Source organism: Lactuca serriola, chromosome 3 (assembly GCF_051521515.1).
Source record: "Lactuca serriola cultivar US96UC23 chromosome 3, Lser_US96UC23_V15, whole genome shotgun sequence".
NCBI classification, from domain to species: domain Eukaryota; kingdom Viridiplantae; phylum Streptophyta; class Magnoliopsida; order Asterales; family Asteraceae; genus Lactuca; species Lactuca serriola.
In genome coordinates, this window is record NC_136410.1 from 203,383,422 (window position 1) to 203,527,600 (window position 144,179).

The 144,179-nt window shown below is 37.7% G+C and overlaps 1 protein-coding gene across 1 annotated transcript; it reads right to left on the minus strand.

The window, feature by feature from the left end:
* Positions 1-27,886: 27,886 nt before the first annotated feature.
* On the minus strand, positions 27,887-30,294 carry EXO70C2 (exocyst subunit exo70 family protein C2). The gene has a single exon (XM_079031668.1). It carries the CDS (start codon positions 30,073-30,075, stop codon positions 28,111-28,113), a length of 1,965 nt encoding a protein of 654 aa, XP_078887794.1. The 5' UTR covers positions 30,076-30,294; the 3' UTR covers positions 27,887-28,110.
* Between the last annotated feature and the right edge of the window lie 113,885 nt (positions 30,295-144,179).

Here is a 144,179-nt window from a genome sequence, read left to right on the forward strand (position 1 = left end):
TAATAAACTTCCAAATTATCCATCTTGAATCTAGAACTCTCTAATGGGCCCTAAATGGACCCATATACATGAAACATAATATTTTGGGCCTTAATGGGTCACAACCAAATTAAGTTAGCCCTAATAGGTCATAAAAATTATACTTTGATTTATTTGGGTCAAGCATCATCGAACTAAACTATAATATGGGCTTAAGGGCAAAAAGCCCAAATCTTCTCTTTTCCCTCTCCATTCTCGGCCCAAGCCCACAAAGAAAGAAAGTTGACTTTTTCCTATGCCACCTCACAATTGTTCATGGGGTAACCATGCATTTTTCTCATGTTCCCATGCATGGTCACTTCAAAACTCTCTCTTCTCTCTCTATTCTATCCTCGGCCAAGAGCAAGGGAAAGCACACACATACAAAACACTTAAAACTCTCTCTAAGTCTTCAAGAACATCTTCTCATTTCTCCTTTAAAACTTTCGAGATTTAAGAGCTCTCAAGGAGATTTTTCCCACAAACACATCATCTAAGGTAAGTTGATGTTAAATCCATGATCTATCTACTTCATTTCATCCAAAAATCTCTTCTAAATCCATTCAATCTTGTGATCTTGCACCTTAGAAGCATCTAAGTTCGAGATCCTCCAAGAAGACTTGCTAGGATCGAAATTTCTTCATCTTTTCCTTCAAAAACCGAAACTACAACTCAAGGTGAGCTTCATACCCCTCTTTTTTTGGTTTTCATATGTTTTATTAGGTAGAATACAATAAAATGTGTATATCTATGTGTATGTGTATGCTATGTGTGATTTTATGCATGTATGTGTGTGATTTTATGTGTTTTTGTGATAAATATGTAACCAAAAGGGGTGTTAACTCGAGACCTAAGACATGAGAAAGGAAACAAACATAATCTAAGTTATTTTACACTAAACAAGTCAAGAAAAATAGCTTATAAGGTTATGAGGAACATAATCTAACATAAAACCCATTTTAGGGCTTAAATTGTCAAAAATTACAAAACTTGGGTAAAAACTGTCAAGTCACGGTTTCTTGAGGGTCAAAGGAGTCAAAAAAAGTTTCTATAATCATTTTTTTGAATATTGGAATTTTCAAAGGACTTGAAATGCAAAAATTTAGCTTAATGGGCTAAATTTGGGCTTTTCGGCCCAATAAGCCAATAATTGCGAAATTTGAAGTTTTAAGGGGCTGAATTGTAACATTCTGCAAAACAGGGGATAAGAAGTGAAATAAAACTATTTCAAAGGTCAAAAATGCTTTTTAATTCCAAAAAGGATCAAAAATGTAAACTTTTTATATTTTGGGCCAAAACTATAAAAGTTGCGAAATTTGGGGTTCTAACCGAGAAACTCCATTTTGGAAGGGCTAAAGTTGTTACAAAATAAATTTTGGGTTAAAAATATCTTTTCAACAAGTTTATGATACAAAAGTGTCAAGAAAATGTTTTAAGGACTAAAAATGAAATTCTTTTGTATAAAGGACTAAAAGTGTTATTTTTATAAAAGAAAGGTAGTGAAAAGGTCAAATCATAATCTTAAACAAATTAATTCATTAAGACAAAATACAAGATACCCGACTAACGACAAAACAGAAAAACGAATACACCTTCAATACCAAATATCGTTATAAACAAATTGATTCGGTCTCGAATCAATACAAAACAACAATCGCTAAATCAAAACTCTCCAATAGATATGTGAGAACTAAAAGGAATAAACCTACAAACTTTGGGCTTATGAGTTTCAAATCATGCTTGTTGGGCTTTGCAAGCCCGTCAACATGATCTTTGGGCCCAAAGGGATAACGCTTATATGTTATTGGGCCTTCAATGACCCAATATTTTATAAAAGGACTTTCAATAGCTTTTATGTGCTAGCGGGCCAAAGTGTCTCGTTAGAAAAGCTAGTAAGGTCACAGTAATCAAGTGCGAGTTGGACCATCGTGTCTTTCGCATCCGCGACAGCCTAAGGTACTTACGATAGTGGTGGGACATAATGCCCCCTTCTCTTCGTTCGCTAAGGCTTACGAGAAATCAAAGTAGACAAAATTAGGACGATATACAATGTGGATTAATCAATATTCATTTGTTAAGACAATACAAAAATCAGTAATCACGAATACATTTCAATATCGGAAAACATCGGGTTTTCCGGGGAATTCAGTACTACTCGCTCGAAATCTTATAACTATAATACAAAATATCCCTCATATATATATATATATATATATATATTTGAAATCATTCATGCATCAACTTATGGATCTCACGCTTTGATAAACAAAAGTCTTTTTAGAAAATATCAGATTTTATGGGTTTTACAAACTACACAAATCATTTTATCACAACATTGCTTATGAACTCACCAACATTTCATATGTTGACGTTTTTCCAAAATAACTTGTATTCTCAGGTAACAGATAAGCGGAAGAGTTATAAGAAGTAATGTTAGATGTTATGTTGTTAAATGTACTCAAACTATTTAGGTTATGAATGTGTAATGTTAAAACAATGTACTTGATGTGAACAATTACAGTTGTAATATATTGATGCATGGTGACGTTTATGTTATGATTCATGTATATTCATTGTGATGATATTCGATTAAATTCACGCGAGCCCTCGGACGTTTCCGTCGTCTGGTTCAGGGGTGTGACAAGAAAAGTAGATTATATTAATTTTATACAAAAACTTATAATATATATCGGATATTATAAAAGTAAAAGTAAAGTTTATAAGATATTGACTATATTAGATAGTATCAAATATAAGTTGATGGATTTTTATGTTATTTGATAATTCGGTTAATGCCCAAAACATGACTAAAAACGTAAATTTCAACATATTTTTATTTTTCTCATAATTATTTTAACCACTTAAATGCATTCTTGTGCAACGCGTGAGGTTACGCCTAGTATACTTATAAAGGAAACATTTTTCCTTTCACCACATTCATTTGAAACTCCCGTGACTAATCAATTTTTTTCTAATAATGATTATAAGTTGGTTAATAAGGTTAAATAAATATAAAACCTAATGTGTAATCATATATAAACTAAATTTCAATATTAAAAAGTTATATTCTATTCTACTTATAAAGTTATATTTTTAACTTTTAACATATTATACTTAATTTATTAAGTCTAATATGTTGATGTAAACCATTATCATTTTAAAGCTACAACTTTTGAACAATTTGTATAAAATACTTAAATTGTTAATTTAAATAGAATATTACAGAATTAGCTTAAATATAAATTTTAGTTCAACTTAAAGAACCCAAAGAATATTTTGTAAATAATTAAAGTGATAAATTGTAGTGTCTTTCTAATAATTATTATAAGTTGGTTAATAAAGTTAAATAAATATCAAACCTTAAGTGTAATCATAAATAAACTAAATTTCAATATTAAAATAATATTGGTGCTTTTACTTATAAAGTTATGTCTTTAACTTTTAACATATTATACTTAATTTATTAGATTTAATATATTGTTTTATGTAAACCATTATCAGTTTAAAGCTACAACTTTTGAACAGTTTGGACAAAATGCTTAAATTGTTAATTTAAATATAACATTACAGAGTCAACTTCAATATAAATTTCAGTTCCACTTAAAAAACCCAAAGATTACTTTGTGAATAGTTAAAATTGATAAATTGTAGTGCTAAATGAAAAAATTAAACTGTAATATCAATTTAACTAAAATATTTCCTAAAGATAGTTTTATAATCATTAAAAGTTTTCAAATAAGTTGCTTAAAATAACTTACAATAACAATAGTTAAAAATAACTCTATATAAATGATTATATCGTTACCTTTAAAATCAAAAAAAAAATGTTTGATATTTTAAATAATTAAAATGATAGAAATTAAAACATTAACCAAATAAATTTTTAAAAATTAATTAACAATAACAACATCTATAAATGACATTAAACCATATATTATATTTAATTTTATCAATGAAAAACCCGTGGGTAGAGATCATTTAAAAGATTGAGACTATGCAGTTTTTATAGATGTATATATTATCATATAATTCATAACACTCAATATATTATCTCAACTTAGTATACAAATTATTATATCAAATTTAGCAACATTATTTTTATATTAAAAAAAACATATATTTGTAAAGATTTCAACTATATAGATGTCACACCCCAAAACCGGAACGGCGGAAACGTTCTAAGGTGGATGACATCATGTCAAGTATCACAACATATGCAGTATAGTAATCAAAGTACAACAACCATTGTATTAATAGTAATAGTTTTACATAGTTTACATTACATAGAAACATCAAAGTAATACAAGTAAGAATATAGGTGCAGCTTGGTACTAAACTGCCTTCACCGAAAGCTCCTGGGATGCACCTGTGTATTGCTGACCTGAGAATACAAGTTATTTGAAAGCGAGTATCAACATTTTTATAAATGCTGGTGAGTTCATAAGTATTTAGTGTCATTTTATTCAAATAACTTTATGCAAGTAGTAGTTTAGAATCAACAGTGTATTAGAGTTCTTTCCAAAAAATCTCATATTTTCTAAATAAAAGCAGTCTTCTACCAAGACCCGACAGTGTTATGTTTTAAAGAGAATTTCCTTAAAATATTATCATTACCAAAATACGGTATTTGACTTTAAAGAAAGTAGAAGGATATCACAAGTAAAAGCATTAGGGAAAATAACATAGGCCTCAGCAGGAAATACTGTTGACTAAGGCAAAAGAAATCATAGACTCCAGGAGAGTATCGAATGAACAACATGTTGGATTAGTGTCTAAGTCCATATCTATTTTGGTATGTACTTGACCCGATGGTGCATGGTCATTTTGGGTTGCCTTCACCAAAACAACTTAATAGGATGAATTATGGAGAGAGAGGATTAATTATGATTTATTAATATATTATGAGAATAATATATTAAAGGAGAAATCATATTGTTTAATTAATATTAGTCAAGAATTAATAAGAATTAAGTTTGTGGCTAAGAGACATTAATTAAACTTAAGGGACTTGAATTGTCAATTTTATGATAGTTGAATATTGAGCTAATGGACTCCATATTAAAGGGGTGGACGAATTCTATGGGGAAACCCATTAGAAATCGTCCTAGGGCCTTTAAGGAAGGAGTCCATGGGTTGCTTAGGGATTAAGCATCCAAATTAGGGTTTCCTAGTTTGATAACACTAATAACTTTACTATTTAAAGATTCCTAGAGCACCAAAAACGTGGGCAAGTAACTCCTTAGGGTTTTGACGGTTTTTGGGTGCCTCCTTCTCTTCTCTTCTTCATCCCCTTGCTCTTGGTGTTTGTGAGCCATTAGAGGAGTGACATTTGTGACTCTAAGCTTTCTAAAGTCAATACAAGAAGGATTTGAGATTGTTATTGCTACATAACAATCAAGGTATGATCTAAACCCTAATTTATATGTTATATTGATTATCATATGCTAGATCTAGGGTTTATAGTCTTGGATGAATTGCATGTACAATAGAGAAACCTAGATCCAAGCATTAGGGTTTGTATGAGCACATAGGATGTTCTTATAGCTAAAAGTCACCAGTGGTATTAGAGCCTTGATTGGTTTCTATTGTATTGATGCCTTGTATGTTTGTTCAAGTTGCAAAATCGAGTTTTGAGCTCCCTGCCTGATGAACTCGGCGAGTACCACAGTGTACTCGGCGAGTAGGCCTCAACTCGGTGAGTACAGTGTGGTACTCGGCGAGTTCGAGCATCAGATGGAGCTATTTTCGGGATTTCTTGCTGTTTTACTCATGGATACATGCCTTATCTGTTTTAGGTCATTAAAATCCGATTTTATACATATTTATGAGTATATTCTTGATTAAACAAAAGATAATTACCAATTTATTAGATAATAACTTCCTTATATGATAAAGTTTGATTATTTGTATTAATTGGGTAACTTATTTTGCAAGAAATTGAAATTAGGTCAAATATAGATAATGGTGAAATTAATTGTTTAATTTATATTATTTGTTATTTGATCCTTGTGTTATGAAAAGTTTCAATTTTCCCCTTTAGGTTTTATAGTTTAAATTTGAACTCAAAAGTTTTGTTTTGAAATTTAAATAGTTGAAACCCTAATGTTTTGAAAAAGGTTTCAAAACTTGCCCTCAAGTTTTGGAATTTAAATTTTGATTAAAAGTTTAATTTTGATGTACATTTAAATTCTAAACCCTAATGTTTTGAAATGTTTCAAAACTTGCCCTCAAGATTTGGAATTTAAAAGTTGATTAAAGGTTTAATTTAGGAATGTTAAATTCTAAAACCCTAGTATTGTTTTGAAAAGTTCAAATCACACCCTTATGGTTTTATTAATTAATTAAGGTGTATAATTAAAAGAGGTTTAATAAATCCATAAAGTTTTGGTTTACAATTTAATTGAATTAAAAGTATAATTGTTAAACTTGACCACCTAGTATTTTAAAAGTGTAAAATACACCCTATACTATATATAACATTAAAAGTCTAACATTATATATATATATATATATATGAGTAAAAATCAATCTTACCGTTAGTAGGCCTCATTCACGAAGCTGGTCTATAAGGGGTGTTTAAGGAAATTGCCTATAAAATGGCGATTGAATGGGTATCCACTCTTACCCACCACACTCTTGATTAGTGGAGGGTCATTAGCCGAACGGGTAGGATAGGACAGAAACTTTCCATTATAAGTATAATGAAGTACAAAAAGTAACTAAATCTTTTACAAAATTCTCAATCTTAGTTACTTTAGGCAAAAGTGAATTGATGCAATTCCATGAAATTACACTTTGTACCCTTGCGAAGAAGTTAGTGGAGCGTGTGTGGTTTACCGGCACACTAAATGGTTCTAAGCAAAGGTAGCAAAGGGTGACTCAATATTTGTCATATTTCGGTGGAGCGTGTGTGGTTTACCGGCACATCGAATAGGTGACTGTAACATGTGAGGGCACCATGTAGATTTGCATGGTTATTCACACCCGCTTTGTGATCCTCGGCATTCCAGTCACAAACTAGAGGGGCATATCGAGATTTAAACATGCCATTGAAATGTTCAATGAATCTCAAAGGATCTAGGAGTTTTCATAGACTTCAAACTTAAAATTTATTTTTCCATTTTTTAATGGTGGAAATTAGTGAATCGTCATTCACATACCTTCAAATATTCTGCAACTAGATTACGGCATCCCTTTTCTAGGTTGTAGCGTATTGTGTTGGGTCCTAGCCTTAATATCTCATTTGGGTGATTTATTAAGGACTCAATCAATCAACTAACTTGAATTTATGTTCTCCCATTTTGTAGATGTCAAAGTACGACAACTATGGTCTTCCCAAATCCCGTGGAACAAGCATTCCACATGAAGATGATATTCCACGATTCGATCGAGGAACAATAAATCACGCTTCACTTCCTCCACCTCCTCCAATTATTCTCCCTAACCCACAAGATCGAAGAATTGAAAGGTTCAATGTCACTAAAGCCCTATTGGAAATGAAACATGAAGATGGTAAACCCGTGTTTGTCCACATTCTAGGAATGAAATCACACATCGATAGATTGATAATGTTAGGTGTGTCATCCCTTGATAAGTTGGCTGTGAACTGGGTTCTGCAGTCGCTTCCTGAATCATATAATGAGTTCAAAAGAAAGTATTATATGATGGATCATGACGATAACCTCATTGACCTAACTTACATGCTCATTGCTGCTGAATCGGAAATGATTTGGCAAAGCAATGGAACATATTTGTTAGGAGAGTCAACCAACCATGCTTCCGAGGACGTTCTAGGAGAATCGACGTGCGTTTGCTGCCAAGAGAAAGGGCGTTGGATACAAGTCTGCCCTAAGAGCCTGAAGAGTCTAGAAGATGGGAGAGTCAAAGAGTATGGTTGTGCTTCATGTAAAATCCACTATCTAACTCCATTAAGTTCCTATTCGTTGATTCTTAATACATGATGTGATAAGATTGCATTTGAATGTTTTGCAGCATCACTGAAAAGAAAGGAAACTTGATGAAAGAGCAAGATAAGTCTAATCATGAAGAAATGGATCTCGATCGCATGGATTTGAAGATTAGATTTTGAGCTTAGAAAGTTATGATAGAGTTGTTAGGAATTTTTCTTTTTGGCTACATAGTTGTTAGGAATTTTTCTTTTTGGCTACATAGTTTTTCAATTGATGTTTTCCGCTACTTTTATGAATAAAATAAATTTTGTTTTGACTCATTTATTTATTTATTTCCTTGCAATGAAATCGTTATGAAAAATTGATGTTTGCATATTTCTACAACGAATGGATGTGATTCCTAACTATGTTAACAGTGGAAATGTCAAGAATTTACCAAATAGGGAGAGTTTCTCATCGCCCAAGTTTCAAATGGACAGAAACTTGGAATCATGCAACTTGGTTGCATGATGAATGAGAAATTTCATATTTGGAAATTATACTAATTCGTTGACAAAGTGTCAAGTGAAGGACTAGGAGATCGAGTACATAAAGTTGTGTGTTGATCAAGTCCACCACAAGGGTAACAAAGATATTCGTCATGATTTACTAAAGGATTAGTAAATATGATTATACTTATAAGATTAAGTGTAATTCTGAATTGATTGAAAAGGTTTAAATCAATAGCAGAACGAATAAAAGAATCAAGTAGGTAGAAAGATAAAGTTTCTCTATTCTAAGAAGAAGGGAGAGTACCTTTTATACTTTATGATATGTCTTAATGATTAAGAACCATATTTCAATTGATCCTCTAAATAAGTCTTAGTACAATTGTAAAGAAGAGGAATCAAGAATTAAAGAAATGGTTAAATCAAGAAGTCAATCATACTTCATTCCAAAACAAGTCTTAGAGTTAAGATTGTAATATTGAGTGACAAATCTTAAGAAGGTTTATAACATTCATCAAATGTAGAATTTAGAAAAAGTTTTCTTATTCTTGCACATTTGGAATTGGTAAGACAAAGACCAACTAGGACCAATTTTGTGAAGTAAAACTGCACTAATTCTTGAATATTCGTTTGTCAAAAAATGTTTCTTGATAAAAGAATTTTATATGTCAAAGAGTCAGTGGGAGTCTAAATGTCTTGAAAGGTTTCAAGAACAAATCAAGAATAAACCTTATCGATCATCACTAGCACACGACTTGAGGTTTACAACCTATCGTGTTTCTGTGCCATTCCAATTGAATTAATTATGCATATGAGTTCTACGAGTTCTCATTCGTATGCATAAAAGGCAAGCACCTTGATCAATAAAAAGTACATTGATAAGAAAGGGTGAGCTGCTTAACTACTTGGAAGACATGGTGGGCACTCGTGTTACCATAAGGCAAGAAATCAAGATTTAGAAGTTCGGTCCATATGAGTTTGAATTTGTCGCAAACTTTGGTTTAGACAAATTCGCATGGATAGGAACACATACACCATTAAAATCTAAGTGTCATAAGATTCCCTCCTTCATGAAAATGATTGTGAGGAAATGCTTTCACTAAGAGAGATTTTAAGAAGATAGTGATTGTGAAATTGTATTCTCGAATTCGATTATGGTTACGGTATCCCTTTCCATGATTCGAATTGTAAGATTTGATAATTAGTCTGAATTGTTTAGATACACATATGAGCTATCTAAGGCAAAAGTGTATAAGTTTAAGAAGCCTTGATAAAAGATTATCAAAGCATTGGATATTAGAAATATGAACTTAAGAAATTCAATAGGCATTGTTTTTCTAAAAGTTAAGCTGTTTCTGAATACATGTCAAAGCTAGTGGGAGCATAAGTGTTATGCTTATATGACAATAATCATCATGATAGTGGGAGCATAAATGTTGTGTTTGTATGATTATTAAGGTAAGTATTGCAAGTTAGCAATATTAATTATAGAAAACAAGAGTTATACCTTGCAAAGTCGTAAGGGTTGAAAAGTTGTTTTGCTATAATTAAGGGAGAGAATATTATGCTTCATTTCAAATATAAAGGATTAGGTTGTGTAATGTTAATAAATTTAGTTAAGGATACATAGTACGTTCTCAAATTTCGATTATGATTATGGAATCCCTCTTCATAAATCGAATTGTGAGAATGTGACACGTAAAATATTATGGCAAAAGATTGATATAGTATCGCATCTTTATGTAAGATATTATGCATCGTGTCTCATACGCCTCGGGTATAGGAACGATTGCAAGTGCTATAATATTTAACCATTCTAAAATTTTCCAAATGTCTAGCGCGTTTAGAGGGAAAAAGGACAAGAATCGGTTTTGACTAAGATAATTAGACAACTCTCAAAGGACAATCCAAAGTTCGCCGAGGATTGGTCGCTTGTGAGTAGTTGGAAGTATAGTATTGGATGGACCACATCGACATTATTATGAATAAAAAAGATTCTATTAAGAATGAGTTGTCATATGGAAAATATGGAAACGTTTCCATATTGGGAATTGGATATTGAGAATCAATGTCTAGATTAGAAACTTTTATGCAAAAGGATGTTCAAAGGAATGTACTTTGAGTGAGAGACATCATATCTAAGGAATTGTCTTGTAACAATCTCCGATAGAGGACTTTGTAATTCCATTGGCAATAGTCACTGTGACTTTTGTGCTATGGCATTACGAAAGGATCATTGCATAAAATGTTAGAATCTAGCATATTCCATAAGTGGCAAGAATTTGATATTCTCTCATTTGTGAAAAGGATTAGGAGTTGTGAAATGAGTATGATTGGAAATGTGTTCATTTGATCTATTTCACAAAGTAAGAACCATAGGTAAACATTGTGTGCATGCTAAGAGCATGGGACAAGTGTAGTAATAATTTAAGTAAGAAGTTGATTACCCGAAACAACAAATAATGAGTAATCGATATGGTGATAAATAAAAGGTGTTTTATTTATACTCAAAGGTTTGAGGCCATATGAGATTAGTATTATTCATGGGTTTCACTTTGCATGTTTTGACTTCCTGAATAATTTAGTTGGTTTAGAATAGTCAAATTATTCAAACGGGCCACAGTCGTTCATATGTTGGAAGTAGATATGAATGAAGATTGTCGTGAATTGGTGTGTGGATTGTCTAAAGAGCATTAGACATAAGCAAATGTTTGCTGCAACGTTCATGAGTGGTTATGAATATGATTTGAGCATTGGATTAAACCCACGCTCACTTGGATCACTTCATGGATTTGTATCACGAGTGATTGGTGATATGATAACATCTTATATTCTTGAAACCGAGATGTGTGAGTTGTATCTTGCGAGTCGGTTGCACATTGATAATATGTAAACGCACCAGTAACTTGGTGTTATAAAATATATTGTTGTGTGTGATTTGGTGAGTGAGTGCAAGCGAGCATTGAGTCAAAGTTTATCCGTTCCTTTTATCAAAGTAGGATAAAAGCGATATCTGTGGGCCCCTCGATGATTTAGTGATGTCACCTAAGTGCTTGGCCAAGCCGGGACTAAATTGATGTGTTTAATTGTAGTCTGTTGTCAGTCGTCATAAATCTGAGTTCAGGAAACAACACATAGATAGAGAGAATGATTTAGATCCATGTCTCAATCTATACGATATCTAGATTGGAGGAATATATGATCCCTTATCTAAAGGACACGCGTATCTGATAAGATCAGAGTTGACATCGGCTTTAGAAAGCTACGATTGCAGATCAGGATCTGAAGTCATACGCACAATAGTTATTAGACTTATCCAAGTGGGAGACTGTTGGATTAGTGTCTAAGTCCATAACTATTTTGGTATGTACTTGACCTGATGATGCATGGTCCTTTTGGGTTGCCTTCACCAAAGCAACTTGATAGGATGAATTATGGAGAGAGAGGATTAATTATGATTTATTAATATATTATGAGAATAATATATTAAAGGAGAAATCATATTGTTTAATTAATATTAGTCAAGAATTAATAAGAATTAAGTTTGTGGCTAAGAGACATTAATTAAACTTAAGGGACTTGAACTGTCAATTGTATGATAGTTGAATATTGAGCTACTGGACTCCATATTAAAGGGGTGGACGAATTATATGGGGAAACCCATTAGAAATCGTCCTAGGGCCTTTAAGGAAGGAGTCCATGGGTTGCTTAGGGCTTAAGCATCCAAATTAGGGTTTCCTAGTTTGATAACCCTAATAGCTTTATTATTTAAAGATTCCTAGAGCACCAAAAACGTGGGCAAGTAACTCCTTAGGGTTTTGGACGGTTTTTGGGTGCCTCCTTCTCTTCTATTCTTCATCCTCTTGCTCTTGGTGTTTGTGAGCCATTAGAGGAGTGACATTTGTGACTCTAAGCTTTCTAAAGTCAATACAAGAAGGATTTGAGATTGTTATTGCTACATAACAATCAAGGTATGATCTAAACCCTAATTTATATGTTATATTGATTATCATATGCTAGATCTAGGGTTTATAGTCTTGGATGAATTGCATGTACAATAGAGAAACCTAGATCCAAGCATTAGGGTTTGTATGAGCACATAGGATGTTCTTATAGCTAAAACCCATCACAACACGCCTGGCTCAGTCTAACGAAAGGAGACACAGACCCCAGACAGTATCAAATGAATGATACGTCTAGTAAGGTCTAAAAATAGTGAATACAGACCCCAGACAGTATCAAATGAATGATACGTCTAGCAAGGTCTAAAAACAGTGAACACAGACCCCAGACAGTATCAAATGAATGATACGTCTAGCAAGGTCTAAAAACAGTGAATACAGTGTTAATTCCCATTACCTTAAGGCCATGAATTATAAGGTAACCCCGAGATACTCGTAACCATACTGATAGACACTAGAGAACTTGACGCCCTACAAGCGTCGGAAAAAATGTGACATTTATCAGCCCTTGGCTTGGTAGGCCGTGGACTGTAGCTAGCAGTCAGGGTGTGGGGGTGTCAATCCCGTATAGATCTATACACACAATGCCCGCTCTCCCTACAAGAGACTCTGGTTACTAACTAGACAACGGAGAAGGCCGTGTCCTGAAGATGCATCTCGTATAGTGAGTTCTAATGTAAATACTAGACTAATGATAGAGACTCACAAATAAACTGACCGACGTAAACCTATATGTCTATGCTTGTGTACATAATATATAACTAATGAATCAAACGACCTTCGGATGGATATCCGATCCCACCAGACCACATATAATGAAGTTGAAGTGTTTATCGAAGTAGAAGTGTTTCACGAAGTAGAAGCGTTAACAAGTAGAAGCGTATCACGAAGTAGAAGCGTATCACGAAGTAAAAGCGTATCACGAAGTAAAAGCTTATCACGAAGTAAAAGCGTTAACAAGTAGTAGCGTATCACAAAGTGGGAGCGTATCACTAAGTAAAAGTGTATCACAAAGTAGAAGCGTATCACGAAGTAAAAGCGTATCACGAAGTAAAAGCGTTAACAAGTAGTAGTGTATCACGAAGTAGGAGTGTATCACTAAGTAAAAGCGTATCACGAAGTAGAAGCGTTAACAAAGTAATATCATTTAACTAAGTAGGAGCATTAATTAAGTAGAAGTATAACAAAGCAGTAGTATCTAACAAAGTAGGAGTATAAAAACATGGAAGAAAACTTTGATGAAAACTTTGGAAAACCTTTATACTTAAGAAAATCACGACTTGGTATTCTTTTGTAAAATAAGTTTGAAAACCTTTAGAAATCCTTTGAAAACCTTTCATAAACAAGTTTTAAATGAAACTTTGATAAAACATTATAGGTAAAGAAATCCTTTGTTTAAAATACTGCTGTAACTAAGTCTGAAATAAAACATACAGCGCGAGAGTCAATTTGAGAAAAGCTTTGAACAAGTAAAGACGTTTTAGAAAACCATTTACAGTATCATACTTGGTAAAACAGTTAACAGTGTAATAAATCCTTGTGCATGCGGGTTATCAATCACATGTGATTGATATGATAACTGGCATGTTTTAACTTGTATTCCCCCCCCCCCCCCATAAAAGCATGTAAAAACATTTAAAAGGTTAATTCAGGGGTATGAACTCACCTGTTGTAAGTGGATCGAACGAAAGTGCTGGTTGGGTGGCTTGGTGTCAAGTAAAGACTTGAACACGCTTAGTGACCTATTAACATATGATGACATATGTTTAAATACAATTAGTAAATATAATACTAATTAAACACGTATACGCATCCTAAAGTGCGGAAAACACTTTGGTCAAGCGCTAGGAGTGTCTTGGGTAACATCTAAGGGTGTGTATGGCCTAGTTAGGGAGTTTACTCTTCAAGAGTAAACTCTTTATAGAGTTTACGGCCCTAAGAACTTGTCCCCATGAGTTTACGGCCGTAAACTCATGGATGGTGTGTTCTTTGATGCATTAAGGTCTTATAACACTTGTGGAATTAGGCTAGGTTCAATTCTAGGGCTTATGAAGGGTTTAAGGCTTCAAAATGGGCCATTTAAGGAGTTTACGGCCTATGACTACTCCTTGAGGAGTTTACGACCATAAACACATGAGTTTACAGTAGTAAACTCATGTTGGTCCATTTCTTTTGTTTTTTGGTGGTTCTAACTCATGCGTGTAAGGTTCTAGTCACTTTTAGGAGCATAGGAAGGTGTTTAGGGCACTTAAACACCTTGGAAAGGTGTTTACGGTCTAAGATGTCACACCCAAAAACCGGAACGGTGGAAATGTTCTGGGGTGGATGACGTCATGTCAAGTATCACAACACATGCATTATAGTAATCAAAGTACAACAACCATTGCATTAATAGTAATAATTTTACATGGTTTACATTACAATACCTTAAAGTAATACAAGCAATAGAATAAATACAGTTTGGTACTAAGCTATCTTCATCAACAGCTCCGGGGATGTACCTGTCTAATGCTAACCTGAGAATACAAGTTATTTGAAAAGCGAGTATCAGCATTTTTACAAATGCTGGTGAGCTCATAAGCATTTAGTGACATTTTGTTCAAATAACTTTAATAAAAGTAGTAGTTTTCAAGTATACAGTGAATTAGTGTCCTTTCCAGAAAATCCTATATTTTCTATTTAAAATGCAGTCTTCTACCAAGACTGGTCAGAGTTATGTGGTAAAAAGTAGTTTCCCTTAAACACTTTCATTTTCAAAAGACGGGATTTGCTTTTTAAGAAAGTCGGAGAATATCAGGGAAATAACATATGCCTCAGCAGTGAGGACTGCTGACTAAGGCAAAAGGAATCATAGACTCCAGGAGAGTGTCGAATGAACGACACGCCTGGCTCAGTCTAACAGGAAGAGACACAGACCCTAGACGGTACCAAATGAAAGGTACAGCTAGTAAGGTCTAAAACAGTGAACACAGACCCCAGAACAGTATCAACTGAATGATACGTATAGCAAGGTCTAAAACAGTGAATACAGTGACTACAGACCCCAGACAGTATCGAATGAACGATACGTCTAGCAAGGTCTAAAATAGTGTGACTCTGAAAGTGGGTTCCAACATATAGTGTAAATTGCTGGTGAAAACCATTACCTTAAGGCCATGAATTATAAGGTAACCTGGGATACTCGTAACCATACTAACTGACACTAGAGTACTTGACACCCTACAAGCGTCTAGAGAATATGACATTTGTCACCCCTTGGCTTGGTAGGCCGTGGACTGTAGCTAGCAGTCAGGGTGCGGGGGTGTCAATCACTTATAGATCTATACACACAATGTCCGCTCTCCCTACAGGAGACTCTGGTTACCAACTAGACGACGGAGAAGGCCGTGTCCCGAAGATGCATCCCAAAGAGTGGGTAGTGTGTTTCCAATACAGTGTTGAACTAGAGGTAGAGACTCATAACTGGACTGAATAAAGTAAACCTATATGTCTATGCTTGTGTACATAATATATAACTAATGAATCAAATGACCTTCGGATGGACATCCGATCCCACCAGACCACTTCTCAACGAAGAAAAGGAAATAGGGCGGACAAGCCTTCCTAAGTCCTTCAATCATTATTTATATGCATCTATACAAGCACAGACATACATCTAACTACGCTTGAGTGTGTATCAAGTGGAATCATATCGTGAAGTATAAGTGTACAGTGTGGAATCACCGACTTGTGAAGTATAAGCGTACAGTTGAATAACCGACTTGTGAAGTATAAGCGTACAGTGGAATAACCGACTTGTGAAGTATAAGCGTATAGTGGAATAACCGACTTGCGAAGTATAATCGTACAGTGGAATAACCGACTTGTGAAGTATAAGCGTACAGTGTGGAATATCCGAGTCGTGAAGTATAAGCATACAATGTGGAATATCCGAGTCGTGAAGTATAAGCGTACAGTGTGGAATATTCGAGTCGTGAAGTATAAGTGTTTCATACAGTGGAAGCATTATCAAGTAGGAGTTTAAACTAGGTAAAAGCGAAGCAGCGGTATTTAACAGGTAAAAGTAAAAGTATATGACAAGAAAAGAGAACTTTGATGAAAACCTTGGAAAAACCTTTATACTTAGGAAAATCACAACTTGGTGTTCTTTGGTAAAATGAGTTTGAAAACCTTTATAAGTTCTTTGGAAATCCTTCATGAATCAGTTTAAAATGAACTTTGATAAAACAGTATAAGTAAGAGTTTTGAACAAGTGAAAATATTTTAGAAAACCATTTATAGTGTCCTACTCGGTATAACGGTTTACAATGTGGTAAATCATTGTGCATGCGGGTTATCAGTCACATGTGATTGATATGATAACTAGCATGTTTAACTTGTATTCCCCCCTATAAAACATGTAAAAGCATTTAAAAGGTTCATTTAGGGGTATGAACTCACCTGGTGTAAGTAGATCCGACGAAGGTGCCGGTTGGGTGCTCGGTGTCAAGTAAGGACTTGGACACTCTTAGAGACCTATTTAACATATGATAACATATGTTCACATACAATTAGTATATTTAATACTAATTAAACAAGTATACGCACTCTAAGGAGCGGAAAACACTTGGTTAAGTGTTTGGGGTGTCCCGGGTAACATTTAAGGGCATGAATGACTTAGGAATGGAGTTTACTCTCCAAGAGTAAACTCACCATAAGGTGTTTATGGCCCTGGGACACTCCCCATGAGTTTACGGCCGTAAACTCATGGTGAGGGTGTTTTAGGATGCTTAAAGGTCTCATTTCAATTGTGGAATTTTGCTAGACTCAAATATCAAGTGTGTGAATGGGTTTAAAGCATCAAATGGACCTCTTGAGGAGTTTACGGCCCTATGCAAGGGAGCTTACGGCCGTAAGCTCCTATACCCTCTTTCTTTTGGTGTTTTAAAGGCTTAAGTGGTAGAGGGTAAATTCCTAAGCATTTTTTCCAAGTCAAATGGGGAGTTTAGGGCACCAAATAACCACTTTGTAGGAGTTTACGGCCCAGGCAACCTTCCATGAGGGGTTTATGGCTGTAAACTCCTTATGGAGTTGTTTTAATTGCATTTAAGGTCCCTAGCTTGTTGTTGGTCGTTTCTAGAATTTAAACCAAGGCCATTGGTGTGTTTAAGGGCATTTTTAACACACAAATATGAGTTTACTCCCCATGAAGAGGAGTTTACGGCCCAAGCATGTTCTTGGGCAGTAAACTCATGTTTACTCCCCAAAATGCTAGTTCAAGGTGTTCTAAGTCCGATTCCATAAGCCTACAAGTCATATCTAAGCCTTAGGGACAATTTGGAGGGGTTTTGGGGCTTAAAAACCCCATTAAATGGTGTTCACGGCCCAAGAGTGTTCTTGGGCCATAAACACATGATTATGTCCCTATTTTATAATTTAAACACGAATTTGCATGCTAGATAGGCTATACAACAAGTTAGGATAGTTTACCTACTCGTTTGGGGCTCGATACGGATGATTTTTGGCTCGGGAAAAATTTGTAGAGAGAGAGTTTAGAGAGAGAGTAAAAAGACGGAAATGGAGTTTACTCTCCCTTATATAGGGGTTGGAGTTGAAGCTCAGTGGAAATCTACCCAATACTGCCGTTATACGGGGCTTTTGGTTGCACCCGATTTAGTGGTCGTAATAATAAAAACTAACTTTTTCCAATTAAATGGAAGTACAACTTAAGTGTTTTTATTTACTTTATTACGACTATAACGACACAAAAATATAAATAAATAAAACGTTTATTTATTTTGCGACCTCTAATTAACGGAACTTTTTTAAAATGGAATATTCCGTTAACGGTAACGGGGTAATGTAACGAATAACTTTGGGTTGTCACATAAGAAGATGTTCTTGGGGAGTTTACTACCTTAAACACATGAGTTTACGGTAGTAAACTCATTTTGTCCATGAATCCTATGTTTTGGTGGTTATAGGTTAAGCATACGAAGTTCTAAGTCCAATTCCAAGCCATACAAAGTGTTAAGGGCACTTTAACACTCTTTGGGGGTGTTTATGGTCTAAGAATGGGTGTTTACGGTCCAAGAGCCTTCTTGGGCCGTAAACTCAAGTGTGACACATATTTGTATGCTTTGGTGCATATAATGAAGGAAAATAAGGTTGTATGCACTCTAGGAAGTTCATGGAAGCCCTTGGAGTTGTTTGAGGGGTAGTTTAACACTTAAACAAGTGTTTATGGTCCATGAAGATGGGTTTACGGTCTAAGAACATCCTTAGACCGTAAACTCATGTTTACTCCCCATTTGGTCCGATTTTGGTGTTCTAAGTCCTTTCGGGTAAGCCTCTAAGCCATTGTTAAGCATGAGAAGTGTTTGGGAGGGTTTTTGGGCATCAAACCCACTTCCAAAGGGGTTTACGGTTTTGGGAGGCTCCCAAGACCGTAAACTCATGTTCTTGGGGTTTTTGGATGATTAAGCCACGAATTTGCAAGCTAGATAAGTTAGATAACAAGCTAGAAAGGTTTACTTACCGTTTTGAGGCTCGGAGGGGTGATTTTTGACCAAAACCCGTTTGTAGAGAGAGAAAGTAGAAAGAGAGAGAGAGAGAGAGAGAGAGAGAGAGAGTCTAAGGTGGGAAAAGGCTTCTAAGGAGTGTCCACCCACCCTTATATAGGGCTTGGGTGTTGTACCCGGTATACGACTACCCGATACTTATGTTTAACGATGTTTAAAATTTTACCCAGTTAAATGGCCGTAAATAAATAAAATAAACTTTTTCCAAATAAATAGAAAGATAATTTACGTGTTTTTTTTTATTTTCGCTTGACGAATATTAATTAAAATATTCTAACGGGTTTAATTCCGGTCAAAATATTTTCGGGATAAATTTGGCTAATTTTTGACGTAATTAATTTCGACGTTAATTTCAACGTTAAAACTATCGGAAATTTTTGGGTTGTCACAATAGATGCTTCCGCACAACGCGTAGACATTCACCTAGTGCTTGTATAATCATAACATCTTGTATCATCATGTTCATTCAGAAAAGTTTTAGTATTTTAGTCCAATTTATGAAAAAATCTCAAACTAAATTTTGTTTACAAAAAAGCATCGAATACTGGCTAAAACTTTGAAAAAAAAATCTTTTTTTCGGCTTTTGCAGATTTAGTTGGTATTTTGTCCTTTTTCGTTTGTTTGGTCAAAATATTAGGACTTTTTTGAAAATTACCCAATAACCAAAATATTGAGACTTTTCTAAAAATTACCATGAAAATGATGGATAATATTATTAATAAATTATTTATAAACATAAAAAATATTTTTATTATAAACAAAGAAAATACATTTGTTGGTAGTTATTAGGAATAGAATGGTGGACTAAGTACTCCTCTATTGCTTGCTGACCACTTCAAACTCTCTACATTCCTCATATGCATCGTTGTGAGTGTCATGGTGGGATGTACTATAAGAGTGTTCCTCTAATGTTGGTGTTCCTATTATGTTATGTAACACCCGGGTCTTGGAGGTACTTATTTATTGATTTTCTAGCTTTTAGATGAGGGTCACGACGTGAGACATGGTTGCCACGTCGTGAGTGACCATTGACTTTTTGACCCATGTTTTTGAGTCTAACGACGTGAGCCTTTGAATGCTCACGACGTGAGAGTGGTCTGATGGCCAAAACCCTAATATTCTAGATATTTAGTGGAATGAGAGGGCTAGGGTTGCCTGTGACATCCCCAATTTCACGGCCAGAAAAGACCTATTTGTTTATGCTTTATTTGAAAATCAGAGTATTCATTTTAAAAAATAATATTGCGGAATTTGTTCACAGAAAAATATGATAAATATATTATCAAAGCATTTCTGAAGAAATGTATTTTGTTTATATAAAAACTTTGGGATGTCATCGTCAATATAGAAACATAAGTATAAACAGACCTTACATTCATTTACACTAGTGATTTACATCTCATTTAATCTCGTAGTGTAATGTAGCTTCATATCGACACTTGTGATACAAATAAACGGAGTGGGTCATGTTGGGAAACCTAGTGAGTACATAGGGTTTTCAACCCACAATAATATAGTTAATTTGTTTCTTCACGTACTTCATGTCAAACAATTAATCCGATTACCCATCCCCATTATCTTTATTTATTCTTCCCTAAAGATTTACCCTAAGGGTCATCTCCTACATCGTATTTACCTCTTATCGCCTTACATCACATTTCCTTATATGTTTGTTCCTAAGGACTTTTCATAACGATCGTCGCATAGACAATACTGATTCGGGGATTACTCCTTCAATGCGTGTCCAGTAAGGGTTATGGTATCATCGCATGAATACGTAGTTACAACATCGCATGAACTCGTAATTCATAGTAGGGGTTAGAGTATCATCGCATGAATACGTAATTACAACATCGCTTGAACTCGTAATTAATCACCTACATGTTATGAGCTTGTTGGTGTTTCCACTTGAATGTCTAGAATAGTCTGTGGTCGCCATCAAGTATAATTGAAAACCAAGCCTAGGCTCTGATACCACTGTTGGGTTTCGGTATAATACAACATCCTATGGTGCACATACAACCCTAAATACCTTGGATCTATGTTTTCACTGATTATACATGCAAGGGTGTTTCCAAGGTATTAAGCCTATAACTAGCATGCAAAGATCTAAACTACACAAGATACTAGTTAGTGTAACATACCTTTTATGTGGCTGGAAGTCTTGATGTATTTGGCCTTAAGAGCTTAGCCCCAATAGTGTGGAAGCCTCAAATGAAGTCACAACACATCAAGGACAAAGGTAGGACTTGAGAGAGAATCTCCATGCACTCTAAAACCTTCATGAACTCCAAGAACATGCACACACACACATAAGGGTGGCCGTTTTAGGTCAAGATGCTTGTATTTATATGTGTTGAATTCTAAGAGTCATGGGTATAATCCAAACCCATACCCATGGGTTTTATGATCTATGGTTCATGTGGCCCAACTCTTTATGTATCCATACATAATCTTGGTCCAACATGGATCATAAGCCCAAAAAATATAAATATAACTAATTACCAAAATTAGTCCTCATAGATTTAATTAGTGTCTTTTGATCACTAAATTAATTCCAAATTAATTCTTGATCAACACTAATTAAGACATATGATTTTATATTAATATATTAGAACTTATAATATATTAATAAATCATATATAACCTCTTCTCTCAAAAGTCCATCCTAATAAATTGTCCTGATGATATGCAACCCAAATGGACCATGCTACTCTCGGGTCGAATACATACCAATAATAGTTATGGGCCTAGACATCCAATCCAACACCTTATACGAGTTGATAGGTAGAGAAGGATCAAAACTGAGACTAGAATTAGTCTGCCGACTAGCCAGATGAGTAACAATACTCTAACATCCATTGTTGTGATGTTTGTGATCTATATGATTGATTATTGTTGAGAAATCGATTATCGTTGAAAGATTAATGATCATTGAGAAACATATCATTATTGAGAGATAGATCACTATTGATAGATAAGATCATGATTGAGTAATTGATGTCACACCCCCAAACCAGAATGGCAGAAACGTCTGGGGACGGATGACTTCATGTACAGTATCATAACAATTGAATAGTAATGAAAGATAGCAACCCAAACATTCATACATTGGAAATACACACTTACATAGTTTATATATTGTACCGGTTCCTCAGTTACACAAAAGTGAAAAAGTAAAATTTGATAAGGTTTCACCACTTGATCTCTTAACAGAGCTGTTACCTGTTACTGGATCCCTAAGAATAGAAGTCGTTTTGAAAAGTGTCAACTAAAACGTTGGTGAGTTCATAAGCATTTTTTTATAAATTGGTTTTGTACTTGTTTAGAATAGTTCTCAGAGTACTTTCAGAAAATTTGGTATTTTCTATAAAAATAGTTTGTAAGTCTCGTTCTAAAACCACGAATATATGCATGCATGTCCTTTGTTTTCTTTCGTTTGAAAATGTAGAGCATATGTTTCCAGAAAATCCAATATTTTCTTATAAGTAACTAAAATTGAAGGTAAATCTTGTGTATCTTTTCCTTAGCAAGTAGTGATGAGTGGTTTTAGAAAATCCAATATTTTCTTAAATCTGAACTGTAGTCTTAAACCCTAAGACCAATATGTATTTGAATGTTGTATCGAAGATAGTATATAGTTGTATTTCTAAAACTAATGAATCGTAAGCTTCCCGTAAACCGAGATAGTGGGCTAATCCCTATGTGAGTCGTTACAACCATACTTGATGTGACTAGAGGCCTGTCATGATGTTCTTCAGGCGTTGGTTTCGGTAAGATATTTGTCACCCTAGATTGGCCCGTCTAGCTGTAGCGAACAACTCAGGTGTGGGGGTGTCAACCCCGTATAGATCTATACACAATTACCCCTCTCTCCCTCCAGGAGACTCTGGTTATAACTACAGGACTTACGGTGTACGCTAGGTAGGTACGATGAAGGAGTGTCTCACTAGAGCATTAACTGATTTACGTGAACAATGATTCCTCTTTCTTGTAAAACGACTTGAGTGTATCTAGTGTAATTAAATCTATTTATATAATAAAATATATAAACACATGAAAGTTATCAATTCTAGGTGTTTTAAAAGGTTATAACTTATAAACTTATATCTAAACACAAGTATAAAACATTTAGTATGATAAAGACAATTTCTTGTTTTTGGACTTTTCTGTCCGTGTTTTTAGAAAATTATAGAAAAATTATTGTAAGTCAAAATTTGGATCCATAAACTCTGAGAGTTTGGAAAATGAGTCTACTTTGTTCAGAATTTTTGTTATAAATTTTAATGGCCTCAAACACATGTGAGAATGTTCATCTTCACAGCCTGGTCCAAATTTTTTTTGAAATGATAGGCTGTTTTGTAAAAATCGCCAAAAATTGTAGAAAAATCGTATGAATATGTGAGAGTAGTCATTAGAAAGTTATAAACCTGAACTATATTCATATAATTTTTTTTGAAAAATAGTAACTTCAAGGTGGTCAAAACAGTCCATAAATGGACTATAACTTTTCTGTGGAAAGCTGAGGTTTAAGTTTAAGTTATACATGTTTGAATCCAACACTCAGTTTTGCCATTTTTGAGGGTATAACCCTTATACACAAGTATTCATGCAATATATATGTTAACAAACACATTTCCCATGATTTTTTATGAAGTTTTATAAGATAAACTCCATGTTCATATAAATACCCAAAAGATAAACACATTACACATTAATACATGCTATTATTCATTGGTTAAACGAGATTTTGACTTGTATCTCCCCAAAGAGTATGAAAAACATGAAAAGAGTGGGGTATGAAGCTCACCTTGGGGATTTTCAAAATGTAGAAGAAGAACTTTGAGTCTAGCTTGTGTTCTTGGTGAGAATCTCGAAGTGTGGGTTTTCTAGGGAGTTTAACACACAAGAAAGTGTGTAAATGGATTGTTTTAAGCATAAATATAAAAAAACACTTGAGTTTAGTATAGGACTTACCAAGAAGCTTAAAATCCGTTTTTTTTGTAGTGATTAACTTGGGATTTTTGAGAAAAGAATGGAGAGTGTTCTTGAGAGCTAGTAAGAAAATTTGGAGGTGTTTTGTGTGTGTATTTGGTGATGGCCGAGAACAAGAAGGAGGAGGGGAAAAAGGGAGGGTTTGACTTCATATATGTTGATGTGATACCTTCCTAGAAGTATGAAGGTTAATACCTTGTTATTTGGGGGATAATATTGAGGTGGCAAGGTAAGTTATCTTTTTCTTTTTCCTTTTTTTTGGGTTAACCCATAACCGAGCCCAAAAGGATTCTCAGCCTAAGGGTGACCCAAAAATAATGGGCTTCGATTTTTGGCTTGGCCCAAAAGTGTTTTCGGCCCACTAATATTCATTGATAGGTTTTTGGTCCAATTAAGGGGGGTTTTTTGGCCCGAACAAGGCCCAATAGGAGGGTTTCGGTCTAACAAGGCCCATTAAAGGGTTTTTGGCCCAATGAGACAAAATGGAGAGGTTATCTGCCCAATAAGGCCCAAATGAAGAGGTCTTGGTCCAATAAAGGTTTTGGGCCGTGAATTCTTGGGCTAAGGCCCAAAATTTATTGGACTTAGCTCATTAGATCGAGTTTTGGATTTGCATGGGATTGTTTCGGCTTGAATCCCAATGTATGAACGTAGGAACTTAATAGCATTATGGTTTGAATTTCACTAAAGGGGATGTTGCAAGGTTACATGGAGGAAATTGTCTTGTACAAGGATCACCATCTTATCCCTAATGCTAGGTTTGACAATTGATCACGATTGAAAGATAGATCCTTGATGACATTGATCATGATTATGAGATAGATCAAGATTTCGAGATTGATTTTGTAATGTCCCGAAAGTACTAAGAGCATCCACAATGCATAGTTCAATGAAAGAGTTGAATGAGGTGACATGTCTAATTGGCATTCAATGGATTAAACTATACCATTATGGGATGCCATGTTGGCATTCAATGGACCTGGAGTTTAATGGTCATTGAACTCTTCAATGGGAAAAAGGAAACATTTTAACTATTAAATATATATTCCATTGAACTCTATTGAGTTCAATGCATTGTAGGAAGATTAATGTAGAGTTGTATAGTAAGTAAAATGATGATGTGTCAATTCATTAAACTAGATGCCCTAAGTAAAAAAATTTGCTTTTTAAATCAACCAAAACCACCAACCATTCATTTCAAAACCATCAAAGTATGCCAATGTAGAAAACAGTTATCAGAGTACAATCCAAAATCACAAAATGCAGAACACCGATGGATGTTGTGCGATAATGCCGGTCCCTTCCCCTTTGCACTTGAAGTACCTAAAAACATTTTAAACATAAACCGTAAGCACAAAGCTTAGCGAATTCCCTAAAATACCGAATACCATACATACATTGCCATGGGCTACCAGTATGGTCTATTCCCTGGAATTCCATGAGCTACCTAAGGGTCTTATAATCAAGTGCCATGGACTACCCCCATGGTCTTTTCCCTGGAATGTCATGGGCTACCCCCAAGGTCTAATATCCAAGTGCCATGGGCTACCCCCATGGTCTTTCATGCAATTTCCATGGGCTACCCCTATTATCTTTCATGTAAATGCCATGGGTTACCCCTGGGGTTTTCCATGAAAGTATCACAAAGACAACTAGAATCCTACATAGTATAGTGAGAATACTCACCTCAATCCGATGATAAACAAATCACACACTCGAGCAGTTGCTACAAAGGTTCCTCACACCGGACATATCCAAAACCGACCATAATTAATAATTAGGGTAATAACCCATAATCAAAAGTCCATTTCATATTCTCTCTTACTAGGGTAAAAGTCAATTTTACCATTTCCAAGTTGGACCCACCCAAACATGGCCCAAGGCCCAAAAATACTTCTGGGAGTACACCATGCTACTCCATAGTTACGCCTTGCATACTGAGTGGCATAGAAAAGGACACATGGCAAACTCATTACCCCCTGCGTACCCTGCACAATCCCCTGCTGCCTAAAACCATTTTTTAGCTCTTAATACCTAAAGACTAAATGTCCAACTCATAGATCTTAATCTTGGGAAGGTCTTAATTGATAAAGTCGACAACTTTAAGCTTTTGCATGGCTTAATAGAGCCCAAAACCAAGCCCTAAGTCCATAATACTCTTTAATAACCTCAAACTCTTAAATGAGTGAGAAATAGAAACAAAGACTACATTTTTATGACACAAGATCCTCAAAAACAACATAAAGTGATAAACTTGAGCTCTAGAGTAGCTGTTACTCACAATAACCAAACCATGGGATCAAAAACATGCAAATCTCAAAGCTAGTCTAGATCTAAGCCATAGAAATATAAAGGTGAGAGCTTTATACCTCCAGAGGCTTGCAAAGATGATGAAGCCCTGGATCTTCAAGCTCTAGCCACAACAATCCTCAAGGAAAAACGTCAACTCATTCACTATGAACCAAGAACACACAAAAGAGGCTCACACAAGCTAATCAAGGATTAGGGTTTTGAAACATTGGTTAGGGAGGATGGAGGCTGAATATGGAGAGGTCTCAAGGGACTTAAGGTCCTTAAATAGGGGGCTCAACCCTAAAACTTAAGGTTTGGGTTCTGCATGAGTACACCCTGCATACTCCTCATGCACGCCCAACATACTCGACAAGTCTACATCCAAAATTGGTGACTTAGGCGTACACTCCATGTACGCCCAACGTAAGGATCATATTCGCAAAGATTATTATTTTGAGCCAAGAATGGAAAATACCTAGAAAAACGAATGTTACAGATTTTTATTGAGAGATATATTATGATTGATGAGATGGATCATTAATTGGATAGATTTGTGATGAGATAGATCATTGAGAGAGAGAAAGAGAGAGAGAGAGAGAGAGAGAGAGAGAGATCAAACTGAGAGATAGATTATTTATGAGAAACTGGTTATATTAAATTTGTGATATGTATGTGATATACATGATTTATATGATTTATGCGATCTATGTGATTTATATTATTGTAGCTGTTATTCACTAAGCCGTGAGGCTTACGTTTTTGTGATGATCTGTTTTGCAGGTAGGTTATTGTGACACCTGGCTTGATCTTGTACTTGAGGTCAATACAATCCTTGTGATAACTTCTTGTATGCTAGTGTGCCAATGTACACCAAGATTGTTTTTTATATAAATTTAAATGATTAAAGAGAAATTTTGGAGTGTACCTGGTATGAAAACATGAATGCTACATAATGAATATAAATATATCTTCCCACCTCCATATTATTTCGCTTATTTTTTACATCTACTCAACATACATTGTTCATGAAGAATTCAACCCAACCTACACCAAACCATGGCATCGTTCAAAAGATTGTTGTAGATATGAACCAAAAGAAAGTTTATTCACGAATCAGTATTCCACGACTATAGAAAACGATTTTCTCTGGTACTCCCATTCCAATTTAGCTTCATCTATAATACCAAACTATATGTCTAAGGTTTTTAGCATTGTCATATTGATTCAAAGACCAACCGAACCGATCAAGGGTTTTATGAGTGTAATGTTTGCCACCAATGGCGAATTTTCACTTTTGAGAGAGAAATGGATTCCCCTAATGTTAACTTCTTCCCTATGGAAAGAGAAACCAGGTAGGACCATATTACCCTCATGAGCGTCTCACATGTGATAAGTTAACGACTCAAGTTAGACGTCGTGTATTCTCAGGACCAATATTGAAAAAATAGAAACCATAGGGACCAGATCGTACAAATAGAAAAATTAGGACTGAAATTGCGATATTCACTAACCATAGGGACCATTCTGAACTTTAGTCTAAACAATAATATTTTTTTAAATTAGTTACAACCATTATTTTTTAATTAGTTACGATCATTATGACTGTCTTTTAAATGGTCCATCAGTAAAGAGAAATAATAAGACTATTAACCAAAATCACATTCAGAAACAAATAGAAAGAACTCGATAATTGCACAATGAAAGAAAAACATAAGTTAGATACAAGCAGGTTTCAAATCAGTACATGCAATATGCATGCTCGTCTCTAAAGGCAATAATGGTGTGGATCAAAAACCTCATTAATGGTGGTAGATTCTTTACACGTTTCCTGATTTAATCATATGAGTCATTCATATTTCGTATGTACGTACTTGATCATAATTTATTATCTCTTCTTCCCTGGTTGATTTGCATTCCCATCAAACAGCTCTTCAATGCATGTTTCTATGTCTTCTGGTTGATACTTTATATACTTCTCCGTTTGCCTTCCCGGAGTAAACACCTGACTGAACCTCCCCATGAACGACCTATACGCCGGAATTACTATCGCCGATATCGACACCCTTAATTCCGACTGAAGTTGATCGTCACTCACCACCCATGTCGTTTGCGTTCTGTGTATCTCATCGAACATGGCGTTGAAACTCTTGAATCTTTCTTTCAACACAGGCTTCATCACCTTCCCATTAACGCTCAATCCTTCATGACTCAAACACTGTAAAAGCTTCGTCCATGTTTCTCTCTTGTAGTTCGTGTGGTAGCTTCTTAAATCCGACGACCGTTTCCTCACCCATGGATCCCCCATCAAGCTCCTCATTTCTCCGGTTCCCTTTGTCTGCTGCAATATAAACCGGCCGTTGTTCATCAAGAAAATCAAGCTCAACGATGGATCTTTATACAGTCTTGATTTCACTTCAAGGTTCGCATCCAATAGATCCATCACTTTCGCTAACTGCAACTGAAACGCCGATCCGGGACCCGCTTGAACGCAAAAGTTCTGATCTTGAGAGCCGGGATCGTGATCGGAATCTGGATCGTGATCGGAGCCGGTGGCTGAGTCCGGTCGATCTATCTTTTTATGCTCTCTAAATACTTGCTCCAATGTGTCTCTATACTCGCATGCGTGTTTTAGATATGTCATGGTGTAGCAAGTTAACGGGTGCACTCCTCCACCGGGAACCTGTGTTTTCCCTGTATCTGCTTGGATCGAATTCTCAAGATCTCCTAAAATGTTGAAAATGGCTTCTCCTAACATGTTACTGATCAATGATGCTGCGGTTTTGAGCTGGAATAACCAGTCGCCGGAAAGTAGTTTCTCCAACTCCGGGATGCTTTCTCGTAATGTCTCGTAAATATCAAGAAACTTGAACAGTTTCTCAGCCGATCTCTTCGTCATCATCACCGCTTCCGCGAAAGTGAGCAAGTAAAAGAGGACAATTCGTGCTAGGTTTCCAAATAAGTTATCGGAGATTTCTGTGTTGTTTTCCGAGAACACGGCGTCGACTAACCTCCGCTCGCTAGGGAGGAGCGAGGTGGCGAAGTTTTTGAACATCTTCAACCATTCTGAAATCTCTTTCTCTACCGGATCCCACTGCATCTTCTGCATTTCGTCGATGGAGAATTTTTCAAACTGTAAAAGCTTCAAGTTTTGTTCCATGGCGTTTCTTCGAACAAAGAAATACAATTCGGTACACTCTGTTTCGTGACCTCCTGCTATTAACCCCTTGGACAATTTATTCAGCTTTGATATCATCTCGTCGGAATATCCTAAAAACTCATCTTTCTCCGGGGGAGATTCGGATTGATCCGGCGAATCCGTTTCTGATGCGTCTTGAACATTGCTAGGAGAAGACGATAGCTTTTTGGTTTTGGCTTCTTCGATTTCATTCGTATGATCTCGATCGTATGAAGTTTGATAATCATCGAGAATCGACTTGAATTCAACCTCCATGAAAGACATTGCACGTTGCTGAATTCCGCTAACCCTGTTGATTAAAGCGGCGTAATATTCTACGGAATGAAATCTAGAGAGAGACTTGAGAAGCTTGGCTGTTCGATTAACCGTATCTACAAAAGAAGAACATTCATCCTCCTCTAATTGGGTCCATTTTTTGGAACCAGATTCGTATTCAACCACCCTAAAATCCAAAAGATCAGAAAAAATTTGAACGGCACCCACGATTTCAGGTGGCGACGATGAGTCCGATTGATCATCGGCATCTAATACAGAAATGAATTGGTCGATCTCTTGGGAGAGTCTATCATCTCGGGAAGCGATCGATGTTGGTTCCTCGTCGACTTGTGCGGTTTCGTCGGCGGCGTCCGGCGGTGGTAGATCTTGATCTTCCATTGGAGGAAGAAGAATTGTTGATTGTGATTTGGAGAAATGGAATGAAAACAGGGGAGTGATTGTTGCAGATGGACGTTTGATTTTGGAAGTGGAGAAGAAGAGCGCAAATGGTGGAGAGTGGTTAGTATTTTCTTTTCATGTTTTCCGTTTTCGTTTCTTTCTTCCCCATAGACACTTTTACTTTGTATTTAAGAAAACCATAAGCCCAATTCTAAAAGTCTTACTCTAAAAACAACTATAAAAAATGCTACACCACCGGTAGTTATGGTTACAAAATCTTACATTGTTGGTCTCAAACCATGTAAAATATCATTTTTATCCTTTTCTAATATTCTTTATCTTTAACTTTTACTCTTTTATAAAATATATTGATAATATATCATACGGTCTCCTTCGATCCCTACCTCACCCCTTCCTTTCCCTTTTACTTGTCGCCCTCCACAACCATCACCAAAATTACAGACAAAAATCATAACAAACATTATGTGGCAACAGACTAAAAACAATATATTACAAAGAAACAAAACAAAAGTTCAAACGAATATGACAAAACACGAATACAGAAAAAAGAATTACATAACAAAAATTAAGCTTGAAAAATTCTTTCCATGAGTTGTCTTATCATATTTGCAACTTGATTGGGAAAAGAATTACTGAAAAACTGAACAATAATGCACCAAAAAAATTTCTACTTACACCATATTCAAATTCCTAAAATAGTTCTCGTACAAATAGTTTCAATTGACAATTAGATTCACATTTGGTGCTCTAATTAACACTTATGCCCCTAACCGCCTAAAAGGCTTCACATTAGGCTCTCTAAGGTAAATATGTCTACTTCTAGCACTAAAAAACGATGATAAGCTTCAAGATGCATATCTTCTTCAACATGTGAGTTTTATTTCCTTTTGCAACTTTTGTCATGTTCATTGTACATGTTCTTTTATAAAATATATTGATATTATATCATACGGTCTCCCTCGATCCCTACCTCACCCCTTCCTTTCCCTTTTACTTGTTGCCCTCCACAACCATCACCAAAATTACGGACAAAAATCATAACAAACATTATGTGGCAACATACTAAAAACAATATATTACAAAGAAACAAAACAAAAATTCAAAGGAATGACAAAACACAAATATGGAAAAAAGAATTACATAACAAAAACTAAGCTTGAAAAATTCTTTCCATTAGTTATCTTATCATATTTGCAACTTGATTGGGAAAAAATTACTGAAAAACTGAACAATAATGCACCCAAAAAAATTCTACTTACACCATGTTCAAATTCCTAAAATAGTTCTTGTACAAATAGTTTCAATTGACAATTAGATTCACATTTTGGTGCTCTAATTAACACCTATGCCCCTAACCGCCTAAAAGGCTTCACATTAGGCTCTCTAAGGTAAATATGTCTACTTCTAGCACTAAAAAACGACGATAAGCTTCAAGATGCATACCTTCTTCAACATGTGAGTTTTATTTCCTTTTGCAACTTTTGTCATGTTCATTGTACATGGCACAAAAAACCTGCAAATTGTTTGCTACCTCTTTGTTACATAGATGAGTAAATGTCTATTTGTTTCTCTCGATTCCACCTGTCGTGCTAAATTTCAACAATAATCTTGTTGCATACCTTTATCTTGAACTTCCATTATCAAATCTCCATGATGTGAATCGCCATCTTGAAGAAGTTCAACAAGTAATTCATGATTTAGGGCTTCTTACTGTGAAATCGAGGAAAGAATGAACAAGTAACTCAATACAGACCTTCGACGTGCAGTTTGATACAATGATCTAGGCCATTTGCGTGTCTCGAACACCAACTCTAAACCTCGGTCAAAATGGAACCAAAATGCCATAATATATTTTCATGGATCATAAGGAAGGATAAATAAGCACTTATTTAACCTCAAAATGTCTAGAAAGTTATATCAATCAACCTTTGTAACATGGAGTTTCCAAACTCTAAGGAGACAAGACCAAAAAGAACCAAATGAAGCTAAAAACTAGATGTAGCATGAAAGAACCCTAAAGGTTGGAACTTGAAGACTTATAGAGATTAGAAGGGCCACTAGAAGGTAAAAACTTCAGGGATATGGTTCACTTGATACCAAATGCTTTCTTCTTCAACAAGAAGCACGATACAAGCTCACAAACCTAAGGAGAAGAAGGTATGAGGCTAGGGTTCCCTCTAAGGATGGAAGTTGAGAATTAGAAGGAACCTTAAGTGTTAGAATCCTTTAAATAAGGACTGAAAACTAGAACTGGAGTTTTGCAAAGAATCAACATCAAGATATGACCTATAAATGGTTGTACTGCGGCTAGTTTTTTTTTTTTTTTTTTTTTTTTTTTTTTTTTTTTTTGTAATAGCCCAAAAACAGTGATAACATTTTTCGTTCAAAGACTATCAATTTCATTCAATAATTGTTCCAAAAACCATCATCAAATATAATATTCAAAACGTCAGAATAAAATTATTCAAAATATGGAAATCATGAGGGGAGGATGTTGTGCCATCATGTTGGGCCCTTCCCTTTTAAACTGGAAGTACTTGAAACGATAAACATAAACTGTAAGCACAAAGCTAAGTGAGTTCCCCAAAGTACCACATGCCAAAACATACAAGTTCCATGGGCTACCCCATGGTCTTTCCTTGGAATGTCGAGGGCTAAATCACAGTCTTACATACAAGTGTCATGGGCTACCCCCATGGTCTTTTCTTGTAATGTCGAGGGCCAAATCCTGGTCTTACATACAAGTTCCACGGGATACCCACATGGTCTTTCCTTGCAATGTCGAGGGCCAAATTCCAGTCTTACATACAAGTGTCATGGGCTACCCCCATGGTCTTTCATACAATTGCCATGTGCTGCACCCATGGTCTTCCATTCAAGTATCACAAAGAAAACCATCATCCTACAAACATAATTGAGTGGGCGACATTGGTGCCTTCGAACCATGAATACAATGAAGAGACTCACCTCACAGACAGATAAAAGCTGAAACAACACACCGCTCCGAAACCAACTCTACCGATCACCTTTATAAATAACAGTGAACAAAACTCAGATTACATCTCAAATACCCAAAATACCCCTAAGTCAAACTTGGTTAAAATCCTGGTCAAAGTAAAAAATCAACCGGGTCAAATCCATTGGACAGAACCCTAATATAAGGTCTCACGTCGTGACCATTCCTTGGCCACGTCGTGAGAGTCGACCAGGCCCGATTCCAACAAATCGCTCCAGAATCAGACAACTCGATCGTAGGTTTTCTTCATGGACACGTCGTGAGACCTTATGTCTCATGTTGTGACTTCGTTCTGAAGCCAAAATTCTCGGTTTTAAGTCCTTAACTCATTAGGATGCTAAACCCAACTTCTCAAGGAGCTTAAAGGGACCCTAAAGGTTCAAAAAAAATGTTTGCTTTTAGACATGCATGCACCATGCATGTCCCAATCCATTCTAGGTCAAAAAGTGAAGGAAAATGTATCAAGCTCTCATGCATGACTCTTAAACCTCACCAACTTCTAGACATGGATAATATGATGATCAAGGAACCCTTGGAATCCATAAAGTTGATAACTTTATGGATTTACTTCACTCAAACATGCTTAACATGGAGAAATATGGACACAATCCTAGATCAATCTATAATATGAAATAAGTTTTGAACCTTTACTACTTATAAAGGTCCAACAACAAGAAGAGGTGTTGATCATGATGCTACTTTGCAAAATCCACCATTAGGACACTTCTTTCCCTCTTATCCTCTTCTTCTTCTTCTAACTAGGAAATGCACCAAAATGGACTAAGGCTTCAAGAATGATTGATATTAGGGTTGCTGGAGGCTTAGAGTGTGAGGGAGGCTGAGGGTAAAAAACCTTAGCCCTCTCATTCCATTAAATACCAAAATTTAGGGTTTCGGTCATCAAGCCGCTCTCACATCGTGAGCAACAAGGGATCACGTCGTGAGACTCAAAGAATACGGGTCAACAAGTCAACTCGGTGTTGGGTTTTAAGCACTATAACACTCTTATGGTGCACATGTAACCCTAGATGCTTTGGATCTATGTTTTCTCTAATTATACATGTAATTTAAATTTTGCAAAGCCTACATCTTAACTAGCATAAAATAGAGGATATACAACATAAAAACCAAGTTATATGAATACCTTTTGATGTAGTTTGTAGTTCTTGGCCTTAGAAAGCTTTAGCACCTCAAGTGTGATGCCTTTAATGTGTCACAAACACCAAATGCAAGAGAAGGCTTGAGAAAATAGGCTAGTTAGCTCAAAATCAATTATCACTCTCTTAGAATGAATGGGCAACGAATTTTAGCTCTAGGGGTTTGCTTTTATAGTGTTACAAAGGCTAGGGTTTCATCCGTGCAAACCCTAATGCACCATGACCCTTCATATTTCTTAGGCTCCATAGGTTAAACCTCCATGGACTATCATATTGGTTTATCCCATCCTAATCAACCATGGATCATTGGCCCACACCATAAGAATCATTGATTTACTTAATCAGTCCCCGTATATTTAATCAGTCTCTTTTGATCACTAAATTAATTCCAAATTAACTCTTGATCAATACTAATTAAATAATATGATTTCTCAATTAATATATTATACTTATAATATATTAATAAATCACAAATGACCTTATTCTCAAAAGTCCATCCTATCAAATTGCACCGGTGAAGGCAACCCAAAAGGATCATGCTACTATCGGGTCAAGTACATCCCAATTATAGTTATGGGCTTAGACACCTAATCCAACACTCTGGCTCATAACGTGAGAGGCATTACTCACATTGTGACTACATCCAAAAGCTTAAAGAAGACCTTGGAGTTATATACCTCAAAACTGGATGTTACAACTCTCCCCCACTTGAATCTGACTTTGCCCTTGAAGTCCTATGCCTTGAAAAGATCAACGTAATGCTCCCTCTTCTTGGCCTCTGGTTCCAAATTCAGTTTGAAACACTTCCGGTGCTACCACTGCACCTTCACTAGATTCACCTTCTTGTTGCGCATGGTCTGCGTCTCTCGGTCGAGAATCGTAATCGGTATCTCCACATAATTCAGGCGATCATTAACCTAAATATCGTCCAACGATACAACTGTGGAATCATCGGCCACACACTTCTGAAGCTGAGATACGTGGAAGGTGTTATAGATTTGACGGAGCTCATCGAGCAAATCCAACCAGTATGTAACCTCACCTACTCGGGCGGAAATCCTGAAGGGACCAATAAATCACGGGCCCACAAGTCGCGTGACTCAAAGAATGCGGGTCAACAAGTCAACTATTGCTCATGACGTGAGAGGCATTATTCACGTCGTGACTACATCCTAAAGCTTAAAGAAAACCTTGAAATTATGTACCTCAAATCCGGATGTTACAATTGTCCCCTACTTGAATCTGTCTTCACCCTCAAAGTCCTATGCCTTGAACATATCAGGGTAATGCTCCCTCATCACGGCCTCAGGTTCCCAAGTCCAATCGAAACCTTTCCAGTGCTGCCACTACACCTTTACTAGATTCACTTCCTTGTTGCATAGGGTCTTCGTCTCTCGGTAGAGAATTGCAATTGGTCTCTCCGTGTAATTCAGGCGATCATCAACCTGAATATCATCCAACGATACAACTGCGGAATCATCAGCCACACACTTCCGAAGCTGAGATACGTGGAAGGTGTTGTAGATTTGACTAAGCTCGCTGGGTAAATCCATCCGGTATGCAACCTTTCTCACTCAGGCGGAAATCCTGAAGGGACCAACAAATTGGGGATCTAGTTTCCCCCGCTTCTGAAATGGGATAACACCTTTCCAAGGTGATACATTCAGGAGCACCGAGTCCCATACCTGAAACTTGAGGTCCAAATGTCGTCGGTTTGCATAAATCTTCTGTCGGCTCTATGCAACCTACAACCTGTCACGCACCTGTTGAATCAAATTGATGGGATTGAGTGCCATCTCAGTACTTCCCATGACTCGATTCCCGACCTCACGTCAACAAATAGGGTCTTGCACCTCCTCCCATACAACATCTCAAAGGGCGGACGATCAATACTGGCACGATAACTACTGTTGTAGGAGAACTCGACCAGTGGAAGGTAAGTATCCCAACTCCCTCCAAAATCTAATACACATGCTCAGAGCATATCGTCGAGCGTCTGGATTGTCCACTCTCTCTAACTGTCAGTCTGCAGGTGGTATGTTGTACTAAAATGCAGTTGAGTGCCTAACTCTTCATGAAACTTCCTCCAAAACTTGGAAGTAAAACGAACATCTCAGTCCGAAACCACCGAAACCGGAACTCCATGCCGAACCACTACCTCCCTAATTTTGATGTCATCTAGCTTCTCAGATGATATAGTCTCGACAATCAGGATGAAATGTGAACTCTTGGTAAATCTATCAATAATGACCCAGATAGAATTAACTCCCCGTGTCGTCCTTGGCAGCTTTGTGATAAAATCCATGGTAATCTCTTCGCACTTCCACATGGGAATGGGTAACGACTGCATCTTGTCGTGGGGTCTCTAATGTTCGACCTTTCATTTCCTACAAGTCAAGCACCACTCGACAAGCCATGTTATTTCCATTTTCATACATGGCCACTAGAAAGATTTCACGGCGATATCAATTCCATCATATCTGAAAGAAATTCCTGAAATAAATAAAGAATTTTGTCACTTCAAGAAAGAAGGAAGGAATTCCATCAATATTTGCCAAATCCTAAATTCAGTCTTCACTGATAGATAAAAAGATAAATTCTTTAAAGCAAAGAAAAGATAAGGCTTGAAATCAAATCATCTTAATACGAAATTTTGAAATAAAAAATCTTTCCACTTCCAGCGCACCTCCTTTCCATGCTACTTCTTTCTTTTCCACTTCATGACCAGGAATTATAGGTCGGCCAATAACTCAACTTCTATTCCCTATACATCTTTGTGGCCCCTGGGTAGATCGAAAACTTTGACTTATGTGCCTCGTCCAAAACTATCTGTCTCATCCCACCAGTAATCTGAACCCAAACTCTACCATACCGAGTCAACAACCCCCGACTATCTCTGACAAACAAAGGAATCTAACCTCTAATTTGCTCAACTTTCCAATTCTCCTTCTTCAATACCTCCACTTGAGCCTTTTTTATAAAATCCAACAAAGGCAAAGTAATAACCATTCTCAAGAAAACATCCCTAATAAGAGTACTTTCTGCCTTACGACTCAAAGCATCGGCCACCACATTATCCTTCTCGGGGTGGTACAGGATCTCACAGTTATAGTTCTTTACCACATCCAACCATATCCACTGCCGCATATTCAAATTCGGCTGATCCATGAGATACCTCAAACTCTTGTGGTCGGTATAGATAGTACACTTAACCCCATACAGATAATGCCTCCAAATCTTGAAGGAAAAGACCACAACCCCTAATTTCAAATCATGCGTACGGTAATTCGCCTCATGAGGCTTCAACTTCCTTGAAGCATAAGCAATCACGTGACCCCTATGCATAAGAACAACTCCCAAACCTAAAATATAGGCGTCAAAATAAACCGCAAAGTCATCCAACCATTAGGGAAGCATGAAAATTAGGGTCTCACACAATCTCTGCCTCTGAGCCTCAAAAACCAACTACCGATCAATCCCCCATCGAAAAGCCACATTCTTCTTTGTGAAGCGGGTCAAAGTCACTGTAATCTTGGAGAAATCCTGGATAAATCTCCGATAATACCCTACGAGACCTATGAAGCTCCAAATCTGAGATGGGGTTCTTGGAACATCCCATCGCATCATGGCCTTGATCTTAGCCAGGTCGCCCAATATACCCTTATGATTGACGATGTTCCCCAAGAACTACACCTCATACAACCAGAACTCACATTTTGAGAATTTGGCATATAACCTCTCCCTCCTCAAGGTCTCTAACACCTATCGCAAGTGTTTCGCATACTGCTCCTTGGTCTTGGAGTAGACTAGAATATCATCTATGAATATTATCACCGACCGATCCAACACCGCCTTACAAACCCAGTTCATGAGATCCATGAACGTTGTTGGTGCTTTGGTGAGCCTGAAAGGCATCACCATGAACTCGTAATGATAGAGTCCTGAAGGCATTTTTCTGCACATCATCATCCCTGACCCTCATCTGATGGTACCCCAATTGCAAATCAATATTGGAAAACCAAAATGCACCCTAGAACTAGTCAAATAAATCGTTAATCCTTGGGAGTGGGTAACAGTTCTTCACCGTTAGCTTATTCATACAATATCCATGGGATGCACCCATGGTCTTCCATTGAAGTATCACAAAGAAAACCATCATCATACAAACATAATTTAGTGGGCCGGCATTGGTGCCTTTAACTCACGAGTACAGTGAGAAGACTCATCTCATAGAAGCACAAAAGCAAAAACAACACGTTGCTGCGAAACCAACTCTACCGATCACCTTTACAAATAACAGTGAACAAAAATCAGATTGTAGATCAAATACCCAAAATACCCCTAAGTCAAACTTTGTTAGAATCCTAGTTAAATTCAAAAGTCAACCAGGTCAAATCCATTTGACAAAACCCTAATATAAGGTCTCACGTTGTGACCAATCCTTGGTTATGTTGTGAGAGTCGACCAGGTCCGATTCTAGCAACTCGCTCTAGACTCAAACAACTCATTCGTGAGTTTTCTTCATGGTCACGTCGTGAGAGCTTATGTCTCACGTCATGACTTTGGTATGAAGCCAAAAATCTTGGTTTATAGTCCTTAACTCATTAAGTTCCTAAACACAACTTCTCCAGGAGCTTAAGGGGACCCCAAAGGTTCATAAAAATGTTTGCTGTGTAGACATGCATGCACCATGCATGTCCCAATCCCTTCTAGGTCAAAAAGTGAGAAAAATGCACCAAACTCTCATGCATGACTCTTAAACCTCACCAACTTCCAGATCTGGACAATATGATGATCAAGGAACCCTTGGAATCCATAAAGTTACTAACTTTATGTATTTACTTCACTCAAACATATTAACATGGAGAAATATGGACAAAATCCTTGATCTATCCATGATATGAATTAAAGTTTGAACCTTTAGCACTTACAAAGGTCCAACAACAAGAAGAGGTATTGATGATGATGCTACTTTGAAAACTCAACCACTCAGGAAACTTCTTTCCATCTTTTCCTTTACTTCTTCTAACTAGGAAATGCACCACAATAGACTAAGGCTTCAAGAATGATTTATATCAGGGTTGCTAGAGGATTAGAGTGTGAGGGAGGCCGAAGGTGAACAACCCTAGTCCTCTTATTCCATTAAATACCAAAAATTTAGGGTTTTGGTCATCAGGCCGCTCTTACATCTTGAGAAACAAGAGCTCACGTCGTGAGACTCAAATGTAACGCCGTAGATCCGGGCTAGTCAATTTAGAGACGATAAGTGTCAAAAATGACTTTTTTATAGAAGAGTGTTTAGAATAAATAATCTAAGTTGTAGTATATGTCACAAGGTTTCCGTACATATAAAGAACGCTGAAACCCGAGTTATAACGAAGAATTTATGACCTGTCGAAGCTTCGCGACAGATTCGGCACGACGCTGTAGGACGTAAATAGTGAATTTACGATAGAGCGATATTTAGTCTTAGTGATCTAAATGAAAGTCATAGAATGCGTTAAAACAAGAGTGTGCATAAAAAGAACGTCTAAATCTGACTTCATATGAGGAAGTTATGATTTTTCGAAGTTCCCACTTGGATTAGTCTAATAACTATAACTGCAAGAATAACTTCAAGAACCGATCAGCAATCGTAGCTCTTTCAAGGTCTTGCAGAACTGAGATGATGATGATATGTCATTTAAGATAAGTGATCATATAATCCTCTGTTCTAGATATCAGCCGGACAAATACACGGAACAATGTCTTACTTATTGTCCAACAATTTGTTTCCCTATTTCTGATTTGTTTGACATAGAACTTAATTGAACATATCAACTTAGTTCTGACCAGTCCCGATACATGGGTCAACACAAAATCATCGATGGGCCCAGATATCGTTTCTAATCCAAGAGGGAACCGATAAACTTCGACTCATTTGCTTGTTCTACTACTTGTTGAATTATACACAAAGGCACGTTTTATAAAATCGAGTTACCAATGCTTTTTCGTACAATCAATGTATAACCAACTCGTAGGCAACCACTCATATCTCTAGGTTTTGAAGACTTATATGATATTACCATCTCACGATCACTCGAGATAAATTCCATGAAGTGATACAAGTGAGTGTGGGTTGAATCCAATACTTAGAACTTATGAGCACTCATGAGTGTTGTAGCAACACTTTGCTATGTCCAACATCTTAGACATCTACAACCAACTCATGACAGTCTTGATTCATATCTACTTCCAACATATGACTGACTGTGGAGAATTTGAATAATATGAAATACCATAACATAATTATTCTGGAAGTCAAAACATGCAAAATGAAACGATAGTACACGATTGACAAAAGATAGCAACACTTTAATCATAAATAAACAACAACTTTTATTCATCATCAAATGTCAATTACACTTTACACATTTCAAAGCTATCTAATTACTAAAACTAATATCATCCTTTAGCCCTATGGGCCTCGCATGCTGGAGATGATTAATCCTGCTCAGTCCCTTCATGAGGGGATCTACTGGGTTCTCATTTGATGATACCCGCTTTGCCACGAGGAGTCCTTCTTCTATTCGATGTCTGATGAAATGGTATTTTTTGTCGATGTGTCTGGATCTCCCGTGATCCCTTGGTTCCTTGGCTAAGGCAACTGCACTTTCACTATCACATAAAATCTCTATAGGCTCCTTTATAGCTGGTACAACTCCAAGGTCTCCAATGAAGTTCTTTAGCCATATAGACTCCTTTACTGCCTCGCTTGCCACTATATACTCTGATTCGCAAGTTGAATCAACCACTGTCTCCTGCTTGGAACGTTTCTAAGAAATTGCTCCTCCGTTTAAGGTAAAGACCTAGCCTGACTGAGAGAAAAAATTATCCCTATCAGTCTAGAAGCTAGCATCACTATACCCTAATACTCTCAAGTCATCACTCCCACCGAGGGTAAGGACCCAGTCCTTAGTCCTCCGTAGGTACTTAAGAATGCTCTTCACTGTAGTCCAGTGAGATTTGCCAGGGTTCCCCTGATATCTGCTGACCATGCTTAAAGCAAAGGCTACATCAAGACGAGTACAAGTCATAGCATACATGATCGAGCCTACACCGGAAGCATACGGTACTCGACTCATTTATGCTATCTCATCCTCTATACTCGGGCTCTGAGTCTTACTCAGTCTGGCGTTACTCTGGGTCGGTAACTCTCCTTTCTTGGAATTATGCATGCTGAACCTATTCAACATCTTCTCCAAGTAGGTACTCTGACTAAGTCCAATTAGTCTTTTACTCTTGTCTCACAAAATCCTTATCCCTAGGATATATACAGCTGCTCTAAGGCCCTTCATAGCGCAACACTTCCCAAGCCAGGACTTTACTTCCTGCAGAGTAGGGATGTCATTTCCTATGAGTAGTATGTCATCCACATACAGTACCAAAAAACTAATTATACTCCCACTAGCCTTAACGTATACACAAGACTCATCTTCGCTCCTCGAAAATCCACTCTTTGACTTTCTCATCGAAACAAAGATTCCATCTGTGAGGTGCTTGTTTCGATCCATAGATGGATTTCTCAAGCTTACACACTCTATTAGGGTACTCTGTGCTGACAAAACCCTCTGGCTGGCTCATTAAACATCCTCAGCCAACTTCCCATTAAGGAAAGTGGTTTTGACATCCATTTGCCATATTTCATAGTCATGAAATGCAGCAATAGCTAGCATAACCTTAATATACTTAATCTTTGCTACTTGTGAAAAGGTCTCATCATAATCAACTCCCGGAGTTTGAGAAAAGCCCTTTGCAACCGGTCGCGCCTTATAAGTGTGTACATTACCATCCATGTCGGTCTTCTTCTTGAAGATGCATTTGCACCCGACTGTCTTACGACCTGGTACATTGTCAACCAAGTTCCAAACTTGATAGTCATACATGGACTGTATCTCGCTATCCACAGCCTCTTTCCATTTAGCAGCCCCAGGGCCTGCCATGGCTTCCGTGTAGCTATTAGGTTCTGTTGGATTAATGTCTAAGTCCATAACTATATTTGGTATGTACTTGACCCGACCCGACATGGTCCATTTGGGTTGCACTTCACCGACATAATTTATATGGATAATGTTTTGAGAATAGTATATTTATGATTTATAATAATATATTATAAGTTCTAATATATTAATGTAACGACCCAAAAATCACAACCAAAAATTTCTTTAAAAAAAATTGTTACTAAAACCAGATTTATAAAAACGTATCATAAGTCAAACATAACTTTCGAGTATTAAATTCAAACCATAATCTCATTATCAGAGTCAAACATTCCCAGGCTAACTGACTGTGGTGTGTGCACTGCAATCTTCCCGAGCTCTTCTTTTGAAAACCGAGTACCTGAAACCAAAACTGAAAACCATAAGCACGAAGCTTAGTGAGCTCCACCAATCTACCACATACCATGCAATAACATATAAAGCACATACTGGTCCTTGACCACTGCATCAGACCGAAGTCCGGACTAATTGGGGCCTTGCCCCCTACATCGGACCGAAGTCCGAAGCTGACTGGGACCTTGTCCCCTACATCGAACCGAAGTCCGAAGCTGACTGGGACCTTGTCCCCTACATCGGACCGAAGTCCGAAGCTGACTGGGACCTCTGTCCCCTACATCGGACCGAAGTCCGAAGCTGACTGGGACCTCTGTCCCCTACATCGGACCGAAGTCCGAAGCTGACTAGGACCTTTGTCCCCTACATCGGACCGAAGTCCGAAGCTGACTGGGACCTTCGTCCCCTACATCGGATCGAAGTCCGAAGCTGACTGAACATAGCATAAACATATCAACTAGCATAAACACATAAATCCTGTCTAAGCCACGAAGGCATCAAACATACTAACTACTACATCGGATCAAAGTCCGGAAACTACTGCTAGCTAAACGGGCCGGCATTGTGGCCTTAGACCCGTTCCTACTGGAAGGAAACTCACCTGAACTGCTGAGCTCTGCTGATAATCCTCTGGCTGCTACTCGTCAATCCCCTGAGCTGCTGCTCCTCTAGCTCTCCGAGCTACCAATATCAATATGACACTTAGTCTGACAGTCCTTTAAAAGTCAACAAGGTCAACTCTGGTCAAAGTCAAAGTCCTGGTCAAAGTCAACCTTCCAGGTTAACCCTACTCGCCGAGTCCTCCTACTGACTCGCCGAGTTCATATGCTTAGGGTCTTTCTATCCGCGACTCAACTCGCCGAGTCAGTCCATGACTCGCCAAGTCCAACAATTTCCGAGTCCTGACCTGCCCAACTCGCTGAGTCTCCACCCGACTCACTGATTCGAGTCTCAACTCGAAGGGTTTGGGGTTTCGCGACCTGACTCGCCGAGTCCACTAATAGACTCGCCGAGCCCAAGGCAATCTTCAACCAACTCGTCGAGTTGTTCTTCCAACTCGTCGAGTTCATGCTTAACTTCATCCGACTCGACGAGTTGTTCATCCCACTCGTCGAGTTCCTCCTCATCTTCATGCTACTCGCCGAGTCCACTCGAAGGACTCGCCGAGTCCATTCAGGTCTACATACATGTAGAGGACTTTTGAGTCATGCATGGGCTCCAAACTGTAGATCCACTCTTCTAAAGCCTATTCCTTACGTAAAGTGGCAAACTTTACGTGTAGCTAACGAGATCTAGGCTCAAATCACTATAAACTAGGGTTTGAGACAAAGGGGCTCAACAATCAACCCATAGACTGATGCTTTATGATTCTTTAAGCCAAGATACACATAGATCTGAAGTAGCAACTTCAGATCTGGGCTTCTAACTCGAAATGGTTCATGAACTTGTCCTAAAAGCCCCAAATCCCATGATAAAGGTTGATCTATATGCAAAAGAGGGAAGGTAACGACTCATTACCTTCAAATGCTCTGGAAGAACTCACAAACTCTGGATCTACTGCCAATTCTTGAATTCCCAATGTGTGCCTTCTTCCTTCTTCCTTTAAATCACCCAAAATGGCAAGAAAGCTTGAATGAGCAACAATGGAGGCTTAGGGTTTCTGGTTCTGGACTATAGGGCCGCAACTAAGCCCTAGGGAAGAGAATAAGATGCTTAAATAGGGTACCAAGTCCCGAAATTAGGGTTTCCAAACCCAGACCTAACTCACCGAGTCCACTTGCTGACTCGCCGAGTCAGTCACTTGCTTTACACCCAGATCCCGCTCCGACTCGCCGAGTTCTTCCCTGGACTCGACGAGTCAACCCTCTTCAACTTAGGTTTTTTCCTTTCCTTTCTTGACCTTTCTGATTTCGGGTGTTACAACTCTCCCCCACTTAAACTAAACTTCGTCCTCGAAGTTTGCTATGGCCAACTGTCCTGCGAACTGCCTCCAACTCTCTGTCTGAGAAAACTAACACCCTTTTGTCCATCACTCCAGCCACTCACAGTGCTGGTCACTACTATTGGTACATACTGAATCCTTCTCTTTTCTATAATTTCCTCTACGCTACTTCCTCCGACTGAAAATCCTGTTGCCCCTCATCCGCCTACCGGATGCACTGAGACTACCCATGTCTAACTAATCTGCCGATATCTGAGTTACCGGACTCCCACCGGTCACTGTACTCCGTCGCAATCTCCTAGTCGCTCCCAACGACTCCTGAAGGTACTTCGACTATCTATAACTGTTCTATCCATTCTGCCATCCATACTGTATCGATGCTGCTGGAACTAGCCTGCTTATCTCTCATCTGATTACTCAACTCATACTAACTCGAGCCTTCCATCCTGAAGGAAAAGCTACCTGCCTAGCTATTCTTACAGATCACTTATACTTGGCAGAAGGCTCAACTGATCCTGCTGAGAGGGACTTGCCATTAACAAATCAACAAACTATACTAATACTGACCCTCACACTGCAACTATCCGAAACACGGAACTGCCTGAAACACTGAACTGCCTGAAACACTGAACTGAATGAAACACTGAACTACCTGAAACACTGAACTGAATGAAACACTGAACTGCCTGAAACACTGAACTGCCTGATACACTGAACTGCGTGAAACACTGAACTGCCTGATACACTGAACTGAATGAAACACTGAGTTCCAACTCAACTGTGGAGTCAAAGGACTCCTCACTTAGTCGCTTCCACAACTTCTGAACGAAATCTTTCTCTGGAACTAGTTTCCACTAGTTATCATGTCACTGTGGTTCTAACAACCTTCCGATCCAACCGATCGGGTCCATACGTCACATCCTGACATCATCAATTCCACGACTAACAACATGATGGCTCCCAGACTGACGGTAGCCCTTAACATACCCAAACCCCAATGGTCCACTGCTACTCTGATCTCATAACTGATGTGACGATCTATAGCTAAATTGTTGACTTAACCATAACTTAACCATTTGGGAAATCCGAAATCTAACCCGTGGATTCCCATATCCTCACTGCTGCACCCGAACGGGTGGGAACTACTGCTTTCCCGCGTCCAACAACGCGCTCATGCTGCCTACCAATCTGATAAAGGCCACGGCTACACCCGCGGACTTACAACTCTCTAATACTATCTGGCTGCTAGTGAATGCTACGACTACCCTCGTAGACTTACAACACCACTACTACTATCTGACTACTGGTGAATGCTACGGCTACCCCCGCAGACTTACAACACTACTACTACTATCTGACTACTAGTGAATGCTACGGCTACCCCCGCAGACTTACAACACTCTACTACTATCTGACTGCTAGTGAATGCTACGGCTACCCCCGCAGACTTACAACACTCTACTACTATCTGACTGCTAGTGAATGCTACGGCTACCCCCGCAGACTTACAACACTACTACTACTATCTGACTACTAGTGAATGCTAAGGCTACCCCCGCAGACTTACAACACTCTACTACTATCTGACTGCTAGTGAATGCTACGGCTACCCCCGCAGACTTACAACACTACTACTACTATCTGACTGCTAGTGAATGCTACGGCTACCCCCGCAGATTTACAACACTCTACTACTATCTGACTGCTAGTGAATGCTACAGCTACCCCCGCAGACTTACAACACTCTACTACTATCTGACTGCTAGTGAATGCTACGGCTACCCCCGCAGACTTACAACACTCTACTACTATCTGACTGCTAGTGAATGCTACAGCTACCCCCGCAGACTTACAACACTACTACTACTTGAGGACATCCTGACTATCCCTAGTCCTGCTAGTGACTCCTCATCCTGATTTCTCAAAACCAGCCCTCAGTCTTTGATTACTGCATCATCCTCGACATCTTATATCCTTGATATACTTAGTGCTTCGTCGAGGAACTCTTCGGCTTGGTTCCCAGACCAACCGTCTACTAATCCGGATACAAGAAGCTATTGTTGGGAAGTTTCCAAACTCCCAACTCCTGAATCTCCACAATCCTGCATGCTGACTCTGTCACTGGCTACTAATACGAAAACATCTCTTGCTAGCCGTTCTCAGGATCCTCATTCCGACTCACTTGATCCCTACAGGTGGTCCTCCAATCCTGGATTCCCAACCAGCTTCTAACCATCTCGATTACATGGACTAACTGCTGGGAAGGTCCTCGAACTCCCAATTCTGAACTCCTCAATCCATCAATCATTGTGCTATTATCTTTTCCTCTCAGAGGCCGCACACTCATTATGGGTCTACATGGCTCTTATCCTTGTATACTCGGAGGATTCTCCCGCACTTGGATTCGGCTAACTCCTTACTGCTCACTGGTCGAAAGGATTCCTGATCCTTCTTACAGTTCACTGCTCCTGCTAGAACCACGCTTACCCTTTCTAGTGTTTTCAAAACCAGCTAATCCAAAAAGATCACCCAACTTCTAAAAAATCCGAATAAATCTCTGGTAATAACCCGCTAGATCTAGGAAGCCCCGAATCTCAATTGGAGACCTCAGAATCTCCCACTGCATCTCGGCCTCTAACTTGACCGGATCGACTAGAATATCCTTCCGATTGACGAGGTACCCAAAGAGATTGCACCCCGCACAACCAGAACTCACGATTAAAGAACCTTGCAAAACTTCTCTTCCTCCTCAAAGTCTCTAGCACCTCCCTCAGGTGTTTCTCGTGCTGCTCCCCAGTCTTGGAATAAACCAAGATGGCATTGTACTCTCCCAATCCCGCAATCTGGGGAATTGGTCTATCACTATTCGCCAATGCTTCTCGGTATGCAACTGGCATAAGACATCTCATAAAAATACAATTCAGACACAAACTGAGGATAACTCAGGGTTACACTTTCTCAAACCTCTGGAACAAAAGGCTCCCTTGTGCAGTTTCCTACAAGTGCTGCACCGATTCTGACCCCGCTGGCCTCTCGGAAGCTGATCTGAAATCTACGGTCTCCTCCCGAGACTCTTCACTATAAGCTACTGATCTGGTTCCCTCTTAACAATGTGCTCCAAGTCAATATCCCGCTCTCGAGCTCTAGAAGTCATATCATTCAGGGTCTTGCACCCCGAGATACTCATGATCTCCATGTTATCATTCTACAGTATGTCCTGATAACTTTCCTTCTTCATTTCCTCATCTACTGCATACTGTGGTACCATATAAGCTCTTTCCCGAGGCCTGGCAGTGATCTCTGCCACAGTCTCATTCGTCTGGTAAGGATCTAACAACTCTAGCGCCAACTGCTGCGCCTCAATCGCCTGGGCACACTCTGCCCAGAATCTGGTCTGGAAGTCATCCCATGACATAGCATCAACCACATCATCCTTCAACTCACTACCAACCTCTTCCTATCAATTTCGTGCTCTATCCCTCAGGAGACAGGAAGTAAGTCAGATCTTGTCTCCTTTTGAGACAACGTCTGGTACGAAAAGTGTTGGCAACATCTGCCAACCATCTGCCGCTAACAATGGGGTCCCTAACCCCCATGACAATCTGAAGCCTCGTAAACTGTGAATTCCCGAAACATCAACGTACGGGTCTCTATCATGACTGCTATCTCCGTGCAGAATGCACTCGGTCTCTCATCACAATTCTCCATAATGCCCTCCTTGATCACACTGAGGATCATAGGAGTCTGGTCAGTGATACTGCGCAAAATTCTCAAATGAAATGAACTCTCTCATCTGATCATCAATCTGCCCGGCTCCAGAGTCCGAGCCTGATCCCTTGTCGACACCAGAACTACCATCTGGTCTATCGCGTAGCGTCACTATACTCGGCAACTTGCCATCACTAACATCCCAATACTCATCCAAACTCGAGGGATCTCACACACTACTGCTGAGGGATCTCTCACACTCTCTACTAGTTCCCTGGTGTTGCCTTGGCCCTTCTTGAATCGTGTACGGATCCTCTGCTTTCAGTAGTATGGGCCCCTACTACCTTCCACATCTATCCGTACTTTCCTCAAGAGTTACCTCAACTCCACCAAATCACTTCTACTAATACTGATCTCTGCTACTCTCATCCTAGGCTTGCCCTAGGGAACTTCTGACTCCACCCAAACTAGTCCTCAGCTGCTGAAGGCCTCCTTGTAATGCCAATTAGCCACCACCTGAATACCATCACATGCAATGAGGCTCAGATAATCCTTCAAGTAAAAGATTCGTCCCTACAACGGTTAGACTCAAACGAGAGCTGCGCAGTAGGGCCAAATCCAGCACTCTGAGATTATTCAACCCTGATCACATGTGATGTGACGTATTCACCTAATGGCTAACTCCCATTACTCAGAGTCCCACAAAGCACAAAGCAAGCAGCATTCAGATAAAGGAAACACACTCATGCAAAACTATTCTCATAACAAGAAACTGCACTAGCATACAATGGTAAGCTCACACTATCAGGCATGAGCTACGCAGGCTATCCTACTGCTGTCTACTCAATACTAGCATGCAATTATTATCAAGCTGAAACATATAAAGCAGGCACATAAGACATCATCCTAGATCCTTAGTCATATTCTAGCATACTGTTCTACTGAAGCTGAAACTGAAACTAATACTCATAACATAACCGGTATGGGTAAATTGGGAGTACTTACTTGAGCTCGGCTGATCGCATGCACCACACCCTTATCTTTGTTTAAAAATTCTTTTCTTTCTAGTGCTTTTCAAAAATTCCATTTGAAAACGTTTTTCCTTTTTGAAAATCTTTTTATCTTTCCCTTAGTTTGAGTTCAGATACACCCGGAGGTGCATCCGAATCCCTCAAACCAAGGCTATGATACCAACTTGTAACGACCCAAAAATCACGACCAAAAATTTCTTTAAAAAAAAACGTTACTAAAACCAGATTTATAAAAACGTATCATAAGTCAAACATAACTTTCGAGTATTAAATTCAAAACATAATCTCATTATCAGAGTCAAACATTCCCAGGCTAACTGACTGTGGTGTGTGCACTGCAATCTTCCCGAGCTCCTCTTTTGAAAACCGAGTACCTGAAACCAAAACTGAAAACCGTAAGCACGAAGCTTAGTGAGCTCCACCAATCTACCACATACCATGCAATAACATATAAAGCACATACTGGGCCTTGCCCACTGCATCGGACCGAAGTCCGGACTAACTGGGGCCTTGCCCCCTACATCACACCGAAGTCCGAAGCTGACTGGGACCTTGTCCCCTACATCGAACCGAAGTCCGAAGCTGACTGGGACCTTGTCCCCTACATCGGACAGAAGTCCGAAGCTGACTGGGACCTCTGTCCCCTACATCGGACCGAAGTCCGAAGCTGACTGGGACCTTTGTCCCCTACATCGGACTGAAGTCCGAAGCTGACTGGGACCTTCGTCCCCTACATCGGACCGAAGTCCGAAGCTGACTGAACATAGCATAAACATATCAACTAGCATAAACACATAAATCCTGTCTGAGCCATGAAGGCATCAAACATACTAAATACTACATCGGATCAAAGTCCGGAAACTACTGCTAGCTAAACGGGCCGGCATTGTGGCCTTAGACCCGTTCCTACTGGAAGGAGACTCACCTGAACTGCTGAGCTCTGCTGATAATCCTTTGGCTGCTACTCGTCAATCCCCTGAGCTGCTGCTCCTCTAGCTCTCCGAGCTACCAATATCAATATGACACTTAGTCTGACAGTCCTTTAAAAGTCAACAAGGTCAACTCTGGTCAAAGTCAAAGTCCTGGTCAAAGTCAACCTTCCAGGTTAACCCTACTCGTCGAGTCCTCCTACTGACTCGCCGAGTTCATATGCTTAGGGTCTTTCTATCCGCGACTCAACTCGCCGAGTCAGTCCATGACTCGCCAAGTCCAACAATTTCCTAGTCCTGACCTGCCCAACTTGCTGAGTCTCCACCCGACTCACTGATTCGAGTCTCAACTCGAAGGGTTTGGGGTTTCGCGACCTGACTCGCCGAGTCCACTAATAGACTCGCCGAGCCCAAGGCAATCTTCAACCAACTCGTCGAGTTGTTCTTCCAACTCGCCGAGTTCATGCTTAACTTCATCCGACTCGACGAGCTGTTCATCCCACTCGTCGAGTTCCTCCTCATCTTCATGCTACTTGTCGAGTCCACTCGAAGGACTCGCCGAGTCCATTCAGGTCTACATACATGTAGAGGACTTTTGAGTCATGCATGGGCTCTAAATTGTAGATCCACTCTTCTAAAGCCTATTCCTTACGTAAAGTGGCAAACTTTACGTGTAGCTAACGAGATCTAGGCTCAAATCACTATAAACTAGGGTTTGAGACAAAGGGGCTCAACAATCAACCCATAGACTGATGCTTTATGATTCTTTAGGCCAAGATACACATAGATCTGAAGTAGCAACTTCAGATCTGGGCTTCTAACTCGAAATGGTTCATGAACTTGTCCTAAAAGCCCCAAATCCCATGATAAAGGTTGATCTATATGCAAAAGAGGAAAGGTAACGACTCATTACCTTCAAATGCTCTGGAAGACCTCACAAACTCTGGATCTACTGCCAATTATTGAATCCCCAATGTGTGCCTTCTTCCTGCTTCCTTCAAATCACCCAAAATGGCTAGAAAGCTTGAATGAGCAACAATGGAGGCTTAGGGTTTCTGGTTCTGGACTATAGGGCCGCAACTGAGCCCTAGGGAAGAGAATAAGATGCTTAAATAGGGTACCAAGTCTCGAAATTAGGGTTTCCAAATCCAGAGCTGACTCGCCGAGTCGGTCACTTGCTTTACACCCGGATCCCGCTCCGACTCGCCGAGTTCTTCCCTGGACTCGACGAGTCAACCCTCTTCAACTTGGGGTTTTTCCTTTCCTTTCTTGACCTTTCTGATTTCGGGTGTTACAATTAATATGGAATCATATTATTTAATTAGTATTGATCAAGACTTAATTAAGTGATTAAAATGAACTAATTAAATATGGACTCTTATATATATGGAATGGACCAAGTTCATTTAGGTTGGGCTAAGCTTTCATGGATAGTTCATGGAGTGTTTAACCCATGGATCATATGAAATGAAAGGTCATGGGTTTAACCCTAGTCTCCACACTATATAAAGATGTCCTTGGTTGGTTAAATTGGCACTAGTGTGGGTACACTAAGAGGGCCAGTCGATTTCACTAGAGAGAACCAAAAGTATCCTTATTCTCAAAGTCTTCCAAGGTATTTTGGTGAGTTGTGATTCTGCTTGAGGCTTCCACACTGTTGGGGCTAAGCTCTTAAAGCTTGAAGACATCAAGCTACACCAAAAAGGTATGTCATCTAACTAGTCTTTGTAGTATAGTTGCCTCATAGTATGCTAGTTAGGATTAAAGCCTTGGAAAGTTATTATTTGCATGTATAACAGAGAAAACATAGATCCAAGGTTTATAGGGTTGCATGTACACCATAGGAGTGTTAGAATGCTCAAAACCCAACAGTGGTATCAGAGCCTAGGCTTGTTTTCTTGTTACACTTGCAAAAACTGCTGAAAAATCGACGTTTTTTGCTGTCTGGACAACGGACTCGGCGAGTCCATCAGGGTACTCGACGAGTCCATGCCTTAAAAATGTTCGAAACGATCCAACTCGCCGAGTTGGTTCATGCACTCGACGAGTTGGACCCCCAGACAACATATATTTGACTGTTTTGGCTAGAAATGGACTAAGAACAACATTACCCTAAGTTGTTTTTGAACTTATAAACCTATTTTTGATGTGGTAATGTTCATGCTAATCCAATTTCAAAGATAATTGTCAATAGATTCATGTTTTGTATTAGTTTAAGAGTATTGCTAATTACATGGAAAAGTTTGATGTGAATTATCTTTGTTCATATGAGTTGCTTAGATTAATAGAAAAGTTAATTGAATAGTTGTTTTCAATCCATTTTAATCTAAAAGTTGATTCTAAAATGTGTTTGTGTAACTTGTCCTTAAGTTACATGAAAAGTCACATTTAAGTTTCTTAAAACTCATAAAAATTGTCATAGGTTACAAAAATGAAGAGTCTTGTTCTAATTAAACGATTTTATGACTCCATAACTTGTCCTCAAGTTGTGGAGGTTCAAGAGTCTCTTCATTAAATAAAATATGTGTAACCTTAGTTAAACTCATAAAGCTTCCATAAGTTATGAATTATGAAGAGTCACTTTCTTAATTAGTTTAAAGTCTTCCATAACTTGTCCTCAAGTAATGGAACTTGAAGAGTTTTTTAATTAAAACTACTTTAAACACATAAGTTATGGAATAGAAAAGTTTTGAAAGTTACAAAACTTGCCCTCAAGTTTTGGAATTTGAAAAGTTTTCTCTATACTTTAATTCCAAGTTTAGCCCTTAGAATTTTAAAAGTCAAAATTCAACCCTTATACTTTATAATATTATAAGTTAATAATACATACATATATATATATATATATATATATATATATATATATATATATATATATATATATATATATATGTATAAGAGCAAGTCAGTCTTACCGTTAGTAGGCCTCATTCACGAAGCCGGTCTATAAGGGGGGGGGGGGGGTATAAGGTTACTGCCTATAAAATGGCAGTTTAATGGGTGTCCACTTGTAACGTCCCAAAATTCAAGACTAAAAATTTCTTTTAATAAAACATTATTTAAAGTAAAATCATCAATCCAGAACATAATCAGAGTATTAATTTCCAAAACACATGTTCGTTATCAGAGTAAAACATTCCTAGGCTGTCTAGTCTATGGTGTGTGCCATGCGATCACCCCGAGCTCTTCCCTCCGCTACCGGAAGTACCTGAAACCAAAACTGAAAACCGTAAGCACGGAGCTTAGTGAGTTCCCCACCCTACCACATACCATGTATAACCACATACTGCATATACTCGGCCACACCCGCTATCCTGGGCCCCTACCTCGGGCCTCGCCCGCTACAACGGCCCCGCCACTCCAGGCCCCACCTGGCTTCGAGCCCCGCTCGGATACATACCTGTTTCAATTAGGCCTCGCCTGTCACTGGGCCCCGCCCGCTAACATATAATAGCACACAAACATATCGCAATTCATAAACTAAACACATGCTAACGGATCCTGTCCTAAGGCCTCGCCTATCTTGGGCCTCACCCTTGTCCTGCTACTGATGAGTCATGGAACCCCGTCCATGCTCCTGCTGATTGTGAGATACGGGCCCAACCCACACTCACTCCTTCCCTAACTCGGGCCTCGCCCCTGTTCTGCTGCTAATGAGATGTGGAACACCATCCACACTCTGCTATTGGTGAGGTACGGGACCTCGCCCACACTCACCTCCCTACCAGGCACATACATGTATCACACAGACAACAAGTATAAACTATCATATAAACCATTCCTTGGGCATCCGCCCGCTATTATTGGACCTCGTCCTGAATATCATACTAGCATACTGTGCCTAGGGCTAACCCCCGAGTCTTCTACTCATAACTATATGGGCCGACATTGTGGCCATAGACCCATTCACACAAAAGGGAAACTCACCTGCACTGGCTGAACTTGCTGATAATCCCACTAGCTGCTGCCTGGCAATTCTCTGAACTCCTGCTCCACTAGCTCCCCGAGCTACCAATATCAATGAAACACTTAGTCTAACTGACCCCCGAAAGTCAACCAAGTCAACTCTGGTCAATGTCAACCTTCCAGGTCAACCCTACTCGCCGAGTCTATCTACTGAATCGCCGAGTTCATATGCTCAAAGTCCTTCCATTCGCGACTCGTCTCACCGAGTCAGTCCGTGACTCGCCGAGTCTACTGATTTCCGAGTCCTGACCTGTCCGAGTCACCGAGTCTCCACTCGACTCACTGATTCGAGTCTCAATTCCAAGGGTTTGGGGTTTTACGACCTGACTCGCCAAGTCCAAGAACTGACTCACCGAGTACAAGGCTAAACACACTCACTCCTTCCCTTAAACTTAGGGTTTCCTTTCCTTTCTTGGCCTTCCTGACTTTGGGTGTTACAACTCTCCCCCACTTAAACTAAACTTCATCCTCGAAGTTTGCTATAGCCAACCGCATGCGATCTGCTTCCAATACTCTACTGATTGATCCAACACCAGCTGCCCACCTTCGCTGGTCTTTCGCCTGGTCATTTCGACTAACATTAATCCTTGCGGATAATAATCCCGGGTCAACCCTGACCCTGAACATTCTGAAAACACAAATTACTCAACCGATAATCCTTCTGGTACTATCCGAGTACTGCACTGAACCCGTAGGGGTTCATCCCTTCTTTCCTTGCGTGATTTCCTTGCCTTCCCAAGGCAATGCTCCATAACCAACTATTTCCTCTGTCTCTATGAAGATCATATCTTCACCAAATCCATCACTCTCGCTACCTCCAGTACGGGTCATTATCGCCAATATCCACTGGGCAATTCTTTCTACTATAATTTGGTGTCGAGCACCCCACGATCAACTAACTGAATTCCACCATACACTGCATACCCGCACTGCTACTGACTGAAAATTCTGCTATTCCTCATCTGTCTTCCGGATGAACTGAGACCACCCTGGTCCCTACCAACCTATCAATATATGGATTACCGGCTCCCACCGGTAGCTAGTCCCAACACAACTCCTAGTTGCTCCCAGCGACTTTCGAAGAAACTTCGACCACTTATAACTGCTCAATCTATTCTGCTATACAGGCACTACAATCCTGGGATCCTCGATCCCCTATCTTGACACTAAGGTCCCTACCAGGTCCCACCTGTGCTGCTAAAACTCACGGGCCTCGCCCACGGGTCTCACCCGCCACTATCCTTCTAGTCCTACTTGTCTAACCACTCTCGCTCCGGCCTCGCCCACGGGTCTCACCCAACCATACTACTGAGCAACCCTGCTCTCAGGTCTCACCTATACTGCTACTCTCATACGGGCCTCGCCCACGGGTCTCACCCAACTATATCCTGGAGCGGCCTCTCTCAAGGTCTCACCTCTCTAGGGCTAACAGGCAAACTCCCTACCATTCTCATCCATTACCCATTCCTGATCCCTATCTGATCACTAGGAGATAAGGGCCTTGCCCCAACTCCGCTAACAAAGCTAATAAGGAATGTTATGGCTTACCTGCAGTCTTACATCACCTTCCATCAATGACTACTAGTGAATGCTACAGCTGCCCCGTAGTCTTACAACACTTTCTACCACTGGCTGCTAGTGTATGTTACAGCTGCCCCATAGTCTTACAACACTTTCTACCACTGACCGCTAGTGCATGCTACGGCTGCCCCGTAGTCTTACAACACTTTCTACCACTGACCGCTAATACGAAAGCACCCCGTGCTATCAGTTCTCAAGGTCCTCATTCCGACTCTCTCGAGTCCTACAGGCGATCCACCAACCTGAATTCCCAACCACGTACTAACCATCACCATCACACACACTAGCTGATGGGGAGTTTCTCAAACTCCCAACCCTGAACTCCTCAATTCATCAAACGCTGTACTACTTCCTTTCCTTCTCAGAGATCGAGCACTCATTCTGGATCTGCGTGCTCTTACCTTTGCACGCTCGAAGGATTCTCCCCCACTTCGATCCTGCTTAACCCTTGCTGCTCAATGCTAAAAAAGAAATCCCAATCCTTGCTACCATTCCTTAATCAATCTGCTGAGGAACCCAAGCTTACCATAGCTAGGGATCTAACCAATCCATCTCTAAAACTATACAACTCCGATCTAGCGAGACATACTAAGTCCCTCCCAGGCATGCTACAGATACTGCATCCTAGGTAACCTTTTCCAATAGAGCCCATCCCTTAACTACTCTCCAAATATCCAAGGTATGCAGATGGCATATAACTCGATCACAATCAAGCCGCACAAAATAAAATACTCATACCGATAATGATGCAGAACCATAATAATATAATCATGAACAAATGAAAGAACTGAAAACGGAAATCGCATACCTGCAATGTCCGGTGCTGCTCGTGCCTCCAAGGTAGTTATCTGAAAAGCCCTGCCTCCTACCGCAGGCGCCTCTGCACGGCCCTGACGGCCGTCTGTGATCCTCAAAGTTGCAGGGGCAGGTGCCATCACCCTTCCTGCTGGAAGCAAACTGGGGCACTGGGCCTTCTTGTGGCCCCGCTGATTACAGTGAAAACATATCAAGTCTGATCCCTGTGTGGTGGTAACAGTACAATCCCTGCTAAAATGACCAGTCCGACCGCACTTGAAGCAGCCAGACTCACCACCGCTACCACTCCTGCACGCACCCCCATGCGCCCTGCCACACTTCCCGCATTGACTGCGGTCCTGATAATCCCTCGATCTCGGATCCGATCCCTTGGGCCTTTTTCCCGAACCTGCGGCTACCTGAACCTCATCCGGCTTCTTCTTCTGGATCTGCTCCAAATCAATTTCCCTCTCTCTAGCCCAAGAAATCATATATTCCAGTGTCTTACAGCTGGATCTGCTCACGAACTACCTGATATCATCCCTCAACATCTCATGGTATCGGGCCTTCTTCATCTCCTCATCCGCGACATACTGCGGTACAAGAAGAGCCCTCTCCCTGAACTTGGCGGTGATCTCCGCCATAGTCTTAGTGGTCTGCGTCAAATCTTGAAACTCCCGTGCCAACTACTGCACCTCAATAATCGGTGAAAACTCAGCTCTGAACCTGACCGAGAAATTGCTCCATGTCATCGCTTCCAATGCGGCATCATCCCCTAAAGCATGATTAATCTCTTCCCACCAATCCCTCGCTCTGTCCTTCAGAAGACAGGAGGCGAGTCTGACCTTGTCCCCCTCGAGACACCGGCTCATACGGAATGCGTTGGCAACATCAGCCAACCATCTGCTGCTAGCGATGGGGTCCCTAGCCCTATGATAATCTGGTGCCCTGCAAGCCCTGAACTCTCGAAATGTCAAGGTACGCGCTCCCATCAATGCCATCATCTCGGTATGGAGGGCTCCCAGCCTCTCATCCAAGATCTCTAGTATACCCTCCTTGACCGTGCCAAAGATCATAGGAGTCTGGTCTAGAATACTATGCGTAACCTCAGCTGATATCAACTCCCTCATTCGCTCCTCAAGCTGCTCGGCTCCTGAACGTGAACCTGATCCCTCTCCGACGCCTGATCCGCCCGCTGGTCTCTCTCTCAACGTCACCATGCTGGAAATATAACACATCCACTATCAGAATACTCATCACTGTTGCAAGACCAAACACACGCACTACCAGGTTCCTGGTCTTGTCTCGGCCTTTCCCGAATCGAGTACGGATCCTCTGCTTTCAGTAGTACGGGCCCATACTACCTTCCACATCTATCCGCACTTTCCTCAGGACTTGCTTCGACTCCACCAGGTCCCTTTTCTATTACTACTACTCCCAACACTATCTCATCCTAGGCTTACCCTAGGGAAACCTCCGACTCAACTCAAACCAGTCCTCAGCTGCTGAAGGTCTCCTTGTGATGCCAATTAGCCATTACCTGGATACCATCACATGTGACGAGGTTCAGATAATCCTTCGAGTAAAAGACTCGTCCCTACAACGGTTGGACTCAAACGAGAGCTGCGCAATAGGGCCAAATCCAGCACTCTGAGATTATTCAAACCTGATCACATGTGACGTGACGTATTCACCTAATGGCTAACTCCCGTCACTCAGAATCCCACAATGCACAAAGCAAGCATCATTTAGACAAGGGAAAATCTAACCATAACATACTCAATCAATCATATCCACATAGCAAGAATCTGAACTAGCATGCAACACAAACTCATAAACTCAGGCATAACCTAAACAGGCTATCCTACTACTGTCTAATCAGCACTATCATGCAGCTGAAAGCACATATAATAGGCACATAAGGCATCCTCCCTAGATCCTTAGTCCTAATCTAGCATGCTGTTCTACTAAGTGATAATCAAATCATAAACATGTATGGGTAATTTAGGGTACTTACTTGAGCTCGGCTGATTGCATGCACCACACCCCTTTTCTCTCTTAAAAATTATTTTCTTTCTGAGTTCTTTTTGCTTTTCTAAAACTGTTTCATTTCTAAAAACTTCATTTTACAAAACTGTCTTTTCATTTTGAAAACTTTTTATACGACCCCTTAGTTTGAGTTCAGGCACACCCGAGAGTATGCCCGAATCCCTCAAATCAAGACTCTGATACCAACTTGTAACGTCCCAAAACTCAAGACTAAAAATTTCTTTTAATAAAACATTACTTAAAGTAAAATCATCAATCCAGAACATAATCAGAGTATTAATTTCCAAAACACATGTTCGTTATCAGAGTAAAACATTCCTAGGCTATCTAGTCTATGGTGTGTGCCATGCAATCACCCCGAGCTCTTCCCTCCGCTACCGGAAGTACCTGAAACCAAAACTGAAAACCGTAAGCACGAAGCTTAGTGAGTTCCCCACCCTACCACATACCATGCATAACCACATACTGCACATACTGGGCCACGCCCGCTATCCTGGGCCTCGCCCCTACCTCGGGCCTCGCCCGCTACAACGGCCCCGCCACTCCAGACCCCGCCTGGCTTCGAGCCCCGCTCGGATACATATCTGTTTCACTTAGGCTTCGCCTGTCACTGGGCCCCGCCCGCTAACATATAATAGCACATAAAAATATCGCAACTCATAAACTAAACACATGCTAACAGATCCTGTCCTAAGGCCTCGCCTATCCTAGGCCTCGCCCTTGTCCTGCTACTGATGAGTCATGGAACCCCGTCCATGCTCCTACTGATAGTGAGATACAGGCCCAGCCCACACTCACTCCTTCCCTAACTCGGGCCTCGCCCCTGTTCTGCTGCTAATGAGATGTGGAACACCATCCACACTCTGCTATTGGTGAGGTACGGGACCTCGCCCACACTCACCTCCCTACCAGGCACATACATGTATCACACAGACAACAAGTATAAACTATCATATAAACCATTCCTTGGGCATCCGCCCGCTATCATTGGACCTCGTCCTGAATATCATACTAACATACTGTGCCTAGGGCTAACCCCTGGGTCTTCTACTCATAACTACATGGGCCGACATTGTGGCCGTAGACCCATTCACACAAAAGGGAAACTCACCTGCACTGGCTGAACTTGCTGATAATCCCACTAGCTGCTGCCCGACAATTCTCTGAACTCCTGCTCCACTGGCTCATCGAGCTACTAATATCAATGCAACACTTAGTCTAACTGACCCCTGAAAGTCAACCAAGTCAACTCTGGTCAATGCCAACCTTCTAGGTTAACCCTACTCGTCGAGTCTATCTACTGACTTGCCGAGTTCATATGCTCAAAGTCCTTCCATTGGCGACTCGACTCGCCGAGTCTACTGATTTCGGAGTCCTGACCTGTCTGACTCACCGAGTCTCCACTAGAGTCACTGATTCGAGTCTCAACTTGAAGGGTTTGAGGTTTCGTGACCTGACTCGCCGAGTCCAAGAACTGACTCGCCGAGTACAAGGCAAACTTCATCCGATTCGACAAGTTGTTCATCCCACGCGTCGAGTTTCTCCTAATCTTCATGCTACTCGCCGTGTCCACTCAAAGGACTCTCCGAGTCCATTCAGATCTTCATACATGCAGAGGACTTTTGAGTCATGCATGGACTCCAAACTGTAGATCTGCCCTTCCCAAGCCTATTCCTCACGTAAAGTTGCAAACTTTACGTGTAGAGAAGGAAATCTAGGCTAAACACACACCATAAACTAGGGTTTAAGGCAAGGAGGCTCCATAATCAACTAAAGGGCAGTTACTGTGACAACCCGAAATTTCCATTCTGTACAAACTATATCACTTCAATAGAAGTTATAGCAGTCACAGTTAATTTTAAGACTTTTTCGTGTAAGTTTGAGTAATTCAGGGTTTACACTTCAGGAAATATCAGGAGATTGGATGCACTAGGGTTTAGTGCAACTATATTATTCCATCACTCTATTATATTAGAGATCATTTCAGAAATAAAAATATTTTCTGCCAAAAATATCTCATGACTATAAATAGAATTCTAAATCAAATTCATTCATTATTCGCATTTCCAACTAGAGAAAAGCCATTTTCTCTCTTACGGATCTTCGGGTTTTTATCCTAAAACGTGAGTATCTCTTGCTAGTAGTGTTAGATAGCTTAATATGTGTTTATAACATGATTTAGATGGCTAAATCACTAGATTTAGGAGTTTACTCCCCAAGGTGTTCTTGGGTGGTAAACTCCCGAAACAATGCCTAGACCTTCCCTTGTGATATGATACTACTTTGGACTTGTATAGAAGTGTATTAGGGACAAGAAAACATCAAAGAATCACCTAAGTTTGGGAGTTCACGGCCCAAGATGATCTTGGACCGTGAACTCCAAAATCATGCACAAAAGGGTGCTTTTAAGGCACCTAAAGCCTTAGACAATTACTAGGAATTGTTTCCACTTAAATGAAGGACCAAAACACATCAAAATCACCCCTCAAAGTGAGTTCACGGCCCTAATAAGGTTCTTGGGCCGTGAACATCAAACAAAGGCACCAAAGTGTGCCTAAGGCCTTCAAATGCTTGGGATAAAAGTCTAAGACCTATAGCACATGTGTAAGGGACTTGAAAGCAACAAAAACACCATTCCAAGGGAGTTTACGACCGTAAACTCCAAAGGAAATGGCCTTGGGGCCGTAAACTCCTCTAAGGAGTGTTTCTAGACCTTAAACCCTTCCAAGGATTTAACCACCAAGTTGGAATAATTCTAGGAATCATTTAGAACTTCAAAACACAAAATACCACCAAGTTTGGGAGTTTACGGCCGTAAACTCAAGAGTTTACAACCGTAAACTCCATGTGTGAGGATATATGGAGAGTAAACTCATATATGGGGTGCTTTGGAACCCTAAACCCAAGTACCTTGTCCCACAATAGCTTAGATGCAATCCTTAGGGCTTAAAACACTTATATAAAGTGTTTATTATGTTCTAGGATGTCTTAACATTATCAATTAGTAATTTAAGACTAATTGAGTGCATAGATGTGTGATTATATGTTCATTAGGATCGTAGTGTGTGTACAAGTCCTCACTTGACACCTAACAATCCTACACCGTCCAGTTCATACAAATCACCATCTACAGGTGAGTTCATACCCCTAATAAATGTTTTAAATGATTTTAAATGCTTTAATGGGGGGGGGGGGGGGAGGGGAGAGGATACAAGTAGAAAACAGCATGTTATTAAATCATCTATATGTATTTTATAACTGTGTTTTCATTCAACAGATTTCACATACTACCAAATGCGATGCATGAAATGGTTTTCTATCTTTAAAATACTTTGTTATCAAATGTATTACTTTTGAAATGTTTATCAAAATGACATCAAGTCACTTTTATAATTGTTCAAAACCCTTAGATGTCTTACAAAACCAATTTACATTCTTGAACTAAACTATGCATATGCACTTATATTCTTATATATGTATTGATGTTATAGTTTACATCTTTCATTTAGTTTCCCACACTCTTGGGTAACAAGGGTGTATAAACCTACTTGAACGACCAATTACCTTTCAGTTAACTATCATAGGGATAGTTAGAAGATATCAAACATTATTCCTATTACAAGGAATCACACAAGAGTCAGTTCATTCATGAGTCTTTACGAGTACATTACCTGATACATGAGTACCTTTACATATGCTTACATGATACATGAATACGCTTACATGAACACATTACATGAATACCTTTACGTGGATACATCTACCTATGTATACATACATGAATACTTGAAACTCGATTCGTAAAGATGATTTATTAGTACCTTCAGTAAATCATCTAGCCCATCCCAGTTCCACGGGAGTCAGTTACGGGACTAACCATTCCTGGAACCACTGTTCGCTACGAAGGTTAATGGACATCTACGGATGCCTAAGGTTATTACTTATATTAGGAGTCAGTTACGGGACTAACCATTCCTGGAACCTACTGTTCGCTACAGAGGTTAATTGGACAATCTTCGGATGTTCATTAGGTTATCTATTTCTCTTACAGCGATGTAGTGCCACTTACGGGACTAACCATTCCTGGATCCTTTTGTTCGCTACAGAGGTTGATTTGACAATCTTCGGATGTTCATTAGGTTATACCCTTTCGCTTCGGCGATGTCGTGTTAATCCTGGTAATCCAGGGATAACACTTACATGATTTTACTTTTTCCTGTTTACTTTATTTTGTGATACTTTCACATAAACGATGAGTTAGAATAAGTACTTAGTACTAGTCAATAGAAGGAAAAACTATCATTTTACTTACAAAACATTCGGGTCTTGGTTGAAGACTACATTTCATACTAGTAGGAGATAAGGGATTTCTTAGGGTTTTTCATACTTATATCAACATTTTCATTTAAAGGTTTACATGACTTTTAAAACAGCTTTTCAAAGCAAGACAATGACACTTAAATACTTATGAATTCACCAGCTCTAAAGCTGATACTCTCTTTCAAAATAACTTGTATTCTCAGGTCACCAGTAGACAGGTACGATGGCCAGGTTTTGAGAAGACGAAGCACATACAAGTCTCGTCTTTTATTTTGATTGTATATTTTTGGTGTCTTATTACAATGAAAGAACACACATGTATTAAAACTTTACTTATAATGCAATGGATGATGTTGTTGCTTATTTACTACTTTACACTGTTGTGATACTGTACATGACGTCCTCCACCCCTGAAGGTTTCCGCCGTTCGTGGTTTTGGGGTGTGACAGATTGGTATCAGAGCATTGTTTATAGTGAATATAGTATATCAACCCATAAAAGATATACTAACTATAAATACATGGGGATTAAAACACTCTGTCTAAGAGGTATACTTTTAAATAATAAAATATTTAACAAAGTATACGTGCCTGCATTCATACTAAAACCAGTGTCACAATGACAAGAACAAAAGTATTACGATTGTTGAATATCACAAGTAAGCCTGAGGATATATATTCAGTTTTGGGAATGGCATAGCCTGATCAACTATGCTGGTCCGAGGAGTGATTAGCATATGCCCAAGAATGGTTGTGATATGGCAACAAGTCTAAAAACTTACCAACACCACCATAAAGAAATACCATAAGGGTATTTGGTCTTACTGTAATTTTCTTAGTCAGTTCGTCTATTTAGCTATTTCTTATATCCCTTTTCTCGCGTAGATTTTAATGGCTGGATTTCACCATGGCGATCCATACTTCCCGAACCAAGGCAATGCTGGTTGGCTAGAGGCAGAACCAGAAGATGATCACCGAATCCCTTTGGATGATCACCATGCTGAGGGTTTTTCCGATAGTTCTGACTCGGAGCCTGAAGTCAACAACCTACCCCCAGCTGCTCAAAACCCAAACCTGAACCCCCGTCTCGCATTTCAAGGACCCACACCTTTGTGGGCCACTAACTTGACTAGATGGAGTCAGGAACAAGGTCAGCCCATTCCCTACAATGGAGACCGAAGTTTCTACAACCTCACTGAAGGAGGTTATGCTGACAGGGTCCTACCTATCATGGTTCGTAGAATTTCCAAAAACACGATACTGGGTCAAGCAACTATTGACTGGGTCGTGGAGATTGAAGCCAACTCTGGCGTTAACACTGTCCACATTCGCCAACTAGAGTCTGCTCATGAAAGGACTCTGGTCCGTAATGCAACTCTGCAGAGGGAACTTTCTGAAACTCAAGCTGAAGTTAGGGAACTTCGAGCTCAGCAAGTGAGAGCTGACAGGCGTATGAGGGACATGGAACGTCTACTATCGGGATCAAGAACTCATGCTAGCAATTCTCGTCGCCGATAGAATCTCGTCGACTCATCTTTTGGATATAACCTAGTTTATGTAAAAACTTTGGTCTAATTTCCTATCTTTATAAATCTTATACCTGTTAGGTCTTGATCTAGTCATAGTTCTGTCAAAATTTTCCTATCTTGGTCGATGTAAGGCCTACTTCTAGGCCATTTTTCCCGAACTTGTTACATCTGTAATTCCAGTATTATTGATAGATATCTAATCATATGGAAATTATTATCCAAATGCTGTCATCTTCATTTAGTCATTCTATTCATTTTGTTGTTGGACTATGGGGAGTTAGTCCATGAGACACAGTCATTATTCATTTATTCTTATCCATGTTGTCATCTTTTAAATGTATAGTTAAAGATGCCGCCACGAAGAAATCCCAGGCGTAACCCAAACAACGAAGCACCGATACCACCACCTCCACCACCACCTCAACCTCTTCAGCCACCTAACCCATTCGATGCCAACATGTTCCAGGCAGCTTTCACAGCGGCAGTTGCAGTTGCTGTGTCAACAATCAACGCTCCTGTCCCTAGTGGATCAGGAACAGGTGCACCTCCCTCGAACCACGGCGAAAGCCATGGACACCCTCGGGAATGCACTTACAAGGACTTCACGAACGCCAAACCCCGCAAATTCAATGGAACTGGGGGTGTTATGGTGTTGAGACAATGGATTGAAAAGATGGAATCTGTCTTTGAAATCTGCGGATGCCAAGAAGGCAACAAGGTCAAGTTCGCAGCATGTACCTTCTCTGACAGGGCACTAACATGGTGGAATGGCCATGTTAAGTACCTGACTCTGGTGGTGGCGTATTCCATCAGCTGGGAAAAGTTGAAGGATATGCTGATGAAAGAATATTGTCCTTGAGGTGAAGTACAATAACTCGAGCAGGAATTCTGGGGTCTACAAATGGTGGGATCCGACATCACGACCTACATAAATAGGTTCTGTGATCTGGCAAACCTATGCCCTGATATGGTTGCTCTCGAGAGCAAGAAGATAGAGAGGTATATCTGGGGACTGTTGCCCCAGATCCAGTCGAGAGTGTTAGCTTCCAGGCCTATTACTTTCGATAGCGCCAAAGAACTGGCACAATCTCTCATAGATCACAGGAAACCTCAGAACCCAACAATCCCTACACCCGTACCACAAAAGTCCAACCCCGACCATAACAGGAAGGGGTGGAATAAGAGGAAAAGAGGGGCATCGCAAGGATCCTCCAAGAAACAACAACTTGTGGCAATCAATGCTGCAGCAGTAACTCCTGTTGTCCCTGCAAACCCCTTACCAGCAAAAACATATGCTGGAACCCTTCCGAAGTGCACCAAGTGCAACTTCCACCACCACAGACCTTGCAAGGAGATGCAATGCTCTAACTGCAACAGAAAGGGGCATACAACCCGTGTCTGCAGGACGCCAACAACTCAGGCCGCCTAGGTTCCTAACGCTGGTATGGGCCAAACTTGCTACGGTTGTGGCGAAGTGGGCCATTACAAGAGGAACTGCCCCAAAGCAGGGATGGCTAGAGGAGTAGGAAGAGTTATGGCCCTAGGCCACGAGGAAGCAGTAGCTGATCCTACGATAGTTACTGGTACGTTTCTCCTCGATAACTCATATGCTTGCATACTTTTCGATAGTGGATCAGAGAAAAGTTTCGTAAGCCACAAATTTGCACACCTGCTTAAACAAAAACCCTGTGCATTAGATAATTCATTCAAGGTAGAAATGGCTAACGGGAAAACGGAGAGTACTAACTGCATATACGTAGGTTGTACCTTAACTTTAGATAGCCATACTTTCAAGATAGACCTCATGCCAATCCAAATTAAATGTTTCGACGTTATCATCGGCATGGATTGGTTGAGTCTTCTTCGCGCCGACATCATGTGCTTTGAAAAAGCAGTTCGTCTTAACCTTCCTAACAACGAAACCTTAATTATCTACGACGAAAAACCTAGTACGAGCCTTCGCATCATTTCGTGCATTCAAGCTCAGAAGTGCTTGTGAAAGGACTATCATGCATTCCTCGCACACGTTGTTGATACAAGTCAAGAAACGAAAGACATTCAGAACATCCCAGAAGTATGCGACTTTCCCGACATCTTCCCAGAAGAACTTCCCGGTTTACCACCGCAACGCCAAGTCGAGTTCAGAATCGACTTAGTGCCAGGAGCTACCCCAGTAGCCAAATCTCCTTATCGTCTGGCACCGGCCGAGATGCAGGAACTTTCCAGTCAACTTAATGAACTTCTCAAGAAGGGATTCATTAGACCGAGCTTCTCACCATGGGGAGCGCCGTTCTTGTTCGTCAAGAAGAAAGATGGATCATTTCGCATGTGCATCGAATATAGAGAACTCAACAAACTTACCATTAAAAATCGTTATCCCTTCCCCCGCATTGACGATTTATTTGATCAACTTCAAGGAGCCAACTACTTCTCGAAGATAGATCTGCGATCCGGATATCACCAACTGCGAGTGTTAGAGGAGGATGTTCCCAAGACAGCCTTCCGAACTCGTTATGGACACTACGAGTTTGTGGTTATGCTGTTCGGATTAACAAACACGCCCGCCGTATTCATGGATCTGATGAATAGGGTGTGTCCTCCTTACTTGGATTAGTTCGTCATCGTCTTCATCGATGACATAATCATCTACTCTCGAAGTAAGGAGGAGCATAGTCAACATCTCCGTAGAGTCTTAGAAACATTGCGAGCGGAGAAGCTCTATGCGAAGTTCTCCAAATGTGAATTTTGGATTCGACGAGTCGAATTTTTGGGCCATGTTGTTAGCGAAGAGGGAATACACGTGGACCCCTCCAAAATCAAGGCCATTGAGAACTGGTCAGCACCGAAGACACCTACAGAAATTCGTCAATTTCTAGGTCTCACTGGCTACTATTGCAGGTTCATTCAGAACTTCTCCAGCATAGCGAAACCTCTGACAACCCTGACCCAGAAAGGCGTGGCCTTTGACTGGGAAGAGAAGCAGGAAAGAGCGTTCCAAACGCTCTAACGAGCCTTGTGCACCGCACCGATACTATCCCTCCCAGAAGGGATAGAAGACTTCATTGTCTATTGTGATGCATCCAATCAAGGGCTTGGATGTGTTCTGATGCAGCGAGGTAAAGTCATAGCCTATGCCTCGAGACAGCTGAAGACACATGAGGTTAACTACATCACCCATGATCTTGAACTAGGAGTAGTCATATTTGCTCTGAAGATCTAGAGACACTACCTGTATGGTACAAAAAGAACGATCTTTACAGACCACAAGAGTCTACAACACATCTTCGACCAGAAAGAGCTCAACATGAGACAACGACGGTGGGTAGAGCTACTCAGTGATTACGAGTGCGAAATTCGTTATCATCCGGGCAAAGCCAATGTAGTAGCCGACGCCCTGAGTCGGAAAGAATATACTGGTCGTAGAGTCAAATCTTTGACTCTAACTATCCATTCACACTTTTCCACGCGAATTAAGGAGGCTCAGCTCGATGCTTTGAAACCTGAAAATGTGGCTGGTGAATCCCTTAGAGGGATGGATAAGAACTTAGAAGTCAAGGGTGGCGGAGCCTTATACCTCATGGATCGGATCTGGACACCGAAACACGGTGGCTTCAGAGACTTGGTCATGACCGAAGCTTACAACACTCGTTATTCCGTCCACCCGGGTTCAGAAAAGATGTATCTGGATCTTAAAAAGTTATACTGGCGGCCTAACATGAAAGCATATATTGCTACCTTCGTAAGTAAGTGCCTTACTTGCGCGAAGGTAAAGGTCGAATACCAGAAACCCTCCGGTCTTCTACAGCAACCGGAGATACCAGAATGGAAGTGGGAGCGGATCACTATGGACTTTATAACCAAGTTGCCCAAGACGACGGGCGGACTTGATTCCATATGGGTCATCGTCGATAGACTGACCAAGTCTGCACACTTCCTGCCGATCAAAGAAACAGACAAGATGGAGAAACTTACCAGAACTTACATTAGGGAGATTGTAAGGCTGCACGATGTTCCTTTATCTATCATCTTGGACAAAGATAGTAGATTCACTTCGAGGTTCTGGCAGTCATTACAAAATTCCCTAGGAACTAGGCTGGACATGAGTACAACCTACCATCCACAGACCGACGAGTAAAGTGAGAGAACTATCCAAACCTTAGAAGATATGTTGCGTGCCTGTGTGATTGACTTTCGAAAAGCTTGGGATACCCATTTACCCCTCGTCAAATTTTCCTACAACAACAATTATCACACGAGCATAAAGGCAGCTCCATTTGAGGCCCTCTATGGCCGAAAGTGCAGATCCCCTCTGTGCTGGGCTGAGGTGGGTGATACCCAGTTAGCTAAGGGACGAGTTCCCGAGAGCACTCTCACGGGTCCGGAGATCATTTGGGAAACGACAGAGTAGATCGTTTAAATTCGTGAACGATTGAAAGCCTCTAAAGACCGATAGAAAAGCTACGCTAACAAGCGAAGGAAACCATTGGAATTCTAGGTGGGCGACCGAGTCCTATTGAAGGTCTCACCCTGGAAGGGCTTGATACGATTTGGAAAGCGTGGGAAGCTCAACCCAAGATACATAGGGCCTTTCGAGATTCTCACGAGAATCGGCCCTGTAGCTTAAAAACTCAATCTACCGCACGAACTCAGTAACGTACATCCTACCTTCCTCGTCTCGAACTTGAAAAAGTGTCTGTCCGACGAGACTCTTGTTATTCCACTCAACGAGATCGAGATCAACGAGAGCCTCAACTTCGTGGAGGAACCAGTAGAGATCATGGACCGAGAGGTCAAGCAAACAAAGCAGAGTCGTATCCCGATAGTGAAGGTGCGTTGGAACGCAAAGCGTGGACCTGAATTCACATGGGAACGAGAGGATCAGATGAAACTGAAATACCCTCACCTTTTCACTTAGTTATTTATAACCTCTTAATTGCTTAAATTCTAATTTCCTGACAAAATTCCTTCTAACCGGGGGGGGGGGGGGGTGATGTGACAACCCAAAATTTCCATTATGTACAAACTATATCACTTCAATAGAAGTTATAGCAGTCATAGTTAATTTTCAGACTTTTTCGTGTAAGTTTGAGTAATTCAGGGTTTACACTTCAGGAAATATCAGGAGAGTGGATGCACTAGGGTTTAGTGCAACTCTATTATTCCATCACTTTATTACATTAGAGATCATTTCGGGAATAAAAATATTTTCTGCCAAAAATATCTCAGGACTATAAATAGAATTCTGAATCAAATTCATTCATTATTCGCATTTCCAACTAGAGAAAAGCCATTTTCTCTCTCACGGATCTTCGGGTTTTTATCCTAAAACGTGAGTATCTCTTGCTAGTAGTGTTAGATAGCTTAATATGTGTTTATAACATGATTTAGATGGCTAAATCACTAGATTTAGGAGTTTACTCCCCAAGGTGTTCTTGGGCGGTAAACTCCCGAAACAATGCCGAGACCTTCCCTTGTGATATGATACTACTTTGGACTTGTATAGAAGTGTATTAGGGACAAGAAAAAAATCAAAGAATCACCCAAGTTTGGGAGTTCACGACCTAAGATGATCTTGGACTGTGAACTCCAAAATCATGCACAAAAGGGTGCTTTTAAGGCACCTAAAGCCTTAGACAATTACTAGGAATTGTTTCCACTTAAATGAAGGACCAAAACGCATCAAAATCACCCCTCAAAGTGAGTTCACGGCCCTAATAAGGTTCTTGGGCCGTGAACATCAAACAAAGGCACCAAAGTGTGCCTAAGGCCTTCAAATGCTTGGGATAAAAGTCTAAGACCTATAGCACATGTGTAAGGGACTTAAAAGCAACAAAAAAACCATTCCAAGGGAGTTTATGGCCGTAAACTCCAAAGGAAATGGCCTTGGGGCCGTAAACTCCTCTAAGGAGTGTTTCTAGACCTTAAACCCTTCCAAGGATTTAACCACCAAGTTGGAATAATTCTAGGAATCATTTAGAACTTCAAAACACAAAATACCACCAAGTTTGGGAGTTTACGGCCGTAAACTCAAGAGTTTACAACCGTAAACTCCATGTGTGAGGATATATGGAGAGTAAACTCATATATGGGGTGCTTTGGAACCCTAAACCCAAGTACCTTGTCCCACAATAGCTTAGATGCAATCCTTAGGGCTTAAAACACTTATATAAAGTGTTTATTATGTTCTAGGATGTCTTAACATTATCAATTAGTAATTTAAGACTAATTGAGTGCATAGATGTGTGATTATATGTTCATTAGGATCGTAGTGTGTGTACAAGTCCTCACTTGACACCTAACAATCCTACACCGTCCAGTTCATACAAATCACCATCTACAGGTGAGTTCATACCCCTAATAAATGTTTTAAATGATTTTAAATGCTTTAATGGGAGGGGGGGAGAGGATACAAGTAGAAAACAGCATGTTATTAAATCATCTATATGTATTTTATAACTGTGTTTTCATTCAACAGATTTCACATACTACCAAATGCGATGCATGAAATGGTTTTCTATCTTTAAAATACTTTGTTATCAAATGTATTACTTTTGAAATGTTTATCAAAATGACATCAAGTCACTTTTATAATTGTTCAAAACCCTTAGATGTCTTACAAAACCAATTTACATTCTTGAACTAAACTATGCATATGCACTTATATTCTTATATATGTATTGATGTTATAGTTTACATCTTTCATTTAGTTTCCCACACTCTTGGGTAACAAGGGTGTATAAACCTACTTGAACGACCAATTACCTTTCTGTTAACTATCATAGGGATAGTTAGAAGATATCAAACATTATTTCTATTACAAGGAATCACACAAGAGTCAGTTCATTCATGAGTCTTTACGAGTACATTACCTGATACATGAGTACCTTTACATATGCTTACATGATACATGAATATGCTTACATGAACACATTACATGAATACCTTTACGTGGATACATCTACCTATGTATACATACATGAATACTTGAAACTCGATTCGTAAAGATGATTTATTAGTACCTTCAGTAAATCATCCAGCCTATCCCAGTTCAACGGGAGTCAGTTACGGGACTAACCATTCCTGGAACCACTGTTCAGTACGGAGGTTAATGGACATATACGGATGCCTAAGGTTATTACTTATATTAGGAGTCAGTTATGGGACTAACCATTCCTGGAACCTACTGTTCGCTACAGAGGTTAATTGGACAATCTTCGGATGTTCATTAGGTTATCTATTTCTCTTACAGCGATGTAGAGCCACTTACAGGACTAACCATTCCTGGAACCTTCTGTTCGCTACAGAGGTTAATTGGACAATCTTCGGATGTTCATTAGGTTATACCCTTTCGCTTCGGCGATGTCGTGTTAATCCTGGTAATCCAGGGATAACACTTACATGATTTTACTTTTTCCTGTTTACTTTATTTTGTGATACTTTCACATAAACGATGAGTTAGACTAAGTACTTAGTACTAGTCAACAGAAGGAAAAACTATCATTTTACTTAAAAAACATTCGGGTCTTGGTAGAAGACTACATTTCGTACTAGTAGGAAATAAGGGATTTCTTAGGGTTTTTCATACTTATATCAACATTTTCATTTAAAGGTTTACATGACTTTTAAAACAGCTTTTCAAAGCAAGACAATGACACTTAAATACTTATGAATTCACCAGCTCTAAATCTGATACTCTCTTTCAAAATAACTTGTATTCTCAGGTCACCAGTAGACAGGTACGATGGCCAGGTTTTGAGAAGACGGAGCACAGAAAAGTCTCGTATATTATTTTGATTGTATATTTTTGGTGTCTTATTACAATGAAAGAACACACATGTATTAAAACTTTACTTATAATGCAATGGATGATGTTGTTGCTTATTTACTACTTTACATTGTTGTGATACTATACATGACGTCCTCCACCCCTGAACGTTTCCGCCGTTCGTGGTTTTGGGGTGTGACAGTTACTTTAAGCTCCACAAGGCCAAAATGTGCTTAGATCCGAAGTAGGAACGTCAGATCCGGCTTCTAACTCAAATGGATAACTAATCATGGCTAAAAAGCCCCAAAACTCTTAACTAGAATAGATCTAGTTGAAGGAAATGACTTAGTAACTTCAATAACTCTAAAAGGTTCCACAAACTTCAGATATAAGGCCAATCCTTGAAGCTTCAATGATTCCCCTCTTTCTTCTTCCTTCAAATCACCCAAAAATGGCTTGGAAGCTTGAATGAACAACAATGGGGCTTAGGGTTCGGTGTTCTGGGTTAGAGAGGCAGTAAAGGAATCCTAGGGAAGAGAATGAGACGTTTAAATAGGCTCCAAGTCCCGGATTTAGGGTTTTCCTCATTCAGATCAGACTCGCCGAGCCTCCTTAGCCGACTCGCCGAGTCGGTCACTTACTCCTTGACCCGGATCCCGCTCGGACTCGCCGAGTTCCTCCTTGGACTTGACGATTCGTCCCTTAAACTTAGGGTTTCCTTTCCTTTCTTGGCCTTCCTGACTTTGGGTGTTACACCATTCTCACCCACCGCTTCCTTGACTGGTGGAGGGTCGTTAGCCGAACGGGTAGGAGAAAGACTATAAATTTCTCCCTTCATTAAAAGTATTAATGATAAATAATAAGTAACTAAACCTTTTATAAATACCCAATCTTAGTTACTTAGGAAAAATGTGAATAAGGTGCTAATCCATGAAATTACACTTTGCACTTTGTTTAAGTCGGTTAGTGGAGTGTGTGTGGTTAACCGACACACTAACTCGTATTTAACAAGGTAGGCAAAGGGTAACTTAATGTTTATCATAGTATTGATGGAGCGTGTGTGGTTAACCAGCACATGGATTGAGGGGTAAACACATAAGGGTACCAAGTAATTTGCATGGTTACTTCACACCTTGTTTTGTGATCCTCTGCATCCCAGTCACAAAACCTGAAGGGCACACTCGAGATTGAAACATGCCATTGAACAGTTCAATGAATCTCAAAAGATTTATGAGTTTCAAATCCAATTTAAAAACCTAAAATTTATTTCGTTTTTCATGGTAGAAATTGGTGAATCGTCAATCACCTACCTTCAAATATTCTATAGCTTGGATTATGGCATCCCTCTTCAAAGTTATAAAATTTGTGTTGGGTCCTAGCCTTAATATTTCATATTGGGTGTTATATTAAGGACCTTAGATCAACTATCTTGAATATCTCCCAAAAGATGTCTAATTTAGACATCTATGATCTTCCCAAATCTCTTGGAACTTCACTTCCTCCACCTCCTCCAATTATTCTCCCTAACCCACAAGTTCTTGAAAAGTTTAAGGTCACTCAAGCCCTATTGGCAAGCAAAGTTCTATGTGTGATCACATCTTGGAGATGTAGTCACATATTGACAAGCCGGGACAGTTGGGTGTCAAAGTCTTGAGAAAGTTTGTGGCTCAACTACTTTCAAAGTCACATAGTGAGTTCCTTTGGGACTCCTATGAAATAGACTATGACAAGACCCTTAATGATCTTATCTATTTACTAAGATCAACTTCCTAAAACTTTATGGACATTGACAACGATAACATTGGATATCCAGTAAAGCTCTCTCTTCCCAGTGGAAAAGGGATCGGCCATAGTCAACTCGGTTGACCAAATGGTAAAGAAAGAGGCTAAGTCTTAGATAGTCTAATTATCAAGGGTCCATTGCCAAAGGAAGGGGCATTGGTTGTGAAGCTGCCAAGTTTACGTAAGGATGTTAAAGTCAATAAGTTTGACTCTACTTCAGGCAAAGTCCATCGTCTAACTCTATTAAGTTCCTACTTGGAGATTCTTACTACATGATGTGACTGGGTCAGATGTTGATGTTTGAAGAATCAAAGAAAAGTGAAGAAACTTAAAGAAAGAATATGTTGAATCTGATCGCGTAGATGGATTTCTATCGCATAGTTTGAAGATCGGATTCTTTAGCTACATCTTAGGAGTTATGATATATTGCTTAGGAATAGATAACAACAAAGTTTTCATGTGCTTTTGCACTGTAAGGATAGTTTTTTCCGCAAAGGTTTTAAAATAGAAGGAAAAATTTTGTTTTGTTTTTTTATTTTAAAAATATCCTTACAATGGCATTTGTGAAAATCTTTTTTGCTTATAAGATTTCATTAAGAGCAAGAGTGGAAATATGAATTTGATTCTTTCATTTGTGGTAGTGTCTAAATTTACCAAATAAGGAAATATTCTCATCGCCCAAGTTTCAATTGGACCGAAACTTGGAATCATACAAGGTGTTGAGTGTGATGTGTGAGAATATTCAACTTTGGAAAATTAAGACTAGTTCCGTGTTCACATGTATATGTGACTCAAGAGAAGGACTAAGGGATCAAGTACACTTTATTTTGCACTTGTCAAAGTCCACCACAAAAGATGGATAAGACTATTCGTCATGATTTACTAAGGTTTAGTAAATATTATTATACTTACAAGCTTATGTATAATTTTGAAACATTGAAAAATTTCAATGTATGACAGAACGAATAAGAAGAATCAAATTAGATAGAAGGATAAAAATTTCTCAAATCTGAAAAGGTGGGAGAGTACTTTAGTATCATGTTTTAAGATCATCTTAATGATTTTGAGACCTTATCACAATTCATCCTCTAAGTGCATTATGATAGTGAAGAAGAGGAGTTACGAATTGTTGAAGTGGTTAAATCAAGAAGATGATTCATACATCGTTCCAAAAACAATTCTTAGAGTTATACTCCAAGATTGTAACTTGAGTGACATGTCTTACAGAAGGTTTAAAACACTTTTCAAATGTAAGAGTAAAAGTTTTCTACTCTTGTACATTTGAAATTGGTAATTTGTGATGTTTTGGATAAAACAAAGACCAACTAAGGCCAATTGTGTTAAGTGTCTGTCTTGATTAGAATCCACACTATCTCTTGAATATATGACAAGAAAGTCTTATAGGTCAAGAAGACAGTGGGATTCTAAAAGATCCTAAAAGGGTTTCAAGAGGTAATCAAGAATAAAACCTGTATTTCATCACTAGCACACAACTAGAGGTTTATAACAAATCGTGTTGGCATTTTTGTGCCCATTCCAGTTAAGTTAGCTATACATTTGAGTTCTACATGTTCTCAATTGTTTGCATAGCTACTTGGAAGCAATGGCAGGCCCTTGAGGTGCTAGGTGGCAAGAAGTTAAGATTGCACAAGTTCAATCCATATGAGTTAGGATTTGTCACTAACCTAGTCTTGTGATTATGGTTTGACAAATTCACGTGGATAAGAACATATATACCATAAAATCTATGTGTCATAAGGTTTCTCTTCGATTCATGAAAATGATGGTAAGGAAACTCTTTCACTAAGTAGATTTTAAGTAGATAGTAATTGTGATATTTGCAGTTCTCAAAGTTGTTAGTGGAGCGTGCGTGGTTAACCGGCACACTAACATTGACTTATGAGAAATGGCAAAAGGTCTAAACAATTGAGACTATGATTACGACATCCCTTTTCATAGTTCTGAAATTGTTTAGACACACCTGTGAGCTATCTAAGATAAGGTATATAATTTTGATAAAGCCTTATCAAAGCAATCTAGTATCAGAAATCTGAACTTTGGTAAGAATGTCAATAAAGTATTGACTTCTAGAGGTCCAGCTATTTTCTGGATACATGTCAAAGCTAGTGGGAGCATAAGTGTTATGCTAATAATCATCATGTTAGTGGGAGCATGATAATTATGATAAGAATTGCAAGTTTCCATGGAATTGCTCTCCATTGGGTTACTCTGTAATGATTGTTGCCAAGCCTTTGTGGCTTTGTGCATAATCATTACAAGAGGAATAGTGCATATAAGTTTAAAATCTAAACAGATTTCGATAAATGATAGGAATTTGGAATTCTTACATTTAAGACAAGGGATTGGGAGTGTGAAAAGAGGATCATTGAAATTATGTTCAACTAATCTAGTTCACAAAGAAAAGGATCATAGATAAACATAGAGTTCATACTTGGTGTATGGCAAAGCTATTGTTTAGAAAAACATAGTGTACATGCTTGGAGCGTGGGACACCTAGTGTTTTAATTCAAGTATAAAGTTGATAAAACCGAAACAATGAATAATGAGTGATCAATATGGTCATAAATAGAAAGTGTTTTATTTATATTCATAGGTTTTGATAGCATACTAGATTCATTTATTCTTTTGTTTCACTTTGCATGTTTTGACTTCCATAATAACCAGGTTATTCTTTCGGAATGACTAAGTTATTCAAACCATCCACAGTCGGTCATATGTTGGAAGTAGATATGAATCAAGACTGTCATGGGTTGGCTTGTAGAGGTCCAAGTTGGTGGACAAAGTTGTGCTACAACACTCATGAGTGCTTATAAGTTCTGAGTATTGGATTCAACCCGCGCTCATTTGAATCACTTCATGGATTTTATCACGAGTGATCATGAGACGATAATATCTTATATTCTTCCAACCTAGAGATATGATTTGTTACTATGAGTTGATAGTACATTGATTGCACGAAAACGCATTGGTAACTCGATGTTATAAAACATGCCTTTGTGTATGATCCAACAAGTAGCAGAACAAGCCATATAAGTCGAAGTTTATCCATTCCTTTTACCTTCGGGATAAAAGCGATATCTATGGGCCCCTCGATGATTTAATGATGACACATGTGAGTGCTTGTCCAAGCCAGGACTGATTTGATTTGTTCAATCAGTCAGTCATCATGAATCGGAAATCGGGTAACAACAAATGGACAGAGAGAATGATTTATAATCCATGTCTCAGTCCATATGATATCTAGAATGGAGGAATATATGATCCCTTATCTAATGGACAAGTCATTTACAAGGTCAAAGTTCGACAGCAGCTTTAAGAGCTACGATTGCCAGTTAGGTTTTGAAGTCATACTCAATAATAGTTTTAGACTTATCCAAGTGGGAGACTGTTGGATTAATGTCTAAGTCGATAACTATATTTGGTATGTACTTGACCCGACCCGACATGGTCCATTTGGGTTGCACTTCACCGACACAATTTATATGGATAGTGTTTTGAGAATAGTATATTTATGATTTATATTAATATATTATAAGTTCTAATATATTAATATCGAATCATATTATTTAATTAGTATTGATCAAGACTTAATTAAGTGATCAACATGAACTAATTAAATATGGACTCTTATATATATGGAATGGACCAAGTTCATTTAGGTTGGGCTAAGCTTTCATGGATAGTCCATGGAGTGTTTAACCCATGGATCATATGAAATGAAAGGTCATGGGTTTAACCCTAGTCTCCACACTATATAAAGATGTCCTTGGTTGGTGAAATTGGCATTAGTGTGGGTACACTAAGAGGGCTAGCCGATTTCACTAGAGAGAACCAAAAGTATCCTTATTCTCAAATTCTTCCAAGGTGTTTTGGTGATTTGTGATTCCACATGAGGCTTCCACACTATTGGGGCTAAGCTCTTAAAGCTTGAAGACATCAAGCTACACCAAAAAGGTATGTCATCTAACTAGTCTTTGTAGTATAGTTGCCTCATAGTATGCTAGTTAGGATTAAAGCCTTGGAAAGTTCTTATTTGCATGTATAATAGAGAAAACATAGATCCAAGGTTTATAGGGTTGCATGTACACCATAGGAGTGTTAGAATGCTCAAAACCCAACAGGTTCATCCAGACTTACCAGTGTGCTATCACTAATAAGTGTATCACCTTCCGCAATAATATGGAAACCATTGTAATGCTCAGGTGCATTCCTAACTCTTGCGGAACGCCTTAGAGGTATGGACTCATCTGTCGGATCAACAGGAGTTTCCTCCTTAGTTTGATTGCTAGGGTTTGAGGTTCCTTCACCACTTGAATCTTGAATTTCTTCAAGGTCAGTTTGCCTCCCACTGTTTCCTTGGCTCATTGTGACAACCTGATATTTCGAATCAATGTAATGACCTAAAAAGTCAAGAATTGTAATCTCTTTTGATGTAATGAAATTATCGTTAAAAATAAAATGTTCAAAAGTCTCTACCGGATTGCATAAATGATAGATATCATGTCAAGGGTTTCAGAAATATACATAACACTAAAATCCGAGTTATAACGAAGAAGTTATGACCAACCTGAGATTCACAGCAAAACCGTTAATACTATTAAACGTAAAATGCGAAGTTTCCGTACAATAAATTTTAGCTTTAGGTATCTAAATGGAAAATGCAGATATCATTAAACCGTCAACGTACGTGAAAAGAACGTCCAAGTCTGACTTCGTATGAGGAAGTTATGATTTTTCCAAGTTCCGGATATATCAGTAGACAACTAAAAACTCGAAATAGAGATCGAGAGACTTTTGGCCGAAACAACCTAAATGAGAATCGAAGATCTCAACAATAGTAGCGCAACGGTAACAAGTCTAACGAAAACGGACGTCGGATGAAGAAGTTATGGATTTATGACGGAGCTTTCGTGTCCCGGTTTGATAAAAATAATTATTTAAAAATAAAGTCAAAATTAGCCTACGAAGTCTAAACGAGAGTTGTAGAGCATAATCTCACCTACGTGTGCATATATAGAACGTCGAAAACAGAGTTGGTACGCGGAAGTTACAGATTTTAGAAGATCGAGACACAAAATCTAAGGCTGTCAGGCTGGCCACGACATGGCACCAGAAGGCCACAACGTGGTACTGTGACAGATGGGTGCCAGGGTTGTCAACAGATGTCTCGTCCATGGAAGAGGATAGTATCAACACCACGACGTGGTGAAGATGACCACGACGTGGTGCCCAAAATAGGGCTATAAATAGAAGCCGATGGTTTCAGGTTTATGTGCTCACTTCTTCTCTTTCTCGTGCCGAAGCTCTGCATTTAAACCCTCGAAACCATCCCGAAGCCCCTGTCTTCACATCCAAGTTCCGAAGGAGGGTTTTATGCTCCCGAGATTTCCGAGAATCCTGAGAAATCATCTTTCTCAAGTCGAAGTTTTGCTCAGTTTTCGTCTCACCTTCTTCAATCTATCAAGTGAGTTCATACCCCAATAACTACGTTTTCAAATGTTTTGTAAATGCTTTTATACACTTTTAAGAGGGGGGGGGGGGGGGAATACAAGTACAGACACGGTTATCCTCGAGTGAAAAGCATCAATCTTTTGCCATACTTTTTGTTATATAATAAATCATATGTGATTTATAACTATTATACGAAAACGTTCTCATACAACATATCACGATAACACTTCGTCCTTTTGGAATGAAACATGTTGTTACATAAATATCAAACACTTTATTTATATTTTGAGTATAAATGTTCGATAACGTTATTACAAATGTTATACCTTACATACAAAGTCGACACTACACTAAGGTTTATCATACAAACGAATCACACATTTGGAAAAAAAACTATAATAGGTATAGTTTACTAGATATTTGATATGAACATATTTAGTTATAAAATTCATGCATTATCTTAATACTTTATGTTGTTTTTGTCTCATTTAATGAACAAAAGGTTCTTAATTAGTTTATAATTTCATTTTTCAGCAATAATGACATGCTCGGAAGGAAAAGGAAAAGGAAGCGGAACTAGCGATTGGAGGCTTGGATCTTGGATTTTGAAGAAAGAAGGATGCTGCTGGACAGCTTAACTCCTCGTCAGGGTTTTGGATATCTCGCATGAACCGTAACTCCGATTGACGAGATTTAAAATGTTCTGAAAACTAGACACAATTTCGGACGACTTTCTTGTTTTGAGAAAATGCTGATTCCAAACGGACTCGACGAGTAGGGCATCAACTCAACGAGTTGGTCAGAAGTTTCACGATTCTTGACTTTGCCTTGCCGTACACGGGATTTTAAGTGATGAACTCGGCGAGTAGGTTACTGGACTCGCCGAGTAGCCCCTGTTTTCAGAATATATATATATATATATATATATATATATATATATATATATATATATATATATATATATAGAAACGCTTCTCATTCGAACCCTAACGAATGGGGGAAGTTTAGGACGATTTTTGGAGGCCAAAAGGGTTCTTAGAAGCTGTGGTTTTCGAGACTTCAACCTAGATATCAAATTGGAAGAAGATCAAAGGCAATAACACACTACTTTTATCTTAATCTTTTGCATAAACCATGTTTCAATCATTAGATTATGTTTTTAGTTTGTTATTTGCTGTAGATATGAGCTAAAAACTCATAACTTCTGGTGATTATGGTTTGATTTACGGTAGGATTGATTTAATATTGGTGATTTTGTTGATTTTAGCTTGTTAAAGAACCTTATGTGTGAATGATAACTATTTTTTTGTTAATAGGTAGATAATTAAATTGTATGAACATCTTTTAATTGTCAACCTCATATGTTTATGTGACCACTTTATCATATGTCTAGGATTAATGAACATGAAACTAGAATTAATAAGAAAGATAGGTAAATTCATGTGTGAGCTTGTGTGATGACCATCAACAAGAGGTTAACTAAAGGACCAAATTAGTTAACTATTACAAGTCTAAATTAACCGGAATAAATAACCTAGTGAATTGAATTAAATTAGACGACTGGCCACTGTTTGATGTAGTTTGTTCTCTAAGGATTAGTGCAGCGAATGTGAATCTAATCACTTGAATCGGTAACTAGTAGAAGAATTAATCCATTGCACTATTACCATAATATCAACCATAGTATCAATTGTGTTGAAATAAACAGAAGTCCTCTTTACTATTGAATTTAGTTGATTTTTATTTGCTTTGCTCTTAGTTTCTTAGTTTAAGTTTTTGTTAATTGTTTAAGTTTCTAGTCTTACAAAACTAGAGAAACCCCCTTTCTATTACATGTTTTATTTAGATAATATTAGCATTTCTTTTAATTGTTTACCGTTCTCTGTGTTCGATACCCTACTTACCTGAACTAAACTGCTAATCGATAGGTACATTGCCTTTCGTGTCTTCGTCTTTGTGTTTAAGTTAGTAGGATTAAAACTAGTTGGTTTTACACACATCAAGTTTTTGGCTTCGTTGCCGGGGAACGGTTCTATATAGTTAATTTTATTTGCTAAATGTTATCATATATTTTTATTTTTTTTATATAGTTTAATTTTTATTTATTATGTATTTTCCAAATCTCGATGCTTTTGATGCTTTTCTTGAGGAAGTAGTACAGGAAATTGAGCAAGAAGATGAGGAGTGTGGATCGGATGAAGATTTGAAGGAATTTGGAAGATGGTTAGATAGCATCTTGCCCAACACACAAGAGCAATCTGAGTTACAAGAGCTAAAGTTACAAGACAAAGAATTTAATCCAGAAAAAGATTTGGTGGAGCTGGAAAGGTTGCTGGCAGAGGGGTCAGACGAAGAACAAGAACTAGCTGAGTTGCAGGAATCAAGCTGTGGTTTGACCGTTACCACGACATGGCCCCCTATATTTCCGGTTTGTGTTTCAAAGCATGGGGCGACTATTCTAACTTTTGAGAAAGTTCTAAATCACGATCCATTTATGATTAGTATCCAACCGGTTCCAACCCTTGTCAATATTCTTGGGTTTTATGAATTCAAGCTCGTTTGGCCAATTTTTCAATCAAAGAGCCAAATTTTACAATTTGGTCCAAAGAAAATATTAAATGCAATGGATGGATGGGCATCGAATTTATTAGAATTTTATTAAGTTCGGAGTCCAGCTAAAGACTCGTACAAAAAGAAGCGCTTGCGGGAGGCAACCCGTCATTAGAGTTTGCTTTTCTTTTTCTTTCTAAGTTTCTAGTATTTAGGGATAATTTAGGATTTTTATTTTGATGTTTTTTTTTATTACTTGGTATTTGTTTTTGATCTTTTTAGAATATAGGGTGAAGGATAGAATAAACGAATAAAGCGTGAGGAAATAAAGTGAGGGGTCGAGTCGTAGACGAGAAGAGTAGAAGATTTTAGTGATTTTATAAGTCTGATGGTTTTAACGGTTAAAAAGGAGTTTCGTCATTGAAGAATATAAGGAGGTGTATTACCTTAATACCCTATTTGACCTCAAAAACAGACCTGAAGCAGAAAGAAGAATTTGCACGATCAGAGCCGAAAACTCGTCGAGTGCACCCTTATAACTCGACGAGTTCCAGCGAAAATTCACGATTTCTACCCATATGACGATTCAACTCGGCGAGTCTCCACATAAAACTCGACGAGTTGCTCATTCTTTTATCTTTGAGTCGACTATTTGATTCAATTCAAGGCGGCATTGTCTATATTTTTGAAGATCATTTCTGAGCATTTCCAAGAAGCTTTTTCTTCGATATTTTGGAGCTGTCAACCACACGAGACGAATGACACCGAAGGCATGGATGAGCTGTTCCCATGTCTAAAGTCAGCTGAAGATGGAGCTTAACAAGAAGAAGATCAACCTCGCAACTACTATCCCAGGGGAGTTTGTTCCAATTCCCTCTTTATTTTATTGTTCTTTATCATGCATAATATGCAATGGGGACATTACAAAAATTAAGTGTGGGGTAGGGGGTTGGTTATATTAGTTAAAATTTTAGTTTAATTTTTGATAAATTTTGAAAATTTTGCATTAAAATTGCTAAGGCTAAATTAGAAAATTTTGGTAAAAGCAATTAAGGTTCATGCTAGTATTATGTTTGATGATTTTATGAAGATCCAAATGTTTAGTTGAGCCAATACACGTTATAATGCATTTGTGGCCTCCCTTATTCTAGTGAAATCATGGGACAAAAACACAACGTCGCTTAGTTTGAGGGACGCAATATGTTTAGCATCGTGTACCAGAAATGTATCCAGGAAAGCTTAAGTAGTCATTGCACACTAGACTAATGCCTTTAACCAATAAAGGATGAAGTTAAATTCCCTTGCTTAAGCATATGTTTTTCTAGGTTTTTAGTTTTGAATGGAAAATGTGTTGAAAAAAAAGAAAAAAAAGCAAAAAAAAAAGTTGAAAAAAAAGAGTGATGAAATGTTTGAATAAAGAATCTACAAAGCTATGAAGACAAAGAAGAATATCATGAAGAAAAGCTACAAAGTATAAAAGATTCAATCAAAATTTGTATTTGTAATTTTCTTTTCTAGGTTATTTTATCATATGTATGCTTGGGCATTTAACCAAAAATGACTTGAGGTTAAGAAAGTTTTCTAGGGATGGATTCGGAGGGATGCATAAAATGAGCGTTGTTCAAAAGAAGTGGGCGAGTGTTTATGAGGATTGTAAGTATTTAGAATTGAGGGGGGTCCTTAGGAAAAATTTTAGACACAAATGCATGCGTTGCGTTCTTGGCATAATGGTTGGGTTCGATTGGGATTGTCTTATGTAATATTAGTGTACTAAAATTCAGTTTTGCTTGGGGGCAAGCAAAAGTCAAGTGTGGGGTATTTTGATATGAGCATATTTAGTTATAAAATTCATGCATTATCTTAATACTTTATGTTGTTTTTGTCTCATTTAATGAACAAAAGGTGCTTAATTAGTTTATAATTTCATTTTTCAGCAATAATGACATGCTCGGAAGGAAAAGGAAAAGGAAGCGGAACTAGTGATTGGAGGCTTGGATCTTGGATTTTGAAGAAAGAAGGATGCTGCTGGACAGCTTGACCCCTCGTCAGGGTTTTGGATATATCTCATGAACCGTAACTCCGATTGAAGAGATTTAAAATGTTCTGAAAACTAGACATAATTTCGGACGACTTTCTTGTTTTGAGAAAATGCTGATTCCAAATGGACTCGACGAGTAGGGCATCAACTCGACGAGTTGGTCAGAAGTTTCACGATTCTTGACTTTGCCTTGCCGTACACGGGATTTTAAGTGATGAACTCAGTGAGTAGGTCACTGGACTCGCCGAGTAGCCCTTGTTTTCAGAATATATATATATATATATATATATATATATATATATATATATATATATATATATATATATTTGGAGGCCAAAAGGGTTCTTAGAAGCTGTGGTTTTCGAGATTTCAACCTAGATATCAAATTGGAAGAAGATCAAAGGCAATAACAGACTACTTTTATCTTAATCTTTTGCATAAACCATGTTTCAATCATTAGATTATGTTTTTAGTTTGTTATTTGCTGTAGATATGAGCTAAAAACTCATAACTTCTGTTTAGGATAGATGATTTTGTGATTATGGTTTGATTTATGGTAGGATTGATTTAATATTGGTAATTTTTTTGATTTTAGCTTGTTAAAGAACCTTATGTGTGAATGATAACTATTTTTTCTGTTAATAGGTAGATAATTAAATAGTATGAACATCTTTTAATTGTCAACCTCATATGTTTATGTGACCACTTTATCATATGTCTAGGATTAATGAACATGAAACTAGAATTAATAAGAAAGATAGGTAAATTCATGTGTGAGCTTGTGTGATGACCATCAACAAGAGGTTAACTAAAGGACCAAATTAGTTAACTATTACAAGTCTAAATTAACCCGAATAAATAACCTAGTGAATTGAATTAAATTAGACGACTGGCCACTTTTTGATGTAGTTTGTTCTCTAAGGATTAGTGCAGCGAATGTGAATCTAATCACTTGAATCGGTAACTAGTAGAAGAATTAATCCATTGAACTATTACCATAATATCAACCATAGGATCAATTGCGTTGAAATAAACAGAAGTCCTCTTTATTATTGAATTTAGTTGAATTTTGTTTGCTTTGCTCTTAGTTTCTTAGTTTAAGTTTTAGTTAATTGTTTAAGTTTCTAGTCTTACAAAACTAGAGAAACCCGCTTTCTATTACATCTTTTATTTAGATAATATTAGCATTTCTTTTAATTGTTTACCGTTCCCTGTGTTCGATACCTTACTTACCTGAACTAAATTGCTAATCGATAGGTACACTGCCTTTCGTGTGTTCGTCTTTGTGTTTAAGTTAGTAGGATTAAAACTAGTTGGTTTTACACACATCAATATTCATGAGATTTTATATAGTATAAGTACTATATCAAGGAAATACTTTCATATACAAGAACAAATGGACTTTTCATACGTAAATCTATTTGATACTAAGTTTTGTGAGACATTCAATTTCACGTACTTTCAAGTATGCAGTTAAAGTCCTGTATTATATACTATAATCTCTTGGAGGGAGAGCGTGATACTTGTGTATAGATCTATATGGGATTGAAAATCACGCACCTAAACTGTTAGCTACAGTTAGAACAGCAGGTCTGGGGTGACAAACTTCATAACATTTCAACGCCTAAAGAACGTTGTTACAGGCAGTCTGGATCAATAGCATGGTAATAAAACTCACATGGAGTATTAAAAACACGTTGATTTACGGGGTTATCAAATGCCTTAGTGATTTTATACATACATAAATCTACTATTCTAGGCATGAAAAACACTATTGCATTATAGTTTTGGAACTTTTAAACTACCACGCACTTATGGAAAAATATTGGATTTCTAGAAGCAAACATTCAAAACAGTCGGGTCTTGGTAGAAGACTACTTTTATACTAGAAGGAAATATGGGATTTTCTAGGAGTTTTCAAACATCTACAAACAATATCATTCAAATTTATACAAACATTGGCATTAAATACTTATGAACTCACCAGCTTAAATGTTGATCTACTCTTTCAAATCTTCTCGTATTTCTCAGGGATTCAGTAATACAGGTAAACTTCAGCTTTTGGAGAAGTGACGCTAAGGCATCGGTTTAAAACTCATTTTGTCATCATATTGTAATTTGTTTTGAAACAAGTATCATTCAACAAATGTAACTTTTAAATTATATATATATATATATATATATATATATGATGGTTGTTTTACTTTCTTTACTATGTATTTAACTGTTACGATACTACATGAAGTCATCCGCCCTCGAACGATTCCGCCGTTCTGGTTTGGGGGTGTGACACTCATGAACTCTATCTCGTGAAAGACTACTCTCCTTGCGACAAAGACCACATTATCACTGGGTCTGTAGAAGAGGTAACCAAAGGATGTCTGTGGGTAGCCGATGAAAATACACCTCTTACTTCGAGGTTCGAGCTTATCGTGAGTCTCATGCCTCACGAAAGCCTCACAACCCCAGATCTTGATGTGGTCTAGATTTGAACTTTTCCAGTCCACATCTCATGAGGTGTTTTGGCAACCTTTTTGGTAGAGACTAGATTAAGGATATGGGCGGCAGTCTCCAAGGCATACCCCTGAAATGAGATTGGTAGCGAAGCTTGACTCATCATGGAACGAACCATATCCAACAAGGTTCGATTATGTCTCTTAGCCATACCATTCAATTGTGGTTTCCTGGAAGATGTCAATTATGAGACAATCCCACATTCCTTAAGATAGTCAAGGAACTCTGTACTAAGATACTCACCACCTCGATTAGATCGAAGCATCTTAATGTTCCTACCCAACTGATTCTCCATTTCCTGTTTAAACTCCTTGAACTTTTCAAAGGTTTCTGACTTATGGTTGATTAAGTATACATATCCATATCTACTATAATAATCAGTAAAAGTCACATAGAAGCGGTTATCATCTCTTGTGGCGGTTCTGAAGGGTCCACACACATCTGTGTGTACCAGATCCAACAAACCTTCACCCCTAGGACATGAACCAGTGAAGGGTGATTTTGTCATTTTTGCAAGTAGACAAGATTCACAACTATCATCCGAATTTAGGTCAAATGAGTCCAAGACTCCATCCTTTTGGAGTTGGCCTATGCGGTTCTTGCTTACATGTCCAAGACGACAATGCCATAATGATGCTTTATCCATGCTAGTGGAAGGATCAATACACAACACATTATTTCCTAGGTTATCTACAACCGACACAAATTCATACACACCATCACAAGGTAATGCTTAAAAATAAATAACATTATTAAAGAAAGTATTAATACCACGACATTCATTATCAAAAGAAAAGGTAAACCCTTGTTTGTACAAAGCATGAAAGGAAATAATATTTCTTGCCATTTCAGACGAGTAACAACATTTATTCAAATCTAATGTAAACCCACTACTTAGCAACAAAGAGTAAACTCCAATCTTGGCGACAGGTGAAGCTTTCCAATTCCCCATGATTAAGTTTATCTTCCCATGCTCCACATTCTCACTTCTTCTTAGTCCCTACAAATCAGTACATATGTGAATACCACAACCTGTATAAAGGACCCAAGAATTAGAATAGGGTGAGTTATTAGACAATATAGTGTAAATACCTGCATGGCTGGGATTTACTTTCCCATCCTTAACATCTTGCAGGTACTTCGGGTAGTTTCTCTTCCAGTGAGACTTTTCATGGCAATATAAACATTCAGCCTCTTTAGGGTTGGCAGAAGGAGTGACAAAACCTTTCTTGGTTCCACTTGATGAGGAGCCATCAAGGGAATTCCCTTGGTACCCTTCGAAGGGCTCTTCCTCTTCTTTCCTTTGCCTTGCCCGATTGCCACGACAGGGCCGTGGTAGGAGTAGGAGTAGTAACAACCGACTTACCTTTAAGGCCACTTTCCGTGGTCTTCAAGAGTCCTTGAAGATTGCTTAGTGTAACTTCCTCCTTGTTCATGTGGTATGTCATTCAAAACTGATCAAAACATGAAGGTAAGGAGTGCAAAATGATGTCAATTGCCAACTCCTTGGGGAAGTTCACATTCATTTTCTTCAAACAGTTCACATATCTTTACATTTTTTGCATGTGGCCCGTGATGGGTTCACCATCCTTCATCCGGGTTGTTATCATGGAGGAGATGATTTCATACCGCTCTTGACGAGCACTCTGATGTTAGTGGTCCATCAAATCCTGGTGCATCTCAAAAGGGTAGTAGTCCTCATAGGACTTTTGGAGCTCGGCTGTCATTGTGGCCAACATGATACATGCCACTTTGGTAGCATCTCTCTCATGTGCCTGATATTCAGCGATCTCCTCAAGAGTAGCAGACGACTTAAGTTCCTTAAGCTCCTTGTCGAGGACATATTCCTTGTCCTCATACCGAGCGACCATCCTGATGTTCTTGATCCAAACCCTAAAATTGGATCCATCAAAAATTACTCTCCCACAAAGGTTCATGAGAGAGAAGGAGTCGGTAGGGTTTTAGCCAGAAGCAGTATTGTTGGAAGACATCTAAAAAAAGAAAGACAAGTTTATATTAGATATAAAGATAGTCCTTAATAAGACACCCAAATGTAATATTAAGACCAGGTCCCAACACAATATTTTATAACATAGAAGAGGGATGCCGTAATCCAAGCTATAGAATATTTGAAGGTAGGTGAATGACGATTCACCAATTTCCACCATGAAAAACGAAATAACTTATTAGGTTTTAATTGGTTTTGAAACTCCTAGATTCTTTGAGATTCATTGAACTTTTGAATGACATGTTTCAATCTCGAGTGTGCCCTTCAAGTTTAGTGACTGGGATGCCGAGGATCACAAAACAAGGTGTGAAGTAACCATGCAAATTACTCAGTACTCTTAATGTTTATCACTCATTCGATGTGCCGGTTAACCACACGCGCTCCACCGCCCTATGATAAGCCTTTAGCCACCCTTTTCCTACCTTGTTAAGTCCAGGTTAGTGTGTCGGTTAACCACACACGCTCCACTAATGACTTAAGCAAAGTGCAAAGTGTAATTTCATGGGTTAGCACCTTATTCACATTTTCCTAAAGTAACTAAGATTGGAAATTTATAAAACATTTAGTTACTTTACATTCATCATACTTTTAATGAGGATTAAAGTCATTGTCCTACCCTTTAGGCTAACGACCCTCCGCCAGTTAAGGAAGCGGTGGGTGAGAGTGGAAACCCATTAAGCTGCCATTTTATAGGAAACAACCTTATACCCCCTTATAGACCGGCTTCGTGAATGAGGCCTACTAACGGTAAAATGACTTGTTCTTATACATATATAATAATTATTAAACTTATAATATTATAAAGTATAAGGGTTGAATTTTAACTTTTAAAATTCTAGGAGTTGGAACTAAAGTTTTACCAAAGTGTGTGAGACTTTACATGTTCCAAAACTTTAGGGCAAGTTTTGTAATTTTCAAAACTTTTCATCTTTCATAACTTATGAGTTAATGGTTTATTAAAATGAGAGTCTTTTCATTTTATGTAACCTATGTGTTTCTTTAATGGACTTTAAAAAAGTGACTTTTGGTAATCCATAACTTGAGGACAAATTATGGATTCCATTAAAACACATAATGATCAAGAATTAAACTAACAAGCAAGTTACAAATAATTCCTATGATCTTCTAAACTCATAAGTTCATGAACATGCATATCAACAATAATAAACCATATAAAACTTGAAATATTGATACTAGCCATTGAAAGTGGATTAGCATAAATATTACACCATCTAAAACAAGTTTTATAAGACCAAAACAGTTTAGGGTAATGTTTCTAGTCCATGTCCAACAACACACCATGAAAAACTGCTCACTGGATGACAAACTCGTTGAGTTCTCAAAGGAACTCGTCGAGTTCATGCAATAACACGTGAAATCAACGAGTTTTTGGCGAGAACTCGTCGCGTTTTCTTGTCTGGGCAGTTTTTGGCTTTTGAAAAACAAGTTTGCATCAGGTATCAAGTAAACAAGCCTTGGCTTTGATACCACTGAAGGGTTTTGAGCATTCTAACACTCCTAAGGTGTACATGCAACCCTAGAAACCTTGGATCTATGTTTAACTAAGATACATGCAAATTTGATTTCCATGGTTCTTAACCTACCTAGCATAGCATGGGGAACTTTTAAACATAAATGCTAGAAGAAGAGCATACCTTTTTGGTGTTTGGATTCCTTCAGAACCTTGTGAGCCTAGCTCCTCAAGTGTGATGCCTCAAATGTCTCACACAACACCACAATACTGGGAATAACCTTGAGAGAAGTTCACTAACACTTCAAAATCGGCTAGCCCTCTTTACTTCCTTGTAATATTGCCAATTTTGCTAGACAAGGGGTCTTTATATGGTTGTGACACAAGTAGGGTTACACCATGTAAACCCTAATTGTCATGGCTTTCCATATTCCATGATCCATGGGTTTGTAGCTTCCATGGACTATCCATGGAGCACCTTATGGGCTTTAGACCAATCAATACAAACCATGGATCATCAGCCCACTATACAAGAATAGATGATTTACACAATCAACCCCATATATTTAATTAGTCTCTTTTTGATCACTTAATTGATTTCAAATTAATTCTTTGATCAATACCAATTAAATAATATTATTAATATATTAGAACTTATAATATATTAATAATCCTTAAGTGTCCTTTCTCTCATTTAGTCTATCCAGGTGTTGCAATGCCATGCAACCCAAATGGACCATGCTAACCGGGTCAAGTACATTCCAGGAATAGTTATGAACTTAGACACCTAATCCAACACAATCTTCAGAAACAAATAATGGTTCTTCACTATTAGCTTGTTCATCTCCCGATAATTGATGCACATCCTGTGGGAGCCGTCCTTTTTCTTCACAAACAAAATCGGTGCTCCCTATGGTGAACTACTCGGCCTTATAAACCCCTTGTCGAACAGCTCCCACAACTGTGCAGACAACTCCTCCATCTCCAGTGGTGCTAACCGATAGAGTGCCTTGGCTATCGGTGTCGCACCTGGAACCGGATCTATACGGAAATCCACCTATCTCTCTGGACGCAATCCAGGAAAGTCCTTCGGGAATACATCTGAATTGTCTTGAACTACTAGTACACCTCAATCGTAACCTTTCTCTCCATCCTAGTGTCCAATACATAAGCCACAAAACAGAGTACCGTGCTGAATATATATCCTAGCTCTCGTAGCTGAACAGAGAGCTAGTCCGTGCAGAGCACCCTTGCCTTGAATACCTAGTTCTGCACTACTTGGAGTTCGAACCTGCACTAATTGGTTCTGACAATCAATCATTGCCACATTAGGATTCAACCAATCCACCCCCACACTAACCTTGCTCTCGCACAAAGGAATAGTAATCAGATCAATCGGGTACCTATGTCGGAATAACTCAAGAGTACAACCTTGATGAACCCTCGATACACTCACTGAACGATCATCAGCTATCTTCACCTCCAAAAGATAATCAAGCTCCCCAGGAGCATCACCAAATCTCTTGCTGAGCGCAAGAGATACAAAAGATCGGGTAGCACCTGAATAATAAAGAAGCATAGTGGGCAATCTGTTCAATAAGAATGTCCCTATACATTGAAACATAAAATATAAGCATAAATAATTATGGAAACACATAAATGAATGGAAAACATACCCATAACCACGTCAGGAGTCACACGCGCCTCCTCGGCCGTTAGCTGAAAAGCCTTGCTCTTCACTACAGGGGTCCCTACTTACCCTTCCCGACCCTCTGTGATCCTCAAATTCGCTGGAGCGGGTACTGCAACCGCTCTTACCGCCAAACATGGGCAATCAGCCTTCTTGTGGCCCCAATGATTACAATGAAAGCAAATTAGACTTGAAGCATGGGTGGTGGTGGTGGTAGTGTAATCCCTGCCGAAGTGCGCTGTCTTGCTGCACTTATAGCAGCCTGAACCACCCGCCTTGCGAACCCCATCATGCATCCTGCCGCACTAGCCACAGTAGCCTCGACCCTGCTGGCTCCTCGACCTATAGTAAAAACCTTGGATTTATTCTATGAACCCCCAATCATTTGCACTTGCTCTGCCTCCCTCTTTCCGATGTGCTCCAACTCGGTTTCTCGTTCCCGAGACCTGGATATCATGTTATCCAATGTCGAACATTTCGAATATCTAACAAATTCCCTGATATATGATCTAAGCATGTCATGGTACCAAGTCTTCTTCATCTCCTCGTTTGCAGCATACTGGGGTACCAATAAAGCTCTATCTCGAAACTTGGCAGTGATCTCCGCCACAATCTCAGTCATCTGATGTATATCCTAGAACTCCCTCATTAGCTGTTGCACCTCAACAGTCAATGCAAAGTCTGCTCGGAATCGGGTCACAAAATTCGACCAAGTCATAGCCGCAATGGTTGGTGCTCTAGAGCATAACCAAACTCTTCTCATCAATCCTGAGCTTGAGACAACAAACTTCATCTTCGACCCCTCGGGGCAGATGTTAGTCATCTGAGAATACTACATATCTACTATCCATCTTCTGGCGACAATAGGGTCCTTCGCCCCAAAGAACTCTGGTGCCCCACATCCCTTGAAATCCTTGAAGGAGAGAGTCCGAGCTAAGTATTGACCAGTAGAGATCTCAACTCTAAAGGCCCGAAAATGCTCCTCCATCAACTCGGTAATACCCTCTTTGATCGACTCGAACATCACCGGGGTCGCATTAAGTATGCCTCTCGTAATCTCATACGTGATGAACTCGCGTAATCCTTCATCAATTGGTCAGTCCCGAGGCCGAACCAGATCCGTATCTTGAACCTCCTTCTTCGCTATGTGTCATCACCATGCTGAAACACAATACATAAACAATCAGTATACGCACGACACTCCTGAAGTTTCTTAAAATCATCAAGACTCTCTTTGTCTCGGGTATAGATCCTGTGTTTTCAGTAGTACGGGCCTAATACTACCTTCCTTAAGGGTTGTCTCAAATCCTCCAAGTCACTTCCACACTATTAATTACTTCACTAATACTATAAAGCACCCTACGTGCTAAGACATATACTAGTCTTTCCTAGGATTCCCTTTTTCCCATCACCCTCTACCATCAGCTACAAAAAAGACTCTCTCCAACACCTTCTAACTACATCATGAATACAGTTACATGTTATTGACATCAGATAATTTTGAATGCTAGATCCCACCATACAATGGTTGGACTCAAAGAAGAGTTGCTTAATATGGTTGAATCTAACCTTCAAAAATTATCTTATCCCCACAACATGTAATTTAACGCGTCTGCTTAATAATCAACCGACATCAGTGGAGTCCCTAGAAGCACAAGCAAGAAGCATTTAAGAATTGGGTTCTAAACCATTGCACTACCTAATAAGGCCATCTTATCTATTCATCTAAAATCTATACTAGCATGCACTTCTAAAGGCTCATACAATCGGCATACAAGGCATCTCTCCTAGCATCCTACCATGCAATTATGAGAAGATCCTTAGCCCTAATCTAACATGCTATAACATATACATATATTGAAACTATAAAAAAGTATGAGTATTTTAGTAAATACTTACTTAATCTCGACTGATTGCACGCATCACACCCCTTTCTTATAAAAATCTATTTAGAAAATCCATATTCTTTCAAAAAAGCTTACCAATTCCTCGGTTTGAGTTCAGAAACCTGAGAGTGTGCCCGAATCCCTCAAACCAAGGCTCTGATACCAACTTGTAATGTCCCAAAATTACTATGTGAAATTTTAATTTTTAAAACCAAAAGAAACATCATTCACTAATTTCAAAATCCATCAAAATGTGATAATGTATAAAATAGTTATTAGAGTACAAATCATGTCATAAAATGCGCAATGCTTGTGGATGTGGTGCGATCATGCTGGACCCTTCCCTTTTCGATCTGGAAGCACCTGAAACCATAAACCTAAAACTGCAAGCAAAAAGCTTAGTGAGTTTACCCAAAATACTCACACAAAACATACATAACAGCTCGAAACTAAATCTGGTTCTGTTTCACCCCCTTCAATATCTTTCAACCGAGACTGGGTCTATTTCACCCCCCTTTAATATCTTTCAACCGATAATAGGTCTATTTCATTGCCTTCAATATCTTTTAACCGGTACTAGGTCTATTTCACTCCTTTTGGTATCTTTCAACCAATATTGGATCAATTTCACCCCTACAATTAAGCATACAATCATATCAGCAAGAGAAACAAAGCCAAGAGGCACAAATAGGCATATCAACAAGTATCACAAAGAAAATATCATCCTACCAACATAATCTAGTGGGTTAGCATTGATGCCTTCGACGCGCGAGTATAGTGAAGAGACTCACCTAACAAACGATGATCAATTACAACTGCTCCTACTCCTATGAATACAGATGCTACAAACCACCTACACAACCATATAAACTCCACTCTTAACTTCCAATCGATAACTAGGGGTTTGACGAGAAGTCAACGCAAGTCAAAAGTCAAAGTTGAATCGCCATGTCGTGGGCTTCCTTGGCCAGGTCGAGGCCCTCAAATGACAAAACATACGCGTTTTCAACCAGTCGCCACATCGTGGCAACCTAGGATACGCTGTGGGAACTAGATGCAAAATATCTTAATGAATTAAGCCGAAACTTCTAATTCTAAAGGCTCCAAAACCTAGATCTGATCATTATTGTTGTCTAATGAGATAAAGTCTCCAACTTTATCCTTTGAGATCCAACAAAAGGTCTAGACCTCAAGTCTTAGATCCATAAAGCATAACGATGACATGGGCTTGATCAAGAAGCACTAAATCCCTTAAGTCTTGAGCCCATTTATTTTAGAAGAGCTTATAACACTAAAACCATCCTAATATTTATGATATTTAGATTTGCATGTCCAATGCAAGTCTTGGAATCAACTTAGGTTAAAATGGGGTTTTATGACCAAAATCTTATGCAAGGCACTAACAAACCACCAAACTTTAGATCTAAACCATAAACTTCTTCAAATGATCTAGAGATTCCTGAAGTTGCAACCTTGATGAAGTCTCATCATCCCATCCAACAAGATCAAGAAGCAAATGAGACAAAATGCAAGATCTAACACTCTATGATAAAAAAGGTGGAACCTTGAATAGTTACAATGGTCCAGATTTGAGCTGGGAAGGGTGATAGGGACTCTCTTACAGATCCTTGTCTTACTCCTTCTTGCTTCTTCCTTCAAGACCTCTCAAAAGCACTCAAAAAAGGTTCACCAATGGAGGAAAATGATTTAGGGTTTCTTCAGAGTTTAAGAGGGTGGTGGATCTTGAGGGTGAGCAAACCCTAGCCTCCTCATTCCTTTAAATAGGTGCAAAACTCAAAAAATTAGGGTTTAAGATATCAGCAGTGGCCATGCCGTATCCTTCCTTGCCACATCGTGGCGAGTTGAAAGACCCACGGCTGTAAAATGCCTCACCACGTCATGGTCATCCTTCCCACGCTGTAGCGACTCACCAAACTTCAAATCTTAAATTAAAGTAAAACATACCTCAAAACCGAACGTTACACCATGCTTTTAGAAAGAAGAAGATATGGTTAAATTTTATAAACTCATAGTTTATAAAATAGAAACTTTGTCTTTAGGTAAAAGGGAAAAGGATTCTAGTAGCCCAAAAGGTTGTACATGACTTATTAATTCATACCATTTGAAATAATATGCTACTTGCTAATGAAAATTATTATTTCCTAGAAATAAATAATTTCCAATCAATTATAAGAGTTTTATTGAATATTTATTAAAATCAATTTCTAATAAATAATCAATTATATCAAGTTGTTGTTAGTGTGACCCATTAGTATCATATGTTAATTAGTAATATCACTTTAATATTATTCTTGAGCATGCAAGATCCTTCAATCTACAACTTGTGCAAGAATCATATTAGACTGATATAGACAGTAGTGAACATCTAGCAACATTTCACTGCCCCCATCAACATATGACTTTGTGCCATTCTATGAACGCCTAATTCCCAAAAAGCTCAAACGCTACAATTGGTGTATAAGGTAAGTTATCAGTTATCCCTTTGTCACAGACATCATGTTAAAATGAGATATGGATTTCAATCAATCTCATATGGTGTTCAACTTTTTGTAATGCGCCTTAGATGTCTAACTGTCAACACATAAGAGGAAACAAATCCCATCTTGACTACATAATCCTTTTGCATAGTTCATATGATACCTGAAAATGGCTTTTATAACTGCCCGGTTGCGGACCAACGTTTGACCTTATCTAAGCACAACACTCCCTACACTTAACTCCCACTATATATCTAAGGTGTTAAGGATACAAAGATAGTAACTTTTAATCATGTATCATTCATGATAGCGATCCATTAGATGATCTTGATGCGTGTCAGTTCAATACCAGTTCTCTGACAAGTACCTATGGAACTTGGTTACAACCCATTGCCTATCTTCATCCAATGAAAGTCAACCAATCCAATTCATACTAGTCTTATTTCATAATTGTTCCCACAATTATAACCAACTATGAACTTTTAGAATAATAAGATTATTCATGGATTAAACATAGTAATATAAAACACAACAAATATTAATGTTATGATCATATCCCAGTATATCAAAATATTATATAATAGTTGTTGTCATAATGTTCCAATATCCAATTACTAAATCCAAATAAAAAATCCCATTTCTAGAATAATAAAGTCTTATAGATGAAGTGTGACCATTCATACTTAGCTCAAAAGAAGGACTTTATTAATGGGTTCGACTAAACTTAATTTGTGTGACATCTATGAATATTATCATCTCCATATTTGAATTCACTCTAGGTATAGTTAAATATCTTGGAGTATATGATTGATGTTCTTGTTGGGTTTTATACACTATAACACTCCTATGGCGCACATGCAACCCTAGATGCTTTGGATCTATGTTTTCTCTAATTATACATGCAATTTCAATTTTCCAAAGCATACATCTTAACTAGCATACAATAGAGGATATACAACATAAAAACCAAGTTAGATGAATACCTCTTAATGTAGTTTGTAGTTCTTGGCCTTAGACTTTAACACCTCAAATGTGATGCCTCTAATGTGTCACAAACACCAAATGCAAGAGGAGGCTTGAGATAATAGGCTAGTTAGCTCAAAATCAATTACCACTCTCTTAGAATGAATGGGCAACCGATTTTACCTCTAGGGGTTTGCTTTTATAGTGTTACAAAGGCTAGGGTTTCATCCATGCAAACCCTAATCCACCATGACCCTTCATATTTCTTAGGCTCCATGGGTTAAACCTCCATGGACTATCATATTGGTTCAGGCTATCCTAATCAACCATGGATCATTGGCCCACACTATAAGAATCATTGATTTACTTAATTAGTCCCCGTATATTTAATCAGTCTCTTTTTATCACTAAATCAATTCCAAATTAATTCTTGATCAATACTAATTAAATAATATGATTTCTCAATTAATATATTATACTTATAATATATTAATAAATCACAAATAACCTTATTCTCAAAAGTCCATCCAACCAAATTGCATTGGTGAAGGCAACCCAAAAGGACCATGCTACTATCGGGTGAAGTACATCCCAATTATAGTTATGGGCTTAGACAGCTAATCCAACAGTCTCCCAATTGGATAAGTCTAATAACTATAGCTACTAATTCATCTTCAAAATCCAATTAGCAATCGCAGCTTTCAAAAGCCGCTGTCAAACTCTGGCATAGTCAGTGACGCGTCCTTTAGATAAGTGATTGTATAATCCTATGGTCTACAAGATATCGTGTGGATAAATACATGGAACATAGTCATACTTATTGTCCTGCAGTTTGTTTCCCGGTTTTCGATTTGTCTGACATAGAACATAATTGAACATATCAATTTAGCCCTGATCGGGACCGACACATAAGTCAAAACAAAATCATCGACGGGCCCAAGATATCACTTTTAATCCTCTTTGGATAAAAGGAACAGATAAACTTCAACTTATATGCTTGTACCAACTACTCGTTAAATCATGCACAATAATACGTTTTATAACATCAAGTTACTGATGCGTTTTCATATTATCAATGCACAACCAACTCGTAGTCAACAACTCATATATCTTGGTTTGAAGATTTATATGATATTATCGTCACACAATCACTCGTGATGAATTCCATTAAGTGATTCATATGAGCGTGGGTTTAATCCAATACTCAAATCATATTTCAGGAGTACTCATGAACGCTGTAGCATACTTTTGCTATGTCTAACACCTTAGACAACCTACAAGCCAATTCATGACAGTCTAACCTCATAACCTACTTCCAAAGTATGATCGATTGTGGATATTTTGAATAATCTTATTATTCTGGATGTCAAAACACGGAAAAGTGAAACAATAGTAAATAACCGACACAAGACAGTAACTTTACTTATAAATAAAACTCCTTTTATTCAATCATCAAATGTCAATTACAGTTTAGCTATTACAAGTTTCCAAATATTTATCTAATCACTAAAACTATACTCTCAAAGTCACAAAGATTTCTATTTGATCCTTGAATGGCAGAAATCAACATAGTTTTTTAATGAACTCGTTTATCCAATCATATTAGATTTAAACGTATAAAGTAGTGTACTCTTATTTTGTATTATATTGTGTCATTATATTTTTCTTTGACCTTATTCCAACTAAACTTACTATCCATCCCACAATGAATTCATAATCCAATTATAATTCATAATTATCAATGTTTGCTTAGAAATTAGGATCTTATGTAGCTCTTTACATGAATATTTTATTCTAAACTAATTGTCTCACATATATTCTCTTAGTTCTTCTAAAGTACTCTCAGAATGTTTCTATGGTCATCTGGTGATTTAACCATGTATTCAGTTGGTGTATTATGATATGCTCATAACATGATCATATACCAAGTCTTATGCATAATATGGCATAAATGATAGATTTATTTTCTAAGAAAATTGAATATAAATCATTCCAGCTAGTTCAAACCTATGAGCTAGGTTCTTTTGAGGCTGACTCAAACTTAGTGTCATATGACAATACCAAGATTCCTCTAAGGGAGTTTTGTATCTTGATCCATTTCAAGATATTGTCCATATATGCATAAGGATATTAAACTTTTAACATTCATTTTATATATCTCTATAGATTTTACATTCCAAGAATGTATGTTGTTCTTCCTAAGTCTTTCATTTTAGAAACACATTTTGAGTCAAGGTGAAAAGGTCTGGCATGGTCGGAATGTAATTTCTTATGATTAAGTATGTCTCACTTATACAAGATTAGGAATGTCACTATTCTCCTACTAGTTCTTAGTAAACACACATGTTAGTTCATTTTGATATAAAAGAATACCTTGTGGTTTTATATTTAAAATGATGATTGCAACATCGAGATATTTGCTTTATACCCACAAGTGGATCTCAAGCTCTATACATTTTGTTAGGATAGCATGGATTAAGAAAACTTCCAGGATAATCTATATAGATATCTTCTAGTAGATTGCTATTAGAAAAAACAGTCTTTCTTGAAATCTATTTTCTATATCTCATATTGAGGTTATGAATTTATAGTAAAAAATATTCTGGTTGGTCTAATCATAGCTACTTGTGAATAAGGTTTGATCATATTCAATGTCATGAGTATGATAAGGACCATAGACAATGACATGAATATGAGAAAAATCCTTTTATAACAAGTCTTGTTTTAAATGCATGTGGTTATCCATGTAATGTATTCTTTCATGCAGAATCACTTACTCCTTCTAGCTTGTTTGTGGGGAGGAAGGTTAACCAAGACCATACTTGATTATTACACATGTATTACATCTCATGTTCATGATTCTAAGTCATTAATCAAATTCGAGATCTGACATAGCATCTTGATATTTGATGGATTTGCCAGAAACCATCAATAAAAGTCCATCAATGAGAGATTCCACATTTATCAAGTCATAGATGATTTTTACCACTAATGCGAACAATTTGTGTTTGTGAATAACTATTAGTCAAGTTTAAAAATCCTTGTTAAAACTAGTGCCAACTGCAACTACATCAGGTTATGGTTCTTGAGTTGCTTCAAGTTCCATGTACCTCCCACTTGATTTGTCATTAGAAGCTTGCTTTTTGCTAACTCAACTATCAAAGGAATAAGATAACTTATTCCTTGTGGGTTTGAATATAATAATTTAGTCCACGTTTAGAGTATTATACAATATGTATTTAGTAGATATTGGGTTTAAAAGCTTTGGTTTATCATAGGCTTTAAATCCATAAAACATTAAGTAAGATAGGGTTGGAGCCTTTCCATACAAAATCTTATAAATAAAATGTTATATCTACTTATTAGTTGGTATTTTTACTCAAGGTACAATTGATAGTGTTACATGTGTTATCCGAAGGAAATAAAAGGAGGACATTTCTACCGATAAGAAAGTAAATCATACAAAGTAAGATTTAATTCATCCTTTATTATCATTAAGGCCTTAGATAGTTCTTTCCGGTTTGTATCTCAACTTTATATTTGAAAACTTATACAAAGGATTCACAATTATGCATTACATGTAAAATATAATTGAAACTACTATAGTTATTAATAAATTTGATTTGATATCTTGTGCAAAATCTTAGACATTAATTAGAAAGGAAGTCATACACCATAGTGTATAGTTTCTTAATAATTTATTTTCTCTACTACTTAGTGATAATATCATTAGGAATCTTTACATATAAATAAGATTTACATATTTCAAATAAGCTACATTATTTTCCTTCAAATATCCCTTTCTTAAAGTTAAAATATGTGAATGTTATTTATATAATAAAGATAACAATGTAAAAGATGAGTTTAATTTAAAACAAGTTTAATTCAAACGTATTTTGCATATGGAACTTGTTATTTATAACATATTGAAATTTACTTAATAACTATTATTAAGAGATCTAGTCTCATAAATAGAATTTTATGTGAATATGAATGTGATCATTATGAAAATCGATTTTAGTAAATAGTCAATCATTCATAAATTAAATTGAGACATATATTTAGACAAGCTAAATCAAAACATACATTGTCCACAAACAAACATTGTTTTATACTACAAGTACATTATGTTCCTAGCATAACTAATAAACTAAACTCTGAGAGTGTAGTTCCAATTTGATTGTGCTTGGCTAGTTAATCTTCTATAAATATCTGCAAACCATTTACAAATATTAGTTTAACATTTAAGTACCAAGTACTTGAGTGTTATATCAAAAGTATGAGTTCCAAACTTTCTTTCCTGATAAGAGGAACATATCCTCTTCTAGTGTCCAATTTCTCCATAATAGAAACAAGATCCATCTATATGGGCCTTACTAGATTTCTTGGGCTTAAAGGTGTTCAGTCCATAAAACATGGGGCTCCTAGATTACACAAAATTACTCTTTTGGGCCTTGTGCTATTCCTAGTTTGTTGTTAGAAACATCTTTAGGATCACAGTGATGCCTCTACTAGGTATCATGTTCAGGCTTATTGCTCAAAGTAAATAGTTTAGGACTAGTACCTTTAAATGTATACAATTTCATATCTCTCACGAGATTGTATCTTAAGACATGAACTCATTCATTGAAGTTGTATCTAGTGAATGTTATTGTTTCATTAAGTCACTAAAGAAAAATGAAAATTCATGCTAATGGGAATGAATTATTTAACTACAAAATTTTAACAAAATTCATTTTAGTATTTTCAATATTTAAACTCTTTAATAATTAATACCCTTTTAGTTTCTAAAAACATTAATTATTAAAGTCTAGAATCCAAGTTGCAAAACCAATAAATCATTAGGTGACTTTTATCCCATTTATTTGAACTCAACCCGGTAGATATCGATTATCATTTATATCTTAATATATAATGTTGATTTACGAGATTGCTAATAAAAAATTTAATTGAACATGTTTGATCTCATCTATGCTTCATAACTCTCTTGCTTAGGTGACCTTTATCACAAAAGATTTTTTTATCAAATCATCCAATTTAAAAAAAACATGTGTAATTAGCCTATAACTTGGTTATAGAAATCACGAAGATACCCCGACCATCAAAAGATAACATTAAGCGGTTATGTGACCTTTATCCCACTAGTGCATACAAGAGACGTGCAAGTGTTCTTCAAGATGGATTACATAGATTTGAAGTTTGAAAGGGTCTTTTATATGTTTTATAATTCTAGTTTTAAAACATCTGATATCGTGGTTATTACATGCACATAATAAACCATGATACCAATTTTCAAAAGGAAAATTACTTTTAAAGGTTATATATAAAAAACTAGCTTTTATATAATTTGACGCGATTCAATTTTAATAATCGGTATTATGTTTATGTGCATTTGAAGCTTTTATATCTTTAATAACACTTCAATTTATTACTTATATATTTCGAGTTTGTATAAGTTATAAAAATCACTATTTTAAAACTTATAGTTGAGTATTTCAAAATTTGACATTTTTAACGTTTTTATAAAACCGGATTTTATTTTAAAACAATAACGTGTTACATCTTATGTCCACATTATAAATATTTAAAACCAAACTGCATGTGATGTTTATTTTGTCCAAAAATTATTTTAACATGTGAAAAACTAATTTATCAACCACACATAAAAATTGCATAAAATAAACAACACAAATATGCATTACATATATATATATATATATATATATATATATATATATATATGCATAAACAGAACCAACTAATGATATTTTTGTGAGCCAACACAAAAAAGCCAAGTCCACTCCTAAAGAAACATTTTAAGGGACCAAAAATCTTCTTGTAATGTTGTTGTAGAGACCCCCACTTGAGAAAACACTCATTGGTTGCAACAGATTGGAAAATTCTTAAAAACAATACTTCAGCAACTGTCGCTAAAAGTCCAACAGCCTTTAAGAAATAGCGTTAGTTACACTTTTAAGAAACTGTCACTAACTTTCAACATGCTCTTAATCTCGAAAATTGCTCTCCGGTCTTCAAAAAATGTGTTCAACTTCATTTCTTGTTATTTTTTATACAAATAAATCATTTCTAACAACTAATTTATTATTTACAAAAATAAACTAAGAAAGCTAGCCTATTTAATTTATTACATATCATATAAATAAATAAATAAATTATTACAACCATTTTTATAATAAAAACAACAAACACAACAACACAACAAACACAATGGTACTTGGCTAGTTTATGCACATCATACATAACAACATACACATTAAACAACCTTTGTTTTTCTAAGACAACTTCAAATGACAAAAGTTGCATGAAACTTTTGTCGCATAAAAAAATAACAATTATGAAGATGTTATAGAAAATATGTATGCACTTGTTTTTATACAAAATAAAGTTATCCATATTCTCCAAAAATTAAGATTTCCAAAAAAAAAATCTAACCAAACTTGCAAGGTGGTTCTTGATACCAATTGTAGGGTTTTTATTCAAAAATAGTTTCAAAAACAAAATATTTAGACAACGGAAGACTTATAAATTTTGAATAAAATAAACAAGTTAAACACACAAAGGATCTTTGTGCAAATTATAGAAAGATTAAACACCAACCAAACAAGAGATGGAGAAATAACAACCTTTGTAGTTCTTTTGATCCTCTTGGGAGGCTTGGAAGTTGATGAAGAATGATGAACTTTAGAGAAACCAAAAATATATCAACTTGATGTAGAATGCAAGTTCTTTTTGTATAAAACTCTTAATCTCTTAAGCTTGAAGTTCATAACCAATATGAACTTCAAGAAAGTAAAATAATAAGGAAGTAATCTTCATGCATGAACAAAAGATGAGAGAGTGAAGCCACCCCTAAGCACCTTACGATTTTGACTAGCTCCAAAAGGTCTTAACACATTAAGACAACGCATGCCTCTTTATAATATTTAATTCACACACATATGAAGCATGTTCCCTACCATATTATATTCAAAAGACATGTCTCCTATATCTATCTCTATTTTCGGCCCATGGTTTCAAAAAGAAGATGACATGTTAAAATTTTTTAAACTCAAAGTTTATAAAATATAAACTTTGTCTATAGGTACAAGACAAAAGAATTCAACTAGTCCAAAAGCTTGTATAAGACTTATTAATTCATACCATATGAAATAATCTGCTACTTGCTACTGAAAATTATTATTTCCTAAAAATAAATAATTTCCAATTAACTATAAGAGTTTCTTGAATATTTATTAAATCAATTTCTAATAAATAATCAATTATATCAAGTTGTTGTTAGTGTGAACCATTAGTATCATATGTTAATTAGCAATACCAGTTTAATATGATTTTTAAGCATACAAGATCCTTCATAACTATCCACAAGCAACCGGTATTTGGAAAAACCTTAGAATGTTATTGACAGTCGTTTAACAACTTTAGTCACGTAAAATTCTAATCCTTTTCACTCAATGCTTAATGCATTTGAAAATTTTGATTAAGAGAATATTATAGCATATGTGATCAATCCTATATCTGAAACAAATGGGACTCGACTCATTATTACCTGTTCAAGGAATTAATATATGTTCATTTTTGCTATAATATTTCTATATAGAATCTCCTATGTTGAAACATTTCAAGATTATATTCAAAAGCATTGTCAACTTAACTAAAGGAGCATAGAACCAAGAATGTATCAAATGAAACATAATAGGTTTTGAACCTCAGGTCGCATTCTAGTGATAACTAGAAGGATCCTTGTCGGTTTCCTCTTGCAATTCTCAAGATCACTACAACTCCCTTTGACTTCTTGACATATGAGTTTTTCTCTCAAGGAATATTCCTCGATGAGATAAAATAAATATTCAAAAAATTGTGTAGATTCTCAACCAAAAAACACCTCATATAATTGGACTCGGTTTATCTTGTTTCCCCATCAACGAAAACATCAAAACTCCAGTTCCCAAAGTGCTTGAGTGAAGAAAGCATTCTTACTCCACATTTTATGATGTGCTATCGACTGTCACACCCCAAAACTGGAACGACGGAAACGTTCTGGGGCGGAGGACGTCATGTACAGTATCACAACATATAGTAAACAAGCAAACAACATCATCCATTGCATAAATAATGTATTTTAATACAAGTGTGTTCTATAAAGTTTATAGACACCAAAAATATGAATCAAAATAAAAGATGAGTCTTGTAAGTGCTCCATCTTCTCAAAAGTTGGCATCAGTACCTGTCTACTGATGACCTAAGAATACAAGTTATTTTGAAAGAGTTTATCAGCATTAAAGTTGGTGAGTTCATAAGTATTTTAGTGTCGTTGTTTGCATGAAAATGATTGTAAGTATTGAGTGTGTAAGTTTGTAAAAATGTTTGTAGTAATTGGTTGTAATCCTTATAGAAACCTATATTTTCTATTAAAAGTAGCCTTCTACCAAGGCATCAAGTGTTGCATATTTGTTTATTGTAAAAGTGAGTATTTCTCCCAAATGTGACTATCATTTAATAAAATATAGTTCTTTCATTACTGTTTATGTGAGAAGATCACAATGTAGATGTAATGGAAAAATAACAATCTACTGTAATATTATTGTATAGTAATTACTGCTGTACTTATTACCTTAAACCAAATATTAATTAAGGTATAATGTGATATAATTGTAACAATACTAATTGACTAGGGGAAATCACGATGCTGTAATAAGTCAAACAGTAATGACATTTGTCAACCGAAGATCTACAGATCCCACTGTAGCTAGCAGTGAGGTGTAGGATTGTCAATCGAGTATAGATCTATACACAAATTCACGCTCTCCCTCCTAGAGATTCTGGATACATATCGAGCCATGGCAGGTGGTGTCATGCCACGAAACAGTGGTTCACATTTATGTTATAGTATGTATGTATTGTATGTATTAGTGTAGTGAATGTACTCCCTGTTTCTCATTGTAGTATGTTCTTTAGTATAGTATTTATGAATAGTGTGTAATAGTGTATGTTCTCTCTTTCTAGTGTGTGTATGAATAGTGTGTAACAGTATGCCCCCTATTGTTTGTTTGAGTGTCGTTTAATCCTTAGTTATATATTATGTGTGTATGTATAGACATAAAAGCATTCTGTCTTTTTTCAATACACTCAGTTATACAAACAATCTTTCTAGTAAATAATAGGTATAGTTTAGTGATATACTACTTACTACTTCTAGTACTATGAACATACTCATGAGTTTACGGCCCATGGTCATTTCCCCATGAGTTTACGGCCGTAAAATCATGGTATTAAGTACCATTTTGTGTTTTGAGGTTCTATAAGCCATAAAGAAGTATTCTTACTTCAAGTTTAAGCCTTAGGAAGCATTAGTGGCACAATGGCACCGCTTTATAGAGTTTACGGGCCATGGACCATTCCTCATGGGTTTACGGCCGTAAACTCTATATGTTCTTGGTCTTTTTGATGCTTAAGGTCCTAAACACTTCAAGGAAGTGATCTAGACTAGTATCCAAGGCTAAGGAAGGGACTAGGGCTCACTTTGCCCCATCTATTAGGGTTTATGGCCCAAGAACATGCCTTGGCCGTAAACACCTTTGATCTTGTATTTATTTGTGTTTTCTAGATGAATAAGAAGTGAAACAAGCCTTATAACACTCTAGGGTAAGAATACTTAAAATAAAGGAGCTTGTTTGGGTGTTTAAGGTCCAAGAACACTAGTGTGTGTTCTTGGTGTTTTGAAGAACACTTGAAGATCTATGTAAAAATGAAGAATTCATGGATGAAATGGAGTATAACAACTAGATGAAAGGTTATAACAACAAATCAAACAATGAAAACACTTACATTTTGGAAGATTGGAAGAGAGGGGTTATGATCTTTGAGTGAGAATGGTGGAAGTTCTTGCGTATTAAAGAATGAAAAGTAAACTCATGCCTTAAGCATGAGTTTACGGCCATAAGGGAGTTTACGGCCCAAACTCCAAAAGTTTGGCCGTGAACTCCTTATTAGGGTGCTAAGTGTGTGTTTGCTACTCCAAGACCCTAGAAAGTACTTCGTTTCACTCATTCGTTTGAAGAATTAATAATAAAACACCCAAAACGAACTTTAAACTGGCTACAAATTAGCAGAAATGTATTTGACTTTTATTTGAAGTGTTTGACTATAGAAATTTTGGGTTGTCATATCATCCCCCCGTTAGAGGGAATTTCGTCCCGAAATTAGAGTTTAAGCAATTAAAGTAGTTACATATAACTAAGAGAAAAGATGAGGGTATTTCAATTTCATTTGATCTTCGCGCTCCCAAGTGAATTCCGGTCCTCGCTTGGTGTTGCAGCGAACTTTCACTATCGGGATGCGGCTTTGCTTCGTTCGTTTGACCTCATGGTCCATGATCTCTATAGGTTCTTCCACGAAGTTGAGACTCTCGTTGATTTCGATCTCATCGAGTGGGATTACAAGAGTCTCGTCGGACAGACACTTTTTCAAGTTGGAGACGTGGAATGTAGGATGCCCGTTACTGAGCTCGTGGGGTAGATTGAATTTGTAAGTTACAGGGCCGATCCTAGCAAGAATCTCGAAAGGCCCTATGTACCTTGGATTTAGCTTCCCATGCTTTCCGAAGCGTATCAAGCCCTTCTAGGGTGAGACTTTCAAAAGAACGCGGTCTCCCACCTGGAATTCCAAAGGTTTCCTTCATTTGTCTGCGTAGCTTTTCTGTCGGTCTCCTAAAGGCTTTCAATCGTTCACGAATCTGAATGATCTTCTCTATCGTTTCCCGAATGATCTCCGGACCTGTGAGAGTGCTATCAGGAACTTGTCCTTTAGCTAACTTAGTGTCACCCACCTCAGCCCAGCACAGAGGGGATCTGCACTTCCGGCCATAGAGGGCTTTGAATGGAGCAGCCTTTATGCTCGTGTGATAACTGTTGTTATAGGAAAATTCGACTAGGGGTAAGTGAGTATCCCCTGCCTTCCCAAAATCAATCACACAGGCTCTCAGCATATCTTCCAGTGTTTGGATAGTCCTCTCACTTTGTTTGTCGGTCTGTGGGTAGTAGGTTGTACTCATGTCCAGCCTCGTCCCGAGGGAACTTTGTAGTGACTGCCAGAACCTTGAAGTGAACCTACTATCTTTATCGGAGATAATGGATATAGGGACACCATGCAGTCATACGATTTCCCTAATGTAAGTTCCTGTAAGCTTCTCCATTTTGTCAGTCTCTTTGATTGGTAGGAAATGCGCAGATTTGGTCAATTTATCGACGATGGCCCAAATGGTATCAAGTCCACCCGTTGTCTTGGGAAACTTGGTTATGAAGTCCATAGTTATCCGTTCCCATTTCCACTCCGGTGTCTCCAGTTGTTGAAGTAAACCGGATGGTTTTTGGTATTCGACCTTAACCTTGGCGCAAGTAAGGCATTTACTCACGAAGGTAGCAATCTCTGCTTTCATGTTAGGCCACCAGTATTGCTTTTTAAGATCCAGATACATCTTATCTGAACCCGGGTGGACGGAATATCGAGTGTTGTGCGCCTCGGTCATGACCAAGTCTCTAAAGCCACCGTGTTTCGGTGTCCATATCTGGTCCCTAAGAAATAAGGTTCTGTCACCCTTGACTTCCAGGTTCTTCTCCACCCCTCGTAGGGATTTACCCGCCACATTTTCAGGTTTCAAAGCTTCGAGCTGAGCCTCCCTAATTTGCGTGGACAGATGCGAACGGATAGTCATAGTCAGTGATCTGACCCTTCGACCAAAATATTCTTTCCAACTTAGGGGGTCTGCTACTACAATGGCTTTGCCCGGATGATAACAAATTTTGCATTCGTAGTCATTGAGTAGCTCGACCCATCGTCGTTGCCTCATATTGAGTTCCTTCTGATTGAATATGTGTTGTAGGCTTTTGTGGTCTATAAAGATCGTGCTTTTAGTACCATACAGGTAGTGTCTCCAGATCTTTAGAGCAAACACAACCGCTCCTAGCTCAAGATCGTGTGTGGTGTAGTTCACTTCATGTGTCTTCAGCTGCCTTGAGGCATAGGCGATAACCTTACCTCGTTGCATCAGAACACACCCGAGCCCTTGATTTGACGCATCACAGTAGACTACGAAGTCTTCTATTCCTTCGGGAAGGGATAGTATCGGTGCGGTGCACAAGGCTCGTTTCAACGTTTGGAATGCCTTCTCTTGTTTCTCTTCCAAGTCAAAGGCCACGCCCTTTTGGGTCAACGTTGTAAGAGGTTTTGCAATTTGGGAGAAGTTCAGTATGAATCTGCGGTAGTAGCCAGCGAGGCCTAGAAATTGACAAATTTCAGTAGGCGTCTTCGGTGCTGACCAATTCTCAATGGCCTTAATTTTGGAAGGGTCCACGTGGATTTCTTCTTCACTAACCACGTGTCCTAAGAATTCGACGCTTCGGATCCAAAATTCGCATTTAGAGAACTTCGCGTAGAGCTTCTCTGTTCGTAGGGTTCCTAGGACTTGCCGTAGATGATCACTATGTTCCTCCTCACTTCGAGAGTAGATAAGTATGTCATCGATGAAGACGATGATGAACTGATCCAAGTAAGGACGACATAATTGATTCATTAGATCCATAAATACTGCGGGCGCATTCATCAATCCGAATGGCATCACTACGAACTCGTAGTGTCCGTAAGAGTTCGAAAGGTTGTCTTCGGAACATCCTCCTCTAATACTAGAAATTGGTGATACCCGAACCTCAAATCAATCTTTGAGAAGTAATACGCGCCTTGCAGTTTGTCAAACAAATCGTCTATGCAAGGCAAAGGGTAACGATTTTTAACCGTTAGCTTGTTGAGCTCTCTGTAGTCGACGCACATACGAAACGATTCGTCTTTCTTCTTGACGAATAAGACCAGTGCTCCCCATGGTGAGAAGCTTGGTCTAATAAAGCCCTTGTTGAGCAGTTCGTTAAATTGACCGGATAATTCCTGCATATCAGCTGGCGCTAGGCGATAGGGCGATTTGGCTACTAGGGTAGCTCTCGGAACTAAGTCGATTCGGAACTCGACTTGTCGCTGCGGGGGTAACCCTGGCAGTTCTTCTGGAAAGATGTCGGGAAAGTTGCGTACTACAGGGATGTTTTTCAGGTCTTTGGTTTCTTTGCTCGTATCAACAACGTGTGCAAGGAATGCACGATACTCCTTTCATAGGTACTTTTGAGCTTGAATACTTGAGATGATGCTAAGGCTAGTGGCGGGTTTGTCGCCGTAGATAACAAGAGTTTCGTTAGACGGAAGATTAAGGCGTACAGCCTTTTCGTAACACATAATGTCGGCATGATGAAGACTCAACCAATCCATGCCGATGATGACGTCGAAACTTTTAATCGAGACCGGCATTAGGTCGATAGAAAATGAATGGCTATCTAGATTTAGAGTACATCCTATGTATATGCTACTAGTGCTCTTGGTCTTCCCATTAGCCATTTCTACAGTGAATGGTTCTTTAAGTGTACGTGGTTGTTATTTAAGTAAGCGTGAAAATTTATGATTTACGAAACTTCTCTCCGCTCCACTATCAAATAGTACGCATGCATAAGAGTTTTCAAGGAGAAACATACCAGTCACCACCGTAGGGTAGCAATTGCTTCTCCGTGCAAATTTTTGTTTTACGAAACTTCTCTTCCTGCTCCACCAGCATTTCTTGCCTTGGGGCAGTCCCTTTTATAGTGGCCAACTTCGCCACATCCATAGCATGACTGAGTCACACCAGCACCAGGGACCTGGTTGATTGGCCTTGCCGGGGATCTACAGAAGCGGACAGTGTGTCCCTTCTTGTTGAAGTTGGAGCACTACAATTCTCGGTAGGGTCCATTGTGGTGGAAGCTACATTTGTTACACTTAGGCAAGTTCCCAGTGTATTGTTTCATCGGAGCAGCAGCGGCAGGTGCTATCACGGCATGAACTGCTACAACCTGCTGCTTTTTCGCAGCTTTCTGCTTCTTCTTGTCATCTGTCACACCCCCGAACCGGACGGCGGAAACATCCAAGGGCTCTTGTGACTTCAATTGAATACCATCACAATGATTATACATGAATCATAACATCATTCATCACCATGCATTGCAATATTACAACTGATATTGTTTACATTCAGTACATTGTTTTAAACATTACAATTCCATAACATAGACTGTCTGATAGATAATTTAAGCAAAACACCATGACATTTCCTGATACTTATTCTTTGGCTTACCTGTTACCTGAGAATACAAGTTATTTTGGAAAAAAAATGTCAACATATGAAATGTTGGTGAGTTCATAAGTAATGTTATGGAAAAATGATTTTTGTGAAGTTTGAAAAACCCAGAAAATCCGATATTTTCTGAAAAGAGTATTTGTTTATAAAAAGTGTGAAGATCCGTAAATATGCTTGTCGATTTTGAAAACATGTATAATTGTTGAACTTAGTATACATCACATAGGTGAAAATGTTGAACTTCCCCGGAAAACCCGATGTTTTCCCAATCCGCAAATTACATGACTTGTTATTGTTATACCGATACGATGAATGTTTTTGATTACCCAGGTGACATTGGATTAATTAAGGTTTGTGAGTTGTTACAATCACGCATTAATGAAAATGACTAGTTTATAACTACATGTTACGAACGATCCTTAAGGCGTCGTCCGTACTACTCACATAATCCAACCACCCTGACTTCTCTTGATTAATGCCACAAATCTGTTTACTTGAATTCTCATAAGCCGGTCAACCGAGGAGAAAGGAGGGTACGAAGCCCCCTTTATTTCCATAAGTTATTCAAGGTTATCGGGAATGCGAAAAGCACTTGGCCCAACTCGCATTTGACTTCTCAACCTCACTAGCAGTACTAATGGACCATTAGGGCCCAATAACACATTAGAGCTACTGAAGTACTTTTACATGGAATTGGGTCATAGAAGGCCCATTAACACGTAAGTGTATTCCCTTCGGGCCCAAAGATCATGATATTGGGCTAGCAAGGCCCAACAAGCACGATTTGAAACTTTCAAGCCCAAAGTTTGTATGTTGACTCATCATAGTTGTCGCGTGTTTAACGAATTACTCGGGTTATTGATTTTTGGTTTTGTTATTGATTCGAGACCGAATCAATTCGTTTGTAATGATATTTGTTGTTGAGAGTGTATTTGTTTTTCTATTTCGTCGGTAGTCGTGGATCTTGTATTTTGTCTTAATGAATTAATTTGTTTAAAAGTAAGATTTTTACCTTTTCACAACCTTTCTTTTATAAAAATAACACTTTTAGTCCTTTATATAAAAGAATTTCATTTTAGTCCTTAAAACATTATTTTGACACTTTTGTATCATAAACTTGTTGAAAAGACATTTTTAACCCAAATTTATTTTGTAAATAGCTTTAGCCCTTCTAGAATGATGTTTTCTCGGTTAAAACCCCCAGTTTCGCAACTTTTACAGTTTTGGCCCAAAATAGAAAATTTTAACATTTTTGATCCTTTTTGAATTTGAAAAGCATTTTTGACCTTTGAAATAGTTTTAATACACTTCAAATCCCCTGTTTTACAAAAAATTGCATTTTCAGACCCTCAAACTTATAAATCTCGCATTTTGAGGCTTATTGGGCCGAAAAGCCCAAATCTAGCCCATTAGGTTCAAAATTTACATTTTAAGTCCCTTAAAAATGTTGTTGTTCAGAAAAATTATTATAGAAACTGTATGTAACCTTTTGACCCTCCAGAAACTATAAATTGTCGGTTTGTACCCTAAGTTTTGTATTTTTGGCATTTTAAGCCCTAAAATGTGTTTTATATTAGGATATGTTCATCATGACCTTATAAGCCATTTTTCTTGACTTGATTAGTGTATAATAACTTAAGTTATGTTTATTTCTCTTCTCATGCCTTAGATCTCGGTTTTTACACACTTTTTGATAACATATACATCACAAAACACATGATATCACACACATACATGCATCAAATCTCACATAACATACATTTACACATAGATCTACACATTTTCTTGTATTCTCCCCCATAAAACTCATAAAAACCGAAAAGGAAGGGGTATGAAACTCACCTTGGGTTTGGTTTCGGTTTTGGAAGGAAAAGATGAAGAAGAATTCGAACCTAGCAACCTTTCTTTAAGGATCTCGAACTTGGAAGCTTCTAAGGTGCAAGATTATGAGTTTGAGTGAATTAAGAGGTGATTTTTGATAAAAAGAAGTGAGTTAGATCATAGATTTAAGCTCCAACTTACCTTGATTGATGATTTTTGTGGAACAAACTCCTTGAAAAGCTCTAGATCTCGAAATTTTGAAGAATGAGTGCAAGTGTTCTTGAGGGAATTTGGAAAGAGTTGGAATGAATTTTGTGAGTGTGTGTGTGTGTCTCCTCTCGGCCGAGAATCAAGAAGAAGAAGAGAGAGAGTTAAGGTGACTATCTTAGATGCATGTTGGTCCATGCATGGAAGTATGTGGTGTATAAATGAGGTGGCAACCTTAAAAGTCAACTCTTCCTCTCCATATTGTGTAGTTGGGCCGAGAGAAGGAGGAAGGAAGAAAGAAAATAGGGCCTTGAGTGCTTAAGCCCACATTATGGTTCAATTAGACAGCTTTTGGCCCAAGGTAAATCAAGAAATGATTTTTATGGCTTATTAGGGCTAGTTAGGTTAGTTATGGCCCAATAAGGTCCATTTAGGTATTTTGTTTCATTCTAGGCCCAATATGGCCCAAAATATTAAAATAAATGAAATTGGGTCCAATTAGAGTCCATTTAGGAGCGCTAAGCCCATGATATTCCAATTCGAAGCTTATTGGTCCATTGGGCCCAATAAGGAAGTCCTAGTCGAAAATGGACTTAAATAAGGACTTCTAGGGTTTCCAATTATTTGTTGACTATTTGTAGTGCTTGTATGAATTGTTTGATTGAAATTCTGTTGTCATAGAGTAAGCATCATGCATGCTTTCATGTTTTTGATTCGTAGTTGACATAAGTGTTGTAGTTACAAGGCACCAAAAATTTCTAGTTGTAACATCAACCCAGAACTGCCGCTCGTTGTCAGCGGGTTTGGAAGGTTCGGGGATGGCTAGGGTTGTTGTTGCAGACAGGGTACAGACCCCATGGTCAAGGAGGCACTGTGCCAATCGCTTGGCACTGTCGAAGGTAGTGGGGTTTGAAGCTAAAACATTCCCCTAAACCGGAGGCAACAGCCCCCAGATATACCTATCTATCTTCTTTCCCTCCGTGGGAACCATGTTGGGACAGAGGGCCACCAGCTTGCTCAATCTGGCAGTATAAGAAACTATGTCGGAGCCCTTCATGGTTAGGCTCCACAACTCATGTTCCAACTTCTGGATTTCGCCCCTTGGGCAATATTCCTCAATCATGAGGTCTTTCAAAGTTTCCCAGCCAATGTCATTAGCCACTACAAGGGTTAGTGACTTGACATGGCTATTCCACCATGTCAGGGATTTCTCCTCAAAGGTACAAGCAGCAAACTTGACCTTACTCGCGGCAGGGCAAGAGCAAATCTTGAAGATCAACTTTGTCTTCTCGAACCATTGAGGGCAATGACTCCGCCAGTCCCCTTGAAGAGCTTTGGCTTACAGTTAGTGAAGTCCTTGTAGGAGCACTCTCTCGAGTGCACAAAGAGTTCACCTTGAGTAGAGTTAATAGGGGTTCCACTTTCGCTGGCACCCATGGAGTGATATTGAGCCATGGCTGTTGCCACAGCCGTGACTACTGCAACATTTAGAGCTGCTGCATCGAATTGCTGAGGAAGTGGTGGTGGAGGTGGAGGATTATGCCTTGTTGATTTGCGAGGAGGCATCCTTCAACTATAAGTTTAAAAGATGAACATGATAGTAAGAATCAATTGTAAGCATAGTTGAATGAGTGTATGTTTTGAAATAGAAGTACAGTAGAAGAGTAGAGGAATACAAGAGTACAAATTTTTCCAACAGATTAGATAACTGTCAATATTACTTGTATTATTGATGTAACAAGTTCGGGGAAAAATGACCTAACAGTAGGCCTTACATCATACCATAAGGGGAAAAAGTTGACAGTTTTTAGATTCCTAGTCAAAGTACTTGGAAAGTTGGAATATTTTATAGACAAAAGCTTCATAGAGCATAGTTAAGAAAGCTATTCCTTATTTCAAAAGAAAAGATGTACTAAACAGCTTCTACCGGCGATGGGAATTCCTCAGGCGAACCCTCAGATCTGCCAGTTGACGAACCACTTCTTGAAGGTGTCGCTCATGAGCCCTCTGGCGAACTCGATGTTCTATGACTTTAGCTCGGGAAGCAGCTAGTTGTTGCTACAGAGTCTTGTTGGTTCTCCTGGTCCTTTCCATATCTTCTTCAAGACGACGAATATGGACCGTGTTGACACCAGAGTTGGCCTCAATTTCCATGATTCGGTCGATGGCTGCTCGACCTTGCTCGACATTCCGAGAAATCCTACGGACCATGACGGGCAGGACTCGGTCAATTGAGCTACCCTCGCTAATGTTGTAAAAGTTTCAGTCCCCGTTGTATGGTAAGGGTTGACCCTGTTCATCGCTCCAGCGATTCAAGTTTGTTGCTCACAAGGGTGTGGGACCTTGAAACGCAGGTCGGGGGTTGAGATTTGGGGCTTGACCCTCTTGGGGTAGGTTGTTGACTTCAGGCTCGGAATAGGAACCACCAGAAAAGCCTTCTTCGAGGTGATCATCCAAAGGGATTGGAACCATCTTCCGGCTCATAGTCAAGCCATCCAACATTTCCTTGATTCGGGAAGTACGGGTCGCCAAGAGGATGGAGTCCAGCCATGATATCTATGCGAGAAAAGGGGTATAAGAATCTTATACATATATAGACGTACTATTTAGGATAATTATAATATAATCTTTATCAGTTAGTTCAATACTTGCATAGTGCATACCAGTGATGTGTATTTAAAACAGGATAGACCTTCGAATAAGTGACCCTAACTCTAAACCCACAACTAAACAAGGAATAGGGAGTAAATCAAAGGTCACAGATTCTAAGTCTATGACATCCTAGATACATATAACCACAGCGTATCCACATAGCAACTATTGACCTATCAATAAAGACCTTTTTAGTTCTCAGACAAGTAATTATAGTAACAAAAAAAATACTCCTATAGTATTTTAGGTTTATGTTCTGTTCAAATGTCATCATTATAGTAGTGTTGGTAAGTTTTTAGACTTGTTGACATATCACAACTATTCCTGGGCATATGCTTATCACTTCTCAGACCAGCATAGTTGATCAGGCTATGCCACTCCCAGAACTGACCATACATCCCCTAGCCTACTTGTGATATTAAACAATCATATAATACTTTTGTTCTGTCCGAGTGACACTAATTTTAGTGTGAATGCAGGTATGTATACTTAGTTAAATATTTTATTATTTAAAAGTATAAACTTAGGTCAGAGTATTTTTAATCCAATTGTGTTTATAGTTAGTATATCTTTTATGGGTTGATATACTCAATTAACTATAAACATGGCTCTGATATCAATCTATCACACCCCAAAACTGGAACGGCAGAAACGTTATGGGGCAGAGGACGTCATGTATAGTATCACAACACAGAAATATAGTAAACAATAAAACAACATCATCCATTGCATTAATAATGTATTTTAATACATGTGTGTTCTATACAGTTTATCGACACCAAAAATATGAATCAAAATAAAAGATGAGTCTTGTAAGTGCTCCATCTTCTCAAAAGCTGGCATCAGTACCTGTCTACTGATGACCTGAGAATACAAGTTATTTTGAAAGAGTTTATCAGCATTAAAGCTGGTGAGTTCATAAGTACTTTAGTCTCGTTGTTTGCATGAAAATGATTGTAAGTATTGAGTGTGTAAGTTTGTAAAAATGTTTGTAGTAATTGGTTGTAACCCTTATAGAAACCTATATTTTCTATTAAAAGTAGCCTTCTACCAAGGCATCAAGTGTTGCATGTTTGTTTATTGTAAAAGTGAGTATTTCTCCCAAATGTGACTATCATTTAATAAAATATAGTTCTTTCAATACTGTTTATGTGAGAAGATCACAATGTAGATGTAATGGAAAAATAACGAACTACTGTAATATTATGATATAGTAATTACTGTTGTACTTATTACCTTAAACCAAATATTAATTAAGGTATAATGTGATATAGCTGTAACCATACTAATTGACTAGGGGAAATCATGACGCTATAATAAGTCGAACAGTAATGATATTTGTCACTTGAAGATCTGCAGATCCCACTGTAGCTAGCAGTAAGGCATAAGGTTGTCAATCCAGTATAGATCTATACACAAATTCATGTTCTCCCTCCAGGAGATTCTGGATACATATCGAGCCATGGCAGGTGGTGCCATGCCACGAAACAGTGGTTCACATTTATGTTATAATATGTATGTATTATATGTACTAGTGTAGTGAATGTCCTCCCTGATTCTCATCGTAGTATGTTCTTTAGTATAGTATTTAGTGTGTATGAATAGTGTGTAATAGTGTGTATTCTCTTTTTCTAGTGTGTAGTATGTTCAATTGTATAGTGTTGAGTATGTATTGTTTACAGTATGTATTGACTCATGTATGAACTGACTCTTTGTATGTTTCATAGTACTAGAAGTAGTAAGTAGTATATCACTAAACTATACCTATTATAGTTTACTAGAAAGATTGTTTGTATAAATGAGTGTATTGAAATAAGACAAAAAGCTTTTATGTTTATACATATACACATGATATATAACTAAGGATTAAACGACACTCAGACAAACAATAGGGGACTCTAAGTCCACAACCAAACTAGGAACATGAAATAGAGCGTATTATCAATCCTAAGTCCTTCAAACCTTACTTATATAACTATATATGTATTGGACATGATTTGACATTATATAAGTTTAACGAGTTTTGAAAATAAAGATTTGGAAACTAAAACTAAGTTTTATAAATATTTTAACATGTAAAAGTGTTTGGAAATCATTTTGAAGTAGTTTTGTTGGCAAGACAGTTTAAAGCATAGTAAATCCATTTGTGTACTAGTTATTAATCACATGTGATTGATATAATAACTAGTATGATTCAACTTGTATTCCCCCCCCCCTAAAAGCATATAAAAGGTTAATTAAGGGGTATGAACTCACCTGGAGTGAGTGGTTTAGATGAACGGATGTTATAGGATGCTAAGTGTCAAGTGAAGACTTGAACACACGCACACACAGATCCTAATTAACATATAATAACACATATATGTATCCAATTAGTCATTTAACAACTAACTAATCAAGTAAAGACACCCTAGAACATGGAAAACACTTTGATTCAAGTGCTAGGAGTACATTAGGGTTGCATCTAAGGGGTGTAGGGCTTCTCAATGGAGTTTATGGTCCAAATGGTGACAACTCATGAGTTTACGGCCCATGGTCATTTCCCCATGAGTTTATGGCCGTAAACTCATGGTATTAAGTACCATTTTGTGTTTTGAGGTTCTGTAAGCCATAAAGAAGTATCTTTACTTCAAGTCTAAGCCTTAGGAAGCATTAGTGGCACAATGGCACCACTTTATAGAGTTTACGGCCCATGGACCATTCCTCATGGGTTTACCGCCGTAAAATCTATATGTTCTTGGTCTTTTTAATGCTTAAGGTCCTAAAAACTTCAAGGAAGTGATCTAGACTAGTATCCAAGGCTAAGGAAGGGACCAGGGCTCACTTTGCCCCATCTATTAGGGTTTACGGCCCAAGAACATGCCTTGGCCGTAAACACCTTTGATCTTGTGTTTCTTTGTGTTTTCTAGTTTAATAAGAAGTGAAACAAGCCTTATAACACTCTAGGGTAAGAATACTTACAATAAAGGAGCTTGTTTGGGTGTTTAAGGTCCAAGAACACTAGTGTGTGTTCTTGGTGTTTTGAAGAACACTTGAAGATCTAAGTAAAAATGAAGAATTCTTGGATGAAATGGAGTATAACAACTAGATGAAAGGTTATAACAACAAATCAAACAAAGAAAACACTTACATTTTGGAAGATTGGAAGAGAGGGGATATGATCTTTGAGAGAGAATGGTGCTAAGTGTTTATGCCTTAAGCATGAGTTTACGACCATAAGGAAGTTTATGGCCCAAACTCCAAAATTTTGGCCGTCAACTCCTTATTAGGGTGCTAAGTGTGTGTTTGCTACTCCAAGACCCTAGAAAGTACTTCTTTTCATTCATTCGTCTGAAGAATTAATAATAAAACACCCAAAACGAACTTTAAACTAGCTAGAAATTAGCAGAAATGTATTTGACTTTTATTTGAAGTGTTTAACTATAGGGTTTGTACAAATAGAAATTTTGGGTTGTCACATAGACCTTTCTAGTTTGAAATGGGTTTTAAGATACGATTTATAGTTACTACAACATAGCTTTAAAACTTAATTGGAACAAACTATCACTCATCTATGATAGAACCATTTCCAATAATGTTCAATTCCTCTTCTTAGTAATAAAATTATACTAAGATGTTTTTTGAGGATTAATTTGGATACAATACCAAAATTACTAAGATGATCACAAAAACATGATACTAAAGTGCTCCTATTTTCTTTTATACTGGAGAATATTTTATCTTTCTGCCTAGTTGATTCTTCTATGCCGTTCAACTACTATATGAACCTTTCAAAAGTATTAGAATTATAATTAATCTTATAAACCAAATCATATTTATTGAAGCATTAGTACATCATAACGAATAGAGTTATCATCCCTTGTGGTGGATCTAAAATGTCCATATCAACATGTACTAGATCCACCAGTCCATCATTTGCTTCACATAAACATGTGAATAATGAATTAGTCATAATTATCCAACGAACAAGATTCTCACGCATCATGTGCTTCGAATTGTATGACTCTAGTTTTTTTTTTCAATTGAAACTTGGTGATGAGATTTCCTTTCACATGGTCAAATTTGATAGTACCGCAACTGTGATATCATAACAAAGAAATGTACAATTAATATTGTTGTTATTGGAAACATAATCGACACACTTATCAATGACATTGCAAGTAAATACAAATAAGACAACTATGTAAACCAAAACTTCATTTTTATTAGAAACAACAAATGGAACATGCTAGAAATTTCCGAAGAGTAATAGAAAACTATCAAAACTATCCTGAGTCCTTAGTAGTAGCTCCAAATTTTGATCATCGAGCCATGCAACCAAAGCCTGTTTCCCACGATCAGATTTAACTTACTTTGCTCAAGATTCCTTCTTTCTTTTAGATCCTTCAATACCTTAAAAATATGATTATCACATCATGTATTAAGAGTCTATGAATGGGAACTTATTAAAGTAATGGAGTTAGATAATGGATGTACCTGAACTAGTGTCACATGAATTGACTTTACCATCTCTAAGATCCTTCAGGTATTTCGGCCAAATTCACTTCCAATGTCCCTTCAATTGGAAGTAGAAACATATGGACTCCTTAGGGTCAACATATGGAATGATCCTAGAATGAGCCTTTCTCTTTAACATGAGATCAAACTATTTGATCTTGGCCTATTCCTTTCAATAAGGAAGATAAGTCTTTTCTTGATCACCATAATTACGATTGTCAATGTCCATGGACCTATTGGGATTAGACCCTTTAAGCATTTATGCTTTAGTTGTGTTCTTAAGCATTTGTGCTTCAACAACCACCAAAATTTAGGTCAAATCAATCAGGATAATGTCGAGATTCCTCATATGAAAGTTCCTAACGAACTAGCCATATTACTTTGGAAGCGATAGAAGAACCAAATCATTGGCTTGCTACTTCGGGAATACAACTCCCATTATTTTCAGCTTCTCAGTGTTCGATTTCATTTTTAGAACATGCGCACACAAAAAAATTTCATCTTCGTGTTTACATGCCAATTGGACTTTAGTGGTTTCATATATTTTACCTTGACGAAAGCATGACATTGTAGAGTGACAGGAGGAGGTGGACGATTTGAAGAAGAATGATGTCCACTTCCACAATTACCCAAACTAGGGAAGACATTTTCACCTTAACTCGAATATGGAAGACCATCTCCAGATGATTGAGGAAAAACATTTCCAAAAGAATGACGAAGATCATTTCTATCTTGGTTAGTCATCTAAAAGTGGGAAAAGACAGAATTCAAGGTAGTTAATTTTTAATCCTTATTTATTGACCTAAAATTTAAATTAAGTCTAGGATCCATATTTTGATTTCATAATATGAAGAGGGATGTCGTAGTCATAAAAAAACTATTTTGGGTAGATAGAAACATTTTACCAATTTCAATCACATGAAACTCCTACATCTTTTGAGATTTTCATTGAAACATCAATGACATGTTTAATATTGGATTATGCTATTACCAATTGTGACTAGGATACCGAGGATCACAATTAAGATGTGAATAACCATGAAGCTTACCCAAACACCCCCAATCGATTTATAATCTCTTATTGATGTATTGGTTAATCATATACGCTCCATCAACAACTATAAACAATAGTTGTTTGATTATTTCATCATAATAGTCCCACATTAGTGTGAAAGTTAACCATGTACACTCCACTAATGACTCATAAAGAAATGATGTGTGTTTTCATGGATTAGCATACATTTTCATATTTTCTTCTTAAAGTAACCAGAGTGGGGTTTTAAAAGGTTATAGTACTTTATATCATTATACTTTTAATATGATTATGTCCTTTTGAGCCTATTCGGACAATGACCCTCAAAATATTACTCACACTACTGTTCCACTTCAAACTCTGATTTTCAAAGATTTTACCTCACAACCACAAGTTACCACTGTTCCACCGCCATCTACCGATATTCCAAATTTTGGACCTGTTCACTCCTCTAATTTAGAATGATGACATGATGTTAGGGGGTGATGATGAATTTGCTGTCAATAATGATGATGAAGTTGAAATTACTGGTTCTTTTCAGCAATTTGATGAATCTGTGTTGGCTCCATATCTTCTAGATGATGAGAGTAATTCATATGAGGTTACAACAAGTCATCTATTCACAAAAGAGGAATATCAGTTGATGAATCGGCAATTAAATGTTATTGTTTGTAGATTATACTGTTTCTCACCAACAAATTTTCAAAATTTGATGACTGTGCATGAATCTACCATGAAGTCTATCCTTTTAGAGAGAAAATGTTTATTTGATGCATAGAAGAAATTGATCAATGACACTACTGTGAAATCCCATTAAGCTCTTTCTAAGGCCACTGCAGCCTTGACTAACGTGGATGATGTTATGTCAGAGGTTCGAATTTCAAAAGATTCAATAATCTCTAAAATACTACTCGTCATTATACAATCACTGGTGCTATCAATACTCTTGTTGAGTACTATGATTCTAAAGAAAAAATGGCAGATATCATCGCAGAAATGGAGAACAAGATCGAGTCTCTTAAGTTAGAGTTGAGACATATGAAGAAGGAGATTGAGAAGATTAATGAAGAGTTTTTGCTTTTTAAAGGCATGAATTTTGAAATTAATTAAAGACTAGTTTCCATTGTGGAACAGAAAGATGATCCTCATGTTGATTACATGTCTCAGACTTTAGATGTGAAGCTTCAACCCATCCTTTCACAACTGATTTCTAAGGAAGGTGTTACGAGTAGCGGGGAGACTTTTCAACAAGGGAGATAAGGTGTTGCTCAAGAAATTTTTTTTAAGCAGATGTTCCTTAAGTCAACATCAATAATTCTTATATTGTTCATATTGCATTAAGGTGTCTAAGCCAATAACTAAATTTGTATACTCTTGAATTAAAAGCAAAGTCCGTTTTGGGTTGCCCTCAGAACCAGTAACTGAATAGAATGGCTTTTGGAGAGAGAGGGAGAGAGAGGTTGTTTTTTTAATTTATTATTTGATTGATAAACTAATTAGAAATTGAAATAAATGGTTTATTAATATATTATACGATTAATATATTAATTTGAACTAATAATAATTAATTAAGAATTAATTGGAATTAATTTGAAGGTAAATAAGAATTAATTAAAAATGCAGGCGGCTAAGTTGTAATTTCAATAATTGAACAAGAGAGTTTTCAGAACCTTCCCATGAGGGGGATGGTTAGGCCTCTTAGGGTTTCTAGAATGATTCTTTATGGATAAATAAGGAGTTGGATAATTACCTAATTTAAGATATTATTATAATATTCATTATGGGTTATCTAATGCGTGACAACCCGAAATTTTTTATCATGGAAAGTCCAACCAATCAACCAAAAGTCAGACTTATTCCAATGCCTTCTAGCGTTGTTAAGGACATTCTAATGCGTTCTAAGCCTAGTACACATAAGGATTGAGTGTCATGAAGTGTTAGCTTAGTATTGGAGGAATGAAAACGAGCTAGAAAACCCAACACATGGGGTTTATGGCCATAGACTCTATGTACGTCCATAAACACCCTCCTGGTCGTAAACTATCCCATATATATAACAGTTTGCTTCATTTTTCTTCATTTCTCCAAATCTTGACCACAAACTACCATTCTCTCTCAAGTATCATAAATTCAAGAACACCATTTCCACTCTTTCCTTTGTTTCTCCTTAGAATACAACTTAGGATCTTCAAACACTAGCCAAAACACAAAGATCTTCAAGTGTTCTTCAAGGGGGCTGTGAACCACTTATACATTTGGGCCGTAAACTCCTCAAGGACCTTCAAAGTGTGAGTACCACTTCTATCATTCAGTTAAGCATGTGTAACACTTGATTTCCTAGACTTTAAAAAACATCTAACTACATAAACTCCATGAGTTTATGGCCATAAACTCTTTGTTATGGCCGTAAACCCTTGCTTTGTACATATTTTGAGCCTTAAACACTTATAGATGCTTGTTAGCCATTAGAACTCTTGAACCCTTGAATCCCTATGAAACAAAAACCAAAAATGCATTCATTTTGGAGAGTTTACAGTCGTACACACTTGGTGTGGCCATAAACTCAAGTGTGGCCGAGAACACACTTCCCTTGGCCATACACTCCCCTTTGATCAATCACATTTGATTTCAACACTTCATTTCAAGTGTTTCCTAGTCCCCAAGGGTGTTTCCTTGCATATTAGTTGCTTTAAACACTAAATTCATGCCAATATATGCCATTATATGTCATTAGGACTCGTTTGTGTCTAGAGACTTCATTCGTGGAACTTCTCGTCCTTACGCGCATATTCGATTAAATCACCCACATAAGGTGAGTTCATACCCCTATAATCAATCTTTTAAACTGTTTTAAATGCTTTTAAGGGGGGAATACAAGTTGAACACAATGAAAACTGTGTAAATGCTTTGTGACAAACATCATTTCAAAGGATTTCTTATGCTTATAAAGTGATCAAATCATTTCAAAAACTCTTTTAAAGTTATGCTACTTTATTGTTTATAAAACTCCATTTTTAATGTACAACCATAACTCAGTAGATAAAGGAGTCTTTTCATCAAGTCATTAACAGTTCAAGTAAACATACTAGTAAACTATAATATGTATAGTTTAGGAGTTCAAACATACTATAATGAGAAACAGGGAGGAACATACTATACACTATACAGAGAGAACATACAATACTAATACAAGAATATTATAACATTAATGTGAGCCACTACTTCACGACTTAGCAATATACTTGCTAGGTTCCGTGTTGTAACCAGAGTCTCCTGGAGGGAGAGCATGAGTTTGTGCATAGATCTATACATGATTCACACCCCAAACCTTGATGATAGCTACAATGGGTCTTGCAAGTCTACGGTTGACAAATGTCACATCAGTTTCGGTGCCGTTAGGTCGTCGTGGTAAATCACGTGTCATATCAGTATGGTTATAATCACATCACATTTCAACCTTAATTAACAAACTGCTTTTAAGGTAGTTAGTCCTTCGGTTTTCACTTTTACAAACAGTACTGAAAACTTACATCATTACAAAAGACAAACAGAACAGTCGAGTCTTAGTACATTCAGTAGAAAGGGGCCTATAATGTTGGCTTTATGATTTCGTAGTTTATACATCAAGGATATGTATTAATCGGGTCCGAGAGATAGTAGCATGTGTGCTTTCCACTTCATTTCCTGTTCTTTATTTGGTTGTGGGCTTAGAGCAGATGCACCCAGTCTACTATTTATTCGATCTTAGCTATATATATATATATATATATATATATATATATATATATATATATATATATTCCGTATACACCAAGTAATCATAAGGAGTACCAGGTAGAGGTCAGGTTATAAGATACAAATTCAATACATTGTTTTCTAGTACAAAACAAACTTTTCAGATAGTTCATAAGTGAACTAAAAACTTACCATTAAAGGGTTTAACCCATTTTATTAAACCAGTATAACTTAAACGACCTTGAGTGGTTAAATCTATAGTACCTTAGTTTATACAACAGGGTTATATATAATTAATATCTGATAGGTAGTTGGATGCATGATTTCCGCCTTACTTACATCACTAAAATCTTATGAACTCACCAGCTTAATTGTTGATCTACTCTTTCAAAATAACTTGTATTCTCAGGAAACTAGTAGACAGGTACACACGCTGAGATTCAGAAGATGGAGCATAATAGCTTCATATTTACATATGTAGTCTATGTTTTGTTAACCACATACTTTGTAAACACTTTCTTTCTAATGAAATTGTTGTTTATTACTTTGATTACTATGATGCATGTCTTGTGATACTAAACATGACGTCCTCCACCCCCGAACGTTTCCGCCATTCCGGTTTTGGGGTGTGACACATTGCATCCTATCTCAGCTATAAATAGACCCCTTGCCTAAGAATTTTTTGAACACTCATTACAGAAGTCATAACCAAAAATTTTCTCTTCCTCTCCTATCTCCTCAAGTTATCTAATTACTAAGGTTTGGAGTACAAGCCATTAGAGGCATTCAAGTTTTGGTGCTTGCTTTCCAAGGAACCTCAAAGGATTTTTGTGTGATTATTTACTACAATATCAAAAGGTATGTAACCATACTCTTATGTAAATTTTGATTAAAATATAATTTCCCTAGGGTTTCTTGATATTCATAGTTTATTACTGTTAATAGAGAAGACATAGATCCTTTCTAGGTTGCATGTGAACTTAAAGGATTAAGTGTTTGTCCACTCATATGTAATTTTTTATAACCTAGAAAAGCCATCAGTCATCAGTGGTATCAGAACTTTAGTTTTCTATTTGATTGTGCATAATAGTGAATGAATCAAAATTAGGGTTTATGGAAATTAAACCCTAATGGTTTAAATTTTCGCAAAAGGATAGGGTTCCTGAAACCCTAGCCTCCACCCCTTATTTTTGAAATTTCGTAAGTATCCCTTAGAGATTCTAGTTTCCTTAATTGCAATTTTAAATGCCTTAAAATTTTTATAATTAAAAACTTGGTAACCTTATACCTTTTTAGAAAATTAGAAGGGTATTTGGGATTAGAATTAAATTAATATTATTTTATTGTTTAATTAAAGATAATAATTTAATCCATAATAATTTAAATTTAATTTATTTTAATAAATGTTTGGTTTAAAATAATTATTTAAATCCCTAGTGATTTAAATTAATTTAATTGGTTAATTAAAAGATAATTGGTAAATCATTAATTGGTTAAAATTGATTAATTAATTGTTAATTTTGAAAATTACTTTTAAACCTAGTATTTTTGAAAAAAATTTAAACACATCTTATACTATGTATGATTAAAGTTTAATATATTATATGTTTAAGAAAAGCCAATCAAATCGCAATTAAGTCTCATTTATGAAGCCATACTATAAAGAGGGGGAGGGGGTAGGGGTATAAGGAAATGATCTATAAAATGATCGTTAAATGGGTGTCCACTCTCACCCACCGCTTCCTTGTATGGTGGAGGGTCGTTAACTGAACAGATTTGATAGGAATAACCTCATTAAAAGTATGAAGCTATAAAGTACTAGAAGCTTTTTATAAATCCCAACTCTAGTCACTTTAGAAAAAATATGAAGTTTATGCTAATCAATGAAAACACACATCACTCTTTATATGTCATTAGTGGAGCATGTGTGCTTAATTGGCACACTGATATAGTACTATAAAGTTGAGTGATGGAGAAATTGAAAATTATCATTGTTGGTGGAGCGTATATGGTTTACCGTCACATCAATTTGAGATGATAATGACCTCGAGGTTGTCAAATGGTTTTTCACGGTTATTCACATCTTATTTGTTATCCTCGGTATTCCAGTCACAAATTGAAGAGCATAATCTGAGATTAAATATGCCATTGATAAGATTCAATGAATCTTAATTGACCTAGGAATTTCATATTAGACTGAAATTGGTAAATTTGTATTGCCGACCTTGATAAATTCGCTATTAGATTATGACATCATTTTTCTTTATTGTGAATTGTATTTTGGATCCTAGTCTTGAATATTCATTTTGGTTTAAAATATTAAGGATTTATATCGTTAACTAAAAACGATGTATCTTTATGTAGGTGTATGGAACCAGTGATCTCGCTACTATTCAGTCTGCCACTCCCAAAGCTTTAACTTCACTCTTCTCTTGATTTTGTCAAAAGAGAAGCTCATTAGTCCAAATTATATGGATTGGATGAGAAATATGAAGATGACTCTTCGATTACATTCTTCAAAATCCTCTTGTTGAAATCGATGAATCTGCCATACTCTTGAAGAATTATCTACTTACAACAAGCATTCTGATGACACCATAAAAGTTTCTTGCATCATGGTTGCTACCATGATGCCCAAACTTCAAAAATTCTATGAGGAATTTTGGCCATATGATATGTGCCTCAACCTTTTTGGAAAGTTCCATAAGAAGGTTAGAGAAGAACGCTATGAAGGGGTCAAGTCTCTCATGGCGTGCAAGTTGAAGGAAGGAGAATCTGTTTTCGTTCACGTGTAAAGAATGCAGAGATACATGGAGCATTTGGAAAAACTCAGTGTGTCCTTTGACCAAGACTTTGCCATTGATATGATCCTTAACTCTTTAACTCCTACTTATGATCAGTTCATATTGACTTATCGTATGAACAATATAGAGATGGCATTGGCTGAACTCCATAATTTGTTGCAGGCTGCTGAATCACGGATCTACTTTGGATACAAGGTCTACCTATCCCTCTTTTCAGCTTATAAAAATGGAGTTTTATGTTTGAAGTGCTCGTTTCCTAACCATTGGATCTAGAAAAGGGAAAAAGAGAAAGGCTTATTCCCAATCCAATTGGAAAGGGAAGGCCCATGCTGGAGGTTTTGGTAATAGGTCCAAGTCGAAGCCCAAATTTGATATTCCGGCTATTAGTAACCCAAAGGAGGCCACTTGCTTTCATTGTGGCAAAAACGTTCATTAGATAAGAAGATACCCCCAAATACTTGCATGACTTGAAATATAGAAAGATCAAGCAATCTAGTTCAGGTATTTACATTATTCTAGTCAATAACACACAACTTTATCATTCTTGGGTCCTTGATACAGGATGTGGTTTCCATATTTGTTTTGATTTGCAGGGGCTAAGAGAAAGTGATGAAGTGGAGCATGGAATATTGAACCTGATCATGGGCAATAGGTGGACTTCGCCTGCTACCAAGATCAGGACTTATGGTCTTATGCTTAGTAGTGGTGTTAGGTTTGATTTGTTAAATTGTTGTTATTCTTCGTATATGATGAAAAACATTATTTCATTTCACACATTTTTTAGACAAGGTTTTATATACTCATTTAATAATGATATTGGTTCTATTTCAGCTTATAAAAATGGAGTTTTATGTTTGAAGCTTTAACTTGTAATGGTATATATGAAACTCTTATATGTGTTGATAACCTAGGGCATACTGTGTTTCATATTGGTTCGTTTAATGGTGTAGACAAAGAATGTTTATGGCATTGTTATCTTGGGCACATAAACAAGAAACCCATCGCCCAACTCCAAAAGGATGGAGTGTTGGAATATTTTGATCTTAGGACAGATGATGAATGTAAATCTTGTTTACTAGGAAAGATGACTAAGGCAACTTTCAATGGGACATTTGAAAAAAGTGAAGGATTGTTGGAGATATGGTTATATCTATTTAATCAAACATAAATTAGAAACCTTTGAAAGGTTCAAAGAGTTTAAGCACAAAGTCGGGAATCAACTGGATAGGAAGATAAAGATTCTTATATCTGACAGAGGTAGTGAATATCTTAGAATCGAGTTGCACAACTATCTTAAGGAGTGTGAAATTTTTTCACAATTGACTCATCCCAGAACACTAGAACTTAATGGTGTGGCTGAGAGGCATAATCAAACCTTACTAGATATGGTTCATTCCATGATGAATTGAGCTTCTCTTCCACTATCTTTCTGGGGATATGCTTTAGAAAAGGATGCTCATATCATGAATCTTGTCCCAATTAAGAAGGTTGCCAAAACACCTCATGAGATGTGGACGGGGAAGGTTCCATCGCTCGCACATCGTAAGGTTTATGGTTATGAAGCTCTCATAATATGAGAGACAAATGATCAACTTGAACCCTGAGTCTAGAAGTGTTATTCCATTGGCTACCCACAGAAGTCATATGGATACTTGTTCTATTGACTTAGTGAGAATGTGGTCTTTATAGCGCGAAGAGGAGTCTTTCGCGAGAGAGAGCTCATATTCAAAGAGGAAAGTGGGAGTGCTATTTATCTTGAATAAATTCAAGAGTCATCCAATGAAAGAGCCTCAAACAATACTGACACTCAACATAAGGAATAAATTATAATTGAGCCAGTTGACAACTCATTACCTCTTCGTCGATCTAGTAGGGTTAGCGTGCCACCTGAGTTCTATGGTTTCCATATTACTACATATGTTGATATGTTTGTCAGTAGTCATACACTGGTAAATTTGGATGAGCCTGCTAACTTCAAAGAAGCGATGGTTGGCCATGTATGATAACCAAGTATGGAACTTGGTTGATCAAGTACCTAGTCGAAAGACAGTCAGGTGCAAATGGATCTTCAAGAAGATGACTGACATGGATGGGAAAGTACAAACTTTCTAAGCTAAGATGGTTGCTAAGGGATTTAATCAAACCTAAGGAGATGAATATGATGAGACCTTTTCACCAGTAGCTAAGATAAAGTTTATCTAGATAATGCTTGCTATAGCTGCATTTCATGATTATGAAATATGGAAGGTGGATGTCAAAACAACCTTCCTTAATGGGAAGTTATCTAAGGATGTATACATGAGTCAGCCAAAGGGTTTTGTGCATGAAAAGTTTCATGATCGAGTGTGTAAGCTTGAGAAATATATTTATGGATTAAAACAAGCATCTCGCAGCTGGAATCATTGTTTCCATGAGAAAGAGTTTAGATTCTTTATAAGTGAAGATGATTCATGCGTATATGTCAAAGCTAGTGGGAGTATAGTGACCCTCCTAGTCTTGTATGTTGATGACATACTCCTCATAGGAAACAACATTCCAACTTTGCAAGAAGTTAAGTCTTAGCTTGGAAAGTGTTTCACTATGAAGGATATACGGGAAGCGGCCTATATTCTTGGAATAAGAATTCACCAGGATAGAAAGAATCATCTCATTGTTGATATATTTCGATAAAATATTGAAGCATTTTAGTATGGAGAATTTAAGAAAGGAGAAGTGCCTATTCATAGTACTGTTAAATTGAGTAAGACTCAAACTCCCAGTGTTGATGAAGAGATAGCTGACATGAGTTGAGTCCTATATGCTTCAGCTGTAGGATCGATCATGCATGAAATGAAACGTACTTGCCCTGATGTGTCTTATGCTTTAAGCATGGTTAGTCGATTTCATGGTAATCCTGGCAGAGCACATTGGATTGTAGTGAAGAATATTCTTAAGTATCTACAAAGAACAAAATACATGTTTCTAGTTCTTGGCGGCAGTGATACATTAAGAGTGAATGGTTAGAGTAACGACAACTTTCAAACAGATGGAGACAATTTTTGTTTGTAGTCTGGATGGGTCTTCTTGTTAAATGGTGTGACAACCCAAAGTTTATTCCGTTACATTACCCCGTTACCGTTAACGGAATATTCCATTTTATAAAAGTTCCATTAATTAGAGGTCGCCAAATAAATAAATGTTTTATTTATTTACATTATATGTCGTTAACATCGTGATAAAAGAAATAAAGACACTTACTTTACATTTCCATATTAATTTGGAAAAAGTTAATTTTATTACGACCACTAAATCGGGTGCGACCAAAAGCCCCGTTTAACGGCAGTATTGGGTAGATTTCCACTGAGCTCCAACTCCAACCCATATATAAGGGGGGATGGACTTCATTCCACCCCTTTTCACCCTCTCTCTAAACTCTCTCTTTACAACGTATTTTTCGCGCCAAAAACCGCAAGTTTCCGCCTCCAAATCGTAAGTTCTTGTACCCTAGCTTGTTTTACAACCCATTGCATGTCATATTAGCTCAAAAATCATCCAAGAAGGCAAGGAGTAAGGAGTTTATGGCCCAAGAACACTCTAGGGCCGTAAACCCCAAAAATGATGCCAAACTTGCCTTTAAACTCATCCTTAAAGTTGGAAACTAATTGGGGATTTAGCCTAGGGGTGTTTGAACCATAAAACAACAATTTTTGGGACATAAAAGAGGCTTTACGGCCCAAGCACATGCTTACGCCGTAACCACCCTCTAAACTTGTAAAATCAAGTTCCAAACACTCCCAAACCACCCTTAGGCTTAAGACATAAATTAGGGACTTGCTATTTCAGGTTTGGAGCAATTAAACACAATGAAATGAGGGGTAAAAAGGAGTTTACGGCCCAAGCACATGCTTAGGCCGTAAACACCCCCAAACAATGCCAAATGATAGTATATGTCCCCTAAATGGCCTTATAGCTTCACTAGAAATGCTAGGGTTGAAACAAGGGCTTAAAATCAAAGTTTAAAGGGGTGCATGAGAGTTCACGGCCAAGCCATAGAGCTTACGGCCGTAAAATCCCAAGGAATGGTCATTTGGACCGTAAACTCCATGGGAGTGCACTCTTGGAACCGTAAACACCCTATAGCCTTGGATAATTACTTAAAACCAATTCTAGAAGCACTTGGGACTTGAAACTACCCTAAAACAATCCTCCCATGAGTTTACAGCCGTAAACTCATGGGGAATATGGCCTCCCAACCATGAACTCATATAAAGTGAGTTTTAGGAGAGTAAACTCCTTATTCAAGCCATACACACCCTTAGATGTTACCCGGGACACCCCTAACGCTTAATTAAAAGTGTTTTCGCACTTAGGAAGCGTATACTTGTTTAATTAGTATTAAATGTACTAATTGTACGTGAACATATGTTATCATATGTTAAATAGTTCACTAAGTGTGTCCAAGTCTTTACTTGACACCGAGCTCCCAACCGGCACCTTCGTCGGATCCACTTACACCAGGTGAGTTCATACCCCTGAATGAACCTTTTAAATGTTTTTACATGTTTTATAGGGGGGATACAAGTTAAACATGCCAGTTATCATATCAATCACATGTGATTGATAACCCGCATGCACAAGGATTTACCACATTATGAATTGTTTTACCAAGTAGGATACTATAAATGGTTTTCCAAAAGGTTTTCACTTGTTCAAAACTCTTACTTATACTGTTTTATCAAAGTTCATTTTAAACTGGTTTATGAAAAGTTTCCAAAGAATTTCTAAAGGTTTTCAAACTTATTTTACCAAAGAACACCAAGTTGTGATTTTCTCAAGTATAAAGGTTTTCTTCCATGTTTTGATACTCCCTCTTAGTTTAAACTCCTACTTGATAACACTTTCACTTCGTGATCGTTTATACTTGTTATTGCCTCTATTTCACTTATACTTGTAGTCGCTTATGCCTATTAGACGCTCTCACTTCACTTGTTGTAGCTTCTACTTCGTGATACACTTATATTTGGTAACGTTTATACTTCACGATTCGGTTATTCCACACTGTACGTTTATACATCACGATTTGGTTACTCCATACTGTACGTTTATACATCACGATTCGGTTATTCCACACTGTACGTTTATACATCACGATTCGGTTATACTTCACGATACGTTTCCACTTGTTACACACTCAGACGTAGTTAGATGTATTCATGTGCTTGTATAGGTGTATATAAATAATGATTGAAGGACTTAGGAAGGCTTGTCCGCCCTATTTCCTTTTCTTCGTTGAGATGTGGTCTGGTGGGATCGGATGGCCGTCCGAAGGTCGTTTGATTCATTAGTTATATATTATGTATAAGAGCATAGACATATAGGTTTGCATTAGTCAGTTCAGTTATGAGTCTCTACCTCTAGTTCAACACTTATATTGGAAACACACTCCCCACTATTTGGGATGCATCTTTGGGACACGACCTTCTCCGTCGTCTAATTGGTAACCAGAGTCTCCTGTAGGGAGAGCGGACATTATGTGTATAGATCTATACGGGATTGACACCCCCGCACCCTGACTGCTAGCTACAGTCCACGGCCTACCAAGCCAAGGGGTGACAAATGTCATGTTTTATATAGACGCTTGCAAGGTGTCAGGTACTCTAGTGTCGGTTAGTATGGTTACGAGTATCCCGGGTTACCTTATAATTCATGGCCTTAAGGTAACGGTATTTTACACTGTATTTCACACTGTATTTTACACTGTATGCTGGAAACCCACTATCAGAGTCACACTGTTTTTAGACCTTACTAGCTGTATCTTTCATTAGATACTGTCTGGGGTTTGTATCCTCTGTTTTAGACTTTACTAGCTGTATCTTTCATTAGATACTATCTGGGTCTGTATCCTCTGTTTTAGACCTTACTAGCTGTATCTTTCATTTGGTACCGTCTGGGGTCTGTGTCTCTTTTGTTAGACTGAGCCAGGCGCGTCGTTCGTTCGATACTCTCCTGGAGTCTATGATTCCTCTTGCCTTAGTCAGCAGTCTTCACTGCTGAGGCATATGTTATTTTCCCTGATTTCTCCTGCTTTCTTTAATAATCAAATTCTGTATTTTGATAGTGATAGCGATTAAGGGAAAACTACTTTTTACCACATAACTCCGTCCAGTCTTGGTAGAAGACTGCTTTTATTAAAGAAAATATAGGATTTTCTGGAAAAGACACTAATGTAATGGACACTCTAAAACTACCAATTTTATTAAAGTTATTTGGGTAAAATGACACTAAATACTTATGAACTCACCAGCATTTGTAAAAATGCTGATACTCGCTTTTCAAATAACTTGTATTCTCAGGTCAGCTTTAGACAGGTACATTCCAGGAGCTTCTATTGAAGACGGTTTTGTGCCAAGCTACTCTAATATTATTACTTGTATTATTGTGTTGTATTGTTATGTAAATCATGTAAAACTATTACTATTAATGCAATGGTTGTTGTACTTTGATTACTATAATGCATGTGTTGTGATACTTGACATGACGTCATCCACCCCAGAACATTTCCGCCGTTCCGGTCTTGGGGTGTGACAAATGGGGGAGCGGTTACTTGGAAGAGTTCCAAGAAAGACACGGTGTTTGATTCCACATGTGAGTTAGAGTACATTGCAGCAAGTGAAGCATCAAAGGAAGCAACATGGACGCAGAACTTTATCAGAGATCTTGGATTCATTCCAACTATTTAAGAACCAATAGAACTCTTCTGTGATAATGAAGGAATGGTTTATTTGACAAAAGAACCAAAGGATCATGGTAGATCCAAGCATATCGACAGAAAGTACCATTACATTTGACATCGAGTTAAAGAAGGACACCTTATGATGAATAAAGTATCATTGGAAGACAAGATTGCAAATCCTTTCACAAAGGCTCTGAACTGAGTCAAACACTACCAACATGTTAGGAGCATAGGGTTAGGAGACGATGTTAGTTTTAGTAGTTAGGTGATATTTTGAAACTTGTAACTGAATAAATGTACTTGACTTTTGTGAATGATTAATAGAGAATTATTTGTGACTATCGTGCTGCCTTTTTCAATTATTTATTCTTGTGTTTCATTTACCATGTTTTACTTCCTGAGTAATTTGAATTATTCAAACTACCATAGTCGTTCATACTTTTGGAAGTAAGTAGTGAATTAAGACTATCATGAATTGATTGTAGATTGTCAATTGAGGTTAAGACATTGGAATTGGAATTGTTGCAATATTCATGAGTACTTTGGAAATAGAGATTTTAAGTATTGGATAAACCCACGCTTAGAGATTACATCATGGATCTAGTAACGAGTAATTCTAAGATGATAATATCTACTATTCTTCAAATGCAGACATATAAGTTGTAATTTACAAATGGGTTGTATATTGGTATTGAATAAACGTATCAGTAACTTGATGTTATAAAATGTAGCATCATATAAGATTTTGTGAGTAAAGGTTACAATTATATAGTCAAAGTTTATTCATTCCTTTTTCTTTAACAAAAAATAAGATATCATCGGGCCCCTCGATGATTTTATGTTGACATTATAGTGTTGGGCCCAGCCAGGACTAACTGATGTGTTCAATTTCAAGTCTAATAAAGTCTTTAGAAGTTGGAAGACAAAATATTGGACAATGAGATTGACTCTAATCCATGTCTCATTTATATAAAATATCATGAAGAACGAATGAATAGTTGATCACTTATCTTAGGGCTAATAGTTGATTTGAATCAGAGTTCGGTAGTGCATTTCGAAAGCACTCTTTGATGTTTAGTTCATGGTCTATATTTGCAATTTTAGTTACAGACTTATTGATGTAGGAGACTATTGGATTAAGGTGTTTAAGCCAATAACTAAATTGGTATATTCTTCAATTAGAAGCAAAGTCCTTATTTGATTAATAAATTATTTAGAAAATGAAATAAATGATTTATTAATAAATTATATGATTAATATATTAATTTGAAATAATAACAATTAATTTTAGAATTAATCAGAAATTAATTGGAATTAATTTCGGGTTAATTAGAATTAACTAAAAGTGTAGGGGCTAAGTTGTAATTTTTTCAATAGTTGAACATGAGTGGTTCCAGAACCTTCCAAGGAGGGGGATGGTTTTGAAAAGCCTCTTAGGGTTTCTAGAATGATTCCTTATAAATAAATAAGAAGTTGGATAATTACCTAATTTAAGATATTATTATAATATTCAATTAGGGTTATCCAAGGCTTTCTATCTCAGCTATAAATAGACCCCTTGCCTAAGGATTTTCTTAACACTCCTTACGCAATTCATAGAGCCAAAATTTTTCTCTTCCTCTCCTCTCGCCTCATGTCTTCTAGTTACTAGGGTTTTTGGGACAAGCCATTAGAGGCATTCAAGTTTTTGGTGCTTGCATTCCATGTAACCTCAAAGGATTTTGGTGTGATTATTTACTACAATAATAAAAAAGGTATGTAACCCTACTCCTATGTAAACTTCGATTGAAATAGGGGTTCCCTAGGGTTTCTTGGTATTTAAACTTGATTGCCATCAATAGAGAAGACATAGATCATTTCTAGGTTGCATGTGAAATTAAGGGTTTAAGTTTTTCTCCACTCATATGTAGTTTTTTATAACCTAAAAACAAGAAATTCCTCCAATGGTTAAGAAGCATGATGCTCCAAAAGCTACAGTTTTTGATAAATCATTGAAAAGGTGTTTGGATGAGATTAGTCCATAAATCACTGAAGTCACTGTGGGAACAAGTTATGTGAGAATTTTTGCACAACATGAGGCTGATCAGAACGATAAGGAAGCAGAGAAGGAAGATCAAATGAATAAGGAAGAAGTTATATAAATAATGAAACAACTTCATATTTAGTTGGATAGATAAGATGTAGAGAAGAAAGAAAAGTAAGCACCCAAAGCTACTTTGAATGCTCTATGGCTTGAATGGACAACTGAAAGAATTCAAGAAGAGGCCATCATGACTGTTGAAAATATTGGCTTGATCCAAGTTCATCTTTTGTGATTGAAAATAAAAGAGATTGTCAATTGGATTTTCCAATGATAGCAAGGGCGTTTCTTTTAAAAAGTTTTCCAAACACATTTAGAGTTCCTATGTCAAATTGTGTTGTGAATAAGAAGCTACTTGTCACACCCCCGAACCAGACGGCGGAAACGTCCGGGGGCTGTCGTGACTCAATTGAATACCATAACATTGAATATATATGAAACATAACAACATTCGTCACCATGCATTAATATCGTACAACCAGTAGAGTTTACATGAAGTACATTGTTTAAACATTACATTCCCAAAAATAAATTGTTCGATTCGTACATAAATAAACTGCAAGCCATCACTGAATATGATTTCCTTTAATTCACTGGTTCCCTGAGAATACAAGTATTTTGAAAAACGTCAACATATGAAATGTTGGTGAGTTCATAAGCGGTAATTGAAAAAAAACAATGTTTCGTGTCGTTTGAAAACCACCAGAAAATCCGATATTTTCTGAAAAGGAAAGCTTTTGAAAACGTTTGTGAAGATCCATAGGTATGCTTGTTTGTTTCTATACTTGTAAAAATTGTTCGTTGAAGTTGTATGCATTTTGAATCTTTATGTATTGAAAACCCTAGGAAAACCCGATGTTTTCCTAATTCCTTGAATTCCATGAAGTTACATTGAAACCATTGTATAGAGCGTAGTGTCAGTCCCAGGCGACGTTGGATTATTTTTGAGCATGATTATTTGCTACAAACACGCATTACACAAACGACCAGTTTATAGCTATACTAACGATCCCGTAGGCGTCGTCCGTACTAATCACGTTATCCAATCGCCCTGACTATGTGTAGTCCCACATCCGAAGAGAAAGAGGACACGAAGACCTCGATGACTCCATTGACCGGTTGGGGATAAAAATGTACGAGGGGTCCCAGACCCGCCTCACATGAAATGTAGACTTTACTAGCAATACCAAAGGACCCTTGGGGACCAGTAGTATACAAGCCATTGAAAGTCCTTTTACGTCGTGTTAGATCGGTAAAACCCAACACTTCGTAAGATAGAGGTCTTCGGGCCTTAAGATCAGGTCATTGGGCTAGCTAGGCTCAACGAACAAGATTTTACACTTTTGGGGCCCAAAGATGGTGCGTAGACGTCTGTGCACACTCGCATGTATATTGAATTCCCAAACGTTACTTGTATGAATCGTAGTGTCGTCGTGTTAGTAGTTTCGGATTTTCATTGGTTCGAGACCGAACCAATTCGTTTCACAACGATTTTTGGTATTGTAGTGTATTGTATTTCGTCGATAGTCGCGGTGCCATTATTTGATCAAATTGTATGTATTGAATTAGCCTTGAAAGTTTTCTGTTTTCAGCCCCTCATTGTTTGTAAAATTTACTTTTTCAACTCTTTAATTAAATACTTTCCGGTTTGGTCCTTAAATCAATTTTCTTGACATTTTAACACCAAAAACTATTGCAATTGATATTTTTCAGCATATTTTTCAATGAAAACAGTTTAAGTCCCTGAAATTTCAGTTTTCTCGGTTATAACCCTTCTTTTCGCAACTTTGACAATTTTGGCCCAAATTGTAAAATTTTTGCAACTTTGGTCCTTTTTAAATTTAAAAAGGATTTTAAACCTTTGAAAAGGACTTGGAACACTTATAGTCCACTGTTTTACAGAAAAACACAGTTTTGGCCCTCCAAAACATAAAATCTCGCATAATGGGCCTCATTGGGCCGAAAATGTCATTTTTAGCCCATTAAGCTTGAAGTTTATGTTTTTAATCCTCTAAATGAGTATATTTCCAGAAATTGTTTTATTGAAACTGTTTTGACACACCTCATCCATCAGAATTCGTGATATGTCAATTTGGGCCCTTAATTTTGTATTTTTCACATTTTAGGTCCAAAAATTTGTGTTTTTAGCCCAAAGAAATTGTTACTAAACCATTTAGCCATTTTTCTAGAAATACTTTGTATGTAGAAATATATTTGATGCTAAAATCATTTAACATAAGGTATATCTCGGTTTTGAGGGGTTTTATGGCTAGATTCAACATTATAACACACAAAAGCATACATATAAGCATGGAAATCATACAAGGCATACAAAACACATATAGATCTACACTTTCACTTGTATTCCCCCCCCCCCCCCCCCCACAAAACTCATAAAAACAGAAAATAGGGGGTATGAAGCTCACCTTGGGTGTGGTTTCGGTTTTACAAAGAAAATGGAAGAAAAATGGAGTGATTTTCGGCCTTAGCACCCTTCCTTGGTAGATCTCGAGTTTGGTGACTTCTAAGGTGTATGATCACAAGTTGGAATAGATTTAGAAGAGGTTTTTGATGGAATGAAATAGCTAGATCATATATATAAGTAAATACTTACCTAAGATGGTGATTAGCTTGAAAGATCCTCTTGAAAGCTTCTTAGAATCTCGAAATTATGGGGAGGAAAGGAGAGAGTTTTCTTGAATGTTCTTTGAGAGAATTTGTGAAATGTGTGTGTGTTTGAGATGTGGCCGAGAGTGAGAGAGAGGAGAGGATAGAAGTGATTTTGAAGTGATGCTTGCTTGGAAACATGAGTTGTGTGCATGGAAACCCAACAAATAAAAGTGAGGTGGCAACCCAAAGTCAACTCTCCCTTTTTCCTTGGGCTTGGGCCGAGAATGGAGAGGGAAGAAGGGATTTTTGGGCTTTTTGCCCCTAAGCCCAATATTAGAGCTAGTTTGGGTGTTTATTGGCCTTATAAAATAAAATTGTGATTTTTATGCTTTAATAAGCTAGATTAGGTTAATCATGGATCAAAGCTTTTAATTTATTTCATTCTAGGCCCAATATGGACCATAATATTGAAATAAATAAATGTGGGTCCAATTAGAGCCCAATTAGGGTTCTAAGCCCATGATAGTCTAATTGGAAGCTTATTGGTCCATTTGGATCCAATAAGGGAGTCCTAGTCCAAAATGGACTTAAACAAGGACTTCTAGGGTTTCCAATTGTTTGATGACTATTTGTAGTACTTGCATGATGTATTTGATTGAAGTTTTTGATGTCATAATAATAGGTGTCACACATGCTCTTAAGTTTTTGATTCACATTAACTTGAGTGTATAGATTACATGACACAAAATTTCCAGTTGTGACACTACTCAAGTTTTATGGTACACATTCAAAGCCATAACATAAAGTTTGGAGTCTGAAAATAGATTGTGGCTATAAATAAGATTGAAGAAGCAGAATTAAATGGTTATTTTAATTGTAAACTCACTATATTGAGGGGTTCAAGTAATGGAGAGTTTGTGTTCATTTTTGTTGATATTTTGATCGTGAATCCTTGATATTTCTATATTTATACATATAATTATGAATTATTTAAGTACATTTTAGCTTTATTTTGGTTAACTGCAAAGATATTTGGTGCTTAATAAGTATAAAATCTATTTTATATCCAAAGAAAGACATTCTCAAGGAAAAGGACTACAAATGGACAAAGTTGGAAACTTGGAGGTGGGAGCATGCATGAAGAGAAAGAAAGGAGGAAATGTGCAAAAAGAAGATTCCATAGCGTGGCTAACTCTGGTCCACGACGTGGAGATATAGAAGCTTCCCGATGAATCTACGGAGACTTAAAGCCCACACATGTAAAGTGTCGAATTTTGGGAAAATATTTATATGATCGTTAGGTCGAATTTTTGAGGTGTGCTGTTGATACCTACAACTAAAAGTAACAAAATACTTCTGAGAAACCCTTAGGAGGCTAGAATTTGATTAAAGAGCAAGTAATAGAGATATCCGAGTGAAGAGCATCATCAATCATTCATTTTCTAGTTTTGACTATATTTAATATAGTTTACTTCATGTTTATGTGTTTTTTTGCTTTGATCATGGGATAATAACCCTTTAGATTTGTTTATATGAGATGAACCCTAATATTATATGTTGATTTCTTATTTTTTGGATTTATGAAGTTGGTTTTAATGTGTGTTTCATAGATCTTTACCCTAGTATGTTAAAGTTCTAGCCTTTATTGTTTTTCCTTAAAGTTTTGAGTAGTTAGATGATCATTTTGATTGCATAAACTTTTTATCTAGTTGCTTATGAAAATTGAATTTCTAGCTCTAATGATTGAACATATCCTAGAGTTAGGTGGTAAAAGTTGGTTGCTATAATTGTGCTAGAGAGCATTATTGATAGATAATATGTGCTTTATTTACTTGAATTGAACATAAATAGGTAATTCTTAGATCTTATTATTCATAGTCCAATATATATTTTAAAATCAATTTGGTATTCTTAAGTTTCTTGACCATTGTAATTCAAGTTCATAAATTGGTATATAATATATGATAAGTATTCGAATCATGATAACTACTAAGTTATAATTTGGTAACCAATAGAATAAATCCATTATCTTGAAATTAACCATAGGAAATGGGGGGATTTGAAGCTAAATGGAAGTATCTTTTATTATGATTAAAAATCGGTTTCTAATTGTTTGCTTTTGTTTGAAGTATTATTAGTTAAGTGTTTATTTATGTTTTTTCTGAACTTAAAAAATCAGATAAAAACCCCATTAAAAGTATTTCTTTAGTTTAATTTTTAGTAATTAATTTTAGTTTAAAATTTTGTTCCCTATGTTCGACTCCTTACTTGCTCTACTATACTACTACATGACCAGGTACACTGTCTATTGTTTTTAGCTGGTAAAATTGGTTAGGGTTATAAATTTAATGCTTAGTGAGTTTAAAACACATCAATCCTTATGATTGGATCATGCTATTTGATATTTTGAAGAAGAATGAATCACAAGTTGCTCCTCAACTCCATTATTTGAAGCGAATGATCAGATCATATGTCATGGAGTTGGTTAAGATAGATGTGGAAATAGTTGGTTCCTTAAAGAAAGACACAATTGTTAAACCTTATGAACAATTAGAAATCTTGAGGAAATTCGAAATTATGGGGAGGAAAGGAGAGAGTTTTCTTGAATGTTCTTTGAGAGAATTTGTGAAATGTGTGTGTGTTTGAGATGTGGCCGAGAGTGAGAGAGAGGAGAGGATAGAAGTGATTTTGAAGTGATGCTTGCTTGGAAACATGAGTTGTGTGCATGGAAACCCAACAAATAAAAGTGAGGTGGCAACCCAAAGTCAACTCTCCCTTTTTCCTTGGGCTTGGGCCGAGAATGGAGAGGGAAGAAGGGATTTTTGGGCTTTTTGCCCCTAAGCCCAATATTAGAGCTAGTTTGGGTGTTTATTGGCCTTATAAAATAAAATTGTGATTTTTATGCTTTAATAAGCTAGATTAGGTTAATCATGGATCAAAGCTTTTAATTTATTTCATTCTAGGCCCAATATGGCCCATAATATTGAAATAAATAAATGTGGGTCCAATTAGAGCCCAATTAGGGTTCTAAGCCCATGATAGTCTAATTGGAAGCTTATTGGTCCATTTGGATCCAATAAGGGAGTCCTAGTCCAAAATGGACTTAAACAAGGACTTCTAGGGTTTCCAATTGTTTGATGACTATTTGTAGTACTTGCATGATGTATTTGATTGAAGTTTTTGATGTCATAATAATAGGTGTCACACATGCTCTTAAGTTTTTTATTCACATTAACTTGAGTGTATAGATTACATGACACAAGATTTCCAGTTGTGACATCATCCCCCCGTTAGAGGGAATTTCGTCCCGAAATTCTGTTTGAAAGCTAGATTTGAGAATGCTAGAATAGGTGAGGGTACTTTTTCTTCATTTGATCTTCGCGTTCCCACGTGAATTCTGGCCCACGCTTTGCGTTCCACCGTACCTTCACGATCGGGATGCGACTCTGCTTAGTACGCTTCACCTCCCTGTCCATGATTTCGATTGGTTCTTCGACGAACAAGAGATTCTCATTGATTTCGATTTCGTCAAGAGGAATGACAAGGGTTTCATCTGATAGGCACTTTTTCAGATTAGAGACATGAAACACGGGGTGTACACCGTTTAGCTCCGCGGGTAGTTGTAGTCTGTATGCTACTGGGCCTATTCGGGCGACGATTTCGAAAGGTCCAATGTATCGCGGGTTCAACTTTCCCCGTTTTCCGAAACGTATAACCCCTTTCCAGGGTGAGACTTTCAACAGTACTCGATCACCAACCTGGAATTCTAAGGGCTTTCGCCGTTTATCGGCGTAGCTCTTTTGTCGGTCACGCGATGCTTGTAATCGAGCTCTGATCTGAACGATCTTTTCTGTGGTTTCGCGAATGATCTCCGGTCCTGTTAGTGCCCTGTCCAACGTATGCGTTCTTGCTAGCTGGGTGTCACCTACTTCAGCCCAACATAACGGTGATATACATTTACGCCCGTACAGTGCTTCGAAAGGAGCCACCTTGATGCTCGAATGGTAACTATTGTTATATCAGAACTCGATCAACGGTAGGTGGGTATCCCAAGACTTTCCAAAGTCTATCACACAAGCACGCAGCATGTCTTCAAGCGTTTGAATGGTTCGTTCACTTTGACCGTCCGTTTGTGGGTGATATGCGGTGCTCATATCAAGATGAGTTCCCATTGCCTTGTGGAGTGATTGCCAAAAGCGCGATGTGAACCTACTGTCCCTATCCGAGATGATAGATTTTGGCACTCCATGGAGTCTTACGATTTCTCGTAGGTACAAACGCGTCAGTCTCTCCATCTTGTAGGATTCTTTGATTGGCAGGAAATGGGCAGATTTCGTCAGTCGGTCGATTATTACCCATATGGTGTCTAGTCTGTCCGGCGTCTTGGGCAGCTTGGTCACGAAATCCATAGAAATCCCCTCCCATTTCCACTCAGGGATTGCCGGTTGCTGTAACAATCCGGAAGGTTTCTGGTACTCCACCTTTACTTTAGCGCACGTAAGGCACTTACTAACATAGGTCGCGATTTCCACCTTCATGTTAGGCCACCAATAGTGTTGTTTAATGTCCAAATACATCTTGTCCGAACCGGGATGAATGGAGTATCGTGTCTTGTGGGCTTCCTTCATAACGGTCTCCCTAAATCCTCCGATTTTTGGGACCCAAATACGGTTCATG

Bases quoted from the DNA above. Each gene is read 5' to 3' on its own strand.
- EXO70C2 (XM_079031668.1), bottom strand. From the start codon at position 30,075: ATGGAAGATCAAGATCTACCACCGCCGGACGCCGCCGACGAAACCGCA.